General features: G+C 44.2%; 8 protein-coding genes, 1 long non-coding RNA gene and 2 pseudogenes across 17 annotated transcripts; 6 read left to right on the top strand and 5 right to left on the bottom strand.

Annotated features, from left to right (window-relative positions):
* Nucleotides 1-2,800: 2,800 nt before the first annotated feature.
* LOC123055475 (cell number regulator 13-like) lies at nt 2,801-3,277 on the bottom strand. The gene has a single exon (XM_044479485.1). It carries the CDS (start codon nt 3,275-3,277, stop codon nt 2,801-2,803), a length of 477 nt encoding a protein of 158 aa, XP_044335420.1.
* A 4,052-nt stretch (nt 3,278-7,329) lies between these two features.
* On the top strand, nt 7,330-9,690 carry LOC123051056 (probable amidase At4g34880; annotated as a pseudogene).
* Nucleotides 9,691-26,577: 16,887 nt separating this feature from the next.
* On the top strand, nt 26,578-39,025 carry LOC123055473 (disease resistance protein Pik-2-like; annotated as a pseudogene).
* Nucleotides 39,026-75,944: 36,919 nt separating this feature from the next.
* LOC123048244 (uncharacterized) lies at nt 75,945-76,430 on the top strand. The gene is made up of 2 exons (XR_006423258.1): nt 75,945-75,988; nt 76,157-76,430. It is a non-coding gene; the product is annotated as an uncharacterized lncRNA (long non-coding RNA).
* Nucleotides 76,431-80,071: 3,641 nt separating this feature from the next.
* Nucleotides 80,072-81,699, top strand: LOC123051051 (cytochrome P450 89A2). Its single transcript, XM_044473808.1, has one exon. The coding sequence runs from the start codon at nt 80,099-80,101 to the stop codon at nt 81,509-81,511; it is 1,413 nt and encodes a 470-aa protein (XP_044329743.1). The 5' UTR covers nt 80,072-80,098; the 3' UTR covers nt 81,512-81,699.
* Nucleotides 81,700-87,504: 5,805 nt separating this feature from the next.
* Nucleotides 87,505-88,643, top strand: LOC123055472 (uncharacterized). Its single transcript, XM_044479484.1, has 3 exons — nt 87,505-87,573; nt 87,680-87,823; nt 88,086-88,643. Exons 1-3 carry the CDS (start codon nt 87,505-87,507, stop codon nt 88,641-88,643), a joined length of 771 nt encoding a protein of 256 aa, XP_044335419.1.
* Nucleotides 88,644-91,884: 3,241 nt separating this feature from the next.
* LOC123048243 (GDSL esterase/lipase At5g45910) lies at nt 91,885-93,941 on the bottom strand. Its single transcript, XM_044471383.1, has 5 exons — nt 93,594-93,941; nt 93,277-93,501; nt 93,027-93,172; nt 92,385-92,661; nt 91,885-92,276 (listed from the first exon to the last, which is right to left on the bottom strand). The coding sequence occupies exons 1-5, from the start codon at nt 93,853-93,855 to the stop codon at nt 92,017-92,019; spliced, it is 1,170 nt and encodes a 389-aa protein (XP_044327318.1). The 5' UTR covers nt 93,856-93,941; the 3' UTR covers nt 91,885-92,016.
* A 13,327-nt stretch (nt 93,942-107,268) lies between these two features.
* LOC123051049 (disease resistance protein Pik-2) lies at nt 107,269-113,931 on the top strand. Its single transcript, XM_044473806.1, has 3 exons — nt 107,269-108,708; nt 109,345-109,857; nt 111,418-113,931. Exons 1-3 carry the CDS (start codon nt 107,602-107,604, stop codon nt 113,254-113,256), a joined length of 3,459 nt encoding a protein of 1,152 aa, XP_044329741.1. The 5' UTR covers nt 107,269-107,601; the 3' UTR covers nt 113,257-113,931.
* Nucleotides 113,932-114,121: 190 nt separating this feature from the next.
* LOC123051050 (glutamate receptor 2.8) lies at nt 114,122-117,829 on the bottom strand. Its single transcript, XM_044473807.1, has 5 exons — nt 117,658-117,829; nt 116,212-117,530; nt 115,799-116,114; nt 115,268-115,674; nt 114,122-115,190 (listed from the first exon to the last, which is right to left on the bottom strand). Exons 2-5 carry the CDS (start codon nt 117,139-117,141, stop codon nt 114,849-114,851), a joined length of 1,995 nt encoding a protein of 664 aa, XP_044329742.1. The 5' UTR covers nt 117,142-117,530; nt 117,658-117,829; the 3' UTR covers nt 114,122-114,848.
* Nucleotides 117,830-125,622: 7,793 nt separating this feature from the next.
* On the bottom strand, nt 125,623-131,818 carry LOC123051048 (cysteine-rich receptor-like protein kinase 37). 8 transcript variants are annotated; one of them, XR_006423934.1, is made up of 8 exons: nt 130,428-131,816; nt 129,817-130,007; nt 129,477-129,738; nt 128,966-129,185; nt 128,715-128,862; nt 128,409-128,605; nt 127,974-128,076; nt 125,623-126,242 (listed from the first exon to the last, which is right to left on the bottom strand). XR_006423934.1 is itself a non-coding variant. In XM_044473799.1 (8 exons), the coding sequence occupies exons 2-7, from the start codon at nt 130,588-130,590 to the stop codon at nt 128,426-128,428; spliced, it is 1,164 nt and encodes a 387-aa protein (XP_044329734.1). In that variant the 5' UTR covers nt 130,591-130,624; nt 130,997-131,816; the 3' UTR covers nt 127,865-128,076; nt 128,409-128,425. The 8 variants fall into 8 exon arrangements, 7 of the variants coding, with proteins under 7 accessions (XP_044329734.1, XP_044329738.1, XP_044329733.1 ...); XM_044473799.1 differs by lacking the exon at nt 125,623-126,242 and having other exon boundaries at nt 127,865-128,076; nt 130,428-130,624; nt 130,997-131,816; XM_044473803.1 differs by lacking the exon at nt 125,623-126,242 and having other exon boundaries at nt 127,865-128,076; nt 129,817-129,977; nt 130,428-130,624; nt 130,997-131,814.
* Nucleotides 131,819-134,106: 2,288 nt separating this feature from the next.
* LOC123051046 (cysteine-rich receptor-like protein kinase 45) lies at nt 134,107-137,440 on the bottom strand. 2 transcript variants are annotated; one of them, XM_044473796.1, is made up of 7 exons: nt 137,161-137,440; nt 136,509-136,656; nt 136,163-136,418; nt 135,639-135,867; nt 135,409-135,559; nt 134,862-135,095; nt 134,107-134,754 (listed from the first exon to the last, which is right to left on the bottom strand). In XM_044473796.1, the coding sequence occupies exons 2-7, from the start codon at nt 136,599-136,601 to the stop codon at nt 134,350-134,352; spliced, it is 1,368 nt and encodes a 455-aa protein (XP_044329731.1). In that variant the 5' UTR covers nt 136,602-136,656; nt 137,161-137,440; the 3' UTR covers nt 134,107-134,349. The 2 variants fall into 2 exon arrangements, with proteins under 2 accessions (XP_044329731.1, XP_044329732.1); XM_044473797.1 differs by having other exon boundaries at nt 137,166-137,398.
* Nucleotides 137,441-143,280: the final 5,840 nt, after the last annotated feature.

The following is a 143,280-nucleotide window of genomic DNA, read 5'->3' as shown; positions in this document are numbered from 1 at the left end:
ACCGCCGCCAAAGGAGAAAGTGCCTGAGGATATTGTTGACCACTTTATTCGTATGGCTAAAAAACCAGCTCCCAAGCCTGTTGACTCAGACTATGAGCGCAAAATCAGGAAGGCGCATCGAGTACAACAAAAGGAGTCGAGCTCGAGCTCGAGCCAAGCAGCTACCAAAAAAAGCGGGAAAACTGTTCCACAGCTGGGAGAACAGGCGATACCAACACATGCGAGTACCGGCGCCGACGAGCATAGAAGGCAGGCTGCAGAGCTTGGTATCACTGTCTATCAACTCCTAGAGCTGGAGCCCATGGATACGCTTAGAGAGGAGGACAAAACGGAAATATATCCGTGGCGAACCTTTGGTCAAGCCTGAGGAGGTCAAGAAGCTCTCAACGAGAATGTATGAATTGCATGAATGGTACATGAAAATTGCCAAGACTACCAATTGACTCCCTCGTCAAGGCAGAGCATTACTTCCATGAGCTAGCTCTATCCGTTGAGTATACAGAACTGTTTCAGTTATTCAATCAAGACGCACTCGACAAATCTATCTTCAGTTGCTATTGTCTGTAACTGATTTCTTTCTGTAATTTAAGTCTCAAGCTAGTTGTACTGCTCATTGATCATTACCGGAAATTATCCTCACTATATTCTTTTCTGTGGTATTATGCAGGATGAAGATGTATGAAATGAAAAAAGCTGGACGCTATGGCATTGGGTTCATTGACCCAAATACCATTAATGAAGGGACATGGACGTATGAATGGTATAAAGCAGACGTAGAGAAAAACATGCTAGAGTTCTTGAAGCGCCTCAATACCAATCGAGATATACTAATTGCTTACAACTTCAGGTGAGTCACACTGTCTTGTACTACAAATTCTGTTTTTGCTTACTAGCTAGATGTTAATAAGTGTATAGGGTTTAGGGTAGTTGATGAGTGTTATGCACATGTCCGCTTAATTTATATATGCAAACGTGTGCGCATGCAGTTTTCACTGGATCTTTTTAGTCATTCAAGTTGAAGAACGAACAGTTGAAGTACTGGACTCACTACTTAAAGAGGCTAGTGACTACTCAATCTTGAAGGGGATAGTCAACAGGTAATTTCAATCATTATTGAACTATATGTGGGCCTCTTTAGTTCGTCATTTCCTGATATCAACTATTTAATAACTTCTTTATTCATTTTCTTTGTCGGCGGGCAGGGCTTGGCAAAAGTTCATCAAAGAGGTTCCAAGCTAATGGAAACAAAAGCTATATTGGTATCGACCCAAGGTAAGTAATTAAGTAGTACTAGCTAGCTACCATCTTCTTAATTCTAGTTTCAATACCATTAATTATCACGCTTGATTAATTATTATCTGATTGAATATTCTATTCTCGTAAAGGCCATGAAGCAGGCGCCGGAGACTGATTTATATGCATACTACATTTGTGAGAACATTCGCATGATGGCGTCCGAAAGGAGCACATCGGCTAGACAGACGTTTGCCAGAACACTATTCACAATTTTACATCATTATCGATATCTAATCACACAACTAATACATGCATATTGATCTCCTTCTTAAAAGTTCAAAGAGGTGCGGGATAAGCTCCTACCGGTTGATCGCGTACGAGCAATTCAAGAGGAAATAGCGGGATTTTTGCTCGACCAGTCATAGATCCCAAAGGAGAATAATATTACCCGCTCCCGGAGTAATGCCTCCATGTAGGAGAAATTGTATATATACCAAATTGTATATATACATGTATATGTGTGAATGGTGGTGCGAGACATTCGATGATATATATATATATGATCGGTTCTACGAGAAATTCTATTTATATATATGCATAACATGTACAATATGTAGTATCGTAAAATACCAGCAAATGAAAAAAAATGAAAAACACAAAATTAAAGGAAAAAGAAATCATAAACCCAAAACCCACTAAACCTATTAGTACCGGTTGGTGTTACCAACCAGTACTAAAGGTCTCCCCGCCCCCGGCGCTGGCTCATCCCACGTGGTGGCCCTTTAGTGGTGCTTCGTGTTGAACCGGTACTAAAGGGGGGGGGGGGGGCTTTTAGTGCCGGTTACAGAACCGGCACTAAAGGGCCTTACATATCGGTGATAAAGCCCAGTTCTGCACTAGTGATGGGACGGTTGTGCTCCTCCTAGCCGCTGAAGACCGACTAGGCGGCGAGGACTTGGGGGGCAGCTCATGATGCGTGCTCCGGCAGCACAACCTGTAGCAGTGCGAGAGAGAAGTTCGGGGGAGGAGGGGAGGGGCGGCGTCATGAGCACGCACGGGAAAGGGGTGGGTTGGCTTTTTTGTTCTTTTATGAAGGAGTTTTTGGCAAAACAAAACTTCTAACGACATCCAGCCCGAACCGTTAAGCCACGTCATAAAAAACGGACTCCACATGTCATAATTGTGTTTAATACAGCCGAAGCCGTCAAACAGTGTTTTTTGCAAAAGATTAAGCTTAGAATGAGTGTTTTCTCATAGAAATTTGTAGAAGAGTGTTTTCTGCATATCTAGGCCTCAATGTAGTAGTTTTCTACAGTTCACTCCAAATGAGCAGTGACAAGTACCGTCGACCACGGATCACACATATCAATTTCTGCATCATCCGCGTGATCAATTTGTATTCAAGTTGTACATACCTGGAGTTGTGGAAGTGAGGACGGTTCTACTACGTTCGAATCCTCTCGTACAAGGAAGGCGACGTGTTATGCCAATGAGCAGTGACAAGTACCGTCCATCACGGATCACACATATCAATTTCTGCATCATCCGCGTGATCAATTTGTATTCAAGTTGTACATACCTGCAGTTGTGCAAGTGAGGACGGTTCTACTACGTTGGAATCCTCTCGTACAAGGACATTGTAGGTTAGTCCAAGGCGACGTGTTATGCCAATGTGGCTGATCACAGGGAAGAGGAATAGATAGGAGTCAATCCTGCTATGCACGGCCCGGAACTTTTCGGCCTGCCTCCCGGCCATGACGAACTGGTACGCGGCGCTCCTGCCTTGGCAGGACATGACGAGCTCTTGGGCATCCCGAAGTGTGTCGCCCAGCTCAGCCAGCGGCCGAGCCGCCTCTGGTTCCTGCACGTGAGGCAGCAGCTGGGCGATCATAAGGACCCGACGCATGAGCTGCTCACACTCGGACCTATTCTGCCGAGCCGTTAGCGCAGCCTGCACAATCATAGAGATGAGCCCGCCGACGTCTGTGCCGACCAGCTGCGCCACCGTCGCGGCCTGACCCAGCCCAGTCCACAGAGCCATCGCAGGCACACGGTAATTAGCTTACCTGCACACAAGGGCGAGACTCGGAATGATGGTGTGGTTGCCTTTGATTAAGCTATAAGATAGTACATCATATAGAGAGTTTCCGGGGTGCTTTCTTGATGTGGTTTGCGGGGGGTGATGATGGCTTGTGGGAAACTCCCCGGAATTTTGAAAAATGTATACGAAGTTGACAAAAAAGTTCACGAAATTGAAAAAAAATTGATCAATTTGAAAAAAAGGTAAGGAATTGGACAAAAAAATAAAAAATTTGAAAAAGTTCATGAAATTGAAAAAGTTTCATCGATTTGAAAAAGTTCATGAATTCAACAAAAAGTTTACCAATTGTTAAAAGCTTGGGAAATTGAAAAGCATTCATTCATTTAAAACAAATTTCACGGATTCAAAAGATAAGTTCACGGATAGGAAAAAGAAATAAAGAAAAATAGAAAACGAATAAAACCGAAGAACAAAAAGGAAGGAAACAAGAATGAGAAGATGCACAACAAGAAGGATAAGAGAAGTAACTAGGCACAACAAGTGAGGTTTCCTCATTCGTTGTAGCTGATAGGAATAAGCGAAGAGCTTGGCAGTTCAAATCCTAGCACACGCACCTATTTCCTTACGGAGGTGGAAGGAACTAAAAGGGCGAAAGAGGAACAACTTCATCACCCGGCTCCGGATCCCAGCGAGTGCGCTGTGTTGAAACCACGGTTTCGGATTTCCTTTTACAAAATAAACGGTTCCTTAACGAAATTGGCAAAATTCAGATTTTTGGATTTTTTTTTCCAGAAAATTCCGGACGAAAAGCACCATCCAAAATTTGAATTCTTGAACGAAAATCGACATAGCTTTGAACAAGAAAATGAACGGAATTGTGCCAAAAATGGAAATCCTACAGCAACGAGAACAAAACACATCCAAGTTGAACCAGCAACAATCCATTGATTGACTACACACACAGGAATTAGAAACTGCTCAAGTTGGCAGAAATCAGAGTCTCGCGCTGCCCAAGCAGGCGCACCTGCTGCGCCATCTGGTTTAGTTCCGGCCGCCCGGACATGCGCGCCCGCGCCCAGCCAACTGTGTACCGTGTCATGGAAGAGGCCGATCACATCAGGCACGAGGAGGATGGGATACAGGATGAGACGCCGGCGCGTGGACGATGGGATCCAGGGTGCGATGATGGCGTGAGTACAATGGGCGCGAGGACAACGCCGTCGCGCACAGAGAAGAGTTGAGGAATTAGATTTTTTTTGTCTAGAGTTTGAAACTCAGTTTCAGCCTTCTATATCACTAGAAGAGCCATGCAGGTTGCACCAAAAATTCAAATACGGCCGAAATGTTTGGGCCGGCACACAAATCTATCGGGTCTGGATGAGGTGGATGGATTTCATCTGAAATTATTATTTTTACTTGCGAAATCCAAAACTCTGGTTGAAACCGCGTTGTTGTTGCGGTTTGCTGGGATGAAGACTTCCAGGAAACTGCTCGGAAGGTGAAGGGGACGCGCTTGAGTTTGATGACCGCTTATCATGAACTCGTAGAAACCACCAAGAATCTCTTTTTCGCTGTGTTTGCAATTCAAATGAAATGGAACCGGGGTAGCCTATTTTGATTTCTAAAGAAAACGCTTTAAACATTGGGATGACACCCGGCGGGGAGTCAATCAAGCTGTTCCCCGATGGATAATCTGAAAAAAAAAATTAAGCGATAAGCAAGATGAGTAGATGACTAGCCTGGAGGGAGATCGAAGGAGATAAATGGACTTGTTTGCTCTTTGGCGATGTGTATCGATCACATCCAGCAGCAGCAACCTGGCTAGTGGGCGTCTCCTATTGCTAAAAGCAAGGAACATTGACCTGACCCTCTCCCATAAAACTTCGGAAGTAGTGGCTACTCTCGGGTGTAGTACACCCGAGTTAGCAAAAGATTGATAAAATGTGATCAAACATTGTCCAAAAAATTTGATCTTTTGGGACATGAAACATTATGAGATGTGTGAGGTTCTTGCAAAATTGTCCACCTAAAAATAGCATCTGAGGAGCTCTCATCAAAAATAACAAAATCACTGCTCAAACAGTGCACAAAATTTCAGCAGTGATTTTTTTTTCGGTGAGAGCTCCTCAGATGTTATTTTTCGATGAAACTTGGTAAGAACGTCAAGCATATGATAAAGTTTGATGTAGCAAAATTTCAGATTTTTTGGATTTCGTTTGATGAACTATTTTCAACTTTTTTGCTAACCCGGGTGTAGTACACCCGAGAGTAGAAAATCCAGTCTCTTAATATTAATATTAATGATTAGCAGTCTTTAGTCATTAATTATAGTATCTTTCTACAGTACGGGAGTATTGGTATAAGAGGGAAAATTAGGACCCTTTGACGTGCTATTTCAGTTGATGGAGCATACACATGAGATAGACGCAGCCTACTGCAGAAAGTATAGAAAAGAGATAGACGCCAACGGCTGATTGAGACTCGCTTTTTCTTTTTTTTTTGCTGAAGTATGAACTGTATATTCGATTGGAGATGTTTTTCTTTTTCTTTTTGAGATCCGATTGGAGATGGTCTTCTTATTGGCTAGAGATGTCGACAATCGCATGGGATCCTCCAACACAGCCAATTTAATATTTTTAGAGCAAAAGGGCTCCCGCCCCGGTTGCATTGCAATAACGAAACCAAAACAGTGTCAGTACATACACGGCCCAGCAAAACTCAAGGAGTCTACCCCCTGTCTAACATCTCATGAATTATGACTATCCTCAACAAACAGCATATGTTAGCAGCCAATTTTATATGTTCCTCGATTGGAGTCATCTAACGTTATTTGTTTGTCATCTAACGTTATCTGTTTATCAATATAATTTTTTTGTTTATTTCTCTTGTGCAATCAACGAGACGTATACTGTTTACCTGGCCGGCCGCCGGTCGCCACTGCTGGACGGGATCCAAATCGGCGAAGAGGAACAACACCATCGTCTCCTTCCATCTTTCTCCAGGTTAGTGTTAGTAATCTCGCTTCTTTCTCTATCACTCTCTTATCTTTTTTTTGGTTATGTAAGATAAGGAGTGACTCCCGGTTTTTTGCTAATAACCAAACAGAAAACTTTCAGCTGGGTTTCCCTGCAAAAAACAAAAGAATCTTGTTAACTGAATAACTATACGAACCTTGTGCGTTTCTCTTCATCAAAGACAGATTTGTGAAATCGCCAGCTAGTGATAATTACTCTAGATGATTCTCTCTGTAGTGGGTGGCGGGAGTATTTGGATCCAAGAGGATTAGAACCCTTGACAGTTTAACATTACACACCAGGTTTGGTGGAGGGGTATATTACAGAGGGTCGCCTCTCTTTTCTCTCGTTCAACCGTATTTTATTAGAGCTTTGCCTCATCGGCGAGATGTCGGCATCACATGCGTCCTACAGTCCGGTAGAGGCCTTTTCTTATTGACGAGGTGTCGATTGGAAGCAAGTTTTATGAGTTTGGATTCTCTACTCTGGGGTGTACTACACCCGAGTTAGCAAAAAAGTTGAAAATAGTTCATCAACCGAAATCCATAAAATCTGAAATTTTGCTACATCAAACTTTATCATATGCTTGAGGTTCTTGCCAAGTTTCATCGAAAAATAACATCCGAGGAGCTCTCACCAGAAAAAACAAAATCGCTGCTGAAAGTTTTGTGCACTGTTTGAGCAGTGATTTTGTTACTTTTGCTGAGAGCTCCTCAGATGCTATTTTTAGGTGGACAATTTTGCAAGAACCTCACACATCTCATAATGTTTCATGTCCCATACGCTTAAACGGCGAAGAAATAGAAAAAGAAGTTCTACCTCTCTTTTCTTCATATAAGATTCCCACTTGTAGGGCACTGTTTAAGATAATACAGCATCTGAAAAATAGACAACCAGGCAGGAAAAGACATCGGGCACGCGAACAATGCTAAAGGCGGCCGCCATGAAAATACCCAAACACGCACGTGCAAGAGACCAAACAGTAGAGAGCAAAGAGCAGACAAGCCAAGCCACACCAACCCCGGTGCCACCGTTTAGCTAAGCTGAGCTAACGTCATGGCTTCGCAGGAGCTGCAAGCTGTTGCCGCCGTCCAGGCTCTGGTGGCCGGCGCCGGTGCCGCGCACGGCTTCGAGTTCCACGAGGCCACCGTGGACGCCATCCAGCTCGGATTCAGCAACGGGACTCTGACCTCGACGGCGCTCGTCCAGTTCTACCTGGACCAGATCGGCCGCCTCAACCCGCTGCTGCACGCCGTCATCGAGGTCAACCCGGACGCGCTCCCGCAGGCCAAGCTTGCCGACGCCGAGCGCCACGGCGGCACGGCCACAGGCGCGCTGCACGGGGTCCCTATCCTGCTCAAGGACAACATCGCCACCCGTGACGCGCTCAGCACCACGGCGGGGTCGCTGGCTCTCCTCGGCTCTGTGGTGAAGCGTAACGCCGGCGTGGTGGCTCGGCTCCGGCACGCAGGCGCCGTGGTGCTCGGCAAGGCCAGCCTGTCCGAGTGGGCTAATTTCCGCCCAGTCGACAACGGGTGGAGCGCCCGGGGTGGTCAGGCGCGGAATCCGTATGTCCTGTCGTCCACCCCGTGCGGCTCGAGTGCCGGCTCAGGCGTGGCCGCGGCGGCGAACATGGCGGCCGTGACGCTGGGCACCGAGACGGACGGCTCCATACTCTGCCCGTCGTCGTTCAACTCCGTGGTCGGCATCAAGCCCACCCTCGGTCTCACCAGCCGCGCCGGCGTCGTCCCCATCACCCCGTTGCAGGACACCGTCGGGTGGGTAACTCTCCTTCTCCCTTGAGTCTTCTTCTTGCTGTTGTTTCATTCAATCTGAAAATCTTGGTGCCGCTCCATGGAAAATAAAAATAAAATGCAGACCGATGTGCCGGACGGTGTCGGACGCGGTGCACGTGCTGGACACCATCGTCGGCTATGACGAGCACGACGCCGCGGCCACCGGAGCGGCATCAAAGTACATCCCCCAGGCGGGTTCGCGCAGTTCCTGAAAAAAGATGGGCCGAGGGGCAAGAGGATCGGCGTCCCCAATGGCTTCTTCCAGAGATATGGGCAGACGCAGCTGAGGGTGTACAAACAGCACCTCGCCACAATGAGGTACCGATCGCTCACATTTCACTGTCGACGGATGAATATGTAGGCAGCTGCTAGTGTAAATGTGAATTGGTTCTTGATTTCTCCAAAGGGAACTCGGAGCGGTGGTGATTGAGAAGCTGGACGTCGCTGCCAATTTGAGCGCTCTATTGGATGAGATTGGTTCCAACGAGGCGATTGCGATGCAGGCAGAGTTCAAGCTAAGCATAAACGCCTACTTGGCAGACTTGGTCCACTCCCCGGTCCATTCGCTAGCAGACATCATAGCTTTCAACAACAAGCATCCTGTGGAGGTTAGTGGTATAGGTTCAAACAATATAAGAACCAGACCAGTCAAGAATTTCTCAACATTTCTATTGATTCCTGTTGCAGTGATCATGAAGCAATAAAACTAGAAAAAAAAAAGGTAGAAACACACGGCAGTTAATGGAACTTACTCTTTATGTATGCTGTTAGAAAATTTATGTACATGTTGGTGCAGGAGAGGCTGAAAGATTTCGGGCAGCCCGACCTTATCGCGGCCCAAAACACAAACGGCATTGGCCCCAGGGAGAGAGCCGCGATCTGTCGCCTGAAGGAACTGAACGCGGAAGGGCTAGAGAACCTGATGAAGGAACGCCAACTGGACGCGATCGTGGCGCCTAACAGCGTTGTTTCTAGCCTTCTCGCCATCGGTGGCCATCCTGGCATCGTTGTGCCGGCAGGCTATGACGAGAAGGGGGTCCCCTTCGGCATATGTTTCGGCGGGCTGCAGGGGTACGAGCCGAGGCTGATCGAGATGGCCTATGCTTTCGAGCAGGCTACCAAAGTTAGGAGGCAACCCATGTTCAAGCCCTAGCTAAATATAACTTCTTGAGTAGTGACGATGTAACAATCTATGACCCTAAATAGGTTCCACTTACACTTTTATGTCTTCTTGTAAAATAATAAATCTGGAAGTATTATTTCTTGGTCCAGCAAGTAACTCTGAACTAGCAACGTGGCACTAAAGGTGAAGCAACAAGCACCATCTACAGGTAGACAATAGAGTACTCCAGCCAAAGTTACAGCAAAGGAAAGCATCCTTACTCATCTCTGGAAGCAGCACCCTCCACTGGGGACAATAAATTGATTTAACTAAGGTCTCCTTTGGTCATAGGGTAGAAAAAATATCATAGGAATAGGAAACTTGTAGGAAATGAGATGAGCATCTCAAATCCTATGAATAGGAAAGAGGTGTTCATTGGTTCACATCCTAGGAAGTTTTTTCATCGGGTCTAGTCTAATGTTTACTTTTCTATGAAACATGGAGGATAGGAAGAATTCCTCCGTAAGAATATGATTCAAATCCTACAAACGAAAGGACAGTAAAGGGCTTTCCTATGAGAATCCTATCCTACAAAATTCCTTCAAACCAAAGGAGGCCTAAAGCTGTAGACTTCTCCGGCTTAACCTAATGATATTGCATGGATGTTTGACTCTTCTTCTTTTTTTCATTGTGATGAAAGGAGGATCAGCTCCCAGTTTTATTTGATTTGAAATTGATAAGCCAACCAGATCCAACATCAGTTCAGGGGAGACTCTGCCCTAGGCTTTCAGCCACAACCAACTCTACCTGCTTATTACAGTTTCTGAGTTTCATCATACAAGGCTGCAACTCTTCTACGTACAAACAAACAGAAAGCAGGACAAACTGCCCAGGCAATATCAATCCGTACGCAGTACATCCTACATCAGGCTTCTAAACAACGGCGACGACACTACCTTACAGCTATAACAACAACTGCACCATCATTCTTTTCCACGGTACCAACTTTATTATGATCTCTTATTCTAATTTCTGTGTTAACTAGGGCTGGTATTGGATAAACCATTCTTGTATTTTGCTTCATTTGTACATATGTACTTTATTTAATTACTATATGAAAATACCATCGAACAATTGTTCTACGAATCTGGGCTTAGAAAAAAAAGCATGGGTGGTGAAGAAGCAAACTATACATACTAGTGCGGGTCTACCAGAATTGGGGCATTGCCTACGCATGGTAACATGATGCTCATTGGGTGATTAAAGTGATTGACGACCACGGTATAATGCACCTTGGACGATTGGTGTCAAGGCCCATCCTCCAACACCTCAGGTTCCTAATTAAGGAAGAGGTGAGCAATGAGCCCCTTTCAACGGTGTATGGACATGATTGAATTTCAGAGGTGATCAATTTGGTGTTCCCCGTGTCCTATAGGTGGTATTTTTTTCGCCTTCTCTGTAATGTGTTTCTTTCTTGTTGTGTCCTGTTGGTTAACTGCTTTCTTTACCCGTTGCAGGAGAGAGCAATGTGAAGGCATTGTGGATTTAATGACTTTGCTCTGCTTTTGTTTCAGAACTTTGTGGTTGCTTAAAGTTTATAGCCGGCTAGCACACCGCTAAGCTATAATTCAGTCAACAATGGGTTCAGATACGGGCGTGGTGTATTGTCGTGCTTTTGCACCGCTAGTTGGTAATGACCTCTACTTAGCTCATTGATTGCTTGGTTATTAATTTATGATACATACTTATAATTCTGAAGTGATAGCTATACTTTGAAGTAGTGGAATCCTTCAAAGCTGAATGCAGTGCGAACATAAATATTTATAATTCCGAGGTGATAGCTCAATATTGCTTGAAATAAATATTATAGCTACAACTTAAATATTATTTTTATTTAAAGTTGCATGTAGATAACATAGCACCAATACTGCAGAAAAATAATGAGAAGCAAGGACGCTGGTGCCTCCGTGTGGATCGGTGACCCTATCCCAGCTATTCTGACTCAATCAACGTGGCAGCTAGTGTGCAACGATCTTGCACACATCCTGCAACAAACCTAGACTCGATCAACAACTTGATCTGACTTAAAACGATGCGACACGAACTGACTCTGACACAGACTCGGCGCGGCGCAACGCGACACACACAAACTCGCTCATGCCTGGGACTCAGCCATGGCGTGATTATTGTAGCACATGGCACATGATGATTTTGATTGAACATCAACATCCTTTGGCCGCTAGCTAGCAGTTGCATATGGGGGGGGGGGGGGGGGGGGGGGCAATCGCGCAAGGCTTCCGTATCAGCATCTGTCGGGACGGCAGTGGTCGGACGACGACCCTTGCAGCTTCCGAGCGGCCCAGTTTTGCGGAGAGATTATTGTGCTTTGTGAGCAGCCGCCGAGCGTCCTGGTGGTGCAGAGATGCATCAGCAGCAGCCATCAGATGCCCTAGGGTCAGGACCAGCAGGAGCACGGTGGCCATCGTCTTGTGAACGGATGCAGAAGCCATGGCAGCTACTAGCCTGGGAGCGGCAGGAGGTCAGGCTATAGATATTGGCTATCCTCCACTCTCACCTGGCTAGATATGGCCGATTTGCTCTTGATCAGAGGTGAGAGGTATGGCTAAATGGTTTCACTGTTTATATAGAGAGATAATGGTGATGACAATGGGTCCGGTTGAGGATGGGTGCACAAAAAGGCCAACATTTTTAAAGAAATCTGCACTCACGGATGCGGATACAATATTGGTGTGTGCAACAACCATGGTGATCTTTCATCAACAACTCGATGCAATCATTGCTGTAGTCATTGACTGATGTGTGAGGCATATCCATTTCCCTTTTGTAGTAAACCAAATATTGGACCATGAGAGAACCCAGTGAACGAGCCATGCCTACCGCTGAGGAAGAAGACTGTGGCATCCCCAAGGCTTTTAATCTATTTTTCAATTTTTGTAAGGTGTTTTTATAAGGGTTTCTGCTAGTTAATATATAGCCTTTGGTTTTTTCAGAAAAGAAACACTAGTGTAGAACAGTAGGTGTGGTGCTGCAAAACAGTGGCAAAGGATGAATAAAGTTTTTTGTGTGTCCATCCCGTAACAAAGTAATAGTAATATGTTCACAAATTTTAAGTCACAGAATATAATCAACAGAAATAATAATTACGGTCCACTTACATGAATTAATATGAGCAAAATAGGGTACCAAAAATATCTCATTGAAAGCTTAGGCATTACTCTCTCCATTTCAAATACATGGTGTATTTGTTTTAAAGTAAAAAATATCTATGTTTGACCAAGTTTATGAGGAATTTATTAACATCTGCAAATACATTTTCTTGAAGTTCTAAATTCCAAAATCGAGTCTAGGAGTGGACGGCATTGAGCGAAACTTGAGTAGTCTACGTCCACTTCCCATTAAATCTGGCCTTTTCTGTCTATACCAAGGTGCTGGTGTAGCGGGGTGGACAAATGTGGTCATACAGGTATCTAAGGAAGAAACTTGGCCAAGCCTAAAATCATGAAAATGTCTTTAGAAAAAGATTCCCACTTGTGTGGTGCTATTGGTTTACTTATACATATGTCAAGTATATCCATGATTCTGCTGGCATTGAAATACTTGTGGATCTTTAAATCATGTATGGCTCCTTGATTCATAGGAAAAGTAGAGGGAAGCGACAGGCGTATAATTTTTTTATATGGTGACACTATTCATCCATTTGATTCTAATGAATTGACCATAGGTAAGATGGCAGATCTTTTCTTTGGATTGAGTTTCATCCGAAAAACAAAGGAAGTCTACAATGCACTCAATATATTTTGCATTGCTATGCGCACACAATGAACAAAGCAAAGGCCATAAGTAGTATAACATAAACTTCATATTACTTTTATATATGCTTTATCTTTGTCTGACCGTGGTTTTCAGGATTCCTGCTTTTTTTTTATTATTCCAGTATATCAAACAGATAATTCTGCAGATTACTGTGTTTTCACAACAATCTGTTTTGCACATGCAATCCTATTTTATTCCTGTGTTTTTTCTATTCCTATTCCTATGTGATTTTTGAAATCGTACAAATCGTAGAGGCCCCAGAAACTGACAACCGATTTGCCAATCTTTCTTTGTTTCTTCATAAATAATTGAAATTATGTTTTTCTTAACTTTTTTTACACTAATTTTTTATGGCATCTCATATGGCTTATACTGTGCATCTCGCATGGTATGTACTGTGTGCATATTTATTGCCGCACGCACATATTGCTTAACAGAGAGTCAGAGACATCGACCGACTTGCAATGTTAAATCGTACACCCACTTGCAGCCGGCGACTAGATTATGTTATAACCCCACATGCAGCCGGCCACTAGACAACGTTTTCACATGTCATGAAGAGAATCAGTGGCATTGTGATTCCAATCAGATGAGGATGAAAGGGCAAGTGGAAGTTTTAAATGTTTTCTCGAATACTATACTAGAAGACGTACTTGGTCGCCATATATATATGAGCAAAGTCTTTTGTTGAAATGTAGAGCAAACATTATTGTCCTAACTCCCAAGAAAAAAAATAATGTTATTGTTCATGCCATTCCCATCGCACCTCATTACTTAGGCTTAATTTTTTTTCACCATTTGCAACATGTCTACTATACAATGTAATGATGCATCTTGCTGATAACATATACTCTCCCCATTTCACAATATAAGTCATTTTAGCAAGCTAAAACAGCTTGCTAAAACGACCTATATTTTGGAACAGAGGAAGTAGCATATAGGCGTACTATACTAGAGGCAACAAGGTTGATTGACTAATAAGCTGAATCTTCTTTTTTTGCCATAAGGATTAGATGTATTATAAAGATTCACCGGAAGTACAAAACACTTCAAACATAATAAAAATTACATCAAGATCCATGAACCGCCGAACGACCATTGCTACAACCAGAACGAGCCGCCGACGCGCCACTGTCGCTGCTCCCATACTGGAGCTGGCCTGACCTTGTCGATACAGCCAGGAAGTCTTCGTGCACGTGCCCCCAAGGACTAGCGCCCTAGAGCTGCAGTCATCACCATTGGATCTTTGAATCGATCTGAAGAACATGACACCAAATATGGCCGTTGCGTACGCACGGCGAGATACCCTAACCTCGCCACCCCAAGGAGCTGGCACTAATAAGCTGAATCTGTGATATATAATCGGCATTTGGCTAGCTAGCAAGCATCGTAAGAAACACCTAGCAGTTAGACAGAGGAGTCTAGCTTTTTCAATAAACGATAATGTATTGTATTAATACCAAGATGATAGCAATTACGATTGGCCTCTGCAATGACACAATATCAAGAAGTAGTTGAGTCATTACGATTGGCCTCTGCAATGACACAATATCAAGAAGTAGTTGAGCCATTGAGGACACTGGCGGATGCAGTCCAATGGGTCAGGGTAGGCCAACAATGGGTCAGAGAGAGAGAGAGAGAGATAGAGAGAGAGAGATGAAACTAATGATACACAGCAAAATAGCTAGACAACACACAAACCACGTGCAAGATTCTACGAAAGCAAGGCCTCTAAGATGGGAACGACACCCAAGCACCGCCATGGTCGGATTAGGTTGCTGAAGTCCGGAACAGGTCCGAGAAATCTATGCCTTCAACAAAGATGTGGAGCGTAAACTCTGTCATTGCCAATTCAACCAACGAATGTAAGACAGATTGAGCTCAGCTAATTGAAGGAACCATTGGTGTCTTGCAGCCATATATAGGTGCGGAAAATGGCAGGTCTTCCTCTTGCTCTTTTTTTAATAGAGTTTACCCTCAGATTTCATTTATCAGATGCTAGTGTTCATTAAAGGCCATACAACTACAACTAATACGAAAAGGAAAAGAGTATAGACTCGCCCCTTGAGCATGAAGAGCCTCTCTCTAATGGGATGAAACACCAAAGCCTGCTGGTGTCCAACGATGCAGTGTTCAAGGATATGATCGGAGTCGGAGAATAGTGCGAGGTGGGTGGGAGTCAAGAAGTGATTTTTTTTCAAAATGGTGGAAATTTTCCAAAACCTATAGATCAAATAATGACAAAAGAGCAAGTGGAACTTTCTTTGGGATTGCTATATACATGAGGACTTACTTGGTCGCTATATTTATACGCAAAGTATTCTTTTTGAACAGACAATATTGTCTCAACTCTCAAGAAAAGGAAAAAAAAGATGTAGCTGTCCAGGCCATCCGCATCTTACCGGGTAAGATGGGCTTACCATTTGCAACATGTCTGCGATACAATATAATGACGTACCAGCCGATATCATATAAGATTGCTAGACTGGAGACAACAAGGCCGCTTTACTAAGCTGCTAGATAGCATTGCCAAACAAGAACTACCTAGCTTTTTGACACAGGAGCCCAGCTAATTCAAGGAAGGAATCCCCTGCTTTGGCTGCCATAGGTGTAGACTTTGCCAAGTCTAACTCTTGCGTACGATGCAAACGGTAATGATAAACATGGAAAAAGAAGCCAAACTTTGCTGTGTCTTTATTAAAGAGAGTTTTTCCTCTGATTTCTTTTAACGGAAACTAATGTTTATTACAGGCCCCATTAGTACAACTAATACGAATAGGAAAAGGAGCAGAGACAGGGGCCTCCCTTCAGCGAGGTGCCTAGTCATAATGAAGAGTAAATTAGACTAGTGATATGCATATGATACCAGTTTGTTGTTACCTTCATAGTGCAAAGTATCATAGATGGTTGCACTTATTCGCTTTTAGAATTATTTTTTTGGAAATGTTATTTGATGGTAACATAAATCGTTTTGGCAGTGCCAGTGATTTATGAATCGTCTAGACCAGTTTTGAGCGCTACACACCCAACTTACAGCCGTCACACAGTTTTTCCTACAAATCTAGCATTTTCATAAGGATTGAGCTTTAGCCTTGATTTGGTTATATATGGCTATTTAGAAATGCATGTTTTCTATTGTAATAATTACTCTAATACGGATTATCTACCAACGTATGCACTAACTCAATTCGCGATCTAATCCTTAGAGACAAAAATGCCGAGAACTGTTTATGATGATGTGCACTAGTGAGGGAGAAGCTGGGAAAAGATGTTTGGAGCCAGCCTTGGCTCAGTAGTTGGCTATGCGGTCGTGCAGCCCAACGACCCGAGTTCAATTCCCAGAATTGACAGGTGATGCACAGGGGTTTTCCCCCGTTTATTGAGGATCAAGTTTGATGTGTGGTGGAACCACTCATTAATAAATGTCTTGATACTCATTTAAAAAATTCTGAGGACCATGTTTATCTTGGTACTCATACTAAAATGGCCGTATGCATCCTTAGTTGGTGCAGAGGCCGGGAAGCGAAAATCTCTCCCATTTTAAAGGATCATCAATCTGATTAGTGGCGACAGGCGTGGCGACGGGAGTGGCGACGGGCGAGAGTCGCCGCCGGCGCCAATCCGGCCGGAGCCTCCCCCGCCGCCTCGGCCGGGTGATGGGGTGGGCTTGGTGGACGACGGAGGGGGGTTTACTCCGCCGCCGATCTGCCCGGCTGCCTCATCCCGGGGTGAGTCGCCTCCGCCTCCGCCGCTTTTGCGGCTGTCGCCGGAGCCATCTCGCCCTCCGCATGAGATCCGGCCTGCGCTCGTGGTGGATCCCATGCCGCCGCTCGATCTGTCCCCTTCTCCGGTTTCTCGTCGAGATTCCTCGACGGAGGATCGGGATCGGGGATTTCAAAAATCCTACGAAATGGAAAGTCCGTTTTCAAGATGCTCGTGAGATCAATGGCCTGATCTATTCGCACCCGTCTCGCTGGATGACGATCCGAGATGAAGAAGGAGATATTTTGGCCGGACGACATCTTACAGCGGACGAAGAGCTTCATATCGGTAAGTGCTTATTGATTGATATTTTCAATATCGAGGTTCTTGAGTGTGTGCAGGTGCCCTCGGAGGGTGAAGAAGAAGCTGTCATTGTTGATCTCACGGAGGATGTCGACGGAACAAAGCCGACGCAAAGGTTTGGGGGACGTTTCTGGATTCTTGCTGACGAGGATGAAGACGAGGTTGATCTGCCGGGAACGTCAGACCGGCCGTCATCTTCGCTTGGTTTGGTAACATCTATCCCCGTGCCTAAACCTACGGTGAGTAGCAAGAAATCGATGTTGCTAGACCCTCCGGTTCATCCGCAGAAGTCGAAAATGAAACCTTGGTGTGGCCCGTTGCCGAAGGTTGGGCCGACGGATATCACCTTGTCCGACTTTTTCCGTCCTGAGTGCTGGACGAAAGTGACTAGGCGAAAAAATAAGGGGGGTCGGACGGTGTCGCAACGATCGCCGGTGGTGGCCGGTGTTCGTGATATTCGGGCGGACAGACACGCGCGTTTGAAATTGCTTTTGGGCACAGAAGGGGCGCAAGTGATCGAGGGCGCCGTGGGCTTGGCTAGTACTGGGCTCGAGGCCCAGGGGGCTGGCCAGGCTTGCGGTGCGGTGGGTGCGGGCGACGTGCATGTGGAGGCCTCGGGTCGGTCGCCCCCGCATGCACGTTCCTGTCCTTCCCCTCATCGCACGGCTAGGGTTTGACGTAGAGGAAACCCGGGGTTCCCGAACGCCTCATCGCGCCGTCGTTGCCCGGTGATCGCCGGCGGTGCTGGTCGCCGGCTGCTTCCTGGTCTAAGTCCGGCCAAGATGCCGCCAAAACCGCCTCCGCCGCGGGTCGTGCCGGCTGCGCGGAACCAGGCCGGGGCCGCGGGAGCTGCCGCTCAGGCTGCGGCGGCGAACGCGCCGGTTCCCGCGCGGGCTGCGCCCCCACCACGGCCGACCCAACTGCCGCCGCGGGCGCCGGCTCCGCCTCGGGTGGTGCCACCTCCGCCTCCAGCTAGGGTGCTGGCTCCGCCTCCGGCTAGGGTGCCGGCTCCGCCTCCGGCTAGGGCGTTGGCTCCGCCTCTGGCTAGGGCTCCGGCTCCGCCTCGGGGGCACCTCCTCTGCCTTCTGCGCCTATTCCTAGGGCAGCGCCGACGCCGCCACCTAGGGCCCACCAGCCGCCGCCACTACGGCCATGGCCGAGGCAGATGGCGGGAGGCCGCGGTGGCTCGGTCCAGGGCTCGACCGGCCACGGGACGGGTGCGTCTGCGGGAGATGACCGTAACCCCCCGCGTGGTCAGTGGGGCAATGATGGGTATGATGCATATGGCGCTGGTCTGCACCGGGGTTCTTCGTCCACCGGAGGGGGCCGTGGCTATGCTTGGGTGGACAACGGCAATGATAACCGGGGTTTCCAAGGACCGCCAGGCAACTTTGTCGAGGGTGCGGTTTTCCCTAATAACCGAGCTTTCCGAGGACGTTTTCGCGGAGGTCGGGGCGGGAACCGGCGGCACCACCCGCCAAGGCATACGAAGACCGCTACCGCGACGGAGGTGGCTGACGGTGCATCGGATCTACCGCAGGTGGCGGTGGAGACGGTGCAGGCTTTGGCTGCAGTCACTTTGCCAGAGCCCATGCAGACAGGTGATTCTGGTTCTGAGCAAGGTACGGACAAGGCCGAGGGTGACAAGCTGTCCAAGTGGGCGGCTAAAAAGAAGAAGCTAACCTATTTCCGTTGTGGGGAACCGGGACACTTTTTGGTTCAATGTACTGCGGAGTTATGCGATTTGTGTTGGAAACCTAAACATACAGCTGCCGAGTGTCCTCTGATGTTGGGGCCCAAACCTTCCGTTCAGATATACGGGGTGTGTTGTTCGGAGTTGATGTTTTTTGAGTCTCCCAGTGTGGAACCCTCGGCTCCCGTGGTGGAAACCTCCTTCCCCGGTGTGGTGAAGGTGGTTCATGGACCGTTGAACAAAGCGCAGATCATTCAGCAGTTGAGAGAGCTTGCTCCGGGTAATTTCCAGTGGTCGTTACTTAAGCTCACAGATAATTCTTTTAAAGTGGATTTCCCGTCTAAGGAGGATCAGCTGAGAATCCTCAAGTTCGGTATGAGCAGGGTCACGTGTACTAGTTATGTGTTGCAGTTTGATGAGTGGAAAAAGAAGGAGCCACAGGGCACGCCATTAACTCAGATCTGGGTTCGTTTCTCTGGAGCTACGTCTGCTCCTCTGGACAGCTTCTTGGTGACGTGGAGCCTGGGTTCTTTGATTGGCAAGACTGAGCAGGTGGATATGCAGTTCACACGTGCTCACGGGGTGGCGCGTCTACTTGTCAGTGTTGCTAACATTGAGTTTCTGCCAGATGTGGTGCCTTGGACACATGCAGGCGTTCTGTATCAGTTGGATGTTGAGTATGAGGATCCTAATCTTTTCAGTGAGTTTGAGGATGATAATCCCATGGACACTTCTGAGGGAGGAGGTGCTTCGGGGAACCAGGATGGTAATGCTAAGAGTGATGATGATAAGGCCAAGGGGCCTTCGGGTCCGTCTGATTCTGGTGACTCTGTTCCTGTTGGCTCTACTGGTACAGTTCCGACAACCACTCTTCAGCTTGGTTCGTTGGGGGCGTTCTCGGCTCCGCCTAGGCTTTGGTGCGACCGGGTCGATACTGTGAGCCCTGTGGTGAGTCTATGTGTGACGAAGCATGTCGAGGTGGGAGGTGCCGCGGGGCAGGAGGCCCCGCTCCCTTCTCTTACCTTTCCCTCGGCTTCGGTCGAGATGGCTGCGGCGCTGGTCGCGATTGGAGGTGACGGGCAGGAGGCTCGGCCCTCTGAGTCCCCGTCGGCGCCGAGGGTCTGCTCGGCGCTCACTCCCCTGAGGTCGGCGACTTGCGGAGGAGCGGGCGTGCAGGAGGCCGCCGCCTCCCCTCTTGCTGCCTTGGAGGGCGGGCCGGGTGGTCTGGCCGTTTCTTCGCCACGCTCCATGGATCGCCCACCGCTGGTATCGCCGGTCTCGGTTCTTGGCGGGACTTCCGTGGATAGGCCGAGGGAGCTTTCGTTGTCTCTGGGTGATGTTCCGGTGGTCCCGGCGCAGGCCACCGTTGTTGGGGGACGGGCAGGAGGCCTTTCCCCTAGCATAGCTTCGCGCGAGGAGGTCATCGCATTCGGTGGGATCCCGGATCCTGTCTCTGCGGGGAGACGGATCAGCGGGAGACTACAGGAGCAGCCGGACGTTGATGACATGTAGCTCAAGTGTGCTATGAGGGCGGCCAAGCTGCGTGACGTCGAGATCTCCACCGGTATGTCTGTTAATAAATCAAATGCTATTATGCATTTTACCAATGATGAGATTGTGCACAATGCGAACAAACTAGGAGTATCACTTGGTAATAATGATTTAGAGATTACTAAGTCTGTTAATGATATTCTTGATTTGGAAGCTGAACGAGCGCTAGAAATGATTCGTAACATAGCTTCCGTTAAGCCTATGAATGAGTCGGAGATTGATGCGCTTGGGGTTAGGGCTCTTGATGGTTTGTGTGCCGATCCTGACCCTACATTACCAGAGACGGAGGAGGAGGAGGAGTATGCCTATCCTGAAACCTCTAACCATGATGATGAGTCTTTGGTGATGGCGGCAGAGCCCGAGTGTGGTGACCCTTCTGTTGTTAGCGTTAAGCCTAAACGGACCTGGAAACGGAAGGTTTATCCAGTGTCGGCGGTGCGTAGAAGTGTTAGGATCCGTACATCTAAAAAATTTCATGACGAAATATGAGAGGCATTTTTTGGAATAGCAGAGGTCTTAATGACTTGGCTAAAAGAAGGTTTCTAGCGGATGCTTCTCCTGAACATCATTTAGATTTTATTGCTTTGTCGGAGACTGGACGAGGCAATTTCACTCCACAATTTCTTAGCACTTTATCTCGGGGGGTAGATTTTGACTGGCATTGCCTCCCTCCTCGAGGAAGATCCGGTGGGGTTCTACTTGGGGTTAAGTGTGAAACGTTGGAAGTTCGGAATGTAGTTTTGGGAGAGTTTGCGGTAAATTTCGGGTCAGAACTAAAGCCGATGGATTTGATTGGGCTTTGGTGGCGGTTTATGGAGCCGCGCAACCAGAACTCAAGCTAGATTTCTTGGCTGATCAGGTCCGTGTATGCGGTAACGAGCAGCTACCCGTCTTAGTGGGTGGTGATTTCAACATTATTCGAAGAAAGGAGGAAAAGAATAATGACAATTTTGATGGCAGATGGTCGTTTATGTTCAATACTATTATTGAAAGCTTGGATCTCAGAGAGATAGAGCTCTCGGGTAGGAAATTCACTTGGGCTAACTTGTTACCGGTTCCGACTTTTGAGAAGCTTGACCGTGTTTTAGCTAGTGTCGAATGGGAACAGAAGTTTCCCCTGGTAACGGTGCGGGCGTTGACACGAGGTATCTCGGATCACACACCGCTACTAGTCGACTCGGGGGCTCAAACTCATGTGGGTAACAAGAATATTTTCTCTTTTGAACTTGCATGGTTTGAAAGAGAGGGTTTCCTCGAGTTGTTAGCTAGAGAGTGGGCTAAAGACTCGTGTGGAAGGTCACCCATTGAGCAGTGGCAGTGCAAGATTCGTCATCTTCGAAGGTTCCTTCGTGGATGGGCCAAGCATACGCATGGGATATATAAGGCGGAGAAGGAAAGACTCCTCCTGCTTATTCACACCCTTGAGTTAAAAGCTGAAACCTCTATCTTAGATACCAGTGAGCTGGAGACTAAAATGGAGGCCAAGTTGCGGCTGAAAGAGCTTCTCCGCGAGGAGGAATTGAAATGGGCGTTGAGAGCTAAGGTTTGTAAAATCGTCCAAGGCGAGGATAACACTCAATTCTTTCATATGATTGCTAATGGAAAGCATCGTAAGAAGAGAATTTTCCAATTAGAACAATACGAAGGGACGATAGTTGGCCAGGAAAACCTGAAAGTTTACATTACCAACTATTATAAGCAGTTGTTTGGACCTCCAGAAGAGAATTTTGTGTCTTTAGATGAGTCAAGGGTTGAGGATGTTCCTCAACTTGAGACGGACAAGAATGAGATTTTGACTGCTCCCTTTACGGAGAAAGAGGTGTTTGAGGCCATTGCACAAATGGGAAACAATAAGGCTCCAGGACCGGATGGGTTTCCGGCGGAGTTTTACAAAAAATGCTGGCACTTCATTAAGGGAGACCTGATGCCGATGTTTCATGAGTTTTTCAATGGACAGCTTCATTTGTTCAAGCTGAATTTTGGAACGATAACTCTTGTTCCTAAGAAGACAGAGGCTATTCGCATTGAGCAGTTCAGGCCTATATGTCTGCTTAATGTTAGTTTCAAAATCTTCACCAAGGTTGGGACGAACAGACTTACGCAGATTGCGCATTCAGTTGTGCAACCGTCTCAGACTGCTTTCATGCCAGATAGAAATATCCTTGAAGGGGTGGTCGTCTTGCATGAAACGCTCCATGAGATTCACTCAAAAAAAACTAGATGGTGTGGTTTTTAAAGTGGATTTCGAAAAAGCATACGATAAAGTTAAATGGCCTTTCCTTCAACAAGCTTTGCGTATGAAAGGTTTTGACACGGCCCGGAGAAACCAGATTGAGTCCTTTACGCAAAAAGGGAGTGTGGGGATTAAAGTGAATGACGATATAGGTCACTATTTCCAGACACACAAAGGGTTAAGGCAAGGAGATCCCATGTCACCAATCCTATTCAACATAGTGGTTGATATGCTAACTATTTTAATAGGACGGGCTAAGGATGCGGGGCAGGTAGGTGGCCTGGTTCCGCACCTAGTTGATGGCGGTATATCCATCTTACAGTATGCTGATGATACTATCATCTTTATGGAGAATGACTTGGCGAAAGCGAGAGACATGAAGCTTGTGTTATGCTTATTTGAACAATTGTCCGGGCTCAAAATTAACTTCGACAAGAGCGAATTGTTCTGTTTTGGAAGAGCTAATGATGACCAGGAGGCGTATAAGCAATTGTTCGGATGTGAATTGGGTTCGTTACCGTTCACGTACTTAGGTATACCCATTCATCATCGTAAGCTGACTAACAAGGAGTGGAAGTGCATCGAGGATCGTTTTGAAAAGAAACTGAGCTGTTGGAAAGGGAAGCTCATGTCATATGGAGGGCGATTAATTTTGATTAATTCGGTCCTCACCAGTATGACTATGTTTCTCCTATCCTTTTTTGAGGTCCCGGTGGGGGTCAGGAAGAGGTTAGACTTTTATCGATCTCGATTCTTTTGGCAGAATGATGAGCTTAAACGAAAGTATAGGCTTGCAAAATGGGACATCATCTGTAGGCCGAAGGACCAAGGGGGTCTAGGCATTGAAAATCTGGATGTCAAGAACAGATGTCTCCTCAGCAAGTGGCTATTCAAACTTTCGTCCGAGACGGAGGCTACTTGGGCTCAGATTTTGCAAAATAAGTATCTTCAGTCTAAAACCTTGGCACAGGTGACAGTGAGACCGACTGACTCACCATTTTGGAAAGGGTTGATGAGAGTCAAGCCACTCTTTTTCAACAGGACAAGGTTCTTAGTCGGAAATGGAGCTAATACGAGGTTCTGGGAGGATACGTGGCTTGGGGAGACGCCCCTTGCACTTCAATATCCTACTCTGTACAACGTTATTCAACGTCGAGAAGCCTACGTTGCAAACGTTTTACAATCCACTCCCCTCAATATTAGTTTTCGGAGGACGCTAGTTGGAAATCGTTGGGAGGCCTGGCTTCATCTTGTAAGACGGTTGATGGATGTCCAGTTGTCTCAGCAGCCAGATCGGTTGTATTGGAAACTGACTAAGGACGGAGTGTTCTCGGTCAAATCCATGTATCTGGATGTCATAAACTCTAGTGTCATTCCCTCCTCGAAGCACGTTTGGAAAGTAAAGGTACCTTTGCGAATCAAAGTGTTTATGTGGTTCATGCATAAACAAGTCATTTTGACAAAGGATAATCTGGCAAAATGCAATTGGATGGGTTCTGCTAGGTGTAGTTTTTGTGACCATAACGAAACTATCAAACACCTCTTTCTAGATTGTCCGCTGGCTAAGATTCTTTGGCGTTCGATTCATATTGCTTTTAATATTATTCTGCCCACTTCCACCAACATGTTATTTGGAACGTGGCTTGATGGGGTTGACTCAGATATAGCGAGGCACATTCGTGTTGGAGTTTGTGCCTTATTATGGGCAGTCTGGAACTGCAGAAATGATTTGGTTTTTAACAGATCAACGAACATTCACTTTTTGCAGGTTATTTTCAGGGCCACAGCATTGATCCGTACGTGGTCGCTACTCACTCCGACGGAGGCCAGGGGGCGTTGCGTCTACCCGATGGGAGATGGTAGCTCGGGTTATTTTCAACCGGTTTGGATGGCGGTCATGTAATAGGATAGGTATGTAGTGCTCCTATTTTATTTGCCAGCCGGTTGTGGCTTTCGATTCGGCTCTTACGAGCGTTTTGTTTATTTCTTACTTCGAGACTTGGAGACTTTGTTGCTAGATTTTTTATTAATAATATGAGCCGTATGCATCTTTCTGATGCAGAGGCTGGGGTAAAACCCCTTTTCGAAAAAGAAAAAACAACACCTTTTCCAAGATGTATTTTACCCCACATGGAACACTTGAGTCAATAAAAGTGTCTTCTATTACCAATATTAACTCACCTCTCAATTTTATGCCCGTTATGGTACCTGAGTTTCATTCATGTTAATCTGTCGTTGGCCAATATGGATCAGCAGTTGGCTAGCACTTTCCGTTTACCGAAGCTGGCTATGTGGTTTCAACCGCTGGAACCAGTCAGTCAATCGACAAACTCACATGCTCCCCCAAGCTCAATTGCTCCAAAATGCGTGCATACAAATTAATTGTCCCTAGGTTGGGCTTATTGTTGATCGAGGCATCCCACATGGTCCACCATCACAACGGGCAGAGGGCCCGTTAGTATCAACAATATTTTGAAGCCGAGATTGCGGGATTTTCGAGACGTAGTTAAGCCTACATCACATGCTTACCCTGGAGGCCTAACGTGCATTTGGTTTGTAGTATTTGTTGGGTTCAAAAGTCACATGCATTACTAATCTGAAGACGCAAGTTTTGCTAGCATATTGAAGTTTATCGAGACCTCAGAAAAGAAGTTCGTGATTTTGTTAACCTGTCATCGAACTTGATGACAAGAACCTTGGTTGGTTATGAACTGATGAACTTTGCTGTGCGACTAGGACTGGAGCCGAGAACTGATCTTTTGACACCTAGCGACTATGGGCCGGCCCTGGGCCATGGCGGCGAGTGCAATGACCTCGTGCCCAGCCCGAGTAGGGGCCATGCCCTCTGCAGGTATACTGTTTATATATTCGTAGAAGAAGAAAATAGTACACAGAGAAGAAGGCCATACCCATTAAGAAGTGAGCAAGTCATGCACATGCACGAACGGAAGTCACGCGTGAACACCTCCCTAAATTCTTTCCTTCGCTCTATCTGAGAAACACGCCGACATCTCATCATCTTCCTCCTGTTCTCCATCTTCCCTATAAATACAATTGATTGCCCAACCCAAGTTCCCAAGCTAATCAATAGATTTTCTGTTGTACTCACACTCGAAGGGATTTCTTTGCATCCTATAAATACTCTCAGGCCTTGTTTGTTTGCATTGGTTTGATGGGGATTAAAGGGGATTGTGAGGGATTAAATCCCCTGTGAGTCAAATTCCTCCCCAATTCCCTTCAAACCTCTCCATTCCCCTTAGGGAAGGGATTAAGAGCATCTCTAGCATTTCCCATAAAAGGGGCCATCCGGAATAATAACCGCTGATTTGCGGACGAGTAAGTTTTTTCCACCCCGATAGATCCCGCAAAATAGGCCATCCCATAAATTATTTCTGTGGTGTATTAAGACCATATTTGTTAATGAAAGTTACACTCACGGTACAGGATGGGCATGGAAGTATTTCTTTTGCCTATTATATAACGTATGGTCCCATTATATGCAGTTCACGCAAGGGCGTGTAGAATGCCATGGCCGGCTGTGGGTGAAAATACAGTTGACAAAGTGTTCATGCAAAACTCAAACACTTACCACGAGCTTACCTTGTCCGTTTCCACGAACTCACATGCTCGACAGTCGACACAATCCCCAACGAGCCAGAACGTGCATGGAGGAAGCGGTCCCGGCCGTGTTTTGTTGAGGCAACCCACTAATGTAATGCTAATCTCTTAGACTTGCAGGCAAGTGGTCACTACCTAGAGATCCGGAATCGAGGCCGTTGCTTTGGCAAATGAACCATGCTGCCCTGTAGTAACTAAGTTCAAACACAACTCTGGCAGATGCTTAGCAAGCAGCGCAACCTACGAAGTAGGCAGTAAAAGCATACAGCCTGGTCAAATGAAGTTGTGAAGACTTGGCAAACAGCCTAGAGTCTTGTTCTTATAGTGTTTTCAAAGAGAAGCTAGCTTACTAACACCGGCATTGCCGGCCAGCTTCTCTTTCTAATATCACAGTTCGCCTTTTGGCTCTAGCCCCAGCATCAGTATTGCCTCTACCATCACAACCCATCAACACAAGCAGAGCACCAGCTCATGGAGGCCACGGTGCTAAGCATTGGCAAGTCCGTGCTGAATGGAGCGCTTAGCTACGCCAAATCTACTGTGGCAGGGGAGGTGGCTTTGCAGCTCGGAGTCCAGGGTGATCAGGCTTTTATCACTGACGAGCTTGAGATGATGCAAGCTTTCCTGGAGGCTGCACATGAGGAGCGAGATGACCACAAGGTGGTCAAGACCTGGGTGAAGCAAGTCCGTGACATGGCCTACGACGTTGAGGACTCCCTCCAGGTAGATATAAGAGTGACTATATGTGGGTTAAATTTTCGCATCCATTAGCATGTTGCTGCTAAATCCCGTTAAATTTTTTCTTCTTAATTACTTGCATTTTTTGGTAATAAAAGTATGGACATGAGTGCTGCATAGTTTTTTGCTATCCAAAATGATATGCGATATGTAACTCCAAACCATTCAGAAATAAGAACCAAACATAGGTATTGAAATATCCTAATTACATGGTGATAGATCTTAGCTTAACTCCAACATATGCTCAGTTAGTGAAACAAATAGATAAAATGCATGGCTGCTGATGATAGAACTATTACGAATGTCTTGCTCAGTTAATTTCAAGCTATAAATATATATGTACTGGATGCATCATGTCCTAGTTTTCATGATCCTTCTCATTAGTATTCCATGTAAATATTTAGAGATGAATGCAGTTTCGTCAGTATTCAGTTGGTATTTGATCCATTGATTTCCTTACCTCTAGGATTTCGCTGTTCGTATTGAAAATTATTCCTGGTGGCGCATCCGCACGCTGCTAGACCGGCGCCGTGTAGCCAAAGAGATGAAGGATCTGAGAATCAAAGTGGAGGATGTGAGCCAAAGGAACGTGCGCTACCGCCTCATCCGGCGCTCTGGCTGCAAGCCTACCTCCAATGATGAACAGTCTACCATCAGCACCGAAGTACAACTTCAGATCGCTGAGGCTACACGTGCTGCACTACAGGACAAGAAAAAGGTAGATCTGGTCAAACTGATTACTCGTGATGATGATGTTCCTAGTGCTATCGCAGTGTGGGGATCAAGCAGCGATGTTGGGGTGGCGTCCATCATTAGGGCTGCCTACAATAATCAAGATGTAAAATCCAAGTTTGAGTGCCGAGCCTGGATGAGGCTCACACATCCCTTCAATCCAAATGACTTCTTTGCAAGCTTGGTGAGGCAGTTTTATGGGGAGTTGTGCAAAGACAATGTTAAAAGAACAGGGTTGCAGGTTTTGAAGCATATGGAATCACAAGATAATTTGGTTGATGAGTTCAATCGTTTTGTGACGGACAACAGATATCTCGTTGTTATTAATGATGTCTCTACTATAGAAGAGTGGGACTGGATCAAAACATACTTCCCGAACAACAAAGGAAGCCAAATTATTGTGTCCACTCAGCAATTTGAAGTTGCAAGTTTATGCACTGAGCAGCCTTACATGCTATCTGAGATAGAGCAGAACTGGTCAATCGACAAGGAATTTTTTGCCTTCTATAAGAAGGTAAGCATCCTCTTCCTCAGAATGAGTGAGTTGTGCACATGCATAATTGCTGGATAAATTGAGGCTGCGATATATATACTTGTTACATTTGATGTATAGTTGTTTTCGTGTGTAATAACAATTAAATGCATTATAAAAAGTATGTATTTATGATAAATATGCAATTACAATTGGCTTCTACCGAACAAAAGTGTACGTCGTGTACATCCTTATATATTTTTTATCTGTTTTTTGTGATGAAATTCGCGGGTTTCTTTTCCATATATTTTGGAAAGGATTGAGTACTTATTTTAGATGGCTACATTTTTTTTTCTAGAATACTTTAAATAGCCACGGTGACAGATCAACAAGCACAATAGTGATAGATGGCCAAATTGATCTGTCACTATTGTGCTCGTTAAAACTACAACTAGTTTTGTGGGCATCAAACTTCTCTAACTTAATATGAATGCCCAAAATACCAAATCATGTCATTTTAGTCACCACAATTTTTTATTTATTTGGGATTTTATATGTTGATATATTTTGCTGTAAACTTGGTCAAACATGGATATGTTCATCTGTTAGAAAAACTAATAGATCTTACATTTTAGAACGGACGAAATAGTATAGATTGTTAGAAAAATTATCTTGTATTGGACACTAGAACATGCTTGTTGGACCGTGCCCTCAGCAGAACCTGTTCGTACTTTGTGTTCGTGTGTGTGCGGTATGAATTCTTGTTGGACCGTGTGGCTTTGGTGGTTTGCTTTATATATAAAGCGGGGCGAAAGCCTTTTCCGGTAAACTAGAACATGCTGCAAATATTAATGCATCTCGGCAAGAAGTATTCCCCCTAAGTGTTCCTTGGTGTTCAGGTGGACACTCGAACCGAAGAGGACGACAAGGCTGGATCCAGCTCAACTGAACCTGAGAAGCTCACTCCTGCCAGTGCAATGGCTGCTGCTTTGGTGGAAGGTGAACTCATTGACCGAGTGGCAGCAAAAGCTAAAGTTATGGAATTACTTACTCCTGTAGGTAATCAAGGTGGTGAGGTGATTGCCATTTATGGAATGGGCGGACTTGGAAAAACAACCCTCGTGAGAAGTGTGTACCAACAAGAACACGGCGACAGATTTCAGAGGCGTGCCTGGTTAACTGTCTCACGTTCTTTCACCGAGCAGGAATTTATTGGGGACTTACTCCAGCAATTTCTACGCAATAATGCAGATAAAGGGGAGTTTGGCTGTGGCTCTGGCTCTGGCTCTAGCAAGGAGCCAATTGTCCAGTTAGCAGAGATTTTACTGGAACATAAATGCCTCGTCGTTTTGGACGATCTGTGGTCTGTTGGGAAATGGCGGTGGATAATGAAGCTCCTGCCGCCACCAAGAAATGATGGTCGTAACCGGATCATTGTTACCACACGAGAACTGAATATTGCTGAAAGTTGTTCTTCCAGAAAGGAGAACATATACAATCTTGAACTCCTAAATGAAACGGACGCTCGCAAGCTATTTCAAAAGAAGGTACGACCACAAACCTGGTTTCAGCTAATTTAGCTTCTCATTTTCTGTTCAACATGTCTCTTTGCATAACATACCTTCTAGTCACATTGTTTAACTTCTCTGTACTTAAATCATCTAAGAATAATTGTGTAAATATTTATTTTTTATTCCAAGAAAGAAGCTAAACATATATTAATTATGTTGCTGTTTTTTTATTAAGTGACACGTACTCAAATTAATAATAATATAAAGCAGGCTGAAACACCTAACTAAACATGCCATATGAATAAATAAATGGAAGAACATAGGCGATGTGCTTTGTGGTACCCAAGTCGATCCGACGAGCTAGAACCTCCTTCTGTTTACAAAGACACTTGTCAAAGGATTAAAACTACGCCATAGGCGATAACATACCTACTCCTTCGTCCCAAATACTTGTCATTCCAGATTTTTCTTAAGTCAAACTTCTATTAATTTTGATCAAATTTATAAATAATTATCAACATTCATAATACAGAATAAATATACTATAAACTCATAATTCATAATCAGTCTACTCAAATGAGACTATTTGGTGTTGTAGAATTTGGTAGGCATTTCTACAAAGTTAGGCACCATAGCCTGCACAAGACCACATCATGCATGTGTTGGGCTTGAAGCTGTGGATTTTTTTTTCGATGCAACACATTTGATTGAATTTATATATCGAGGTGATGCAATTATATCGAAAGAATAGCCGGCCTCTGCATAGTATTATGTGCGAAGCCAACAAGTCCGAACAACCCAAAAATAAACATTGTTTTACATAAAAATAATCAATCAGTCCAGCCTATGGTGCGGCAGTCCAATCCAGAGATTACACCACCATCCTTGAGTGGAGAATACCTCCCTGACCGCAAGCTGCAGCCGTGTAGACGCCATGATAAAAAAGTCTCTGTCCTCCAGCCTCTGTAGGATAGATGAGGTACAGAGGCATCGGGTACATGCATGAATAACTGCATTGCATTGCGGATGAAACACATTTATTATTAAAACCCACATCATTCCTGGCAAGCTGCAATGTCCAGCATAAGACAACCGCACCTACAACAATAAGTGCATACAGTTGTTTATCAATACCATCAACCAATTGCTGAACATGTTACGTGCACTACATGGGGATATAGATTTGAAGCTACTTGAACTATGGTCCAAACTGAATGAGCGAACTTACACTCAAAGAATAGGTGTTTAATCGACTCGTTATGTCTTGCTACCTTCCTAGTTTCATCGCGTCAAATTGTCTCTAGTTAATATGACCCCTTTGTTTCAAAACCAGAGGAATATTTTCACTCATACAGGAATTTCGAGCTTCCACAAATATCTGTTATCAACCAAAACATCAGCATCAACCGTTGAATCATAGAAGGATTTCACTAAAAACATGTCATACTGATGCAAATTCCATCGAAACATGTCTAGTTCACCTGACAACCGAATGGCCTCCAGACGAATGAGTAATTCATTTCATGTTGCAAGGCGAGGCCCTAGCACTACGGGAAAAATCTAATTTGCCGTCTGGGGAGGTCTTTGCCGTCAGAGTTTTGTCGGGCAAGACAGCAAAGAAGGGTTCGGCAAAGAAAAACTAACGGCAAAATAAACATTGCCGTTTGAAAAAAAAACACAGACGACAAAGAGCTCATTTTACCGTCTGGCAAAAAAATACACAGACGGTGGCAGACGGGAAAAATTCTTTGCCGTTTGTGTTTTTTCTGGCAGACGGCAAAGTGAGCTCTTTGCCATTTGTGGCAGACGGCAAAGAGAAAGCACATCACGCGGATAGATCACCTGGATCGATGACATGACAACATCTTAGACGCACATTCCAACCATCATCGGACGCCGACGCATGCCCCCATCCACACCCACTGACCCACGATGCATGCGCCCCCATGAACCTACCCGCCCCCACCCACGACTCCCATCTCACCCGAACTCCTTTATCCCCGCATGAACCCTCTCTCATACGCATCTCTCTCTCTCTCTCTCTCTCACGAACTGCTGCTCGTGCTCCGGCCATCTCGCCGCCAGTTCGCCCCTGCGTCCTCCCGCGTTGGCCCTAGCGTCGCCGCATGCCTCGTCGCCACGGCGCCCCCGCACGCAGTCGTCTGCGCCCCGGCACCGCCGGCCTCTGCTCTCTTCGCCCCGTTCGCCTCGCGCCTCGGCGCCGCCGCAGGCCTCCTCGTCATGGATTCCCCGTGTGCCGGCGTCTGCGCCCCGTCGCCCCGACGTCTACGGCCCGGCAGCTCGATTCTACCGGCCGCCGCCCGGGCGCCCGCCTCCGCGCGCTTCCGGTGGCCTTCACCCTGCTCCGCACGCCGCCGACGTCCACCTCCCGTAGCCATCCAAGCCGCCCGTCTCCGCCCGCCTCCGCTCGACTGCCCCCGACGCGGGACTCCGGCGGCCTCCGGCCGGCCGGCCGCCCGCCTCCACGTGCCCCTGGCCCTGCCACTGTCGCGCCCGGCGCCGCCGGCCCCGTCCGGCGCATCGACTTCCCCCTTCGCTGCGGGCCCCGTCCACTCCCCTCGTCGCGCCCGTACGCCCGCCGCCGCCCGCCACCACCTCGTTGGCCGCCATCTCGCCGGCCGGCCCCGGCCTCACTGGCCGCCTCCTCACCCGCCGGCCCCGGCCTCGTCACCTGCCGGCCCCGGAGTTCGTCGTTGCCTGTTCTCCTGTAAAAAAAATACGTGTGTAATCCGTTCATATTATGCAATAGAGCAGTTTTGGCTTGGATCAGCAAGTGATGATGTATTCTATTGTGAAATTTGTCCGTTCGTCATCGATTCTGGAAACAAAGTGTGGATGGATAATGTGATGTACTGCTGATTTATTTTAATAAACAAAATTCTTTGCCGTCTTTGATTTTTGGAGGCTAACGGCAAAGGAGCTTCTTTGCCGTCTGCTACTAAATCGACTGACGGCAAAAGAAGCTTTTCTTTGCTGTTTGTTGTTATGTCGACTGACTGCAAAACATCAGTTTGGCTGACGGCAAAGACTTTGCCGTCATCCCGACGAAAGGCTGACGGCAAAGTACCCCTTTGCAGATTTAGAATTTGCCGACACTCTTTGCCGTTTGCAGCTGACGGCAAAATCTTTACCATCTGTAATACTGTCTTTGCCGTCTGTATAAGCCTGACGAAAACTAACTAAAGAAATATCATGGTTTTCTTGCCCCAAACCATGTTTGATCGATAATCCTGTACAAGCTAGGGTATTGCAGCATAAGTCAGGTGGCCCCAGCAAGGTGTCTTCCCGGAATCAAACCTGAGAACCATCCCTAATACAGAAGGTGCCAAATCGGAAAAAGAATTCTTTAGCCTTCATCACGCCACACCAAAAATGTGAATCATCGGGTTTCCAATGTACTTGAGAGATGGCTATGGACCCGATGTACTTTTTATGAATGATTTGCTGCCACACTTCATTCTCAGTGAGAAATGTGTAAACCCATTTACTGAGAAGAGCGATGTTCTCAAGATATTGAGCTCCAAGCCCCCCCATGAGTTTTAGATTTGAATAAAGCACTCCACCTAGCCATCCAATATTTCTTGGATTCATTATCGTACTACCCAAAAAAAATCTTAGACCTAAACTAATCGAGATGCCAAACATGTATTGTACTACCAAACATGTAGTGAACCATATTGCTAAGGATGGAATTAATCAATATCAATTGCCCCCCATATGATAAGAGTTTGGCCTTCCAACTGGCTAGACGTTTCTCAAGTCTCTATTCCACGTGCTTCCACTCAGTGATGGTTACATGCCGATAGTGTATGGGAATACCAAAAATACTGAATAGGACTGCTAGAGCTTGTCTTAGTGTCCTGGAATAGGACGTGCTTGGCACATCGGTCTGCCAGTTATGGGCCGGGCCAGGGACCCACCAATAGTAATAAATAGGTAATGCAGGCCCTGCCCCTCGGCGTAATAAAGATGAAGATCTCCTAAAGACTTGGCATATACTTCAAGGCGTATTTGAAAGATCGGCATGCTTATTCCTAGATTGTAACCATCCATGTGTAAACCCTAGATACCGCCGATGCCTATATAAGTCGTGGGGTTTAGTTTGTAGAAACACAACTAGGAGGTTTAGAGCTTAGAACTCCTTCATACCATCTCGAGGTAGAACATATTGTACTCTGTATCCCATCACAAACAATATATCAGAAGCATGACGTAGGGTTTTACCTCCTCGAGATGGCCTGAACCTAGGTAAACATCGTGTCCCTACTTTCTCCTATTACCATATAGCTCTGATCACCAAGCTTGGGACCCCTAACGTGAGATATGCCAGTTTCAGCACCGACATTGGTATCCCACGCAGGTCCCGCTGTGGGTTTGCAAGAGCTCGATGACGAAACTTTGAAACGATGGCAACATTGGCTGCGGGGATATCTACGTCCCTGGCCAGCTCTTCACCATCGGCAGCATCGTGTTGCACGCCGACTCAGCTAGCCATCTTGGCCAAGTAGAGAATCTCCCCCTAGTCCAAGCCATCCAGTTTGGCAATCTCGAATATGCCAAAGATTCACACGACGAGCTTACTTTCTCGGGTTGGGTACAGATCGGCCCAAGAATCCCACGGATATCAAAGCAGGCCCATGATGAGATATGTCCCCCAGAACTGGCTTCGAGCTCGGATCTGAGAATCACCTTACTGGTTCAGGCGTCGAGCCTCCCCGACGAAAACCCCGAGGCTGCATCATGCAATACCTCGGCCAAACTCCGGGTGAGCGTCGCCCACTATCAAAAGATGGGCGAGGCCGACCTCTTCGCTTTAAATGAGACGATGCTGGGCCGAATCTAGATTCTTGTAATCTTGGACGGACAGACCTCGGTTAACGACTAGATCAGATGTAAATCCGAGGGCATGGAAATTTTCGTCCCACCCGCAACCCATCGATATCTAGTCGCTACGGTCGAGGATTTAACCGACATGCTGGACTACGCCTCTAAAGAGGCCATCGACATGGATGAAGATGTCGATGATATGTCATATACGACGTCGTCCCTATTCAACAACTTGGGGTTCAACAACTCCGGGACCCCAAAACAGTGAGTAATAGTGCACGAAACGGACCAGGATCGGCCAAAATTGTGAGTGTTGATGACCGACACGTAAACGCACCCCGGGGTTTGTCAATCGTGGAAATCACTTCAGGACCCCAAAAATGAGAAATAGTCCAAGAAACGGGCCAGAATCGGCCCAAACTTCGAGTCTTGACGACCAACACTAAATCGCTATGGGACCCCCAAAACGGTGACTAATAGTCCATGAAAGAGCCCAGAATCAGAAAAACCTAGGATTATTGATTAACGGCACATAAACGCACCCCGGGGTTCGTCAATCATGGAAATCGCTTTGGGAGCCCAAAACGGTGAGTAATAGTCTACGAAACGGGTCAGAATCGATAAAAACCGCGAGTGTTGATGACCAACTTGTAAACGCACCCCGGGGTTCGTTAATCGTGGAAATCACTCCGGGACCCCAAAACAGTGAGTAATAATCCATGAAACGGCCAGAATCGGTCAAAACTGTGAGTGTTGATGACAGACACATAAGCGCACCTTGGGGTTCAACAATTATGGAAATCACTTCGGGACCTCAAATGGTCAGTAATAGTCCACGAAACGGATCAGAATTGGCCAAAACTGTGAGTGTTGAAGACGGACACGTAAACACACCCTGGGACTCGTCAATCGTGGAAATCGCTCTGGGACCCCAAAACGGTGAGTAATAGTGCATGAAACGGACCAGGATCGGCCAAGATTGTGAGTGTTGATGACCGACACGTAAACGCACCCCGGGGTTTGTCAATCGTGGAAATCACTTCGGGACCCCAAAAAATGAGAAATAGTCCATGAAACGGGCCAGAATGGGCCCAAACTTCGAGTCTTGACGACCAACACGTAAGCACACTTTGGGGTCCGACAACCATTGAAATCGCTTTGGGACTCCAAAACGGTGACTAATAGTCCATGAAAGAGCCCAAAATCGGAAAAACCTAGGGTTATTGATTAACGACACATAAACGCACCCCGGGGTTCGTCAATCATGAAAGTCGCTTTGGGAGCCCAAAACGGTGAGTAATAGTCCACGAAACGGGTCAGAATCGACAAAAACAACGAGTGTTGATGACCAACTTGTAAACGCACCCCGGGGTTCGTTAATCATGGAAATCACTCCGGGACTCTGAAGCTAAAGGGTAGGTTGATGTACAAAAAAGACATGCTAATTGCTTATGGGCTACAATGCGATTGTGTAGACAACTAGACATAATTTGTGCCGGATTGGCGTAAATAAGTTGTTTCCACTGCCCTGTTAAGACTATATATTTTCCATGTATGCATACATATAGTCTATGGATCGAGGTCCACATTAGATTTACCTCTTCCATATACATTCGAGTCAAAACATTAGTCGGCATTAAGGAAAATATTTTGTAGTTGAGTCTATAATTTAGTGGCTATCATCAATTAAAGTGCGGTAAGAAAATAATACAATAAGTTCATAATTATTTACCAAACCCTTGCTCTCAAGTCTTCACATCTTATTTTCAAGATAATACTCATTCCTAGAAGTAATCAAAATCATTAACAAGTACGATATATATTGGCAACATTGGCATCTGATACTAATTACAAGCAATGTCGAGAGTTAATATCATGCACATATGATACATATGCTGATTAATTTTCTGTTTGGGGAACACCATGACTCCAGAAAACATGACAAATATGTTTATCATCTGGATGATATTTTAACTGACATAAATATTTATGGTTGCTTATAGAAAAATATTATATTTAATCATTTGACCATTGATTTGTTGAACCTTGCTCTCACATAACCTCACCTGACCATTGATTTGATGAATACTTATTTTACAATATATCAATCCCATAAATTATAGTTAAACATTACTATAATATTTATCTATTAATTCCTAATTTGGACCACACCAGTTAAATCTTTGTAACTCTACATGTAGTATCAACGAAAAGCCAACTATCATATACTCCCTCCGTTCCAAAATAGATGATCCCACTTTATACTAACTTTGTACAAAATTGAGTCATCTATTTTGGAACGGAGGGAGTACTAATTTAAAATCACATAAAAATTATCAGCTACCTCACAGCAGCACAAGCGAGATATGTGCTCCATAATATGGTGCTTTTGGGTACATCATGACTATTGACCCCAAAATACGTTCCATTGGGCTAGTTTCCTAAGTAGCAAAAATCAAAGTAACTATCATTATGGGGATATGATCTGAATGAGTCTTGAATTGTATGGATAACAGGTATTCAAGGATACTATGGAGAGAGATAATTGCAGTTATAGTCCAGATATGATTGAGCAAGAGAATCTTATACTGAAGAAGTGTGGTGGCCTTCCTCTTGCCATATCCACCGTAGGCAGCTTCTTGTCAAGCAAACCTAAAACAGCAATAGAGTGGAGGAATTTGAACAAACACATTAGTGCCGAGCTCGAGGTCAATCCAGAGCTTGGGATGATCAAGACAGTTCTCACCTCGAGCTACGAAGGTTTACCATATGTTCTCAAGCCCTGCTTCTTGTATTTGTCAATATTTTCTGAAGACCAAGACATCAGATGGAAACGATTGGTTAGACGGTGGATAGCAGAGGGTTACTCAAGGGGGATACGGGGCATGACTGCAGAGGAAATTGGGACCGGCTATATCACACAGCTTATCAAGAGGACCATGGTTCAACCATCAAAAGGGGCAACCCGTAGGACTAGAAGGATTGTCTTTTTGCAAGTTCATGATCTGATACGTGAAATTGGGATCTCAAAGGCAGTGGAAGAAAACCTTGTCACTACACTGGAGGGAAGCTGCAACATAAACACCGAAGGTAAAATTCGTCACCTTGCTGTAAGCAGTAGCTGGAGACGGGATCAGGATGCTTTTGAGTGTGCACTGGATTTATCACGCTTAAGATCCCTAACTGTATTTGGAGCATGGGAATCATTTTTCATTTCTGATAAGATGAGATTCCTCCGAGTGCTGGATCTTGAAGACACAGAGGGTATAACTGATCATGATCTCCATCAAATTTGTCAGCTTTTTCTTCTGAGCTACCTCTCTCTACGAAGATGTGATGGTATTTTACGTCTTCCAAATTCATTGGGTAACCTTAAGTTCCTGTAGACGCTGGATATCAGAGATACGGAGATAATCAGCCTGCCAAGAACAATTGTCAAGCTTCGGAAGTTACAGTACCTGCGTGTGGGTTTCGTGCCAGATATTGAGGATGGGAGAAAAAGAAATTGGATTTGTGCAATATGGGAACATGGTTCCGTTTGTTTCCACTTATGCCTCCAGGTCTTTGAAAGATTGTTCTTCGGCCATAGATGCTGCTACTACGTGAACAGGCAGTTGATCCGAGTTTTAAATGCTTGTCTCTATTTTGTACTGTGGGGCCTCGTATGGTTGCTGCTTATCATGGGATTCGGCCAACTGCTTCTTGTAGCGAGGTTCTCATGGGTATTTATGAAAGATGGTTTTCATGGGTTGCCTATCTTCTTTTTTAGGCTAAAATCTCATGGTGTCAAGTTTCCAAGAGGAATACGGCAACTGAAGGCCCTCCACACGTTGGGTGTTGTGAATATTGATGGGGCGGACACCATTCTTGAAGACCTGCAGTATCTTACCGAGTTGCGTAAATTAAGGGTGACTGGTCTCAACAAGAGAAATTATGTGAAATTCTTCTCAGCTATTACCGATATGGAATGTTTGGAATCCTTGCTTGTACGGTCAGAGGGGAATCCAGGTTTAGCCGGCTGCTTTGCCGAAGTGTCTCTAGCTCCCAAAAATCTTCGGAGCCTCAAGCTATATGGCAACCTGATTGAACTGCCAACATGGATCGAGGGACTTCAAAACCTTGGAAAGTTGGAGCTACGGAGCACCATGATATGGGAACACGATGAGGCCATACAATTCCTTGGGGAGCTACCGAACCTGACCAACTTACACCTATTGCAGGATTCATTCAGCAGTATTTTTGTCTCCTTCAATTTTTCCCCTGGTGCATTCCCGAGTCTGCAGGTGTTGGAACTGAGTTTGTGGTCTCAAGGACAATGGAAGCGTGGCATAGGAAAGCTACGAGAGGTGAAGTTCGAAGATGGAGCAGCCCCTAAGCTTGAGGTGCTGCTGTTTTCTGCCCCACCTTACGAGAGAAACATTGGGTTGTTTACTGGGCTAAAATATCTCACAAACCTCAAGGAATTCATGCTGCACAACAAACGCTATGAGGACGACGCCTTCGTGGAGGGCTTGCGGAAAACACAAGTGGACCCAGTTTGAAGAGGTACCACTGCCACTACAACCAGACCGGTTGGTGGTGAGGTGGGCCGAAGTGGGTGCCGCAAAATCAGCAGGTAAAATGCAGAAGGCCAAGCAAAGCAGCTAATTGTGCATATAAAAGGCAAGCCATTTAAATTATCTGATTCTGCATGTTGGAAAAATCTTCTAGAAATTAAACATGTTTACTTCATTGGTAGAAAGGCCCATCTGAAAGATGGCTGTGTTGTAAGATAGTGGAAATATTCGTGGTATCTGTTTGGTATCTGTTTTACATGATTGTACTATAAAAAAAATCTTGAATTCAAGTCAAAAGAAAAAACCTTGAGTTAGATGGCAATATCCTACCCTAGTCCTAGCCTTGCCCATTGCTACTCCATCAACCGCATCAGCCATCTTTTCCAGGTTAGTTCCACACTGAATGTACCAATTTTATACTACTCCAGTCCTGGCTTTCCAAAAATAAAACAAAATAAAAAAATCTAGGACAGGGCCTCTTACCCTATAAATGGTTACGAAACAGAGCAGTCATGTTGTGCCCATGGCAACCCCAGGATAAATAGAAAAATTAATTGAAAAGAACAGGGATAAGAAACAAAGTAGGGTGCTGACCATCAACCCCATGCATTCCTTTCATAAGAAACCGGTGGGAACAACAAAGTAGGGTGGGCGGTGAAGAAGCAAACCGTCACTCGTTGTGAAGCTTGTCAAGTATTGTGCACCGTCCTTTGGGACGCCTTCGATTCCTAAACAATAAAGAAAGATGCCAAAAATGAGTAGTCAGCACCCTTGATCAGTGGATGAACAGGGTAGCATTCATTAATGTAAATGGCGACGCGTCTATCGAGATGGCGGATAGGGCTGAGTCTGATAGGGCGTCCAAATGGGCGCGCAAGAAAGAAAAGATGCTTTGCTATCGGTGTGGCAACAAGGGCACTTCATTGCGGAGTGTGTGGCTCTGTTATGTGATACCTGCAGTAAGCCGGCACACGACTCTGGGGACTGTCCGATTCTGCGAGATCAGGCACCGTCGCTTATGATGTATGGAGTTTACTGTGCTGAGCTAACGTTTTTCGAGTCTCCGAATCAGCGAGAGGTTACTGATGAGACCCCGAGCATGACTACGGGGATTGTCAAGGTCACCAGGGGGAGGTCTCTGAGGCACAGATCGTGCAGAGGCTTCGGGAGCTGGCCCCTGGGGATTTCCAGTGGGACCTTGTCAGTCTCGCTGATAAGATGTTCAGAGTTGAGTTTCCTTCCGTGGAGGATCTGCAGAGGTTGCTGAGTTTGGGGATGTGTAAAGTGCCGGGAACTGATGGCATCCTTGAGTTTCATGAGTGGAAGCAGGTGGAGCCTCAGGGTAAGCCGCTTACTCAGGCGTGGTTGCGATTTTCCGGGGCTCCCTCCAAGCCGTTGCAGGATGCTCGGGTTGTGGCCAGCTTGGGCATTTTGGTGGGGAAGCCTGAGCGAGTGGATATGGCGTTCACCAGAGCTCACGGGATTTCTCGGGTTCTGGTTAGTATTCTGAACATTGAGTATGTGCCGGAAGTGGTGAAGTGGGCTTATCGAGGCAGGATTTATAATCTGGTTATTGAGTTTGAGGATGAGAGCCTTTTGGCTGCGGCGGCTCACGGGTCCGACGTGGATATGCACGAGGGTGACGGCAGCGCGGGAGCAAAGGAGCCACCAGTTGAGGACTCTGGACGACAGCTGTCCAAGGGACCGGGGTCCGATACCGCGATGACCGGGGATGGAGCGGCTCCACCCTCCTCGGTGCCTACGACGACTCTGAGATTTGGATCCTTCGAATCCGCTTCTGCACCCCCCGAGGCTGTGGAGTGATCGGGTTGAGTCCGAGGAGGCTTTTGAGCTCGTGTTGCCTGCTTTGGGGGTTGAGGATACTGTGTGTTCTATTCCTGGGGTTCCTGGGGCTTCGTCGATCTCGGTCTGGGGAGAGGAGGAGGTGAGTCGGCAGGTGGCCACTCCCTCTCATGCTCAGCACGCTGTACCTCCTCAGGACGTGGCGCCGATGTTCGAGGCTGGTTTGTCAGGAGGGGTCCCGGGGCAGGCGGCCTCGGGTTGCTCTTCTCCTGCTGAGGTAGGGGACTCGGGGCAGGTGGCTCCCGTGTCCTTCTCTACGTTGGGAGGGGGTCTGGGGCAGGTGGCCTCGGATACCTCCTCTCCCGTCACGTCTACCTCTCTGCTTGTGGCGACTGTGCCATCCGGAGGGGGCTCGGGGCAGGTGGCCTCGGAGGCCTCCTCTCCTAAGGCGCCTGTGGTGGTGGCCTCTCCGGTGCTGGGTGGGTAGTTAGGGCAGGCGGCCCATGCACTCCTTTCACCCCGTTCGCCGCCGGCTCCGTTATGTGGGGCGCGCCAGGCGTCTGAGGCCATGGTGAGTGCCTTTCCACTTCCTGGCGAGTCTGCTGGGGAGTCTGTGCAGGCGGACCGGCCTAGCGGTTGGGGTGAGGCAGGAGGCCCTACCCCGACCAGGGTCTCTCGGGAGGAGGTTATTGCGTTTGGAGGGATTCAGGATCCGATGTCTGAGGGGTGACGGGTGAGTGGCCGTCTCCAGACTCAGCCGGATGTGGATGACATTCAGCAGCGGTGCACCATGAGGGCGGCCAAGCTCCATGACGTTGAGGTCACTACTGGTATGTCGGTTAATACTTCTAATTCTATTCTGCATTTTTCCAATGATGAGATTGTTGAAAATGCAAATCAATTAGGAGTTTCACTAGGTAGTAATGTCACTGAAATCTCTAATTTTGTTAATGATCTTCTGGATCTAGAGGCTGAGCGGGCCTTAGAGATGATTCGTAATATAGCGGCGGTTAAACCCATGAGTGATTCTGAGGTTGATGCGTTGGGGGTCAGGGTGCTCGACAATTTTTGTGCGGATCTTATGCCTCCCATACCTGAGGCGGAAGAAGGGGATGATACTACTGAGATGGTTATGGCTAGGCCTTCTGAGACTGGTTGTGAGGACCTGTTGCAGAGTCAAAATGTCTCTAAACGCAAGTGGAAATGGAAGGTGTACCCGGTGTCCGCAGTGCGTAGGAGTGCTAGGATTCGTACGGCTAAAAAATTCCATGATGAACTATGAAAGGAATCTTTTGGAATAGCAGAGGTCTAAAGGACTTGACTAAAAGAAGGTTTCTTGCTGAGGCGTCTGTCGAGCATCGATTAGATTTTATAGCTCTATCGGAGACAGGTAGAGATAATTTTGCGCCGCAATTTCTCAATACTTTGTCGGGAGGTATTGATTTTGATTGGCATTGCCTGCCACCGCGAGGGAGATCCGGTGGAATCTTACTCGGCGTTCGATGCGAACCGCTCGAGGTTCGAAGTGTGGTAATGGGTGACTTTGCAGTCAAGTTTCGGGTGCGTACGAAGGACGATGGGTATAATTGGGCTTTGGTTGCGGTATATGGTGCCGCACAGCCCGAACTCAAGCCCGAGTTCTTGGCTGATCTCGTTAGGATTTGCGGTTCCGAGCAGCTTCCTATCCTGGTGGGGGTGATTTCAATATCATTAGAAGGCGTGAGGATAAGAACAATGATAACTTTGACGGCAGATGGTCGTTCATGTTCAATACTATCATTGAAAGTCTCGACCTGAGAGAAATTGAGCTCTCGGGTAGAAAATTCACCTGGGCTAACGCGCTGCCAAATCCGACGTATGAGAAGTTGGATCGAGTGTTGGCTAGTGTCGATTGGGAACAGAAGTTTCCGCTAGTAACAGTTCAGGCTTTGTCCCGTGGAGTTTCTGATCACACGCCGTTATTTGTGGACTCTGGTGAGGCCACCCACCTGGGAAACAAAAACTCGTTCTCCTTTGAGTTGGCTTGGTTTGAACGAGATGGTTTCTTTGATCTCGTAGCCAGAGAGTGGGCTAAGGATTCAGGAGGGAAGACTGCACTTCAGCGCTGGCAGAATAAGATTAGGCATTTGAGGAGTTTCCTGCGTGGTTGGGATAAGCATCTCAGCAGGATTTATAAGGTCGAAAAGGAAAGGCTCCTTTCCCTTATTCAGTCCCTAGATGTAAAAGCAGAAACCATGGTGCTGCCGGCCGCGGAGCTTCATGCCAAGCTTGACGTGGAGATGAGGCTGAAAGAACTTCTTCGAGAAGAGGAATTGAAGTGGGCATTGCGGGCCAAGGTCCGGCGAGTAGTCCGGGGGGATGCGAACACTCAATTCTTTCACATGATCACTAATGGTAAACATCGAAAGAAGAGGATCTTTCAGCTTGAGCAAGATGAGGGAACAATTTTAGGACAGGAAAACCTCAAACTGTACATTACAGAGTATTACAAGCAGCTGTTTGGTCCTCCAGAGGATAACTGTGTGTCTCTAGATGAGTCAAGGATTGAGGATGTTCCTCAACTCACAGCGGTGGAGAATGATACTCTTGCGGCTCCTTTTTCTGAGAAAGAGGTGTTTGAGGCCATTTCGCAAATGAAAAATAACAAGGCGCCGGGCCCCGATGAATTTCTAGCAGAGTTTTATAAAAAGTGATGGCATATTATTAAAGGGGATCTGTTGCCTATGTTCAATGATCTCTTCTCTGAGCAGCTTCAGCTTTTTCAACTGAATTTGGAACGATAACCCTTCTTCCTAAGAAAACAGAGGCTGTGAGAATTGAGCAATTCAGGCCCATTTGTCTTCTTAATGTAAGTTCCAAAATCTTTACCACCGTCGGGACCAATAGGCTCACACAGATCGCGCATGCTGTGGTGCAGCCTACCCAAACTGCTTTCATGCCGGACAGGAACATCCTTGAAGGGGTTGTGGTCCTTCATGAAATGCTCCATGAGATCCACACGAAAAAGCTGGATGGGGTTGTTTTCAAAGTGGATTTCGAGAAAGCGTACGACAAAGTAAAATGGCCCTTCCTTCAACAGGCCTTACGCATGAAGGGTTTTGATGAAGCTTGGCGACGCCAGGTAGAATCCTTCACGCAAAAAGGGAGTGTTGGAATTAAAGTGAATGACGATATAGGTCATTATTTTCAGACACACAAAGGCCTGAGGCAAGGTGATCCAGTGTCCCCAATTTTGTTCAACATTGTGGTTGACATGTTGGCAATTCTCATAGGTAGGGCAAAGGAGGCCGTTCAGGTGGGTGGCTTGGTGCCTCACTTAGTTGATGGGGGTGTGTCCATTCTACAGTACGCCGATGATACAATCATCTTTATGGAGCATGACTTGGCAAAAGCGAGAAATATGAAGCTGGTGTTATGCTTATTTGAACAATTGACCGAATTAAAGATTAACTTTCATAAAAGCGAGTTGTTCTGCTTTGGTAGAGCCAAGGAGGAACAAGAGGCTTGTAGGCAATTGTTTGGATGTGAATTAGGGGCTTTACCTTTTACTTACCTAGGTATTCCCATTCACCATCGTAAGCTAACAAATAGAGAGTGGAAATGCATCGAAGATCGGTTTGAGAAGAAACTTAGTTGCTGGAAGGGCAAACTTAGTTGCAGTGATCATGAAGCAATAAAACTAGAAAAAAAAGGTAGAAACACATGGCAGTTAATGGAACTTACTCTTCATGTACGCTGCTGGAAAACTTATGTACATGTTGGTTCAGGAGAGGCTGAAAGATTTCGGGCAGCCCTGCCAAAAGCACAGATGGCATTGGCCCCGTGGAGAGAGCCGCGATCCGACGTCTGAAGGAGCTGGACACGAATGGGCTGGAGAAGATGATGAAGGAGCACCAGCTAGACGCGATCGTGGCGCCTAACAGCGCTATATCTAGCCTTCTTGCCATCGGTGGCCACCCTGGCATCGTTGTGCCGGCTGGTTACAACGAGAAGGGGGTCCCCTTCGGGGTATGTTTTGGTGGGCTGCAGGGGTACGAGCCGAGGCTGATCGAGATGGCCTATGCTTTCGAGCAGGCTACCAAAGTTAGGAGGCAACCTATGTTCAAGCCCTAGGTAAATATAACTTCTTGAGTAGTGACGATGTAACAATCTATGACCCTAAATAGGTTCCACTTACACTTTTATGTCTTCTTGTATAAGAATAAATCTGGAAGTATTATTTCTTGGTCCAGCAAGTAACTCTGAGTAAACTAGCAACGTGGCACTAAAGGTGAAGCAACAAGCACCATCTACAGGTAGACAATGGAGTACTCCAGCCAACGTTACAGCAAAAGAAACCATCCTTACTCTTCTCTGGGAGCAGCACCCTCCACTGGGTACAATAAAGCAATTGATTTAACTAAGGCCTCCTTTGGACATAGGGTAGAAAAAATATCGTAGGAATAGGGAACTTATAGGAAATGAGATGAGCATCTCAAATCCTGTGAATAGGAAAGAGGTGTTCATTGGTTCACATCATAGGAACTTTTTTCATCGGGTCTAGTCTAATATTTTTTTTTTATGAAATGTGGAGGATATGAAGAATTCCTCCATAGGAATATGATTCAAATCCTACAAACGAAAGGACAGTAAAGGGCTTTTCCTATGAAAATCCTATCCTACAAAATTCCTTCAAACGAAAGGAGGCCTAAAGCTGTAGACTTCTCCGGCTTAACCTAACGATATTGCATGGATGTTTCCTCTCACACCAGCACCCGTTTGATTCTTCATTTTTTTCATTTTGACGAAAGGAGGATCAGCTCCCAGTTTCATTTGATTTGAAATTGATAAGCCAACCAGATCCAACATCAGTTCAAGGGAGACTCTGCCCCAGGCTTTCAGCCACATCCAACTCTACATGCTTATTACAGTTTCTGAGTTTTATCATACAAGGCTGCAACTCTTCTACGTACAAACAATTAGACAGCAGGACAAACTGCCCAACCAATATCAATCCGTACGCAGTACATCATACATCAGGCTTCTAAACAACGGCGACGACACTAGCTTACAGCTATAACAACAACCGCACCATCATTCTTTTCCACGGTACCAACTTTATTATGATCTCTTACTCTAATTTCTGTCTTAACTAGGGCTGGTATTGGATAAACCATTCTTGTATTTTGCTTCATTTGTACATATGTACTTTATTTAATTACTATATGAAAATACCATCGAACAATTGTTCTACGAATCTGGGCTTAGAAAAAGCATGGGTGGTGAAGAAGCAAACTATACATACTAGTGCGGTTCTACCAGAATTGGGGCATTGCGTATGCATGGTAACATGATGCTCATTGGGTGATTAAAGTGATTGACGACCACGGTATAATGCACCTTGGACAATTGGTGTCAAGGCCCATCCTCCAACACCTCAGGTTCCTAATTAGGAGCCACAATGGATAGTAGCATAGATGTTACTAGTCTATGTTACTATCTCTATAGTGGGGAGTAACATATGTATGATAACATGCAACACTCCATTTATTAGGCTATAGACACATCTTGCCTTGATATGTGTGATGTTACTCAGGCTGGTCATAGTGGGGAGTAACTTAGACTAGTAACATGCATATGTTACTAGTCTATGTTACTACCTCTATAGTGTATAGTATCATAGATTAGTATTATAGGTGATCTTATTTATTGCCATGCATGACACATAGTAGCATCACATTTATTATATTACGGTATCTACCTATGTTATTATAACAATCTCTCTCTTCTTTAATTGTTTGCCACATAAGCATGTTTGCGAGTCCCAAGTGCATGATACTACTTATGTTACTCCCACTATGGCCAGCCTCATACTACTAGTAACTAGCTATGTTATCATTTTCCTCTCTTTCTTCATTTATTGCTTGCCACATCATCTATTTTATTTAGATATGTGTGATGTTACTATCTATGTTACTCCCACTGTTGGTAGTCTAAGGAAGAGATGAGCAATGAGCCCCTTTCATCGGTGTTGGGCATGATTGAATTTTATGCGAACACAATGAGCTTGTAGTGTACCAGATCAGAATAGTAGCATGCTGAAGGCACGTTCCTCGCATGTGGATAGTCCGGTGAGTCGTCAACTTTTTGAAGGAAGGGACACAAACCAGACTTGTCAACTGAATCTGGCTCATCTCTGCAGATCAAATCGCACGCAGTCTCGAGGTTGGCAATGATTTCTGATATGGTGGGCTGGTCCTTCTCGGCAAACTTCACGCAACATCGTCCAATGTGCGCCACATGCTTCAATGCGTGCAGCTGCCATGGCGTTGGCTCCGGTACAGGTCGTCTATCAAGCATCTCCTCAATATTACCGGCCTCAATGATGGGGAGTGCAAAGGATGCCAGATATCTATTCATCTCCTCCTCTGCTTGGGAAAACGCCCTTTTCCCTATCCGAACCTCGAGCATCAACACACCCAGGCCGTACACATCACTCACTGACTTCACATGACATTGTGTGGGCATACTCAAGGTCGATGTACCCCATTGTGTCTGCAAGAGGGACCTCCAACCCCAACTCCTCACTCGCTATGCCCCAGGCCCAACTCCTCACTCGCCATGTCCCAGGTGACCGACAATCCAAAGTCCGACAAATGCGGCACCCAGCTCTCGTCGAAAAGGATGTGAGCCGACTTGGTATCACGATATGGATGATCGGTGGGTTGACATGATATTGCAGGTGCTCGATGGCGCGTGACACACCGAGGAGCACGGTATGTGGCTTGGTTGTGGCCTCCGGTTTTAGATGTTAGGCATTTGTGTGATGTCTGTCTGGTATTAGGCTTAGATTATCGGCACCGCTTCATCAAGTGCATAGGAGTAGCGACAAATATTGCTAAGATGATGACTTCAGACTACCTGATATACTACTTTGTAAGGTCTTTGTGAATAATTAATAAAATGGCTTCTTACATCGCCCAGATGCAGATGCCAGGGGTAATCCTCCTTTTCTTAAAAAAAATGATCTTTGAGTTCTGGCCAATGTAAGAACATCGTATACAAGAAGGATGTCAGTTTGGGTTCTTTGTCAGGCGATCAATTTGGTGTTCCCCGTGTCCTATAGGTGGTATTTTTTTCGCCTTCTCTATAATGTGTTTCTTTCTTGCTGTGTCATGTTGGTTAACTGCTTTCTTTAACCTTTGCAGGAGAGAGCAATGTGAAGGTGTTGTGGATTTAATGACTCTGCTCTGCTTTTGTTTCAGAACTTCATGGTTGCTTAAAGTTTATAGCCGGCTAGCACACCGCTAAGCTATAATTCAATCAACAATGGGTTCAGATACGGGCGTGGCGCAATGTCGTGCTTTTGCACCGCTAGTTGGTAATGACCTCTACTTAGCTCATTGATTGCTCAGTAATTAATTTATGATACATACTTATAATTCCGAAATGATAGCTATTCTTTAAAGTAGTGGAATCCTTCAAAGCAGAATGCAGTGCAAACATAAATATTTATAATTCCGAGGTGATAACTCAGTATTGCTTGAAATAAATATTATATCTACAACTTAAATATTATTTTTATTTATAGTTGCATGAAGATAACAGAGCACCAATACTGCAGGAAAATAAGATGCGACACGACTGACTGACACAGACTCGGCACGGCGCAAGCGACACACACAGACTAGCTCATGCCTAGGACTCAGCCATGGCATGATTATTGCAGCACATGGTACCTGATGCTTCAATTGAACATCAACATCCTTTGGCCGTTAGCTAGCAACATGGCGGGCCAGCAAGGGCACAAGGCTTCCTTATCAGCATTTGTCGGGACGGCAGTGGTTCCGGGTTGCTCTTGTGGTCCGACGGCGACCCTTACAGCTTCGGAGTGGCCCAGCTTCACGGGGAGATTATTGTGCTCTACGAGCAGCCGTCGAGCGTCCTGGTGGTGCAAAGAGGCATCAGCAGCGGCCATCAGGTGCCCTAGGGTCAGGACCAGCAAGAACATGGCGGCCATTGTCTTGTGAACAGATGTAGAAGCCATGGCAACTACTAGCCTGGGATCGGCAGGAGGTCAGGCTATAAGTATTGGCTACCCACCACTCTCACCTGGCTAGAAATTGCCGATATATTTGCTCTTGATCGGAGGTGAGAGGTATGGTAAATGGTATCACTGTTTATATAGAGAGATAATGGTGATGACAATGGGCCCGGTTGAGGATGGGTGGACAAAAAGGCCACCATTTTCAAATAAATCTGCACTCACGAATGACGTATACAATATTGGCGTGTGCAACAGCCATGGTTGTCTTTCATCAACAACTGGATGCAATCATTGCTGTAGTCATTGACCGATGTGTGAGGCATATCCATTTCCCTTTTGTAGTAAACTAAATATTGGACCATGAGAGAACCTAGTGAACGAGCCGTGCCTACCGCTGAGGAAGAAGACTGTGGCATCCCCAAGGCCTTTAATCTATTTTTCAATTTATGTAAGGTGTTTTTATAGGGGTTTCTGCAAGTTAATATATGGCCTTTGGTTTTTTCAAAACAGAAAGACTAGTGTACAACAGTAGGTGTGGGGCTGCAAAACAGTGGCAAAGGATGAATAAAGTTTTTGGTGTGTCCATCTCGTAACAAAGTAATACTAATATGTTCACCAATTTTAAGTCACAGAATATAATCAACAGGAATAATAATTACGGTCCACTTACATGAACTAATATGAGCAAAGTAGGGTACCAAACATATCTCATTGAAAGCTTAGGCATTACTCTCCCCATTTCAAATTTAAGGTGTATTGATTTCAAATTAAAAAAATCTATGTTTGACCAACTTTATGAGGAAATTTATCAAAATCTACAAATACATTTACACTAGGTTTAAATTCCAAAATCGAGTCTAGGAGCGGACGGCCGGCATTGAGTTAAACTTGAGTAGTTCTACGTCCACTTGCCATCAAATCATCTATAGCTTCTTGATTCATAGGAAAAGTAGAGGGAAAAGACAGGTGTATAAAAAAATTATATAGTTGCACTATTCATCCGTTTGATGCTAATGGACCATAGGTAAGATGGCGGATCTTTTCTTTGGGCTGAGTTTCATCGGAAAATCAAAGAATTTTACAATGCACTCAATATATTTTGCATTGCTATGCGCACACAGAAAACAAAACAAAGGCCATAAGTAGCATAACATAAACTTCATCTTACTTTTTGATATGCTTTGACCTTAGTTTGACCGTGGCTTTCAAGATTCCTTTATTGTTATTATTATTATTCCAGTAAATCAAACAGATAATTCTGCGGATTATTGTGTTTTCACAACAATCTGTTTTGCACATGCAATCTTACTATATTCCTGTGTTTTGTCTATTCCTATTCCTATGTGATTTTTGAAATTGTACAAATCGTAGTGCTAATCCTCCTTTCTTTCTTCATAATTAATTGAAATTAAGTTTTTTAAACATTGTAACCAGAACGAGCCGCCGACGCTCCGCTGTCGCCGCTCCCATACCGGAATCGGCCTGACCTTGTCGATACAGCCGTGAAGTCTTCGTGCACGTGCCCCCAAGGACTAGCGCCCTAGTGCTTCAGTCATCGCCGCCCTAACCTCGCCGCCCCAAGGAGCTGACACTAATAAGCTGAATATGTGATATATGAGTGGCACTTCGCTAGCTAGCAAGCATTGTAAGCAACACCTAGCAGTTAGACAGAGGAGTCTAGCTTTCTCAATAACCGTAATGTATTGTATTAATATCAAGATGATAGCAATTACGCTTGGCCTCTGCAATGACACAATATCAAGAAGTAGTTGAGACATCGAGGACATGGGCGGATGCAGTCCAATGGGTCAGGGTAGGCCAACAATGAAAAATTTCACATAAATTTATTTGTTTTATTTTCAAACCTTTTATAGGATATAAAAACTATTGAAAAAAATTCAGGAAGGGCTGCCGCTTAACCTGTCCACCCTCTTGTTCATTGAGGATGCACATAGTCAAGAAGGTAAAAGAAGGAGAGAGAGAGAGAGAGAGAGAGAGAGAGAGAGAGAGAGAGAGAGAGAGAGAGAGAGAGAGAGAGAGAGAGAGAGAGAGAGAGAGAGAGAGATGAAACTAATGATACACAGCAAAATAGCTTAACCTCCGATTTCATTTACCAGAAGCTAGTGTTCATCACAGGCCATACAACTACAACTAAAACGAAAAGGAAAAGAGTATAGACTCGTCCCTTTAGCAAGGAGAGCCTCTCTCTGACGGGACGAAACACCAAAGCCTGCTGGTTTCCAACGACGCGGTGTTCAAAGATATGATCGGAGTCGGAGTATAGTGCGAGGTGGATGGGAATCAAGAAGTGATTGTTTTTCCAAAATGATGGAAAACTTCCTAAACCAATAGATCAGATAATGGTGGAAGTTTCTTTGGGATTGCTATATACTTGAGGACGTACTTGGTCGCTATATTTATACGCAAAGTATTCTTTTTGAACAGACAATATTGTCTCAACTCTCAAGAAAAGGAAAAAAAAGATGTAGCTGTCCAGGCCATCCGCATCTTACCGGGTAAGATGGGCTTACCATTTGCAACATGTCTACGATACAATATAATGACGTACCAGCCGATATCATATAAGATTGCTAGACTGGAGACAACAAGGCCGCTTTACTAAGCTATGATATATAAGCGGCAATTTGCTAGCTAGCATTGCCAAACAAGAAGTACCTACCTTTTAGACACAGGAGTCCAGCTAATTCAAGGAAGGAATCCCCTGCTTCGGCTGCCATAGGTGTAGACCTTGCCAACTCTAACTCTTGCGTATGATGCAGACGGTAATGATAAACATGGAAAAGGAAGCCAAACTTTGTTGCGTCTTTATTAAAGAGAGTTTTTTCTCCGATTTATTTTAAAGGAAACCAATGTTTATTACATGCCCCACTAGTATGATTAATACGAATAGGAAAAGGAGCAGAGACGGGGACGCCCCTTCTGCAAGCTGCCAATGTCTAAGACTAGTCATAATCTATCTATATCTATATCTATACTATATACCTACCTACTAATAAAGCAAGGTGTGTTTTCTCAATTTTCATCCGTTCACCGTTGAATTTATTTTCATTTTATCCTTTTTTTTAGGATCTATTTTCCTTTTATCCGAGGTGGTACTAAATTTCTGTGCGTCTATCCGCTAGAAAAAGGTTTGTCCAGAATTCCGTAACTGGGCCGCGCGCTCTCCGGCCCAACGAAGCCAACCCACTTATTATTGCCCGTTCTGTTGGGAAGACTTTATTTGTCGCATGGAACGATAAATAGTTGAAGCTTCCCTCTGGGCCCCTAAGACTGGGTCGGCTCGTTTTCCCTTTTCGTTGTTCTATTTATATTTTCCTTTTTCTGTTCCTTTTTCCCTTTTAAATTTATTTTTCCTTTTTATTTTTTTTTTGTGAAGTAAAATTTGCAAAAATATATAGAATTTCAATTTTTGTTCAAATCTTCAACCCAAAATTTTGTTCCTGTTTTGAAAAATGTTCAAAAATTTAAAGAAAAATACATGTTTCGAAATTTTCTCAACATACAAAAATTGTTCGTGTTTTCAGAAATTCTTTCAAGATTTTTTTTATAAAAATTGCGTTTTATTAAATGTTCAGTATTTTAATATATTTGTGTTTTAGTGAAATGTTCACAAATCCAAAATAATATTTGCGTCTAAGAAAACATTTTCTAAAATTGTTTTGAATGTTCCCCTTTTAAAGATATAGAAATTCATTATTTTTTGTTTTATAAATTTTTCATGTTTCCAAAATTTTGTTTGCGAATTCCAAAAACCGTTAATGTATATTTTTTTTGTGTTTTCTAAAAATTATTGGAATTTAAAAAAAAGTTGCATTCTAAAAAAGAATTCAGGATTCAAACAATTGTTCATGTTTGCAAGAATGTTTGCCAACTCATATTTATTTTGAATGTTCAAAAAAATCAAAAAAAATTCTAATATGATGATATAGTATTTTCTTAAATATTCGTGATGGCCATTGGTTAGCGGTGCACGTTCGCTCTATGTTGGTTGACTATAAATGAAAAAAAAACTGTGGGCACGTACCAATAAAAGAGAATATGTTGTTTGGCTGTAATTAGAGCAAAATTATCGGCACTTGAGCACTAAAATAATCAAAGAGAATAAAGCCTAAAAAAGAAGGAAGATTCATGCCTGATGATGCTAATAAAACGGGATTTATGCCCTGCAATTAATAATCCACCCGGTTACCCCGTGGCGTGATAGAGTGGTCGAAGCCAAGATGGAGGCGGACCCGGAGGAAAAAAAGGCATGAGATAAATGCTCGCCACCACAGCAACCAACCACACCACTATCATGATTTCGCGTGTCAAACAAGTCTAGTTAGAAGACCATAACGCCTTACTTTATCGCCTAACATTGTGGATACCATTTTTTTGGATGACATGTCAATTATCTTTCCCAGTGCTTGTCGAGAAAAATATATCTTTCGTTGCAACGCACGAGCATATGTGGTAGTGAAGAGTAAATTAGAGTAGTGTCATGCATATGATACCAGTTTGTTATTATCTGCATATTGCAAAATATCATAGATTATTGCATTTATTCGCTTTTAGAATTTTTTTATAATTGCTATGTGATGGTAACATAAATCGTTTTGGCAGTGCCACTGATTGATGAATCGTCCAGACCAGTTTTGAGCGCTACACACCCAACTTACATCCGCCACGCAGTTTTGCCAACACATTTGGTCAATGGCTCAATAGCCTACAAATCTAGCATTTTCATAAAGATTGAGCTTCAGCCTTGATTTGGTTATATATGGATATCTAGTAATGCATGTTTTTTATGTAATAATTACTCTAATACAGATTATTTACGAGCATATAATGACCCGGAACGTGTTCTACGAGCATTTTCATAAGGAAGACTAAAATGTAATAGACAAAGTGTACATGGAAGCAAAACTAAAACACGCACCACGAGATTATCCTGTCCGTTTCCACGAGCTCGCATGCTCGACAGTCAGACACAATCCCCAATGACCCAGAACGTGCATGCAGCAACGGTCCCGGCCGGGTTTTGTTGAGGCAACCCACGTGTTCTCACTAATCTAATGCTAATCTGTTCGACTTGTACGCAAAGTGGTCCTCTTTTAGTTCTTCTGCATCTTTTCTTGGATAGAAACCTGCCTCTGTATGTATGTCTTGTTGGGAAACGTTGCATGGAAAATAAAAGAAATTCTATGCATACGCAAGATCTATTCATGGAGATGCATATCAATGAGAGGGGAGAGTTTGTCTACGTGCCCTCGTAAACCGTAAGCGGAAGCGTTTAGTAACGCGATTGATGTAGTCGAACTTTTTCGCGATCCAACCGATCGAGTACCGAACGAACGACACCTCGGTGACGTCCTCGCTTTCTTGATCCGGCAAGACGGAGAAGTAGTGGATGAGTTCCGGCAGCACGAAGACGTGATGACGGTGATGATGAAGCTATCTCCGCAAGGCTTCGCCTAAGCACTACGAAAATATGTCCGAGGGACAAAACTGTGGACGGGGGCGCCGCACACGGCTAAGCAATTGTCGTGGTCTTGCGTGGCGCCCCCTCCCACATATATATAGGTGGAGGAGGGAGGAGCAGCCAAGGAGGCGCCCCAAGTGGGGCCGAATCCCACTTGGGGTCTTGCCCCTTGCCCCCCCCCCCCCCCTTGGCTTTCTAGGCGAGCGGGGAAAGGCAGGGGAGGGTGGCGTCATCCCCCCCCCCCCCCCCCGTTTCCTTTCTCCCATGTGAAGGGGAAGGCAGGATGGGCTAGCCCTCCCCCCGCCCCTTTTCCTTTCTCTCCCATGTGGAGGGGAAGGCAGGAGGGGCTAGCCCTCCCCCCTTTCTTCCCTAGGGGCGCGCCAGCCCCCTTGTGGGCTTGTGTGTCTCTCCCTTGGCCCATTGGGCCAATAAACCTCCCGAGGGTGTCCGGAACCCCTTCCGGTGCCCTGTTGACTACCCGGTGCACTCTGAAACTCTTCCAGTGTCTGAATATCATCGTCCTATATATCAATCTTTACCTTCGGACCATTCCGGAGCTCCTCATCATATCTGTGACCTCATCCGGGACTCCGAACATCATTCGGTCACCATATCATATAACTCATATAACACTATGTCGTCAACGAACGTTAAGCGTGCAGACCCTACGGGTTCGAGAACTATGTAGACATGACCGAGACACCTCTCAATAACCAATGGCGGAACCTGGAAGCCCATATTGGCTGCTACATATTCTAGGAAGATCTTTATAGGTCGAACCTTATGACAACATACATAATTCCCTTTGTCCATCGGTATGTTACTTACCGGCAAGTCTCTTTACTCGTTCTATAATACATTATCTTGCAACTAACTCCTTAGTCACTATGCATGCAAGGCTTCTTATGATGTGTATTACCGAGAGGGCCTAGAGATACCTCTCCGATACTTGGAGTGACAAATCCTAATCTCGAACTATGCCAACTCAACAAACACCTTCGGAGATACCTGTAGAGCATCTTTATAATCACCCAGTTACGTTGTGACATTTGATGGCACACAAGGTATTCCTCCGGTATCCGGGAGGTGCATAATCTCATGGTCGAAGGAATATGTATTTGGCATTAAGTAAGCAATAGCAATAAACTGAATGATTAGTATGCTAAGCTAACAGATGGGTCTTGTCCATCACATCATTCTTCTAATGATATGATCCCGTTATCAAATGATAACACATGTCTATGGTTAGGAAACCTTAACCATCTTTGATCAACGAGCTAGTCTAGTAGGGGCTTACTAGGGACACGGTATTTGTTTATGTATTCACACATGTATTTAAGTTTCCGATCAATATAATTCTAGTATGAATAATAAACCTTTATTATGAATAAGTAAATATAAAATAACAACTTTAATATTTCCTCTAGGGCATATTTCCTTCAGTCTCCCACTTGCACTAGAGTCAATGATCCAGATTACATTATAATGAATCTAACACCCATGGAGTCTTGGTGTTGATCATGTTTTGCTCGCAGAAGAGGTTTAGTCAACGGGTATGCTACATTTAGATCCGTGTGTATCTTGCCAACTTCTATGTCTCCATCCTTGACCTTTTCACGAATGGAGTTGAAGCATCTCTTGATGTGTTTGGTTCTTTTGTGAAACCTGGATTCCTTTACCAAGGCAATTGCTCCAGTGTTGTCACAAAAGATTTTCATTGGACCGGATGCATTGGGTATTACACCCAGATCGGATATGAACTTCTTCATCCAGACTCCTTCATGTGCTGCTTCCGGAGCAGCTATGTACTCCGCTTCACACGTAGATCCCGGCACGACGCTCTGCTTGGAACTACACCAACTGACAGCTCGACCATTCAATATAAATACGTATCCGGTTTGTGACTTAGAGTCGTCCGGATCAGTGTCGAAGCTAGCATCAACGTAACTATTTACAACGAGATCATCGTCACCTCCATAAACGAGAAACATATCCTTGGTCCTTTTCTGGTACTTCAGGATGTTCTTGACCGCTATCCAGTGATCCACTACTAGATTACTTTGGTACCTCTCCGCCAAACTTATAGCAAGGCACACATCAGGTCTGGTACACAGCATAGCATACATGATAGAACCTATGGCTGAGGCATAGGGAATGACTTTCATTTTCTTTTTATCTGCTGCAGTGATCGGGCTTTGAGTCTGACTCAATTTCACACCTTGTAATACAGGCAAGAACCATTTCTTTGACTGACCCATTGTGAACTTCTTCAAAACTTTATCAAGATATGTGCTTTGTGAAAGTCCTATTAAGTGTCTCGATCTATCCCTATAGATCTTGATGCCCAATATATAAGCAACTTCACCGAGGTCTTTCATATTATTGAGTCCCCTCCTAGCGTGCCTTTTCCACTCAGTCTCCCCTCATACCGCGATTGAGGGAGACCAATCTTCTTAAGGTCAGGAATGAAGTCAACACAAAACCCAATGACATCCTCTATTTGATGGCCCATGGAGATGCTTCCTTCTGGCCTAGCGCGGTTACAGACATATTTCTTTAGGACTCCCATGAACCTCTCAAAGGGGAACATATTAAGTAGAAATAGAGGACCCAGAATGACAATCTCGTTGACTAGATGAACTAGGACGTGCGTCATGATATTGAAGAAGGATGGTGGGAACACCAGCTTGAAAGTAACAAGACATTGCGCCACATCACTCCTTAACCTTGGTAGGATTTCTGGATCGCTCACCTTCTGAGAGATTGCATTCAGGAATGAACATAGCTTCACAATGGCTAATCGAACGTTTTCCGGTAGAAGCCCCCTCAATACAACCGAAAGCAGTTGCGTCATAATCACGTGGCAGTCATGAGACTTTAGGTTCTGGAACTTTTTCTCTGGCATATTTATTATTCCCTTTATATTCGACGAGAAGCCAAACGAGACCTTCATATCGAGCAGGCATTCAAAGAAGATTTACTTCTCTTCTTTGGTAAGAGCGTAGCTGGCAGGACCTTCATACTGCTTTGGAGGCATGCCGTCTTTTTCGTGCACACTGATACGTCTCCAACGTATCTATAATATTTGATTGTTTCATGCTATTATATTATCTGGTTTGGATGTTTAATGGGCTTTATTATACACTTTTATACTATATTTGGGACTAACCTATTAACCGGAGGCCCAGTCCAAATTGCTGTTTTTTTGGCTATTTCAGTGTTTCGCACAAAAGGAATATCAAATGGAGTCCAAACAGAATGAAACCTTCGGGAGAGTCGTTTTTGGAACAAACGCAATCCAGAAGACTTGGAGTGGACGTCAAGTAAGCAACGAGGCGGCCACGAGGCAGGGAGGCGCGCCTAGGGGGGGTAGGCACGCCCCCCACCCTCGTGGGCCCCTCGTGGCTCCCCTGACCGACTTCTTTCGCCTATATATACTCATATACCCTGAAAACATCCGAGAGCACCACGAAACCCTATTTCCACCGCCGCGACCTTCTGTACCCGTGAGATCCCATCTTGGGGCCTTTTCCGTCGCTCCACCGGAGGGGGAATCGATCAATGAGGGCTTCTACATTAACACCATAGCCTCTCCGATGATGTGTGAGTAGTTTACCTCAGACCTTCGGGTCCATAGTTATTAGCTAGATGGCTTCTTCTCTCTCTTTGGATCTCAATACAAAGTTCTCCTCGATCTTCTTGGAGATCTATTCGATGTAATTCTTTTTGCGGTGTGTTTGTCGAGATCCGATGAATTGTGGGTTTATGATCAAGATTATCTATGAACAATATTTGAATCTCCTCTGAATTCTTTTATGTATGATTTGTTATCTTTGCAAGTCTCTTTGAATTATCAGTTTGGTTTGGCCTACTAGATTGATCTTTCTTGCAATGGGAGAAGTGCTTAGCTTTGGTTTCAATCTTGCGATGTCCTTTCCCAGTGACAACAGGGGCAGAAAGGCACGTATTCTATTGTTGCCATCGAGGAGAAAAAGATGGGGTTTATATCATATTGCTTGAGTTTATCCCTCTACATCATGTCAACTTGCCTAATGCGTTACTCCGTTCTTATGAACTTAATACTCTAGATGCATGCTGGACAGCGGTCGATGTGTGGAGTAACAGTAGTAGATGCAGAATCATTTCGATCTACTTGTCGCGGACGTGATGCCTTTATGCATGATCATGCCTAGATATTCTCATAACTATGCACTTTTCTATCAATTGCTCGACAGTAATTTGTTCACCCACCGTAATACTTATGCTATCTTGAGAGAAGCCACTAGTGAAACCTATGGCCCCCGGGTCTATTTTCCATCATATAAGTTTCCGATCTATTTTATTTTGCAATCTTTACTTTCCAATCTATATCATAAAAATACCAAAAATATTTATCTTATTATCTCTATCAGGTCTCACTTTTGCAAGTGGCCGTGAAGGGATTGACAACCCCTTTATCGCGTTGGTTGCAAGGTTCTTATTTGTTTGTGCAGGTACGAGGGATTTGAGTGTAGCCTCCTACTGGATTGATACCTTGCTTCTCAAAAACTGAGGGAAATACTTACGCTACTTTGCTGCATCACCCTTTCCTCTTCAAGGGAAAACCAACGCATGCTCAAGAGGTAGCAAGAAGGATTTCTGGCGCCGTTGCCGGGGAGTCTACGCACAAGTCAAGACATACCAAATATCCATCACAAACTCTTATCCCTCGCATTACATTATTTGCCATTTGCCTCTTGTTTTCCTCTCCCCACTTCACCCTTGCCGTTTTATTCGCCCTCTTTTTCCCGTTCGCCACTTTTTCGCTTGCCTCTTGTGTGCTTGTGTGTTGGATTGTTTGTCACCATGGCTCAAGATAATACTAAATTGTGTGATTTTTCCAATACCAACAACAATGATTTTCTTAGCACTCCGATTGCTCCTATTACCGATGTTGAATCTTGCGAAATTAATGCTACTTTGTTGAATCTTCTCAGAAAGATCAATTCTCTGGCCTTCCTAGTGAAGATGCTGCTACACATCTAAACAACTTTGTTGATTCGTGCGATATGCAAAACAAGAGAGATGTGGATAATGATATTGTTAAATTGAAGCTATTTCCGTTTTCACTTAGAGATCGTGCTAAAACTTGGTTTTCGTCTTTGCCTAAAAATAGTATTGATTCATGGAATAAGTGCAAAGATGCTTTTATCTCTAAGTATTTTCCTCCCGCTAAGATCATCTCTCTTAGAAACGATCTTATGAATTTTAAGCAACTTGATCATGAACATGTTGCACAAGCTTGGGAGAGAATGAAATTAATGGTACGTAATCGCCCTACACATGGTTTGAATTTATGGATGATTATACAAAATTTTGATGCCGGATTGAATTTTGCCTAGAAATCTTTTAGATTCGGCCGCGGGAGGCACTTCTATGGAAATCACTTTAGGAGAAGCTACTAAACTCCTAGATAATATTATGATTAATTATTCTCAATGGCACACTGAAAGATCTACTAGTCAAAAGGTTCATGCGATAGAAGAGATTAATGTTTTGAGTGGAAAGATGGATGAACTTATGAAATTGTTTTCTAATAAGAGTGTTTCCTCTGATCCTAATGATATGCCTTTATCAACTTTGATTGAGAATCATAATGAATCTATGGATGTGAATTTTGTTGGTAGGAACAATTTTGGTAACAACGCTTATAGAGGAAACTATAATCCTAGGCCGTTCCCTAGTAATTCCTCTAATAATTATGGTAATTCCTACAAAAACTCTTATGGAAATTTTAATAAGCTGCCCTCTTATTTTGAGATTAGTGTTAAAGAGTTTATGATTTCTCAAAAGAATTTCAATGCTTTGCTTGAAGAAAAATTGCCTAAGATTGATGAGTTGGCTAGGAACGTGCATAGAATTTCTCTTGATGTTGATTCTTTGAAAGTTAGATCTATTCCACCTAAGCATGATATCAATGAGTCCCTCAAAGCCATGAGAATTTCCATTGATGAGTGCAAAGAAAGAACTGCTAGAATGCGTGCAAAAATAGATTGCTTTGTAAAAGCGAGTTCTTCTAGTTTTCATGATAATAGGGATGAAGATCTAAAAGTGATTGATGTGTCTCCTATTAAATCTTTGTTTTGCAATATGAATCTTGATAATGATAGGACTAGAGATGAGTCAACTTTAGTTAAGAGGCATCCCAATGATTCGGAGTTTTTAGATCTTGATGCAAAAATTGGTAAAAGTGGGATTGAAGAGGTCAAAACTTTACATAGCAATGAACCCACTATTTTGGATTTCAAGGAATTTAATTATGATAATTGTTCTCTAATAGATTGTATTTCCTTGTTGCAATCCGTGTTAAATTCTCCTCATGCTTATAGTCAAAATAAAGCTTTTACTAAACAAATTTTTGATGCTTTAATGCAATCTTATGAAGAAAAACTTGAATTAGAAGTTTCTATCCCTAGAGAACTTTATGATGAGTGGGAACCTACTATTAAAATTAAAATTAAAGATCATGAATGCTATCCTTTGTGTGATTTGGGTGCTAGTGTTTCAACGATTCCAAAAACTTTGTGTGATGTGTTAGGTTTCCGTGAATTTGATGATTGCTCTTTAAACTTGCACCTTGCGGATTCCACCATTAAGAAACCTGACTAATGATGTTCTTATTGTTGCAAATAGGAATTATGTGCCCGTAGATTTTATTGTTCTTGATATAGATTGCAATCCTTCATGTCCTATTATTCTTGGTAGACCTTTCCTTAGAACGATTGGTGCAATTATTGATATGAAAGAAGGAAATATTAGATTCCAATTTCCATTGAGGAAAGGCATGGAACAGTTTCCTAGGAAGAAAATCAAATTACCTTATGAATCTATTATGAGAGCCACCTATGAATTGAATACCAAAGATGGCAATACTTAGATCTATTCTCGCTTTTATGCCTAGCTAGGGGCGTTAAACGATAGAGCTTGTTGGGAGGCAACCCAATTTTATTTTTGTTCTTTGCTTTTTGTTCCTGTTTAGTAATAAATAATTCATTTAGCATCTGGTTAGATGTGGTTTTATGTTTTAATTAGTGTTTTTGCCAAGTAAAACCTATAGGATCTCTTGGGTGATAGTTAATTTGATCTTGCTGAAAAACAGAAACTTTTGCGCGCACGAGAATAATTTTCATAAATCACAGAAACGTGCTTTTCAGTAGATTCTTTTTGCAGAGGATTAATAAACAAATTATCTAGGACTTCCTATTTTGGTAGAAGTTTTGGGGTTCCAGAAGTATTCCAAAGTTACAGATTTCTACAGAATGTTCTGTTTTTGACAGATTCTGTTTTTCGTGTGTTGTTTGCTTATTTTGATGAATCTATGGCTAGTATCGGGGGGTATGAACCATAGAGAAGTTTGAATAAAGTAGTTTTAACACCAATATAAATAAATAATGAGTTCATTACAGTACCTTAAAGTGGTGGTTTGTTTTATTTCGCTAACGGAGCTCATGAGATTTTCTGTTGAGTTTTGTGTTGTGAAGTTTTCTAGTTTTTGGGTAAAGATTTGATGGATTATGGAATAAGGAGTGGCAAGAACCTAAGCTTGGGTATTCCCAAGGCACCCCAAGGTAAAATTCAAGGACAACCAAAAGCCTAAGCTTGGGGATGCCCCGGAAGGCATCCCCTCTTTCGTCTTCGTCCATCGGTAACTTTACTTGATGCTATATTTTTATTCACCACATGATATGTGTTTTGCTTGGAGCGTCTTGTATGATTTGAGTCTTTGCTTTTTAGTTTACCACAATCATCCTTTCTGTACACACCTTTTGGGAGAGACACACATGAATCGGAATTTATTAGAATACTCTATGTGCTTCACTTATATCTTTTGAGCTAGATAATTTTGCTCTAGTACTTCACTTATATCTTTTTAGAGCACGGCGGTGGTTTTATTTTATAGAAATTATTGATCTCTCATGCTTCACTTATATTATTTTGAGAGTCCTTTAGAACAGCATGGTACTTGCTTTGGTTAAAATTTTAGTCCTAATATGATGAGCATCCAAGATAGGTATAATAAAAACTATCATATAAAGTGCATTGAATACTATGAGAAGTTTGGTACTTGATGATTGTTTTGAGATATGAGGATGGTAATATTAGGGTCATGCTAGTTGAGTAGTTGTGAATTTGAGGAATACTTGTGTTAAAAGTTTGTGATTCCCGTAGCATGCACGTATGGTGAACCGTTATGTGATGAAGTTGGAGCATAATTTATTTATTGATTGTCTTCCTTATGTGTGGAGGTCGGGATCGCGCGATGGTTAACTCCTACCAACCCTTCCCCTAGGAGCATGCGTGTAGTACTTTGTTTTGACAACTTGTAGATTTTTGCAATAAGTATGTGAGTTCTTCATGACTAATGTTGAGTCCATGGATTATATGCACTCTCACCCTTCCACCATTGCTAGCCTCTCTTGTGCCGCTCAACTTTCGCCGGTATCATACACCCACCATATAACTTCCTCAAAAAAGCCACCATACCTACCTATTATGGCATTTCCATAGCCATTCCGAGATATATTTCCATGCAACTTTCCACCGTTACGTTTATTATGACACACTCCACCATTGTCATATTGCTTTGCATGATCAGGTAGTTGACATCATATTTGTGGCAAAGCCACCATTCATAATTTTTTCATACATGTCACTCTTGATTCATTATCCCGGTACACCACTGAGGCATCCACATAGAGTCATATTTTGTTCTAAGATTCTTGAGTTGTAAGTAGATAAAAGTGTGATGATCTTCATTATTAGAGCATTGTCCCATGTGAGGAAAGGATGATGGAAGCAATGATTCCCTCACAAGTTGGGATGAGTCTCCGGACTTTATGAAAAATAAAAGAGGCCAAAGAAGCCCACCAAAAAAATGAGAGAAAAAGAGAGAAGGGACAATGTTACTATCCTTTTACCACACTTGTGGTTCAAAGTAGCACCATGATCTTCATGATAGAGAGTCTCCTATGTTGTCATTTTCATATACTAGTGGGTAGAACTTGGCTTGTATATTCCAATGATGGGCTTGCTCAAATTGCCCTAGGTCTTCGTGAGCAAGCAAGTTGGATGCACGCCCACTTAGTTGTTTTGATGAGCTTTTATACACTTATAGCTCTAGTGCATCCGTTGCATGGCAATCCCTACTCACTCACATTGATATCTATTAATGGGCATCTCCATAGCCCGTTGATACGCCTAGTTGATGTGAGACTATCTTCTCCTTTTTTGTCTTCTCCACAACCACCATCCTATTCCACCTATAGTGCTATGTCCATGGATCACGCTCATGTATTGCGTGAAGATTGAAAAAGTTTGAGAATACTAAAGTATGAAACAATTACTTGGCTAAAACCGGGGTTGTGCATGATTTAAATATTTTGTGTGATGAAGATAGAGCATAGCCAGACTATATGATTTTGTAGGGATAACTTTCTTTGGACATGTTATTTTCAGAAGACATGATTACTTTGTTAGTATGCTTGAAGTATTATTACTCTTATGTCAATACTAAACTTTTGTCTTGAATCTTTCGGATCTGAACATTCATGCCACAATAAAGAAAATTACATTGAGAATTATGCTAGGTAGCATTCCACATCAAAAATTCTGTTTTTATCATTTACCTACTCGAGGACGAGCAGGAATTAAGCTTGGGGATGCTTGATACGTCTCCAACGTATCTATAATTTTTGATTGTTCCATGCTATTATATTATCTGTTTTGGATGTTTAATGGGCTTTATTATACACTTTTATACTATTTTTGGGACTAACCTATTAACCGGAGGCCCAGTCCAAATTGCTGTTTTTTTGCCTATTTCAGTGTTTCGCGGAAAAGTAATATCAAACAGAGTCCAAACGGAATGAAACCTTCGGGAGAGTCATTTTTGGAACAAACGCAATCCAGGAGACTTGGAGTGGACGTCAAGAAAGCTATGAGGCGGCCACGAGGCAGGGAGGCGCGCCTCCCACCCTCGTGGCTCCCCTATCCGACTTCTTTCGCCTATATATACTCATATACCCTGAAAACATCCGAGAGCACCACGAAACCCTATTTCCACCGCCGCAACCTTCTGTACCCGTGAGATCCCATCTTGGGGCCTTTTCCGGCGCTCCGCCGGAGGGGGAATCGACCACGGAGGGCTTCTACATCAACACCATAGCCTCTCCGAAGATGTGTGAGTAGTTTACCTCAGACCTTTGGGTCCATAGTTATTAGCTAGATGGCTTCTTCTCTCTCTTTGGATCTCAATACAAAGTTCTCCTCGATCTACTTGGAGATGTATTCGATGTAATTCTTTTTGCGGTGTGTTTGTCGAGATCCGATGAATTGTGGGTTTATGATCAAGATTATCTATGAACAATATTTGAATCTCCTCTGAATTATTTTATGTATGATTTGTTATCTTTGCAAGTCTCTTCGAATTATCAGTTTGGTTTGGCCTACTAGATTGATCTTTAAGTGCTTAGCTTTGGGTTCAATCTTGCGGTGTCCTTTCCCAGTGACAGCAGGGGCAACAAGGCACGTATTGTATTGTTGCCATCGAGGATAAAAAGATGGGGTTTATATCATACTGCTTGAGTTTATCCCTCTACATCATGTCATCTTGCCTAATGCGTTACTCTGTTCTTATGAACTTAATACTCTAGATGCATGCTGGATAGCAGTCGATGTGTGGAGTAATAGTAGTATATGCAGAATCATTTCGATCTACTTGTCGCGGACGTGATGCCTTTATACATGATCACGCCGAGATATTCTCATAACTATGCACTTTTCTATCAATTGCTCGACAGTAATTTGTTCACCCACCGTAATACTTATGCTATCTTGAGAGAAGCCACTAGTGAAACCTATGGCCCCCGGGTCTATTTTTCATCATATAAGTTTCCGATCTATTTTATTTTGCAATCTTTACTTTCCAATCTATATCACAAAAATTCCAAAAATATTTATCTTATTATCTCTATCAGATCTCACTTTTGTAAGTGGCCGTGAAGGGATTGACAACCCCTTTATCGCGTTGGTTGCAAGGTTCTTATTTGTTTGTGCAGGTACGAGGGATTTGAGTGTAGCCTCCTACTGGATTGATACCTTGGTTCTAAAAAACTGAGGGAAATACTTAAGCTACTTTGCTGCGTCACCCTTTCCTCTTCAAGGGAAAACCAACGCATGCTCAAGAGGTAGCACACACGTTGCTGGTCCTCCCGTACCTCCGGTGTATCTTTTGTCTTCCCATACACGCCCAAGAATCCTGGAAGGTTCACACAAAGATTCTTCGTCACGTGCATCACATCGATTGAAGAGCGAACCTCTAGGTCTTTCCAGTAGGGTAGGTCCCAAAATATAGATTTCTTCTTCCACATGGGTGCACGTCCCTCAGTGTCATTTGGAACAGATAGTCCGCCGGGACCCTTTCCAAAGAGTACTTGTAAATCATTGACCATAGCAAGTATGTGATCGCCGGTACGGACGGCGGGCTTCTTCTGGTGATCTGCCTTGCCTTTGAAATGCTTGCCTTTCTTTCGACATTGATGGTTGGTCGGAAGAAATCGACGATGCCCCAGGTACACATTATTCCTGCATTTGTCTAGGTATATACTTTTGGTGTCATCTAAACAGTGCGTGCATGCATGGTATCCCTTGTTTGTCTGTCCTGAAAGGTTACTGAGAGCAGGCCAATCATTGATGGTTACAAACAGCAACGCATGTAGGTCAAATTCCCGCTGTTTGTGCTCATCCCACACACGTACACCGTTTCCATTCCACAGCTGTAAAAGTTCTTCAACTAATGGCCTTTGGTACACATCAATGTCGTTGCCGGGTTGCTTAGGGCCTTGGATGAGAACTGGCATCATAATGAACTTCCGCTTCATGCACAACCAAGGGGGAAGGTTATAGATACATAGTCACAGGCTAGGTGCTGTGATTGCTGCTCTGCTCCCCAAAAGGATTAATGCCATCCGCGCTTAAACCAAACTATACGTTCCTTGCGTCACCTGCAAAGTCCTCCCAGTACTTTCTCTCGATTTTCTCCACTGCGACCTGTCAACAGGTGCTCTCAACTTTCCGTCTTTTTTATGGTCCTCTCTGTGCCATCGCATCAACTTGGCATGCTCTTTGTTTCTGAATAGACGTTTCAACCGTGGTATTATAGGAGCATACCACATCACCTTGGCAGGAACCCTCTTCCTGGGGCGCTCGCCGTCAACATCATCAGGGTCATCTCATCTCATCTTATACCGCAATGCACCGCATACCAGGCATGCGTTGAAATCCTCGTACGCACCATGGTAGAGGATGCAGTCATTAGGGCATGCATGCATCTTCTGCACCTCCAATCCTAAAGGGCATACATCCTTCTTTGCTGCGTACATACTGTCGGGCAATTCGTTATCCTTTGGAAGCGTCTTCTTCAATATTTTCAGTAGCTTCTCAAATCTTTTGTCAGGTACACCATTCTCTGCATTCCACTATAGCAATTCGAGTGTGGTACCAAGCTTTGTGTTGCCATCTTCGCAATTGGGGTACAACCCTTTTTTGTGATCCTCTAACGTGCGATCGAACTTCAGCTTCTTCTTTACACTTTTGCACTATCTCTTTGCATCAACAATGACCCGGCGAAGATCATCATCGGGCACATCGTCTGGTTCCTCTTGATCTTCAGCTTCCCCCGCTGCAGGATCACCGTATTCAGGGGGCACATAGTTGTCCTCATCCTCTTCTTCTTCGCTGTCTTCCATCATAACCCTTGTTTCTCCGTGCTGGGTCAAACGTTATAGTGTGGCATGAAACCCTTATAAAGAAGGTGGCTATGAAGGATTTTGCGGTCAGAGTAAGACTTCGTATTCCCACATATAGGGCATGGACAACACATAAAACCATTCTGCTTATTTGCCTCAGCCACTTCGAGAAAATTATGCAGGCCCTTAATGTACTCGGAGGTGTGTCTGTCACCGTACATCCATTGTCGGTTCATCTAAGTGCATTATATATAATTAAGTGTGACAAAAACCATTACAGATCACCATAAATACAGAAGTGACCAAATAAATAGAAGTTCATCATCACATTAAAACCAAAGTACATACATAGTTCTCATTGAACAACATATAATTAAACCATACATTGAAACTATCTAAAACATTTCAATGCAAAAACAAATGTGATCATAATGGCAACTAAGGTAACAATTGATCCAACAGTATAATGATACCATGCCTCAGTATGAATGTCATATTTTCTAATCTTTCTAATCTTCAAGCGCATTGCATCCATCTTGATCTTGTGATCATCGACGACATCCACAACATGCAACTCCAATATCATCTTCTCCTCCTTAATTTTTTTCAATTTTTCCTTCAAGTAATTGTTTTCTTCTTCAACTAAATTTAACCTTTCGACAATAGGGTCGGTTGGAATTTCCGGTTCGCATACCTTCTAGATAAAAAAATCTATGTCACGTTGCTCGGCATAATTGTCATAAACACTAAAATAAAAGATAATATATATGCCACATCCCAAGCATAGACAGGACGAGGGCCGACGGAGGCAGATACCAAAACCATCGCACTATATAATAACAAACAATAATAAGTAAGAAAATTACATAAATATCTATCTAAATCATACAAGTAAGAACTTTTTTCTTTTAGAAAGAAGATAAGAACAAGAGGCTCACCACGGTGGTGCCGGCGATGAGATCGGCGCAGGCGATCGAGGGCGGTGAAGATGGGGACGGGACAGGACGGACAGCCTAACCTAGACAAATCTTGAGGAAAATGGAGTTTGGACAAGGGGCTTCGAGAGGAGAAAGCTGAAGTGTGGCTCGGGCATTTCATCAAACACCTCATGTGCATAGGAGGTGAGCTAGAGCACAACACACCTCTCCCAAAAAACAGAGCAATGAGCTGAGCTGAGCGCGCGGGCATATATATAGGCATCTCATTGGTCCCGGTTCTTGCCCAGAACCGGGACTAAAGGACAACCTTTGGTCCCGGTTCAATCCACAAACCCGGACTAATGGTGGTAGGCCAGGAGCGAGGCCCATTGGTCCCGGTTCGTGTCTGGAACCGGGACCAAAGGGGCCATACGAACCGGGACCAATGGCCCATGAGGCCTGGCCGGCCCCCTGGCCTCACGAACCGGGACCGATGCCCCCATGGGTCCCGGTTTGTGAGTGAACCGGGATAATGGGCTTACCCGGTTTGGACCAAAGCCCTATTTTCTACTAGTGTATTGTTGCCAAATGATATATCAGTTTGCGGTATATATCTTTAACCATAACTGATTTGGGGGCAAATTATTATTATGAAACGCTTGCACGTGATATTACATCATGATCATCCTAGTAGTTTTCATGTGATGTTAGGTCACCACGTGAGGTTAAAAATTTAAATTATCGGTCAGCTATACAATTGTAAAACTGTATATTTTCTGTTGAAACTATAAATAAGGGCCACTAGAGTAATGGCCAAAAATGGTTTATAGATAGTGATGAAGACCTATCAACTATGGTTCAAATATATAAGTATGTTACATCATTGTAATAACCGCTAGAGATGTATGAACTATACTCTATTAAAATGACAAGGGTTCTCCAAATCAATGGTAGGCAGATCTCAGGTACAATTTGAGCGCACATATCAATTGTGGTACCGAAATAATAAGGTTTTATATGTCAATCAGTGGTTGGTCGTAGTGACATAGTAAGTGGCTTTCTTGTGCATGTTCTAGATTAGAGCATCTAAAGCTGGCATTGTCTAATCTGGGTCTCTATACACCCAGGGATGTGTCTGGAGCGCTGGCGGACAGCGCCAGTCAAGTCCTCATTTGGCCCTCTCCACAACCACACTCCTCAAATCTCAATGCCCAAATCCATGCACGACTATTATATAGTGCATCTTCACCATACATTCAACGACACAAAGATAGTGTAGTCCAAATAAATTTAGTACATGCCAAAATAAAGTTCAATAGTTCACACATAGATAAAAGATACACGAATGAATAAAAACTTCACTACTTGCGGTCATTGATCTTCTTCTTCATATGGAGAAACCACTTCTTTCCTTCGTCAGCTAAGAGGTTGATGTCCTACATTATGAACCTCGACTCCTCCGACTATCTCACAAGGCACAACCTCTCTTTCTCAAGGTCAAGACCATGCATTGTAATCATTTTCTCAAGCACCCATTTGGCAACCTTCTCCTGTCTCTCAAATTCCAACTTCTCCTCCTCCAAGTCCAATCTCTGCTGGTCGAACTCCATCTTCTCTCTTTGAACATCAATGAACATCTTGTGCCTCTCCTCCTTCTACACCTCCTTGGCATAAAAAATGCCCATCCAACTGCAGATATTTTGCTTGTCGTACCTTCACTTGCCACTCATTCCTTCTCCCACTTATTCCCCATGAATTGCCGGTATCTTTTTTGCACGGTTGGTTGTAGGAAGGACGCAACATTTTCTTCTTCTCCTTTCCGATCCACTCCAATAGATTGAGCCTAGCTTGACCCATCATTTTTCTTCATCCTTTTTGTGCCATTCTCAATTTCCTTGAGGACGGTCTGCCATTTGGGTTTCCCATTAAATATCAACCAACAAAGAGAAAAAGTGAATGCCTTCTTCTCCACTTGATGGTGCAAAGCCGCCGTGAAAGTTGCATGGGTTTGAACTCCAATGCCGCTTTGGTTCCGACCTACAACTTGGTTAAGATAACCAACAAATATGCTAACGGCCACTTGAATGGACAATCATCTATGTTGAAGAGAACTCGCGACACGGTTGGTGGACATTAGGTGTGGCTGCACATAGTGTTTTTTCTCATGATAAAGTTTCCAAATTTTCTCCCAATATTTTCTCCTTCTTTATCAGTTCCACAAATCAGATCCATGTTAGTGTTGCACCAACTTTCACACAACAAAACATCCTCAAATTGTGTGAATGCTGGAAGCCTAGGCTTGTAAACTTCCGCAGTTTTCTTCTTCTTTTTATTATGTGATGTTAGCCCAACTTCAAAGACTGAGGCTACTACAACAAGTTTGGCCCGGCTCTAGTGAGTGAAGCTTGATGACGGCGGTGCGCTTTTGGCTCGCTCCAGTGCTTGTTGTCGTCGCTAGGTGGTCTACGGACATGGATGTAATTTTTGTTATTTCTGTGTTCTTTGTATTGTCATGGCATCATGAATAGATCAGAAGTTTTTTTGCAAAAATATACGTTTCTAATTTTTGTGGGAATTTCTAGCATATCTCTATATTTTCTTTCATATTTTGCTTTTAGTATACAATAAAAATATATAAATTGAAAGCTAGATAAATAGATTTAATGATAGATAGATTGATCGATCGCTGGATCAAGGCTGAAGAGTGCTGGCTCGAGGGGGTGAAGATAATCGAGTGGTGGAGGGATAGATGAGCCGAGAGGATGATCTTGGTTGTGGAAAAATAGAAAATACTACAAAGGATAAGTGGGGCAGCGGTCCCTAGCCACAGATTGTGACTGGTCGCGGTGTGATCGTGCGTCCGTGCCCACGGCACTTGCCTTTCAGTCGATCTACAGACTACAGTGCGGTGGTTGCTGCATTGATCTGTCTATTTTCTAAATAAAGAGCCATGCCCATGCATGCATCTACCGATCTAAGAACTACAAGACGTACTACACAGCCACTGTTAGCTCGTCATTAACTTGAGGGCGACAATAATGGAGCAGCTTCCTATGCTCCCGGCCGCTCTCTTTTGCCTCCTCGCCGCAGCGATCTTCCTGCGAAGCTACACCAGCCGGTCCCATGCTCAGGCCACCACCCACTACATCGCGACCAAGATGTGGCTCATCGAGCGCTCATTGGGAATGCCGACGACTTCTTAAACCGCCCGGCAGCGAGCTTCCCCACCTCCCTGGCCACATGGTGCCATGGCAAACGCAACGACAACATAGCCACTGTGAACTACGGCCCGCAGTGGCGAGTGCTCCGGTGCAACCTCACAGCTGAGATCCTCTCGCGCCTCGGTTCCTTAGCCCCATTGCATGAGGAGGCCGCCCAGGTCCTTGTCGTAGACTTCTCCGCCCGATGTGGCGGCGGAGGCGACTTGGCCTAGAATGATAACAATTAGCTAGTAGTGGTTAACTTATGATGATTATTATGGTGAGACATTGTTATATCACTGCGTACGATGATGATAACAATTAGCTCGCTAGTAGTCATTGTGTCGACGGAGATGAAGAAGAAGGTGACCTTGTTCGCGCGGATATGAGGCATGCAGTGGTGTTCGTGTCCAGGAGGCTGTAGCGGCGGCCATGGCGATGACGACCGGAGCTGCAATAACTCCGGCAATGGCAAGGCAGGTCATGGTTTAGTGGGAGAATGTTAGGAATAAACCGCAATGGCGTGTGTATCCATGGTCTCCAGGGTGTGTGCGCGTGTTAGAGTCTCGCTTCGGGGCGGGGGGAGCATGGATTCGATAGATCTATCGAATCCATGCTGCAAGCAGCAAGCGTAGGGTAAAAAGGCCAGGTATAGTTTAGGTAGAGTCCGAGTCGAGCCGACCAGGTCCTGCGGAGGAGGGCAGCTCACGTTGTGAGAAGACCGGATCGTGACGACGAGCATGCGTGTGTACGCGCGATGTGCGTAGGCGTTGCGTCGCCAAGAGCTACACAGCCGGCCTGTACGTTGCGTATGTATATGTGCATGGGAGGGTTAGTTAGTGCTAGCCGGCATGCAGAGAATTTGTTAGTGGCCGTGCTTGTAGGTAGTTAGTGCCGGGCGTGGAGGCCGATGTGTGTTCACGGCGTACTATTTAGGAGATGTAACTCTGGTGCCTAGTTTTGTGCTGAAAAATGTGAGGCCATTCGTCAGGGAGGCGCTGTTCATCGGCGTGGCACCGTTCGTTGGTGAGGCGTTTGTCGCCAGAATAATACAGTGCCCACCTCTCCTTCTTTTACCTCCGTCCGAGCTAGTGCGAGAGCTAGGGTTCGTCTGGGTTTGTGCCAACAAACTCCCTCCGTTCCCAAATACTTGACTTTTATTTGTTCAAAAATGAATGTATCTATATACTAAAACATGTCTACATACATCTATATTTTGACAAATGGAAGTCATGTATTTTGAAACTGAGGGAGTAGTCATTTTTGTGTTTTGTTTTTTGCTGTCGATAATGGTACAGAAATTAGTTTGATGTGTTCTGATTTCCAGCAAATCTTTCGGCATTATTCAGGTACTTCTCTAGAAAGTTAATTACCCTCAATAATCAAAAGTTGTGGCGCAGTATAGCATTACTCTTTTAGTATAAGATTACTCTTTTAATACTCCCTCCATCCGAAAATACTTGACATCAAAATAAATAAAAGGAGATGTAACTAGAACTAAAATACGTCTAGATACATCCCTTTTTATTCATTTTGATGACAAGTATTTTCGGACGGAGGGAGTAATATATAATAGATAGATAGATAGATAAGGGAGGGAGTGTGCTGGCTTGAGGACATAAAGGTACACGATTGGGGAAAAGGCAGATACGAATCGGGAGGTGAGTGGTGGTGGGATAGATGAGCCGAGATGATAAGCTTGGCTGTGAGAAAATAGAAAGTACTATAAAGGGCAAGTGGGCAGTGGCAGTGGGCAGTGGGCAGTAGCAACAGATGGTTGTTCCTGCATTATGCAGAGCATAATGTCTGGTCGGTGCGATCGTCCGCCCTCCCCACGGAACAAGCCTTTCATTGTTGGAAGTAAGGTCGATCTACAGTATGATGATTGCTACATCGATATAATATAGGAGCATCTCCAAAGGAAACTGCAAAGCTCTGCCATATGTTGTCCGGACCATTTTTATTAATTTTTGTCATCCAATAGAGACCCCTATAGGTCCATGGAGTGTTTCGGATGTCCGTTTTTTGTAAACTCGAGATAAAGTGAGGGAGCTATGCGGAAGTTCGGACATGCACTTGACCAATATAATGTCTCCGTATGGTCTTCCTCTTTTTTCTCTCTCGTCACATGAAAAATAAAGGATTCAGTCTTGTGAATAAAGGATTTTGGGTTGTTTGATTGCATCATATGAAAAATAAAGGATTTTTTTAAAGAGGCTTGCGTGGATGCTAGAAATTTTATGGGAAGTAGTACTCCCTCCGTCTAGGTGTATAAGTCACCTTACGAAAAACAAATAATCCCAAAACAGTTAAGCGCAATGCATTAACTTTCACCTTGTTTCTTTTTTTTTGACATAAAAAAAGAAATCAACCAATAAGAGATGTGGGGCATACATACTTTGGACCTCAATATGTCCCGAACGTTCAGAATTTAAGCATGTCATCCTGAACATTTTTTGATGGCAACTTTAGTTGCTGCGAGGTGGCAACTTTAGTTGTTAACACATTGCAACTTTGTTCCAGTTCGATTTTTTGTCAGAAAATTGCCATGTTTGTCAACAACGCCTTGACTAAAGTTGCCATGAAAAGAGTTTGGATTAGCATGCTTAAAAATCGAACGTTCGGGATTTATCTATTCCGTACTTTTAATGACTTGAGACTACCAAACCCGACATGCAGTGGTCAGTTCACTGTATGCAACGTTATTAATTAGCAAATAAATATTAAGTCATCTCGTTTTCCCTGCACCTTGATCACAGTGCACAATCTAAGATGACTTATTCACCTGGACGGAGGGAGTACAAGAAAATCCTTAGGATGTTTCTATAGGGCTTGTGAATCAAACAAATAAAAAAATCCTAAGGATTCTAGAAGCTATTTGGATTGCAGTCGTGGCTCGTCCAACCAATTTTTTGGTTGTTGACTGCTACCTGTGGCTCCCTTTTGATCAACGCGAGAGATTCGAAACCACGCCAATTTTTTGGTTGCCCGGTCCAGTTGCTATGCCAACGCGTTGGCCAGATCCGGGCGGCAAAATTCTTCACCAAAACTTTGCCATGCCATATTTGACGGGGCTTGCTAGGCATCCTCCAAACGCCCCCCTAATCCTCCAAAATTCCTATGCAAACCTTTGAATCAAAGGAGCCCTAAAAGAGCATGCATCTACCGATCTACAGTACATACTAGAGACACCATCTGTTAGCTCGTAATCTTCTATTCCCAAATGGCTATAACCCACTAGCTATTTTTTCTAAGTGTGTAACCATGTCAAATCAGTACTTATGCCTGTCATTCACAAATATTATGTTACATTTATTTATATGCAATCTACTACCTAATTATTCTAAGCATGCAACCGTGCTACCTCAGCACCTATGCATGTTGATCATAAGTTGTACTCTTTGTATTAACTAGTAGACTTGCAATGCACGTATCATAATCTATAATAGAAACATCTATTTTAAATCTTATTTCTCTTTAGTGAGTCATTGATATTGAGCCATGTGCATATGTGTCATGCCTAAGGATCCGGATTTCTTATATCATCATTATTCGATTCTCAATCTACTAAAATAACAACTAATTTTGTTCTAAATATGCCCTATGAAACTAAAGTCAAGTAATACGACTTAGTTTTTAAATAGTGCTACTTCATAAAATAATAAGTATTATGATATGATGCAAAATATATCTTTTCAAAAGTGTCGAAATATCTCCCATAAGTATTCCATGAAATTTAACATCAAGAGGCTACAAAATGACCTACATGATTTATCCTCAACAAAAAGTTCTATAAACTATGAAAACAATCATGACAGAGTCCTGTAAAAAGATTGCACCCACACGTCAACTTTCAATAGAAAAATTAGATAACTACTCCCTCCGTTTCATAATGTAAGATCTTAACAGAGGGAGTAATATAAACAGAACAAAACTACTTTACGCACGACAGTTTGCAGCCGATTCTTGTACGACAACTAATCCTAGGGTACTGATCCATGCATCAGACATAAGAGAGCTGCTATGCAGACGACTTTATTGCACGATGTTTGGACGATGCTACATATCCAACCATCCAACCATAAACTAAAACTGCAGCACACCACCGGATTGACTGTTGTGCAAGGATCGGTCACAGAACTGTCGGTTGTAAAGTAGATTCGCAGACATAATGAAAGGCCGAGCTGACTCATCGTGCATAAATCGTGCATTCGGTGTGGTGTGTAGCATCAATGTAAACAGAATGATGAAAAAGGCCAGTGATAATAAAAAGAAAAGGAATCGATGAAAAAAAATTTGGACACGCCCCTCGCTGCCTCCTCTCAGTTCTCCACACCCACACACTTCACATACCTTATCCCTTCCAATGTCTCCCCGCCGCTCTCAGGAAAAAAGCCGCCGCTACCGTCCTCGGTGCTCCCGGCGGTTACGGCGAAGGAGTCCCTGGGCATGCTGCTCCTGCGCCAACGCCTCCGCCATCCGCACCGTCGTGGGCAACGCCAAATACAACGCTGATGCCGCATATACGCGCGCGCGCCGGTCGCCGCCTCGGCCTCGGTACGCCCGGCCGCGGAGGAGGGGGAGGAGCAGGAGCAGTGGCGCAGGAGCCGGCAGCGTAGACGGAGGGAGAGGAGTAGCGCGAGGGGCGCAGACGGAGGGGTCGCCGGGGACGCTTGGCGTGCCACCACACAACGGTCTCGGGCCGCCGCGGGGAGGCAGAGAGGCGACACGGGAGGTTTGTGCTGGCTGCCCTGCTTCTCCTTGTTACTCGTGGATCTTCTGATGTGCAGATGGCTAGTTTGCGCCCATCAGTGCTAAAACTTTGAACAAATCTTGTTCTTCGTCGGAAATCCAACTGAATTCCCATCTCGTTCTGAATTGAGTTCTGATTGCCGGGTTACAGAGGTGAGAGGATAGCCGAACAGCGGGCTCGCAGTCGCAGGGTCACTATGCGAGAGCACATATCCTCGCATGGCAGGTTACATGTAGCCCTATAAAATCAAATTCAGCCCCATGTTACCTGATTTCCTGTGAATGGATTTTACTGCTTTTCAGTTTTGGACACTGTGTAACTTGTTGTATTTCTGGAGCAGTGCTGCGAGGAGGAGGCTATGAAGTACGTCCAATACTTAACCTACAGCCATCTAATATGCAAATTTAATAATAGAAGAAGATGACCTCATTTATATACTGGAAAATGAAAAACAAAAAAAGTATAAGAAGACCCAATTCCTCTTTTATGTGCACCTTGTGTGCGTAGACACTGGACTACAATTGTAGCAACAAAGAGTATATATTTATCGGGTAATAGAAATAGTGCTACTTCTTTGGATGCAGTCACAGAGACAAGACTTTTTGTGATTAGAGAGGGTACTTTCTTACTTGCTGATCACTGAATGTGTGAGTGATCATTATTATGTTGGATTGGTAGATGTTGTTTGATGCCATAAAAAGGCTTTGTACCTGAATCAACTATAGAGTGCCCAAAGAAAGAAGAAATAAACACTTTTGATAATTTAGCACCATTAAAAAATCGATGAACTAACCTTTTTTTTAAGACTCTTCTGGGATATGTAGGTTGACGAATGTACTGAGTTGGGGGTTCTCAAACAGTTTGACATTTGGGTGAGTGTCATTTGTCTTGAAATTCGTTGCATCTGGTACGCATCATTTCTGTGCAACCAATTGGACTCATCATCTTCATAAATATTCTCTTTTTCGTCGAGGATGTCTCTGTTGAAATGCATGGAATTTGATACTACACCACCTGCACATGTTATGTTCTGCAGTTGTGTGACTGCCAATTGTCCGGTAGCTGGCATGTGTGACACAATGTTACTGCCGTTGAGGACGGCAGCAATATGCTTATTTTGCTTGCGGGTTTGACGTTGTCGCTTTAATATTTCCTCTCTATTTTGTGCATACCACTCCATTTCCATCCGATTATTAGTCTCATTACGGTCTGAATATATGAAGAATAGATCATTATATAGTAATACAACTGGGCCATATATCATGAAGTTGATCATTGTTACCTTGTGACATAGCCAACTGTGTGTGTACTCTGTTATTTAGGCCATTGATCTTGGCAGCGGCAATTTTTTTTCTGTTTCTAGGCCTCACGCCGTCTCTTATTAATCTCATCCCTATTTTGTGCATATTGCTCTCTATCCATCTGCCTTTTTATTTATTTAGGGTCTGCAAATCACGACACAATTCAGCAGTTGAGAGTGGTAGGGGCCATACGAAGTCCTTCAACCCTGTGAATGTAAGAGTGTTATCATACAACTATCTTTGAAGGAATAGTATTACCGGAATACAGACATAGTAGAGTTTTGTTTATCAACTCCCACCAACTGTTTACCTTCAGAGCTTTCTTGTGGTACCTCTGCTTACCCAAATAAATTCAATTTGCATTAATATACTTAGTATAATGCTACAAGATGTAGTTATTTGTAATACTATTCATCTACGTCTGTTACCCAAATGAATTCAATTTGCATTAATTTACTTGCATAATGCTACAGAATATAATAGTTTGTAATACTATTCATCTAGGTCTGCTACCCAAATTAATTCAATTTGCATTAATATACTTGGCATAATGTAACAGCATGTAGTAGTTTGTAATACTATTCATCTAGGTCTCTTTCAGAGTGTGGCTTTTTTTATGTTCATATTACTTTAACTGAGCAATGGGTGAACCATATGCAGCTTGGTGAGGCTTTTAGGTGAGGTCAGTACCATGTGCATTTGCCAAGGCTTCATGGTACGATTTCAGGTTTAGGTCAAGTACGTACAATAGGGATCATGTTAGCATATGCTCATGCCATAAGAGTCATTCTTGTTTTTGATGAATTATAGAATGCCAACATGTTTTTTATCATTATAATACGCAGAAAAGCAAGAGGATCAATCAAATGGATCACACTGGCAACATGTTGGCAAATAAGTGTGCACCTGCGGAGCAGTTCATCGGCGCTGTGACGTCGTCGTATACGCAGTGCGGCGATGGCACGGGACAGTCTGGGTGGCGGCGGCATGTAAAAGCCTCGCGAAGTTCAGACAGTCTGGGCGGCACCTTTGTTGGCGAAGAGCTCGGACGTGAATGACGCAGGGCAGGTCAGCTCGTCGAACCCGTCGTCAGGTCCCTCGCCGTCTGCTCAGGGCAGCGATGGCACAGGTCAACCTGGACGCTTGGATGGCAACAAAGTTCAGACAGTCTGGGCGGTACCTGTATTGACGAAGAGCTCGTTGTTGCGGCCGTCCTCTGGTGCCTTGCCGTCTGCGCAGGGCAGCGATGGCGCAGGTAAACCTGGACATCTGGACGACAACGGAGTTCAGCTAGTCTGGGCGCGACACCTGTGTCGGCGAAGAGCTCGTCGTCGCCGTCGTGGTCGGGTGCCTCGCCGGATGCCCAGGGCAGCGATGCCGCGGGTTAACCTGTACGCCTGGATGGCAACGCGGAACGACGGCGGCGGCGGGGAAAAATAAAGTGGTTGCCGCTAATTTAGCAACTTTCTTTCTGTATTGTTGAACAATGCATGCGGAACGGATGTGTGGTTTCCCTTTTGCGATTGTTTTTTTTTCTCTCCATATAAATTGGACGTGGGTTTGATTGTTTCCCTTGTGCGCGGGCGTGGGTTGTTTCTCTTGTGGGAGCGTGGGCCTGGCAGAGTTTTCGTCCGCCATGTTCTCTTGTTTAATAGTAGTGTAGATTTGACCATGCAACTATGCTACATTAGCAAGCCATACATGTCGCTCATAAGTTATTTTTTTGGATTAATTTTTATATTGCCATATACGGTATGTGTGCCAAATGCTTGAAGCATAGCAACCCAGTTAATGGTTCACCGTTTTTATAGGAGAAAATGACATCTGGTTAGCTACAATGTAAATAAAGAACATTCCCATATTCTTTTGCATTCCTTTTAGTTGTTTTTCTAGCACCTATTAATAACAAGGTATTCACGGCCACGCTTAGGGCATCGTCTAGACTTTAGCACGATAATAATGGAGCTCCCCATGCTCCTGGCCGCTCTCTTATGCCTCCTAGCCGGAGCTCCATATGCTCTTGGCCGCTCACTTGTTCTTCCTAGCTGGAGTGCTCTTTCTGTGAATTCGAAGCTACAACCGGCGATACCAGGCCACCACCCACCACATCGGCCACCCTGCTGTTGCTCAACTAACATATTTTGCCGTTATGAGACACAAAATGGCTCCACGGAGCTTGTTCTTCTGAAGAAAAAAAATTAAAACTCCAATTTTTTAGTTTAAAAAAATCTGAAAACAACTATACATGGATGTAATGCACTCCCATCACTCCTAAATATAGCCCTTTTAGATATTCCAATATGGTCTACATACGGAGCAAAATTAATGAATGCACACTCTAAAAAATATGTCGATATACATCCATATGTGGTCCCTAGGGAAATCTCTAGAAAGTCTTATATTTAGAAACGGAGGTAGTACATGTGTGTAGAATTTGACAATCAAATACATTGATTGCAAGTTGCACAAAAAAATCATGCACTTTGAGAATGAATAGTGCATGAACTAATAAGTCATAGATTTGTTTTTATTGTGCAGCTATCTTTTAATGAATTTCATCGTGAAAATTTACAGATGTGTACATTATGTCTCTGTCTGTATATGTGCATTTATTTTCATACTTTTTTACAAAATTGGGCCTCCATGGAACTCGAGGATACAGTGTAGGTTGTCCGCACTCACAAAAGGTAAATGCGCATCTGTCCGCACTCACATTCTAATCATTCACTTGAACGCATTGGTCTATATAAAGACACGTACCCACAGTCCACAGCAAATCATTCACTCAACAATGGAATTCGTTATGCTCCTGGCCGCTCTCTTTTGCCTCCTAGCCGGAGTGGTCTTTCTGCGGAGCTACACCAGGAGATCCCAGGCCACCACCCACCACATCGGGGACCCCGATGTTGCTCATCGAGCGCTCATTGGGAACGCCGACGACTTCTTAAACCGGCCGGCAGCAAGCTTCCCCACCTCCCTGGCCACCTGGCGCCATGGCGAACGGAACGACAACATAGCCACTGTGACCTACGGCCCGCAGTGGCGAGTGCTCCGGTGCAACCTCACGGCTGAGATCCTCTCACGCCTCGGTTCCTTAGCCCCGCTTCATGAGGAGGCCGCCCAGGCACTCGTCGCAGACTTCTCGGCCCGATGCGGCGGAGGAGGTGACGTGGCCGTCCGTGAGCCCGTCACCAAAGCCGTGTTCACGCTGGCCACGCGCCTGTGCTTCGGCGACATTGTGGACGACGGCCAGAGACACGCCATAGGACGCGTGATACGGGACTCCATCGTCGCCGCAGGTAAGCTCAGCCCCGGGTTCGATGGCTCGATGCTATCCAAGCTCGCGAACTGGAGGGGGTTTCGCCGGATCTCCGCCGTGCTCAAACGGCAGACCGAGCTGTACCTCCCTCTGATCGCGGCACGGAGGCAGTCGCAGTCTCAGCTCTGTGGCGGCATCGTCCATCCTTACGTGGACTCGCTCCTGGATCTCCGTGTCCCCGACAATGGTGATGCCTCCGGCCCCGGCCGTCCTCTTCGAGACGGCGAGCTGGTGGGCCTTGTGTTCGAGTTCCTGGGTGCAGCCACGGGGTCAACCGCAGCCTGCCTCGAGTGGACCCTCGCCCATCTCATCGACCAGCCGGAGACCCTGGACAGGCTGCGCCGGGAGATCGACGACGAGGCCGACGCCGGCGGGATACTCTCCAGCAAGAGCCTTCGCAGCGGCATGCCCTACCTGAACGCGGTAGTCCTTGAATGCCTCCGCATGCACCCGCCGGTGCCGGTCATCTTGCGCAGCGCCCACGGCGACGGCGCCAAAGCGATCGGTGGAATGAGAGCTGTGCCGCTGGACGGCTTGAGCGTGCAGTTCAATTTAGCCGACATTGGAAGAGATGCGAAGCGGTGGACCCATCCTGACAAGTTCTGGCCGGAGCGGTTCCTTGCCGGAGGCGAGGCGGAAGACATCGGGCCGGCGCCGGGCCCCAAGGAGATCAGGATGATGCCGTTCGGTGCGGGACATCGGCACTGCCCTGGCGTGAACATGGGAATGTTGCACATCAAGTGCTTCTTAGCGGCGCTCGTGCACAACTTCGACTGGGCACTGTCCGCCGAAGACTGCAGCAGCGGTGTCGACATGACGGAGCAGGACGGCTTCATAAAAATAATGAAGAAGCCGCTCTCCGCGCGTGTCACTGGACGCACTTGAGTTCTTCTAAAATCTTTGACAAACTTGTGTCCGGTTTCTGAATGTGTGTGGTCCTATTTTTCATGCACGTCTTGTTCTGCTTTCCTGTTGAAGTTTGTTTGAGCTTGCTTACCACACGGACCGTGTGGTATGTGTGATTGTACTTGCATCAAATAATAAGAAATCGTGTGCTTCTTGCTTTTCTCTTCCGTGGGGTGTGCTTATCGTTGCATCAAAATTTGTTTCAGCTAAATATATTTTTAGTTTCCTATATGAAGGTTGAGGATCAAAGACACTTATTGGAGGTTGTGCAACATTGAAAACCCCACCTTTTTTATGAGAAAACCCATCTATTTTGGAACGTAGTACTAGCAATTCACTAATAAGATGCTTCTCCTTTCGGAAATCAAAATTGAATACCCTATAGTGAAAACCATAGACTTGTATAACCTGAAAAATTCTGTGAAAAATAGATAAATAATATGATGGTAACAGGCTGTTAGAATTTCATGCACTTCTCCAAGCATCATACGCCATGAGGCTCGGAAATTCACAGGTGCACGCAGCTGCAGGAGCACACACCTACCCAGACCTTCCCGGCCACCCGATTTTCTCGCGGTCTGCAAAAGTAGTTGGATCCCACACGAGAACACGGTAAGTTTAAAGTTTTAATCTTTGAAACTTACAATTTTGCATGTGAAACTAACAATTTTCTCGGTCGCTCATATAAAGTTCACTTTTGTATTAAAGTTGTGATTATGTCGGTCGCTGATACTAAGTTTTAAGGTTGAAACTCAATAGATTTTTTACTAAATCTTGAAAATGTATATTTTAAAATCTTAAAAAGTATTTAAAATGGATCTTATTTCAAAGCCCTCGCCACGAGAAATACAAATATGAAAAATATAATTTCTAAACTTGTCATTCAAAAGATACGAAAGATTAAAAATTGGAAGCCAAAAGAAAAGGCTCGTGCGGGTCTCGGTGCCCTGGACCTGCATGGCACAAATCCGCACTCCACCAAGTAGCAGCTTGATTTGCATGTGCATGCATCATAGCGATAACTCGAGATCATGGCAGGGACTGTGCACCGTAGCAGCTTGATTTGCATGTGCAATGCAATAATTTCTCTTGCTACAAAGCGAATTGGCCACTCCAATGAGTCGTTTGCTGAGATCCGTGATGATTCCACTGCACATGACTGGAGCTTCTATTCCGATACACTCACGTCGTGTCTTGGTTCAACACCCTCACGCGTCGCCTCTACTGACTCCACTGGTACAGGAACGGACGTCCCGGATCAACATGGCAATGGGTACCCGCTACCTGTGAACCCGGCGTGTAAAAACCATATTAGGTAAGGGTATGAAAAATAAAAATACCCATGTATTTCTAAATGGGAAAAATTATACCCGTCAGGTAAGGCGGGTACGGGAAGGCAATACCCATACCCATGAACCCGTATACTACTACACTATGTCAAGTAGATTCCATGTGCATTAATTAGATTGAGAAAGAAAAAAAACAAGCTACAAGTCGCTAAGTACAGCTTGTCAAGTAGATTTGTTGTCGTTTCCCTCCTCACGCTTCCAACCACCTTCAAAAGTGAAAATGCCTGGGTGTTGTGGCGACTATAATGTGGAGCATGGTCGTGGTCGTGGCTGCCCTATGCAACATCCGGCTAGTCCCACGAGCAACGCATGTGCTCCGCCAATGAAAAGGGCGAAGCATGAGAAGCGTCAAATTTGGTGAATAATTTTGAAATTCTACTATGCATGAATGTGTTGATGATTGGTCCATTGATGAATGTGTATGATCTATGAATGCATTATTTGAATGTCTTGATCATTGTTTAGTCAACTTTAAACAAATTGAAATATAAATGTTGAGATGGGTATTACCTGTACCCGGCTGGGTATGGGTATCGAAACAATTTGAAACCCGGGGTGCGGGTACGGGTATAGGTTTGGGCGGAAAATATTGAGACCGATGTGGGTTACGGCACACATTACCCGTACCCATACCGTGCGGGTGCCATGTTGAGTTCTGGACTGACATGTTGAATGCTCTAGATTGTCTTGCATTGGCCACGTTGTATGTTCCAAAGTCACTATCATGTCCCTAGTTGCCATGCATGTCGGTGTAACCAGGAATCTAGGGCCGCGGTACCAGGGGCTCTCGGTGGTGGTTGTACCGCCACAGCCATGGGGGCAGCATGGTGGCCACCTGTGGTGCCCGATCAAGGTAGCTCAGAGCTTTACATGCCCATATCCATTCTGCCGCAGCTGGTGGGCTGGTGGCGGCTCTCTGACTCGTCCGAAGCCATGGACGATGATGGATTCACGTCCAGAATGGCTCTGTCCATTGACGAGGTTCGGTAAGGTCGGTGGTGTGGTGGGTGTGGCGGTTCTGGGTGAGGCACAAATATGTTGCCGGCGGTGTTGAGGAACGATGTCATGGGACAACGGTCGCTGATGACATAAAAATGCATCATTTGAGGATCACGGCGTGGAGGCCACGACATGGAGATTCATAGTAAATTCATTTGATTGACAATGTTTTTTATGAAAAAAACTTATACTCTATTCATAAAATTCAAGACAACATAATAAGCATTATAATCAAGAAAAATAAAATCAATGTCAATGACGTGTGTTTAAATGGTAAATAACATTGATGCAAATTAAGTAAGGATCACATGTGCAGACGTAACATAAATTTAGTAAAAAAAACATATGTGGACAAATGGCGTTGTCGATGGGAGCAAACGTTCTTCTGAATTTACTGGTATGAGTTAATTTCTTCCTTTAATTATGCACAAATACGTTTACCAAATCAGTCCTGCAAAGTCCTCCCTTTGATTATGCCTCTTTTAAATTGCCTAATTAATGACGTGCCGCGGAACCGCTTTATTTCCTCTTATTTTTTTGAAGTGCAGCCACACACCACCAGGATCATTGCCTCACCATGTGTTTGTTTTTTCTTATTAAGGCTGCTTGTTTGATTCTAATACAACTCTGGGCATATATATGTTGGTTAATTCTGATCGAAACAAGTAATGTCGGACTATTTAAATATTTAGCTAACCCTATGTCTTCAGACAAGCATAGAGCAGTGCAGTGGCCATTGCAGTGGAAGGAAGGTCATGAGTTCGACCCCCTGCACTGGCGAAAACAATTTTTTGCGCCCCCCCCCCCCCCCTCCCCCCGAATCGAAGGAAAATAAATATGCAAACCAGGCCCAACTCGGCGTGCAGCCCAACAACCGACGAACTGAACGGCGAGGATGACAGGCGGATTTTTGTGGAAAATTAATGATGGAATGTGGACTAATTACCGAAAAGTATTTGGACTTTTCTGTAAATATTAATGATGGACTAAGAATATGCAAATTGATTACCCTAAACCACTAGGACTTTTCTGTAAATATTAATGGCGAACTAAGAATATGGCCTCCCTTTATTAGTAGGTATAGATTATTCAATTCAATAGTAAAAAAATACTTCCAAACACATTATCAGTTCATAACTTGTGGCAACTAGCAAAGATGGTGAGATTCAACCTAGCTAGAACCAATGTGGCTGATGTGGGTTCTTAATTTGTTTTGCGGCATTTCTTGACTGGGGTTAGTGGGTGTTATAGCAATGAATTGATACAATGGTTCTCAACTGATGGGAGATTTATCACTTGCTATAAACACTTGTACTTGGTCGGGGGGGGGGGGGGGGGGGGGCGACAACTCTGATTCCATTAGTATGTACAATAAAGCATATGCTAAGCTTATGTCACACCCTAGAAATAAACACGAAGTTCACTTATGGAGCAATCATAAAGCCCAACTTACCAAATCCCATGTCTACCCATGTTTTAAGAGGATGTACAGGTGAGATTAGAGAGAAGTCATATAAGTAGAACATTTAGATGCATCTTTCGCATGGCCCATGGACTTTGACCACAAACAATAACAAAGACAATCACTTTGTTACTGAATAACCAATAACTTCCTACAACACTTGCTCCCATTAGAGACCACCACACAATTTATTACATAAATTTACACAAACTTATTATGTAATTATCTTGCTGTTATTTTTCCACCCTATCGGTATTGTTTCTCAGCTTCAACACAAGTCACATAAACAATTATCAATTGGTGTCCAGGTAAAGTAGACATTAAGTGCTTTGATGGTTGTATATGTGACACATATAACTAGAGAGGATAGGAGGACTGTCTACTAGTTCCCCACGGGTTCAACACTCTATAGTTCCACATTTAAAGTGATATGATAACCCCTTCCACTTGTGGTTTATTCAAAGCCTATGTCTTGTTAATTATCTAGACAACCAAGACACCTAACATCACTCTCAAATTCCCATGTATCTCAACTTGATGGCTAGTAATTAAGAACTATATTGATATCTACTACGATGAAATATTGACAACAAGTCTTTCCAACATGTGTTTGTTAAGATTTTGTAGTTTTCAACCATGTTTGAGTGGACATTCAAAAAACCAATGGATTCAAAAAACAGTTGCACCTATTTTAGTTATGTTCCAGACACCATTCATAAATATGTCAAATATGTTTCGATAGATCTCACTTCTTCCAAAACATTTCAGTGCCAATGGATTTCAAACATGTTTACACCTATTTAAATCATGTTCCATGCATCATTCACAAATGTTTCACCCTTTTAGTGGTGCTTCAGTGATTGTTCAAATCAATTTGAGAAACATTCAGTCATATTTTAACAAATTTAGTCATATATTGATTCATTTAAAAAATATTCAATAGACATTACCACAACTTTGCATTATTTTATTCTTATTTCATGATTTCAGATACATTTCACAATAAATATCAATTATGTTTCAACATGTATCAACATATCTTACAAATTGCTTAGAGCTTCCTCTCTCATTCTATCCAAATAAATCGATTAGTTACATTTCACAAGATATCCACATAGTTATTGACATAGCAATAACTTGATTGTTTTTAGTAATCAGGGAAGACTACCACCTACTATTCCTTTGATTACTTGTCGATGAAGAAAATATATTCACCGTTAGATCAGCATTGTGCAGCAGAGAAGCATCAAGAATTGTGCTTGACAGATCACTCGACTGCAATGCAGGTGGGTTAAATACATTCACATGTTATATATACAAAAAAATTTCCATACTCACTAAAACAGACTTCTCCCTGCTTTATAAATAAAGCAACCACCATGTCCACACAACAAATTCACATGACGCAATGAAAATATAAATAGTCTAGTGGGGCACCAACACCAACGCAAAAACGTCCAAAAAACAAATATAAAAGAAAGTGAAAAAAGACTACCAAGTGGCCGGTAGATCAGGAATTCTGCAGCGAAGAGAAACGACACGCGTCAGCAGTCATCGTGTCCATTTTATGATCAAGTCGGCCGCGATCCATCTGTCTAGAGAGCGGGTGTGCTACAAAAATACAAATTTGAAGATAGAGTCAAAAAGGCATGCCTAAGAAAAACATGCTCAACAACCATCCTACGCACCGTTCGCAGGGTCCAAGCAAGTGCTGCGAACGCAAGTCAGAAGAGACGTCTCCCCCATCTAGTTAGCATGGGTTTGAAGAAACCCTGTCAAGGCGACCAAGCCAGCCCCAGGAGTCAATTGCAAGAAACCACCACATTTGTGGCTAGGTTTGCAGGAAACTACCAAGTCGTTAATCTGTTGCAACAAACACCGTAAAATCTCTTAACCCGTTGCAAAAAGCACTGAGCGGCCGTTTAGCCTCGTTTGATCTCTTTTCGGACAGGTGGGCCCCGAAAACGCTGACGTGGCGTGACGGACAGGCAAACGGCGTCGTTAGGAACAAAATGCTCAAGACGCCGCGTCGGTCGGTCCTGTCGGTGCTCGCCAGACAGATCCCCCGCGCCCTCTCTCTCTCTCTCTCTCGCCCCTCTCCTCTGTCTCCTCTCTCTGGCTCTGGTAGACATCGGTGAGAAGCCAGCTCGCCGCCGTCCGCCATGGATTCGTGGAGCGACGACAGCGAGGAATCGGGCTACGAGTACTCTTCAGGCGGCTCCCCTATCAAGGTCAGTGATGTGTACTCGTAGCTAGGCTTCTTGTTTGGGGATTTTGTTTTTCCTGCTCAATTTGAACCCGTGAGATGGATTTTGTGCGTTTCTTTTGTTGATGTAGATCCCGGCTACAATCGAGGACCCGAACTACTCTGGTGTTGACGATGAGGCGATGGTGATGTGTGAGCATGGCCAGCCGGCGAAGAGGCATGTTTGCTTCGAAGGGATTAGCACTGGGAGGACGTTCATTGCCTGTGGACTTGATGTGAGTGCTAGCAAAAATCTGTAGTTTGCTCATTTTGTGAAGAAACTATAAATTGTTCATATGCACTGTTCATTGTTCATGTTCACTGTTCATTGTTCATGTTCACTGTTCACCTAGTAGTTTAGTTAAAGGTACTGTCATGTACCATACCATAGTGACTGAGTGAAGTAAATGAATTGTTCATACATATAAATGAACAACACCACAGTGATATAAATGAAGTGAAAAAGGAAGTAAATGCATTATACTTGTTGTTTTGCAGGAAGCAAGCAGTTGTGGTGTTGTTCAGTGGGTAGATGAGGAGTGGCCAGAGCATCTGCAGAATGCTCTTCACAAACTATGGCTTTTGTATGAGGATTGCCAGCGTGCTAATAGGATGGCATGTCTGGAACATTCATCACTTGTCCACAATCTCACATCACAGAAGAACAAGCTACAGGAGACTTATGAGAAGCTTGTTGAGGATGTGAACAACCTACTTGATACCCAGGACAATATTCCCAAGGAAAATGAAGTCCAACAAGGTGAACATGAGGAGATCACTCCTCCTTTGGACAACAATATTTCAGCTTTGAAGGAACAGCTGGGTGCAATGGATGCTGAGAACAAAGAACTGAAGCAAAAGGTTGACCAGTTGAAGAGCATTCAGGTTGCCCAAGGAAATGTGATTAGGAATCTGATGTTTGCTCATTTGAAGGAGAAGGAAAAGTTGAGCACTGAGAGGAGGAATTTGGAGTTTCACATTGCTGATCTTGTCAAAGCTAGTGACAAGAACAAGAGAAAGCTGAAGGACATCAAGGATATTTGTGATGAAGAGTGATTTGTAATCTGACCATGTGGGTCATTATCTTAAGTTTCAAGCATTGAACTATGGCTTGTAATGTGTGAACTGGTGGCAGTTTGCAGTATTTGAAGTAGGGTGTAACCTTGAACTATGTCTTGTAAGCTTTGAACTATGGTGTCATGATGTTAACTATGTTGTTAAGTATGATGTTAACTATGGTGTCACAACTAGATGATCAAATTAGGTAATCTTGGATCACAGTAGTAGCCACATTCATCACACTTATTAGCAAACAATAAGAAAATTAGGAGCCACAACTAACCAGAAAGTACTCACCAAAATAAAGATGTTTAGAACATCAACAGCTAACCAGAAGCAACACAAGTTTTCATCATAGCCCAACAAGTCCACTAGGTACCTTACATGAAAGTACTCATGACAACCAGAATAAAGATGTTTAGAACATCAACAGCTAACCAGAAGCAACACAAGTTTTCATCATAGCCCAACAAGTCCACTAGGTACCTTACATGAAAGGTGTCATCACAACCAAAATGCAGATGTTTTGAACATCATCAGCTCACCACAAATTAACACAACTTCACCTGCTCCCTTGAGAACAGTTGAACCACTCAGACATCTTAAAGGATGGCTTCCTCACTCTTCCACTACCTGCAAATCTTGGGGGGATGAACTTGTTTCTTCCTCTTGGCCCAGCAGTAGTAGAGGAACTTGGACCAGCACCAGCAGTAGAAGAACTTGGACCAGCACCAGCAGTAGAAGTTGCAGTCCTTGTAGTTTTAGCTTTCTTTGTTGCCCTTGTAGCAGGAGGAGCAGCAGCTGCAGCAGGAGCAGAAGGAGCTCCCCTTGGTGCACTAGGAGCTGAAGCAGGAGCAGAAGGAGCTCTCCTTGATACCCTTGGAGCCCTTGGAGCTGGTGGAGCTAGAGCTGCAGTTTGAGCAACAGCAAGAGCAGAAGGAGCACTTCTCCTTGGTGGCATGGGAGCAGGAGCAGATACAGTTCTGGGTGTATCATCTCTCCTGTTTTCCTGAAATTACAGCATACAAATGTTAGAAACTGGTATGTGAAATTGTACAAAAACCTACAACAATAGTTACCTGGTGCTGGTTCATTCTCATAGCTAGGGCTGGTTTAAGAGTCTGCTTGCAACTAGTGTATCTATCCCCAGTCCTATTGCAATTGCTACAAGTGATAGTTGCCATCCTAGATGTATCCTTTGGAGCTGGCTTTTCAAACTTGCTCTTTCTCCTCTTTGTCTCTTTGTTTCCTGGCTTTTCTTTGAACACTGGTGGTTCAATGTCAGGGGTTCTAGTCTTTGGCCACAAATCAGGCCTAGGCACAGGGAAAACTATTGGACTATAAGCTGCCTTATACATTGGTTTCTTGAAGAAATCATGAACAAAATCTTCTGGCTGTAGTTTTGCCTTGTTGATTGCAGAAACACCATGATTGCAAGGTACTCCACACATGTCCCACTTCCTACAACCACATGTATGTAGCAACAAGTTAACTGCATATGTGCTTTCTCCACTTGTCACCTGGAAGAGATCAGGTCCAGCTTTGATAGACTGACAAAACCTAGAATGATGTTTTGCTTCCTCTAGCTTCTCAGCATATGTTGGGCATATCTGCCACTTAGCAGTCTCAGTCTTTGTCCTATTTGCATTGAACTTCACTAACAGCTTTGTCCTGATCCCATCTACCATAGTTCTAATGGGTTTGGCTCTGACATTTAGGCTTCTTTCAAGATTATCTCTGTCATGGAAATGGAATCTGACTTCCCACACTTCATCATTCAATCTACAGTTCAAGTAAAGCAATTCAGTTCAAGTAAACAATTCAGTTAAAAGTTAAAGATTCAGTTAAAAATACAGTTTCAGTTAAAAATTCAGTTAAAAGTTAAATATTCAGTTAGTAGAAACAATTCAGTTAATGTTTCACTTAAAGACTTAACCAAAGTTTCAGTTAAAAATATAGTTTAAGTTAAAATTACAGTTTCATTTCAAAATTCAGTTAAAAGTTAAATATTCAGTTATATATTCAGTTAGTACAAACAATTCAGTTAATGTTTCACTTAAAGATTTAACTAAAGTTTCAGTTAAAAATACAGTTTAAGTTAAAAATACAGTTAGAGTAAACTATTCAGTTAAAGTTTCGGTTAAAGTTTAGTTAAAGTTTCAGTCCAAAATACAGTTAAAGTAATTTGTTCACTTAACAATTCAGTACAGGATTCAGTTATAAATTCAGTAACATTTTCATTTAAATATTCAGTTGTAAATTCAGTAATTGAGTAGGTTGAAATTGAGTTTAACATTCAGTAATTTCATGTAATTGAGTAGGTTCAAATTGAGTTTAACATTCAGTAATTTCAGTTAATGTTTAGGTGCCTACTACATACACTTAGAACCCTAGAACTACATAAACACTTCACTTACATGTCTGACACATAAACAACCTACAACAATAATCCTATAACACTAGAATCACAAACACTTAGAACCCTAACCCTAGAACCCTAACCCTAGAAACCAAATCGGGGTACGGAAAGAGAAAACTTACGAGACACCGCCGAAGGAGGATGCGTAGTGATGGCTCCCCTCTGGATCTTCCTTCACGGCCTTGGCGAATGCCCTCGACGCCGCGTACTCAACACAGTAAGACGGCGACGGCGGCTGTGGAAGAGGCGGAGCCTGGGATGGGTTTGAACTGCCGCAAACCTCTGTTGGATCTACAGGAGCACCACTGCCACCAGATGCATCGCCAGCACCACCGCCACCGCCATCATCACCGCCACGCGAGGTGGCCATCACCGGCGGCGAGCAGGGGCGAGAGAGGAGAGGGGAGCGGGGCGAGAGAGAGGACAGGGGCGCGGGGGGGGCTGTCTTGACAAGGACCGACCGGCGCGGCGTCTTGAGCGTTTTGTTCCTAACGGCGCCGTTTGCCTGTCCGTCATGCCACGTCAGCGTTTTCGGGACCCACCTGTCGGAAAAGAGATCAAACGAGGCTAACCGGTTGTTCAGTGCTTTTTGCAACGGGTTAAGAGATTTTACGGTGTTTTTTGCAACAGATTAACGATTTGGTAGTTTCCTGTAAATCTAGCCACAAATGTGGTGGTTTCTTGCAATTGACTCCGGCCCCAGAGACTCACGAACAAAGCTCCAAAGAAATCTCACCGCGTACCGAGAATAAGATGTCTGACCTGAACACAAACATGAAACTGAACATAGATTTTCGCATAAAAAAATACCATAAAAGAAACGTAACAGGGGGCTGATTGACCCTGGAGCTTCATCGCTTCGGATAACAAATTACATGGCGACGCCGTGTATCAAACTATGAACTCGACAAATTATCTTTCGGCTCACTTAGTTCATCACTGTTTCCGCCCCTATATTTTGTGACGGCCCAGTCGACATGGCCCCTTTGCACCCTGCTTGCGGCTGACTCCTGTGGACGGGTTGATCTCACCCAGCCAAACATCGGCGACGTGCCGGTTAGCCGCCTCCGTCAGGTGGACGCCGTCCCAGTACAGCCGAGCAGACGGATCCCGGCACGTCGTCGCGGCTGCATCGCCGCATGGAACTGTCGAGTTCATACCGTACCTTCCAGGCCCTCCACAGCACACCATAAGTACGTCCTCTTCAAAACCTGCAATCATCCATCTATCAACGTCAACCACGTTCGTTCAATGATGACATTTTGTCTGTGTGCTAAGCAACTAACGAAGATTCTTTCAGTTGAGTTGGCGGCGCTAACCGAACTTGTGCGGCGACTCCACCATCTCCATGATTGGGCCAAAGAAATCGGCGTAGATGATCTTGATGTTGCGGTGCTTGGTCCGGAGCTTGGCGAGAGCCGCCTGCAGCAGCAGGTTGTGGTACAGCCCCAGCTCGTTGTGCGCTGTCAGACAGCCGGTTTTGGAGTCGTACGCTGTCGGTGGGGCGCCGGCGAACTTGGTCAGGATCGGCGGCGAGCATCCAGACGGGATCACGCCGGGAACCACCAGCCTCCTCGCCCCGTGCTTGATCAGCCTCTGTTGACAGCAGCAATATTGGTTTAATTAACCTGGATCTTGATTGGTCAATCATTCCGTATGTAAAGCATCATGAATTATGATTCATGACTGCTTAAGAGCATGGTTAATAATACAACCAACCGCTGACTATAAGATGTTTATCATTCATAGTCAACACGTATAGTCACTCATCTTCCTCATCTTCTCTCTGTCTCTTTCCTCACATTTATTGCATCTACCCTGGAGCACACATATAGCCAGGCTTTTGCATGAGAGCCCACTCCCCTTACTTTTTCATGTCTTTCTCCTTCACATAAGCAAAATTATCATGGAAGTAGGCTATACGCCCACTATTGTAGTTGCTCTAACAGCTAGTAGAGTACCTCGATTGCCATGGAGATGGTTGCGACGACATCTGGAATGAAGGATCTGACTTCCTGCACCGTTTTGCGTTGGAAAGAGAAGTGATAGTCGTTGACTCCGAACTCTCCCACCAAGAAGAGAGATCTGCCGAAGAAGTTCTTGCACTCTGGATGCAAGATACATACGTATCATTTGAGTTCTCATCAAGCGTTGACTTGGCTAATGAAAGTAATGATAGCTACGGATGCCCATGAAAATTGTAATTGTAACCTCGAGGTGTGCGGCACAATGTAGGCTTCATGGACTCGAACCACTCCAGCTGCACGCCTAGGCTGGTGTTGAGGGGGAACTTGCTGGAGCCACCGGGGATGTCCCTCTCATGGAAGAAACCGGTGTCCAGAGCGGTGGCGGCTCCAACGGCGAAGTTGGCACCTCGGCGGAAGCTGCCGTTGTGAACCAGGGTGGGCGGCACATACGGCAGGCCCAGGTTTTCAGCTGCTCCCACGAAGAACATATAGTCATCGCCTGAACTGGTACTTTCTCGGGTGGCCTGCCGGCCGGAGATCAATAGAGAAGCGCGCACGTACCGATGAAGTCGATGATGAGTCGCCCGTCCCCGTTGCGGCCGGTGGGGCGGCCGAAGAAGGTGGTGCCGTAGGGAGGCCGCGTGACGTGGTCGAACACGGAGTACCATCCGAAGACGACGGGGTTGTTGCCCGTGTCGGCGAAGGAGTCGCCGAAGCTGAAGATGGACTTGTAGCGATGGCCGCCGGAGGGGGAAGAGGTCGCCGGCTTGGACCACAAGAGGGGGAGGAGCAGGAGCAAGGCGGCACATAGGAGCTTGTGCATCCTGAGTGTTTAATGGTGAACGACGTTGAAACATGGGCAGAAGAAGACAGACGTAATTAAGACGATGTTCAAGTTGGCTTATTACAAGTAAACAAACAGCTACTCTGCTTATCTCTACCTGAGTTTGGAGTTAAACCATGAGGGCTGCATATGCCTCTCGCCCGCCAATGCCGCATCTTGTAGGCTGGATCCACCGACTGGCACAACGTGGGCACAGCAGCGGTGGTGCTGACCAATTTGTTTGCTGAACCGCAGTCCTAATCGTCCACAGATGCGTTTGCAAAACAGGCCACTAGTAGGAATAGAAAAAAAAAATAGGTTTAGAGTGTTACGTAGTGTTGAATCCTAATCCTATATGGTTGGGAAACCACAGCAATTTGCTTCAAAGGGTGCTTGACATGACGGGAAAAACAAAGTATTACAAAAACGAGGTTTGTTTCAAAATAGTGCAATGCCTGGGGGGCTCAAATCCTACGAATCAAACGATGTACATATGAATTTTTCCTAAAGATAAAAATCCTCCAAAAATCTAATATTTTTCTTTGAACAAAAGGAGCCCACATGAAACACCAAATTAAGGCGTGAATCCTGAGGGTTCGAATCCTACAAATCAAACGATCGCTGCCTATTTTTCGTATTTTTGAAACACCAAATTAAGGAACTATGTGAAGTGCGTTATAAGTTATTGATCCAGGACACTCTAAACTTTATGTACATTGAACATACAACATTAGGCTGTTAAGATCAAAGTTTGGCATTTTTCTGGATTCAATTACTATATTTTAGGCATTAAATGGATTTCTTGGTTTTTAATGGATATTACTAAATTTTGAACTACATGTTATTGAATTCATGCTCTACCCAGTTGCTGCAAAAGTCCGAACTGATGAAAGGAGGCGGGCAATATATTTCAACACTCCCCCTCACGTCTAGCCTATTGTAGTCCATAGATGTGGGATCGATGTAGGCCGCATAATCGTTTTTATTTAATACTGCGTTGGCAGGGTTTTGAACTCAAGACCTCTTGGCTCTTATACCATATTGAATTCATGCTCCAGCCAGTTGCTCCAAAAGTCTGAACTGATGAAGGGAGGCAGACAATATATTTCAACACATGTATATTACAACACGATTCAAAATTGAAATACAAATAATATTAAGTAGTCAAGTACAGAAATGCATGTCATATTTTTTTATTTAAAAAATGATTACTTAGTCCAAAACTCCATGAGATTTGGCATGGGGTACCATGATATGACCTCAAGAGCCTAAATTCAAAATTTCAAAAGGATTCACAAATTCTGTAGTACATTAATGGTTTCAAACCAAAGCATCTTCAAGGAAAACGCCATAGCTTTCCATGCACTATGGTTGTACTATTTTCCAGTTTCCACTAGATTGTTATTCACTGATGACCTAAAAAGGTTCCAAGTTTTTAGTACATGCAACATATACATCACATTAAATTGTTCACGTCAAAGCCTTACGAATAATATGAAGTTCATTTATATATATAAAGGGGGTTGTCCATAAGCTTTGGCAAATGCTATTACGTCATGGTCCACAGCAGCAGTGGCTTCAACACCGATGGCCTATTTTGCGGAGGGTGACCTACCGGCCGACGGTGACCAAGTGGTCAGTGTAGGAGATATGCCCTAGAGGCAATAATAAGTGATATTATTTATCTCCGAGTTCATAATTATGTTTATGTTCCATGCTATAACTGCTATGGTTCTCGAGTCTGCAATAACCACGAGGCTCGGAGGAAGACTCATATGCACGTGTGGAATAATAAATGGTAAAATGTATTCCTAGTCTGGCCTCTAAGACTAGCTCAAGTGTTGCATGATGGTTATGTTTTCCTGATCATGGGCATGTCTATGTCAGCAACCTTGAGGGCACAATGTTAAGAGAACATTTGTGTTGAATCGACCCGGCATGATGTTATGCTATGAGATTCATTCGTCACAAGTTTATTGGTACATAACACAGAGATGGTTAACGTTTGCATGATTCCTTAGACCATGAGAGTATCGAGTTTCTTCATGCTTGCTTCATGAACTTTGGGGTTTGTTAAACGTCATCCGTAAATGGGTGGCTATTACGGCGGCTTACGGGTTCATGGAAAAGTGTGTCAAGTAACTTGATAGCTCAAGATTGGGATTTGCTCCTCCGACGATGGAGAGATATCTCTGGGCCCTCTCGGTGTTACGGTATCCATCATCGTCTGGCCAGACACTTTGTGATTTGATCACGGGGATGCCGGAACACGATAACAAGAAAAGAGAACAATACCGGTAACGAGGTAGCTAGCATAGTGGACAAGTTGTTGATCCTCAGGAATGCCAACATGTCTCACCTCAGGTATTTGTAACATATCGCGAAGCAACAGGAATAGCACACGGCAACTGGAGGTTCACTCGAATATTTATTCGTGTGGGTATAGGGGTCAATATGGGTGTCCACGGCTCCGATGTTGATCATTGATCGGAAGGGGTTCCGGGTCATGTCTATACTTCACCGAACCTATAGGGTCACACGCTTAAGGGTCATCTATCTGCTGAATACTAGACAGGGAGTCTGAGAGAAAATCACCGAAAAAGTTTCGGACACCGAAAAGTTTCGGACAGCGGAATCGTACCGCAGAGAGAGGTCATCGGATAAGTTTCGATGATACCGAAAAGTTGTTTCGGGATACACCATTAAGTCAAATTGGTTTCGGCACATGCCTGATAATTCTTGGAGGATGCCAGAATCATTCTGGAAGCTTTTTGGAATTTTCTGAGATAAAAACCGAAAATGTTCCGGAGCTGCCGGAGCCACTTCAGATGCGTTTCGTAGATGAAAATCACTAAAACCGGAATTGTTTCGGAACGCGTTGAAAATCATTTTAGTGGGTACTGGAAATGTTCTTAGCCCACATAAATATTTTCAGTTCGATCAGACGCTGAAAAATGTCGTCGTGAATAGTGAAAATCAGCTTTATGGTTACTTTATGGAAAGCCACCTTTTGGGGCTTTGCTCCAAAAGATCTTGGGGATGACATGGATGGATAGGAGCCATTTTTTGGGCCCCTCATGAGGGTGTGGCCGGCCACATGGGGTATCCCCCCTTGGGGACCCTCTTGTTCCTTGGTTTCACTCCTAGGTCCTTGTGGAAGGACTTCATTCATGTGCATTTTGGGTTTTTTATGGAACTACCCTACCCCCTTTGGATTTCCTATAAATAGAGGTGGAGGGGCAGCCCTCCACACTCATCCCTTGCTCTCATACACATGCCATGCATTATCTGGCTTCTTCTCTCCCTCCCACGAAAAGAGTTTCGTAGAGCCGTAAGGCTGTCTGGGTTCCGGCAGGAACTAGTTCTGGACGGCGAAGCCCTGCCGGATAGATGACACCGTATGTGTGCAACTCTGTAGAGAGATCGTAGTTTCGGTCTTAGTTCGTGAGTGCCTCCCGAAGGGCCGTCCGAGTTTCGAAGGTCCTCCCGAAGGGCTGTCTGAGTGACCGTTCGAGTTTCGAAGGTCCTCCCGAAGGGCTGTCCGCGACACCGTCCGGGGGGCTGTTCGACCGCCTCCTGGAGGGCTGTCTGAGGAGCAGATGAGGGTATACATCCTCGCGGTTGGGAGGTTGTAAATCCTAGCTGCGGGGATCTGCACCGCCGATCGTCATCGACTCTACTTCCCGCTGCGCTACGAGTCGGTAACGAAAAAGATCAAACCATGTATGCAGTCTCCATAGTGGTCCTGGGCTGGTGCGTAGGTCGGAAAATTTTTGTTTTCTGTCGCGTTCCCCTTTAGTGGCATCAAGAGCCGTGCTATGCGTAGATGCAGGTTTCGATCTAGAATACATGGAGATGTATGGGTATTGCATAATATAATTAGGTAGTAGATGAGATCTATTGCTGAAAATTATTTATGCGGGTGACAGATTAAATCTGTTACCCGAGGTTCTTGTTGCTTCCCTAGAATTTGCGTTTGCTCAATCTCGAGACAGCATGGTGGAATTTGACAAAGTTCTGGCAATCCGTGATCCTGATTGATCATGGAAGTGCTATCAGTTCTTTGGGTTCTGCCGTAGTCAAAAGAAAGATGAAATTCGCAGATGAAAGGGCATTGCAGATATGATCTGCACGGGGGTCATGCGTATCACGAAGTTTAGTATGGGGCTCGAGATTTAATTATCCCGTGTTTCATACACCCCGAGATGTTAATCTAGCAACTTGAATAATCATACTTGATGATAAAACGTTGGTCGCTGCGGTTTAAGTCAAAACCTTAGAAGCCACGTAAAATAAATTTTGCATAAACCGATTAGAGGCGTCTAACTTGGTTTTGCAGGATGTGCATATGATGTGGTATAGCAGTGCTCATACTAAGTCGATTATGTATGAGATGACTATATGATGTAATTTGATTAACATGACCTGCGTGTCATGATTCGGCATGATGGTTGGAGCCATATGATTGCACTTTAATGACCTGCGTGTCAACCTTGTTGTAATGCATTATTTTGTTAGCTATAGAGATAGCAATATTATCTGGTGCATCGACAAGGTGGTGGCAATCTTCGCGAAGGTGAACACCGACGTGAATGCCGAAGACGAAGAAATGAAAGACTTCTCCGTCAGAAAGGGCTATACCATATCATGCTATTATGAATTGCCTGAGATGTTTATCCCTTATGATGCACCCTTCTTGATTGCGCGGTAGTCGCTTTTATTAGGGTGATCTCTCACTTAAAATACCAAGTAGTTAGTGTTCTCCCAAGTGTAGCACCGTCACGGCACCTATCTTTTCGGGGTGCGCCGTGCCACACGGGTACGAACGATTAGAGAAGTGTGAGGCGGGTGAGTTGAGACCTCGCAGCGAGATCACTTGGTTGTCTTGACGTTCAGGCATGACCGTCATGAGCTCGAAACACACGCATCGAAAGATGAACAAGAGTCACATAGAGATGTGATTGGCAAGTTGGCCTACCGGTTGAGATTTTTCGTCATCAGTGGTGTTACACCAATGGCGAACAATTGAAATGTGGGTCTTGTATCACTCACAATCAATTTTGAGAGATATTGATTTGAGTGGGAGCGCACTGTTGAATTAACATGTTTAATTCTTAGTGCAATTAATTATGAACATTGTCTAAGTGTTATATGCAAAATAGTTGTAGAATAATGGCTCGCGTTTTCCACCTTCCCTGTTAAAATTGAATAGCTATTAAATATCTGGTTAAAACTTTACGATTGGTACCGTAATATGAGGATTGTCCTCAAAAGTGCCGAGAAGGACTTTGTCCTATCGCATGCTTTCCGTATCCTCCCGCTAATGCTATGGATCATGTGACTCTCGTCCTTTGATCCAAAAGCTAGAATTCTGTTACGGTCAAATGGAATATGTTTTCTTCCATGAAACCCAAACTTCAAAAGTTGGGATAGTTATATGATATTCATGGAACTGAAAATTATTTTCAGATACAAACAAAGCAATGTTTGTTTGCAAGTATTAGTAAAAGTGTTTACTATGCATTTGACTGTTGGGAAAGGGATCCAGAAGAACGCCTGTCATATAATGAAAGGTGAATAAAACAACAACTTAAAGAGAAAGGAAGTGTCCAAAGGGTGTTAGTATGACTTACACGCCTAGGAAGTCCGGGGCTAATGCCACTCTTAAGTTGGGTGCTTCTTTTGAGACTAGGAGAAATACTAAAAGTTAAACTGCTAGAAGTATAAAGGCAAAAGGAAAGAAGACTGGAATATCCAGCTCATGTATGAATGTCATACAAGTTTTTGATGTATAGAAGGCTGGTCAAAGATATAGTTCTTGCGAATTATGGTTAAACATGTTAATCACTAATTCTTGGGTATTGTGAGTTCATCACAAAATGCCCGCTCGATTGCATTCTGTTGCAACTCGATGTAAGAACTACTATGGCCTGAAAGACTAGCTAGAAATGAGGTTAAGGTATACACAGGGAACATAGTAAATGTTACTATACCTTCCATCGGTGTATTGCCGTCTGTATTTATTTTCATAATTCATTTAGAGTTTTACAAACTCTATCCCATTGCGTAAGGTATCTTGCAAGAAGGTTGTTCATAAGAGAACTTTTTATGTTCGATGTTATGAATAACACAAGGGCCATACTTTCATTATGAATGAGATGTATGTTATGAATATTGATAATAATACAATACCTCTGGGTTTACTTTCATAATTCATTTTAGAGTTTCATACACTCTAGCCCATTGCACAATGTTTGTTGCAAAAGAGTTGTTCATAAAAACAACAATTGTTGTTAAGTATTATGAATAACATAATGGCCATACTTCCATCATCGATGGGACGTATGTTATGAATATTGAGGGTAATATGATACATCCATAACACTGACGCTAAATGTCGCAAGACTAAAAGAATACCACACAAGTGTGGCACTACATTTGGTCACATTGGAGAAACCCGCATGGAAAATTCCATTATGATGGATTTTGAAGTCTTTTTGATTTTGAATCATCTGACACTTGCAACTTTCCTCCGAAAAGTGAAGTGACTAAAATACCGTTCACAGGCCATAAGGAACGAACAACAAACTTATTTGTGATCATACATTTGATGTGTGTAGTCCGATAAGTGTTGTTAGTGGTGGATTTATTTATCTTCAGAAATGACTCAAGTAGATATATGGATATTTACTTGATGAGACGTAAGTCTGGATCTTTTGAAATCATTTGAAAGGTTCTTAAAAATGAAGTAGAAGTTATTGTAACAAGAAATTTATGTTTCTGCAATTTGATTGCACAAAGGAATATTTGAGTTACATGTTTAGCGAATGTCTGATGAGTTGTGAAAGGGGTTTCATAAACTTGCACCTCTCGGAACACCACTGCAAGTGGAAAGTCCGTGGAGATGTAATCAAACCATTTATGACATGGTAAGGTCAAAGATGACATAAATAAATTTGCCATTATCCCTTTTAAAGTGATGCTTTAGAGACTGCGGCTTTTACACTGAAAAGAGCTACATCGGGTCTGTTGAAATGAAGCCATGGTATGGTACGCCCAACCATGTTATATCTTTTCTTAACATTTGGAATATGGGGCTTGTGTAAAAGGTTACAAACCTATTCCAAATCAGACAAGTGCTACTTTGTAGGTTATACCAAAATGTTGGGTATTCCTCCCTCACTATACCGAGGCAAATAGTTTTGCCGCGAAACGGTGTGCTTTTAAAGAGAATGGTTCTTTCTAAAAGGTGAGTGGGAGAATAGTGAAACTCGACGAGATAAACAGTATCTTCATCAGATCAAAGGAAAGAGACCTTGGAAGAAATTCCAGAGTTTCCTACTGCGACTGATACAGAAGTCTCTACAATAAAATGTATGAACTTCGGTCGAACTTGCAGCTGAACCACGTAGGCAAGGCTCGTGCAAACCTCTCAGGTGCGCAAACGAGATATTGTTGTTAGACAACATTATACCTACGATACACAAGGAAGCGTTGATGGGCCCTGACTCCGGAATTGGCTAAATGCCAATACAACCCGAGTTAGTTTCCATATAAGTGATTCAAGATTCAAACCTTGATACACCTTTCGGAAGACTTAGAGTCTAACGAATATTTATGGAACTTAAAACTGATACGGATAAAATGTTTTATCCATAAAGCTCGACTTGTTGAAATAATACGATGAGGTTGTTTTCATCGTAGCGATGCTTAAAGTCGGTTCGGGTTGAACTAGCAATTAATACATATTTCAATCACGAGATATGAAACATGGATGATAAAAGGATTTCCATCTGATGGAAATGAAAGCTAGGACTTGTATATGATATAGTCCAAAGTAATTTGTAGATCCAGAGGATGCTAGTAGGTATGCAAACTTCAGAGTTCCAGCAATGGACAGAAGAGAGCAAAATGGAGTTGGAATCTTCGTGTTTTGATGAAATGGTCAAAGGGGTTTTGACTTCATCAATGGGTAACGAAGATGCTTGTAATTCAAGAAAGTAAGTGGGAGCGTAATAATATTTCTAAAAACCTTATGTGCTTGGCACATTGGTAATTGGAAATAAATTTCTTGACACAAATTAGGACTTCATTTGAAAATAGTTTTTCGATGAAGTGCTTAGGCTAAATAGCCTCAATATTAGGTATGATGATCTATGGAGATAGATTTGCCTAATGGGGCTAAGCAATGAATACATATTGACAAGATGCTAAAACCTTTTAGCATTTAAAACGCCAAGGAGTGATTCTTGCCAAAGTCACATGGAAAGAGTTTTTGCAAGACTCGGTGTCCCAAAACACTGATGAGTAAAATACATGATGCAGATTCCACACACTTTGGTGTTTGGATTAATCATGTATTCCATGGTATGTAAAACAACCAGATATGTCCGATACTCCCAAGGTGTTGCGAGTATGGATACCAAAGTGATCAAATTACTGATCATGGGACAACAGTGAAAGATGTCACAGAGTACTAGAGTAAGTACTGATGACATGGTTTTCTCGCAAGAAGAGATCATGAAGAGTTCGTTGTAAAATGTTATATCGATAGAGTCTTCATCTTTTCTCCATGCGATTTTCGATTTAAATTAAGGGTTTTGTGTAACACACAATGTGGTGGCACAGTTAGTTGGAATTTGTTCAAACTAGTTACTGTGGCGAATTCTATAACAAGGGCTAAGTATGTTGACGCTTTAGAAGCGACAAAGAAGATGTTGAATCATATAGTTCATTCATGAACTTAGTATAGTTCCAAGATGGCTTTTGACAATGGGACACTACTGAGGTAGTTGCTCCATAACTCAGTCTGAGGAATCCAGGTTCGACCTGTGATTCACATACATACAAAGCCAAGTCCACACAAAATATGAATTTTGTGAAAACGTGAAAACGCGAGGACATGCAAAGATACACACGGAACTGAAGTCGTCAGATCCGTTGGACATCAGGCTATACCACAAGCGAAGCATATTTACACCGGTGTGCCACAGGTGTGAAGTGCATTAGCATAAGCTAGATTATTGACTCTAGATATGCCCTAGAGGCAATAATAAGTGATATTATTTATCTCCGAGTTCATAATTATGTTTATGTTCCATGCTATAACTGCTATGGTTCTCGAGTCTGCAATAACCACGAGGCTCGGAGGAAGACTCATATGCACGTGTGGAATAATAAATGGTAAAATGTATTCCTAGTCTGGCCTCTAAGACTAGCTCAAGTGTTGCATGATGGTTATGTTTTCCTGATCATGGGCATGTCTATGTCAGCAACCTTGAGGGCACAATGTTAAGAGAACATTTGTGTTGAATCGACCCGGCATGATGTTATGCTATGAGATTCATTCGTCACAAGTTTATTGGTACATAACACAGAGATGGTTAATGTTTGCATGATTCCTTAGACCATGAGAGTATCGAGTTTCTTCATGCTTGCTTCATGAACTTTGGGGTTTGTTAAACGTCATCCGTAAATGGATGGCTATTACGGCGGCTTACGGGTTCATGGAAAAGTGTGTCAAGTAACTTGATAGCTCAAGATTGGGATTTGCTCCTCCGACGATGGAGAGATATCTCTGGGCCCTCTCGGTGTTACGGTATCCATCATCGTCTGGCCAGACACTTTGTGATTTGATCACGGGGATGCCGGAACACGATAACGAGTAAAGAGAACAATACCGGTAACGAGGTAGCTAGCATAGTGGACAAGTTGTTGATCCTCAGGAATGCCAACATGTCTCACCTCGGGTATTTGTAACATATCGCGAAGCAACAGGAATAGCACACGGCAACTGGAGGTTCATTCGAATATTTATTCGTGTGGGTATAGGGGTCAATATGGGTGTCCACGGCTCCGATGTTGATCATTGATTGGAAGGGGTTCCGGGTCATGTCTATACTTCATCGAACCTATAGGGTCACACGCTTAAGGGTCATCTATCTGCTGAATACTAGACAGGGAGTCTGAGAGAAAATCACCGAAAAAGTTTCGGACACCGAAAAGTTTCGGACAGCGGAATCGTACCGCAGAGAGAGGTCATCGGATAAGTTTCGATGATACCGAAAAGTTGTTTCGGGATACACCATTAAGTCAAATTGGTTTCGGCACATGCCTGATAATTCTTGGAGGATGCCAGAATCATTCTGGAAGCTTTTTGGAATTTTCTGAGATAAAAACCGGAAATGTTCCGGAGCTGCCGGAGCCACTTCAGATGCGTTTCGCAGATGAAAATCACTAAAACCGGAATTGTTTCGGAACACGTTGAAAATCATTTTAGTGGGTACTGGAAATGTTCTTAGCCCACATAAATATTTTCAGTTCGATCAGACGCTGAAAAATGTCGTCGTGAATAGTGAAAATCAGCTTTATGGTTACTTTATGGAAAGCCACCTTTTGTGGCTTTGCTCCAAAAGATCTTGGGGATGACATGGATGGATAGGAGCCATTTTTTGGGCCCCTCATGAGGGTGTGGCCGGCCACATGGGGTATCCCCCCTTGGGGACCCTCTTGTTCCTTGGTTTCACTCCTAGGTCCTTGTGGAAGGACTTCATTCATGTGCATTTTGGGTTTTTTGTGAAACTACCCTACCCCCTTTGGATTTCCTATAAATAGAGGTGGAGGGGAAGCCCTCCACACTCATTCCTTGCTCTCATACACATGCCATGCATTATCTGGCTTCTTCTCTCCCTCCCACGAAAAGAGTTTCGTAGAGCCGTAAGGCTGTCTGGGTTCCGGCAGGAACTAGTTCTGGACGGCGAAGCCCTGCCGGATAGATGACACCGTATGTGTGCAACTCTGTAGAGAGATCGTAGTTTCGGTCTTAGTTCGTGAGTGCCTCCCGAAGGGCCGTCCGAGTTTCGAAGGTCCTCCCGAAGGGCTGTCTGAGTGACCGTTCGAGTTTCGAAGGTCCTCCCGAAGGGCTGTCCGCGACACCGTCCGGGGGGCTGTTCGACCGCCTCCTGGAGGGCTGTCTGAGGAGCAGATGAGGGTATACATCCTCGCGGTTGGGAGGTTGTAAATCCTAGTTGCGGGGATCTGCACCGCCGATCGTCATCGACTCTACTTCCCGCTGCGCTACGAGTCGGTAACGAAAAAGATCAAACCATGTATGCAGTCTCCATAGTGGTCCTGGGCTAGTGCGTAGGTCGGAAAATTTTTGTTTTCTGTCGCGTTCCCCTTTAGTCAGGTCCAACGGCCTAATGGTATGCATTAGATGTTGGCCTCTACGAATTCGGGCCACACCCGATTGTGCTCTGCATGGTCCTCCTCGGTGGCCATGTGGTCAGCGGCGACATAGTCTGATGAGAGCTTCACCTCAAGCAGGGGGGTGGGGGGCTGCGCAGGCACGGGTCCGGCTTGGCAGTCGCAAAGCGCGGCCCATGTCGTTGCCAAGGTACGCCGAACGAGCAGGACGCCACCGCGTGGATATTTGAGCAGGCCAGGTGAGCCATGGGCCGAGATAGCAACCTCGAGATCAATGACGACGGCGAGGCAGGCCGGTCAGGAGCGCCAACAACGTGAGGGCAAACATCAGGGCGTGCACAGCGGTGGGAAGTTTAACTGTCGGGGTCATGGGGGCGCGCCGGGAGATCAGTCTAAGCTATCTATGATGCAGGAGAAGCACACTGGCGGGGCTTTATTTGTGGACCGGGCAGCAATATACGCACGCTACTGCTATTTTTCCTAGATACCAGTGACGAGCGTTATGTGTCCTCAACTGCTGAGGTGGCGGTTATAGCCTATTCTATAGTGGTGGTATGATGAATGGCCATGAAAGAGTGAGAACCCCAGCAATACAAAGTGAGGAGAGAGAAAGTCAACGACAATCCTAGTAGAATCCAGAATTTATGGTTAGTTATAATTAAGCCAGGAAATCCTACACTACAAATCTTCATTAGGATATTTTTTGGAGTTGTGTACTATAAAAAATTATATCATGATATGTAAAGATATTAAAAACAAACACAAGCACATATAAACACACTTACATCTCAGTGGCACAAACTAAAGTACATGAACGTTGATACTATCACATTTATTATTTGAATAGATTTTAACAATATTTATTTTGGTGAAATGTACAATATTGTTTTCTTCAAAAAGTAGCATGATTTTAGTGACAAATGGAGGTCGAGCATAACACTTTGAATTTATAATAACAGTGAAATTCAAGTATAAAAATTATTTGTATTAATGTTGTTAGATATGGAGGGGAGATTAGTTAAAGCTGCAGGATGTGTCAAAAACATTAATGTTTCGTGATATAATTAATGGTTTGTGGGTAAGTAAAAATGCTTAGTATAAATATGACATACATCATGGATAATGTTTATCGTATAAAAAAGAGTACTTTTTATATATTTTTTATTTGACTCTCATGTACAGATACAACTGATATCTCAACCATTACCTTGTCTTAGGATTCACCCTAGCATATGCATTAAGAAGCGTATTTTTAGTTGATATGAACTTCTAATACAATTTGATTACTAATATCTGTGAAAGCAGTAACATGAAGGCCGACGGGCAGCTGTTCTCGGTTGTTTATGAACTCATGTCAATAAAAATAAAGACCTGATAAATTAATTAATTTCTTTCGTCTCATCTTACTTAATACACTGGCTTCCTCTCATTGTTGATGTGACTTCCAACTCGTCCAACATTGTGTGTTGTCAACGCCAAGTCTTCTAATAAATCATCTAAAATTGTACATCAAACATGTGCTTCAGGGAAAGAATCATAGAAATTTAAAGCAAGAGTTGCAGTTTACTTGTCTTCTACGTGCATGCGTGAGGCCTGCTGGTTCGGGTTATCGAGTGCATATATACGTTGAACACTGAGAAGCTGTGGTCGCGTTCCTCACTGGCACCATCGGACATGCATGATCAAACACCGTGGCGCCACAATTAGACGAATCCATACAAGTATTGCGGTCTGCTGTCACAGATCGACGAATCCATACGAATAGACGCTGAAGCCGTAGGCGCAGCGGCTGCTTCTTGACACTGCCTTTTGTGGCCTGTTGGTTTTTTCTTGATGTCTCTGCAGCAGTAGGTTGTGGTTGAGTACTCGATGACCCTTGACCGATCATTTGAAATTAAGAACATGCTTCTTTGCACGCTCCGTGTCTGTAAGCACCGCCTACATCATCGCCGTCTCATCTGTGTAGTCCTCCTCGTTGGATGAGTCGAACGACTCAACATAGTGCTCGTATATGTACTTCATATTCGAATCCATTGCTTCAAAGAAGAAGGAACAAACAAATTTAGCTCGGGCAATTCATCGAACAGTTTCCGAGCATGGTGATCATCATGGGTGTGCCGTTGGAGGTGATGGATTTGTCGAGTTCCAGCAGGGGTATGACGTGGCGGCCGGGGTGATGGAGCGGGGACGAAGGCAAGAGAGAAAAAGTGAAGGAGAGAAAATGGGAGGATGGAAGCGCGAGAACGGGGAGGGTTTTTTCATGGGCCCAAGGTGTCGGAGTCCACCAAGTTCGGACGAAGACTTGACTTGGCCGGCGAGAGGGCAAGTCTCCGTGTAGCGACGAAGACTTTGACTGGGCAGAGCAGACCGAAATTCCCGATCCCCTTCTTCCTCCTCCCACTCCCTCCCCTTCTGCTTGCTATCTACAAATCCCCAAACCCCCAATGCTCTTCAGACAAGTGAATCGAATGTGCTAGATCCAGGACCACGCAAGAGAGAGGACCAGCCAGCACTCGGGGAAGGTAGGAGGAGGAGGCAGCCATGGCGGAGCTGGCGGTGGGGCTGGCCAAGTCGGTGGTGGCGGGGACGCTGAGCAAGGCGCACGCGGCGGTGCAGGAGGAGGCCAAGCTGCGCCTCAGCGCGCGCCGCGACCTCGTCTTCATCACGGGGGAGTTCGAGATGATGCAGTCGTTTCTCAACGTGGCCAACGCGGAGCGCGTCGAGAACCCGGTGGTGCGCACCTGGGTGCGCCAGATCCGCGAGCTGGCCTACGACGTGGAGGACTGCATCGAGCTCGTCGTCCACCTCGACAAGGGCAGGACCAGCTTCTGGTTCCGCCTCCGCCGGCTCTGCGTCCCCTGGGCGCGCCCGCCGCGCCCGCCCGCGCTGGACCAGGCGGTGGACGAGATCGAGCAGCTCAAGGCCAGAGTCGCCGACGTCAGCACCAGGAACGCGCGCTACAGCCTCATCAGCGACACCGGGTCCAAGCCCGTCCCGCAGCAGCAGCTGACGGCCGCCGCTGCCGCCGGCGACACGGTGGCCGCGTCCAACATGCTCGCCGAGGCAAGGTATGCCGCCATGAGAGAGCAGGTCCTCGGCGGCGATCTCACCCAGCTGCTCACCAAAGAAGCCGGTGACGACCATGGTAGCCTTCAGCTTCATGTGGTCTCAGTGTGGGGGTCAGCCGGTGACCACGGTGCCACATCCATCATCACCAAGGCCTACAGTGACCCAGAGATCTGCAGAAACTTCACCCGCCGCGCCTGGGTGAAGCTCATGCATCCTTTCAGTCCGCACGACTTCGTCCGGAGCTTGATGCTTCAGTTCTGCGCAGAAGAAGAGCAACAAGAAGGAGCAGCTATAGGTATGGATGTCCTAACAATGATGCAGGCCACCCAGGAGGACCTCTTCCTGGAATTCCAGAAGGTGGTGACAGAGAAGAGTTACCTCGTCGTCTTGGAAGGCCTGTCAAACATGGCGGACTGGCATGCTTTGAGGAAGTTCCTTTTGGACAGGAGGAAGGGCAGCTGGATCATCGTGTCGACGCAGCAACCCGAAGTAGCAAGCTCGTGCATCGGGCACCCGTACCAGATACTGGAGCTCAAACAGTTCTCGCATGAGCACTCTGTTTGTGCCCTCTTCAAGAAGGTAAAGGTGCCTCAAACACCGAAATCGCAAATTCATTTCGTTTCTTATAATCTAAAATCATTTGTTACTTTTGCCTTGCTCACAGTTTAAAATATTTTGTAGATATGTTGAGCACATCTATACATAAAAGTGGGAATAATTTCATGACTTCCAGAAACATGTACTAGATTTGAAGCCTGAAAATCTATTAGTTCTCTACCTTTTCAGTTTTTCTCTTACTCGGCGTATAAGTAATAACAAAAATATTCACTCTAGTGAGATCTAATGACCATTACTCTATCTAGCTATTATGCGACCAAATATTTGGAGTTTTTATCAAATAAAGTAACAATACCTTAACTTTCTGAAATTATAATATGATGTTTGTATAATTTCTAACTCGTCCAGTGCACGGGTTCATATCTAGTACGTAAATAAATACTCCCTCTATAACTTAATTGGAACTGAAAAACGTCTTACATTAAGTTACAGAGGGAGTATAAATTATGGCACATGTGTCTCGTTACCTACCTTCTGGTCTAATAAGATAAGTCATCATTTTCTTTGTAAGCAACCTGAGAAATCACACTTTGTTCATGTATTTTGCCTATCTCTAGCAATACTTGTGTGTTAAAACCTTTCCCAACACATATACAGGGTTCTGATCGCGATGGAGATAAAGGCAAGAAACCAATGGTGGAAGATTCTCCCCTCATTGGACGTGAGTCGCTACTGAATCAACTTCGTCAGTATCCAGCAAAAGCACGTATAAACTCTAGGCAGGTGATGTCTGTGTGGGGAATAGCTGGCGTTGGGAAATCAGCTCTCGTGAAAAAGTTGTACGATGATACAATGCACGACACGAACCTATTTGCAAAGTACCATTGGGTGGATATATCTCATCCATTCAATTTAAAGGACTTCCAAAGGAACTTACCTCCGGATTTTCATTTTGAGGAATCGGGTTGGCTCATTGTTATTGATAATGTCCAGTCCAAGAAGGAATGGGACTTTATACAAACTTCCTTGGTAATACCTAAATCTTCTAAGAGCGTTGTTATTGTCATCACAACTGAAGCAAGCATTGCCGCATATTGTGCAAATAGCGAAGAGCTTGTGTTTAATGTCAAAGGTCTGGAAGCTGCTGCAGCCTCAACTCTCTTCGGAAAGGTGTGTTTTGTAACGACTCTCTTATTTTGTGCTTACATGCTTTCAGAAACATAACACCTTATATGATTGTTATTATATTCGCCGCCCTTCACTGAGGATGATCAAGAAACATTATATATGGTCTCAAATCTCAACCTATATTTGGTATTTTTATATTATTGGTGATTGGTGCTGCCTAAAATAATCATTTGCATTCCAAAATGTGTGGAACAAATTTCACAGACGTTCAACTTAACAACATTTGCCCTTACAAATAGTTGTCAAAATCTAACCATTTGTAGTTTGTCGAAATATGCATGTAGAATGGATTTTTGGCTCTCATAGAAGTATACTCCCTATTCAGAGAGAAAGCATTCCATTGCTAATGAATTGTAAAAGCGCAGGCGCATGACATGATTGATACATAATAGTACTCATTATGTTCCTTATTAATTTTTTTTCAAAACTCAGTTTGTTTTAAAGCTTTGATCAAGCTTAGGAAAAAAATAGCAACGTCTACAGACCCATGCTAGCGATGTACAAAATGACATATGGGCAAGGTATGCGTATCCAAGGAATAAATTTGAATTGGTCTGTATTTCTGTATAGCAATGAACAAAATGATAAATCGGTGCAAAACTGCAGATCCATGCTAGTGAGCATACAACAATATATCTTGTGGGCGTGCAGATTGTGGGTTATTTTGGTTGGTGTCTTTGCAACTCCACGCTCCTGATGGTAGAAACAGTTCATTGAGAAAATTTTGAATCATTATCATTGGATTTTTCATAAAAAAATTGTTTCATTGTTATTTCTTAGCAACATAATCATATAATCATACACCAAATAAAGGTTGAAGACACACAACCAGGAATGTATGTATCCATGTCTAAAACATCGTGTACTTTGCAACGAAGGGGGTAAATGGTAGGGAAAAAATGACTGCATAAGATAGAAATAATAACTATGCATTTTTGACACACTAAATATGATGCCCACTCATTTGCGAGGGCCAAGGTGCTAGTTGAAAAAAAGTATTGATGTATTGTGGATCTGTCATTGAGTTATAAAGATTTTAAGGTTACATTGCTGTGATTATTCTTCTCCTCTATTTACTCTCGAATTTTACAATTGGTTATTACAATTACTGGTTGCAGATAGTTGTTCTGCAACTAGTTTGCATTGCCTTCAATTTGCGCTATGTTCTTCCTTAACATGTTTTTTTAGAATCTTAATGTGATATATTTTACTGTCTTACATTGATCTTATTGTTTCACATTCATTTGTACTACTTGCACAATTCGTGTAGAAAAAGTTGCACATTGCTTTCGATATTTGCACTGCCTTGGGAGTTTTTGCCTGTCAAGACAGTGCAATGTATTGTCTAGAGACATAGAAAGGGTGGAACAAAGACACTGAAAATGTTGCAGATAGCTTGCACATCCCGCGTGCACACACACACACACACACACACACACATATTTTGCACCTCAAAAAATCAAACTGAATATGTTTTTCTTTTTGTAAAAGGACTGAATATGGTTTAATTGACGTTAATCTTAAATTGTTGGAACAATATAGGTATACAGGGAAAAATCATTAGACACAAGAGCTCTACAACATACTCAAGTAGAAGAACTTACTTTGAAGTGTGGAGGTCTTCCCAAAGTGATAGTTGCTATAGCTGGCGTATTGGCCAAACAAACGGTCACAAGGATGGATACTGTGGTTGCTTTGAATCAGAGATTTATGCACCACCTGGAGACCGAGCCGGATTATGATAGTCTATGTGATCTATTTGGTTGGATGCATTCGTATTTCCGGACTTGCCCTGATTCAATCAAGCCATGTATCTTCTACCTGTCGATCTTTCCTCAAGACCGCCTCATTCGGCGAAGGCGATTAGTAAGGAGGTGGATTGCAGAGGGATACTCTAGGGATGGCAACAATGAATCTGCAGAGGAGAATGGGGAGAGGCAGTTCTCCGAGCTCCTTGATCTGAGCATAATCCAGCAGGTGCCAAACTTAGTCACAAACCCATTGAATGCCACGAGAATGGCGCTGTTGTGTCAGGTCAGTGGTTTTTTCCATGAGTACATCATCCCAGGGCGAAAAGAAGACGACCTTATGTTTGAGCTGGGGGCTAATTGTGCCGTAACCACACAACGCACAGGGCGTCACCTTACCATATTGCATGACTGGAAGAGAGACAAAATTGTGTTTGAGAGCATGGATTTCTCACGGCTAAGATCACTGACGGTGTTTGGCAAGTGGGAATCATTCTTCATGTCTGAAAGTATGATGCTTCTTCGGGTACTTGATCTAGAGGATGCATCAGGTGTGGAGTATGAGGATCTTGAGAACATATTAAAATGGTTGCGTCGTCTCAAGTTCCTCTCACTACGAGGACGGCGTGAGATATACCATTTACCAGATAATATGGATCATCTGAGGCAACTGCAGACTTTGGATGTCAGGAGCACCTCTGTACTCACCTTGCCAGAGAACATCACCAAGTTGCAGAAGCTACAGTACATACGTGCGGGCGCCACTGACCCAGCTGCATCAGCACCACCCGCTCCATCCTGCTGGTTCTTCAAACCTCGCCGTATAGTTGGTGTTAAGGTGCCTAGAGGTATTGGGAAACTGACGGCGTTGCACACGCTTGGTGTTGTCAACATTGGTACTTCTGGTGGGAAGGCCATGGCGAAAGCCCTGAAGAAGCTCACCCAGTTGCGCAAGCTTGGAGTGTCCGGCGTTAACAGGAAGAACAGCAAGGATATTTTCTCTGCAATCAAGGGTCATGTTCATCTGGAATCCTTGTCTGTCCAGCTTGACAAGGACAACCAAGGCTGTTGCTTGGATGATCAGATATCCTTGCCCTGGAAGAATCTACGGAGTCTTAAATTGTATGGGCTTCAAGATAGGTTGCCGTTACCAAGTGGCCTTGAATATCAGCAAGTATTGAGTGACCAGTTTAGCAAACTCACGAAGATGGATGTGGAGATGGACACTTTAAATGAACAAGACATTAAATTCCTTGGTGAGGCACCGAAACTATATATTCTTCGCCTCCGTATCAAGGAGCCCAATGGCCCCAGCCTAAATTTTATTGTTAAGATAGACGCATGCGCGTTGGCCGTCTACAAAAAGGTCAAGATCCTCGAGATTGGTTGCAGCTCTAGCTCATTATCAGTGGAATTTGGATCAGAGACGATGAAAAATCTTGAGCTGCTCAAGCTTGACTGTTCCAGTGGGACGACATACGCTCTTGATGGCTTGGATTTTCTATCTGAACTCAAGGAAGTCTTGCTTATTGGTAGCAATGATGCTACATTCAAGGCTGAACTGGCGGACAAACTTGGCAAACACCCAAAGAAACCTGTCTTGAAGATGGAGGGATTACCACTTCCGTCTTGAAGGGCTATTTTTTTTTTCTGATTGTTCGTTGGATTCAATTCTACCCGCCACTAGCCCATTCAAGTCTTTGCAAAACCTGGTTGGTTTTTGTAACACTATGTACACGTATTTGGTCTTTTATCGGTTCCATACATGTGTTCTGTCAAAAATGTACTACACTCTACAACACATGTTTGTGATTTGTTTTGTTTTCAACTTGTAAATACTTTTATTTTATTGCCCTATGTTAATGAACGAATCAATAAGAGCACCTATTTCAGAGGAAAAAAACATGTGTATGACTTAGCCTACAAACAATTCATGTATGTTTAGTCTTGTGTGTTGTTAATCTATCTTTGCTGTCTCGCCAAATAATATATATCTATCTTTGCTCTGCTATACGAGAATTTTGGCAACCCATAGCTTGTAGAAATTTGTCTTTGCTCTGGTAAAGGAGAACTCACATCGAAGTTTCTTAAATCATCAGAAATGTCCACTAGTGCCAGCAGAGGTAGAGCTGAAGAGAGCAGGCCGAGCGCTGAGCACACTGCGAAAGGATCTGCCGTTAGACTTTCTGAAGAAATATCACAGATCAGTTCTCAGAGAATCGTAAAATTGGTAATGGCACTTTAAGAACCATTCATGAGGTGTGATTGTGCTTTAACAGTTTCTGTCTTTCTGAAAGTTGCTCAAAAATGTCGCCCAAAGAATCCGAGGTTGAACTGGTAACTGTGCCAGATGGGGAAACCATTGCTGCGAAGAAACTTGTCGAAAATTCACCCTTTCCACAAGACAAAACATTCAATAATGAGGTCCAAAGCATTATGGCCCTCCAACATGAAAATGCTGTAAGGTTGGTTGGCTACTGTCATGAAAGTCTAAAGAAAGTGGAGCAGAACAATTGAAGATATACTATTGCTGACGTTGTTCAAAGTGTAATCTGCTATGAATATTTACCACGGGAAGCCTTATGAATAATATTTTTGGTATATCATACTACCCGTTTCAAATTGCATCCATGTTGAAGATTCTCATACTCCTATATGATAACTCTGTGAATTGGAGGTTGGCCATTAATCTATGTTACACTATGTTCAGGTACAACACTGGACATGATCAAAAGAAGTTACGATTGTGCCTAACAATTTGTTTTTTGTGATCATATTTTTGCTATTAGCATGCTTACAAATAAATGATATTCAAGTCATTATCTTGTAGTACTTCAGTAATTCAGTATCTCTTCTTCAAAAGTAGATATCCCATTGGACAGGGACACACGATTCAACATAATTAAGGGGATCTGCGATGGTTTACTCTTTTTACACAGCATTCCTGTTGTGCATATGGATCTTAAGCCCGAAAACACACTGCTGGATGTTAATATGTTACCAAAAAATAGCGGATTTTGGTCTCTTGAGAATCTTTGGTCAAGAACAGACACGGATGAACAAATAAAATGTGGTGGGGTCATAGTAAGTCGGTTACAAACTGTGATAATTTTGTGTTCCTTATGATTTAAACTGCATTCTAACCTCTCTGGTAATACTTAATACTATTAAAGATATGCTTACTCAAACCCACAAATAACTTCTTTTTGGAAACTCTCCACCAGTCTAGAGGGACTGGATAGCAGGCACGCCGTTGCCATTCGGCGAAGGTTGAGCCTCGTCATCACTAGCAGAAACAGAGTTTCTTTTGGCAATGAATTTTGCATAAGCACGCCTCGACAAGTTTATGAGAATCATCAAACCTAAAACGCATCCATTGATGATGAATAGACCTTCAAAGTTCCGTGAGCTGAGGCGCAAGGAGTCGGTGTCCAGACTGCCATAATCCAGTGATAGAATCGGATCACTGAACCACTTCTTCTCAATATGAGAACCTTCAGGCCCTTCTATCAAATTCAGCATGGCCTTGGAAAGATCCTCCACCAACGGAGAGCCTTTAGGGAAAACCTGCACAAGGGTATGACATCTTAGGTGAAGCCAAGTCAGCATGCTCCAAGACTTGGGCTTAGGTTCAAGGAACTTACAAAACCAAAACCGACTGTCCTGTCAATGGGACCGACCTTCTGGAACCCTTTGCCGTACTGCAAGAGGAAAGAATTTATGTATGGTGTCTCGTCAAAGATGGCAGATACTCCTCCATTCTTTGATCCCAGCTTCAATGCCTTTGCATATTCCTCCTGCGTGCTACAAACCTTTATCCAGCGCTCCTCAAATCGAAGCCTCCTCAGCATTGAGTGCACAAATGAGCCATTCTGGTATCCAACATAGTGACCATTGTGCAAAAGTTGCCTTGGGTCAGTCACTGAAGGCTGGAGCCTCTTTGCAGTTAACATTGATGACAAGCTTGCTGTGTAGCTCTGCACTATAACTAGCATTACAAAGCACCAGGACACCACAATAACTTTTGACTGAAGGCTTTTGAACTTTTGATCTGTCATGGAATTATATATCAATAGAGCGAAATAAATAACATTGTCAGTAAGTCGCAATTCTTAGTATAAAGATGCGCAGAGTTTGCGATTTTGTATAAAACAAGGCTGATCGTAATGGCATACCATGCGTGAAAGTCCAGGTGGAGAATGCAAAGTAGAAAGAAGTGCTGAACTGTTTCCATTTGGAACCTTTGAATTCCTCATTTATAGGATTTTCAATCATCCATACAAATAGCCCAGTGACGACCATAAAGACTACTGTAGCCATCCAAAGGTCCTTCGTTAGTGGCTCTAAGAAGACCCACATGGTTGGTTCATCTTCATCTTTCCTAGCTAGGACAAGCATCGACACTCCAGACTCTGTGTATGGCATTGTGAAGTCCACATACCTAGTTCGATTGGCAATGATTGTCACATCACCCACTGCTGCATCAAACGTCTACCACCAAAACATGAAAACAGAGAGGAAATTATTAAGTGTGAAATGAAGAACGCTTCACATTCAAAGGCAAGGAAAGAAGTTGGTTGAGGCTAACCTTGAAGTAAACCTCCGATACCAGCTTGTCATAAGAATTTGCACAGTCATAGGGAATGTACTTATAGCGCAGCGCATATGGTAGTTTCTTCACAGCAGCCTCAAAGACATCAATGCTGTAGCCGTTGACAACAAGTTCACTGGAGTTAGGACTAGCCTCGACATTCACAAAAAACTTAAAATCACGTCTCACGGGCACAGCAATCTGGAGTATCTTGCCATTTACTGGGACGTCCCAGCCTCTGGGCACTGTTGTTGAATCTCCTGGCCAAATGACAGTTCTCAGGACTTGATCAGCGCGTAACCTACGTCTATCTTGGACTGGTCGAGTGCTAGAGTTGAGAAAAGGTGATAGTCCAGAAACAGGGCTCCAAAACCCAATGCGCCTAGTTTTCTCTTCAATCACGTTCACAATCTCATATGCTGGAACCGGCAACTGCCTATCAACAAACCTGAATCTCCCAGCCAATCCATCAAACTCCCCATCCGTTATGGAATTCAGAAGGTCTTGTCCAGCAGGAGATACTTCCGGGTCATCTACTAAGTTGCGTGGAGTAGACCTTAGATTTATGGCTTTCTCAGTTGCAGACGCAATTGCCCATACCACACCATATGCCCAGTATTGGAAGATGGTGGGTCTTGCCACCCTAACATTAGGATCTTGATGGAATTTGGCTCTGTATCGAGTGACGAAACGAGCCGTGAAACCGCTGATCCTCACAGATTTTGCTACATATGGCCGGAAACCCACAACACCCAGCATGGTGTCAATTGTATCCTGGGGAAGCACATCAAGGACAATGCCAATGTTATCTGTGACAATCCAGACATACCCCTCCGTCATCATATTGGTTGCTGAAGCCCGAGCGAAGAGGCGGGAAGCATCGGCTGGCAACATGTGGACGATGAAGACACGTGTCTGCATGGTCATGAGCTTGTACAGTTCTTCATCAATGCGGTAATCGGGGGAAGAAGTAGGGACGGCAGAACGGTTAATGACACGGACATCGATGGCTTCAAGGGCGTCAGTAATGGACGGAAGAATGCCGACGCCATAAGTGTTGTCCTCGTAGACAAGAACAACATTTTTCCAGCCATAGGCCTGGATGAAGGCGGCAATTGGAGCTGCCTGGAAGGAGCCCTTGACACAGGCCCGGAGGAAGTACGGAACATGATGTTGATTAACTGAATCACCTGTTGCAGAGGAAGTGATGACAGGAGTCTTGGTTTTGTTGGCTAGGTAGGTCAAGAACTCTGCTTCTAAACTGTTCTGCGGGCCGATGATAACCTCAACCTTTTCTGTGCCGATGAGATCTGTTGCTGCAAGACCAAAGGATGATCAAATCAGTTCAGCAAAGCAATCATCACATCTGGTACATGGGGTAAGAAAACCACTTGAAAAAATACGCGAAATTAGGAGTCAACAATAATTAACATCCGGTCTCACCTAGGAGCGGCGCTTGCACACGGCGAGGAGGAGGGGAAGGGAACGGGCGGGCGGGCCAAATGCGGCTGCCTGAGCCCAGCGTGCGGCCGCGCAAAGAGGAACGAACAGGGGAAGCCAGCCAAAACCGGGGCTTATCGCCACGCACGGAACCTGTTCGACGAAATGTGGAAGCGGAGAGAGCTCACGACGAAGGCGCTTGGCAGCGTGGAAGCTGAACCGGAGGTCGTGGAAGAGCGTGTCGCCGAGCAGGCGGAGCGGCGCAGGAAGAGCGCTTTCCTGAGGCCGTCGTGCAGGCGCTCCGCCGCCTTCTCTCTCGTCGCGGCCGGCCTTCTCGCATATTACCGCTTGGAGTTTGGCGGGAGAAAGGGGGGGCACAGGTCGGTGGCCTCCCGCGGCGGGGATCTGCATCGCCGGCCGGCATAGTGGCGCCGCACGCACGCAGGGGGCAAGACGCCGAGCACGGCGAGCGAGCGAGCGGCGTTGAGGTCTACGCGCCAGGCAGAGCGACCGGACGGAAGAACTCACTCAACTGGGCGGCTGAACCCCATTGGCCCAGAGGCCCATATTGCTGTTTTTTTTTCTTCGAAAAACGACATGACAGAGAGAAAATACACATTTTCTTATTATAAAACACAGAGAAAAAACATAACAAAAATGTATGATTGCCATGATATGAAAATATGAAGAAAAAAAAATTTATGCTACTTTATAAAAATGCCGTGCTATTTTATAAATTTACAAAAATGATACTATGATTAAAGAAAATTGGGTTGTGTGCTCTAAAATAAATAAATTTATGAATTCTGCCGTGGAGATGCTTCACTGTTAAAAATAAACATATTTTGGAGAACAAATTTCTTTATTTTTTCCAAGTACCAAAAACAAAATGCCATGCTGTAATTTCTTTTCCTTTATGTGGTCGACCGCGCAAAAATTCTTAAAAATGACATGTCACTGATTTTTTTTTGCCATGCCAATAAAAATAAAATAGCGATCCACTTAAATTATAAAACTACCATCCCATTAATAATAATAAAATAAAAAAGTTCCATGCCAATAATAATAAATGTCAGCCTCTCAATAATAAAACCACCATCTTGTTAATCATAAAACTGCCATTCTCGTAATAAGGCAGGGAAGGTGTTGGCCTCCTGGCTAATGTTTGCCATGTAACATTTCCGTTCTTTTCTTTGCATGGATGGGGGTGAGGTGAGGTTTCTTCTTTTCATTTTTTGGATGGATGTGGCGGGGGTGGAGTTGAGCATAGCATTTGAAATTGCGGAAGAAACGATTTTGTGGTGGCCTCTCTCGGCAACTATGTAGCGGGCAATTTTCTAGTTGGGGATAGAGGATTTCGGGAGGTTGTTATAGAATTTGCCATGTTTAGTGGGATTTCTAGATGATTTCGTGGGGGTTATCGTAGCGCCACGCCGAGGTTCTTCAGCGCCAATAGTGGTGCGGTTCTGGTGATTTAGTGGGCGGTTCAATCTCGTGGTTGAGTAGGGGTGCAAATATTATGTGCCCTTAAATAAAAAACATGTACTCCATTCTAACACAATGTAAGGCAGGGTGAAGTATATAATTGTCGGGATGCCCTAAAACATTAGGAGAAGAAAAACAAAATTAAACTAAAACAGAAAAATCAACAAGATCTTTTATATAAAAATAAGGAGAAGAAGCAATTTTAAGATCCATCTCAGAATGTACATCTATTGGAATTTTTTTTCTCTTGAGAATAGGCAATGATTTATTTATCGTGTACAATTGTATACAGACGTCCTGCTCCTGCATTTTCCAGAAATACCTTTCCTTTTAAAAAAATTCATTTTCCAGAAATATCTTTCTTTTAGGGCAGAAATATCTGTTTTACTCCGTACATGGTATTGATTCATGCATGGATGCGACACTACAGTTAGAGCGGAAGCGGAGGGTGGACGTACCTGCAGACGCGGCGGTGACGACGTCGCGGTTGGAGTCCCGGACGTGGAGCCTCACCCTGGTGGTGTAGCCTGGGTGCGCGGCGTACAAGTCGTGCAGCGCCATCCTCATGCTGAGGAGGCTCTTCTTCCCCAGCCCCGTCGCCAGGTCCAGGATCACCCCAACATTGACCGGGACGGTCTTGAGCGGCGGTGCTGGCGCCGGTGCCATTGCCGCTGCCATGGTGCGACCGGCGAGGAGTAAGAGGAAGAGGCCATTAAGCATGCAAGCAGGCGAATAAGGTCGGTAGTAAAGCATGGTGTGGAGTTGGCGTTATCAACTGGCTTCTCCCTCCTTGTTTCTCGTTCCGCTATACGAGGATACCGCAGTGGTAGTAGCTAGTACTTATTATTATCCAAAGCTAATCATCTGCAGCGCGCACGCATTATTATTATTATACGAGAAAGATGTAAAGCCTGACGCCTCGGCGCTGCACTATCCATATCAAATCGACGGCCCATCATCGACCGGAACGCACGCATGCATGCGCATTCCGTTCAACGCGAGGCCGTCTGACATGTTGAATACAGTAGGTTTTCGTTTCGTGCCTCCTTCGTTTATATACTGTATTTAGGCAGCAGCTCCCAGGTTACTCCGGCGAACTTGCACTGTAGCGGCTTGGCTGTGTCTGCAGCTGCACTGCATGCGCCTCACGTGGTGCACGTGGGCGCTCGGTTGCCGGGGCAAGCCCCCGCTGGAAAGCACCCGGTTTGCAAAGGCCATTAATCCCGGCTGTGCAACCGGGACTAAATATGCGCGACTAAAGGCCCCCCCTTTAGTCGCGCCTCTTACGAACCGCGACTAAAGGCCCGTCCACGTGGGCGCCAGGAGTCCGTCGGGGCGGAGGACCTTTAGTCCCGGTTCTCGTGGCTAACCGGGACTAAAGGCCTCCTCCGCAGGTTTAGGGTTTTAGCCCCCCTAAACCTTGTTTTTTTGTGAATTTTTTTTATTTTCAAATTTCTGAATTATTTTAACCTCTAATCTCTAATCACCACCCCTCATCACTGCTCAATTTATCCTCTAATCTCTAATCACCCTTCATAATTCCAAATCATCTAACTTCCCGGACGGTCACCCATCCTCTCACTACTCCAGCCTGAGCACGCTTAACTTCCGGGTTCTATTCTCCCTCATTTCCAAGTCTGCACTTGTTGTTTTCCTGACAATAGTAGGATGTCAATTCTATTAACCCTCAGGAATTTAGCTTGAGCATGAAGTGACACATTTCACTGTTTGAGTTTGAAACTATTGTTTTAAAAAACAATAATTATTTAGTAACACTAATATTTCTGGAATAATTGTTTGACCATTGTTTGACCACTGTTTGACCAGATTTGACCAAAATTTAAAAAAACTAAAATAATTATTTAGTAACACTAATATTCTAGAATAATTAGTTTGACCATTGTTTGACCACAGTTTGACCACAATTTGAATTTTTTTGAATTTTTTTGCCTCTCCAGATCTTAAAAGCCCCGAAACTTTTTTCTGTTAGGTTTTTGAGGATTTTGAAAATGTTTAACGGGGTTCCCCTTGTTAAATTCGGATGTAACTTTTTGAGTAGATGATTTTTCATATAAAAAACTTTTTCATCCGAGTTCGTATGCAAAAGTTATGCCCATTTTAAGAAATTCCAGAGAGATTTTGCAAATAAAGTCGAAATTCATATTTGTTAATTTTCCCAACAACTAGACCACATATCACATGAGAAACTTATTTAATTTTATTTTTTTGACATTTCCATCATTTTCTTTTGGTTTTTCTAAAACTGAAAAGGCGGTCGGGGGGGGGGGGGGGTAGAGTTTGATGGGCCCTTTAGTACCGGTTGGTGGCACCAACCGGGACTAAAGGACTAACCTTTAGTCCCGGTTGGTCTGGCCAACCGCGACTAAAGGCCTTCGGGCCAGCTTGAGGACCTTTAGTCCCGGTTGGCCAGGCCAACTGGGACTAAAGCCCCTCCCGTCCGCCAGCTGTCGACCGAGCGCGCTGGGCCCAGATAGTTGGTCGCGGGTCTCCTCCCAAACCGTGACTAAAGAACCCTTTTGTCGCGATTCGATTATTTTGGGGACTAATGGGTCGTATGGAAGCCTCTTTTTCTACAAGTGTCTATAGGGATCTATGAGATCGAGTATGGGATTCGGATTCGTTATTCATTCAATGGAACCTCTTATTGGATATTCGACAGTTGGCGGGTGTCTTTGTCTGTCTTGTCCGAAAAGAGGAGGACTTAATGATTATTCGTTCACCGGAAGCAGAAGTAAAAAATTGTTGTGGATAGGGATCCTGTAAAAACATCTTTTGATAAATGGACCAGACCCGGCCATTTCTTAAGAACACTAGCTAAGGGCCCTGATACTACCACTTGGGTCTGGAACCTACATGTTGATGCTCATGATTTTGATTCTCATACTGGTGATTTGGAGGAGATTTCTCGAAAAGTCTTCATTGCTCGTTTAGAACATTAAATAGCTTGTATCCATAGAACACCGGGCGTAACATAGACAATAAATGTTTTTACGATCCCTATGTAGAAAGCCCTTTTCTTTTTTTTTGTAGTATTTACTAGAAAATTTGGTCCTCTCTTTTTTCTATAGTGGAGAAAGTCGCACGTAAGAGATCACAGCCATATTATTAAATGCTTGCGATAGGAATGTATTTCGTTCTAGTGCCCGGAAATAATATTCCAAAGCCTTTGTATGCTCTCCGTTACTTGTGTGTATAAGGCTTATACGTTGCAACGGGAGAAAAAAAAAATCCCGGCACGACCAGTAATTTAGCTGAGATCTTAGGTCATTTACATAGCACTTGACAAACCATTCTTCAAAGATTAATGAACTATCTTCTTGCACATCTACCATTAGGTCTTCACATTACTGTGTATAGTGAATCACTGAGAGTGCTTTGCTTGAGAGAGTTAAAACGTTCTGTCAAATCGTAGGAGCTTGAGGGAGAGAATCTGTGGAGGATTTTCTCAAAGAATTGGGCCCATGTCAATTTCTTTTTCAGTAATCCTGAATGCCTAAGAGTATCTACAGTTGGACTTGGCAAATCCGGCCCTCTATAAGCCCACGGACGCGTCCGCGAACAGTGCCAGGCGACTCCTCATTTGGGCTGCTACACATCCACACACCTCAAATGAGGATCCCGCAGGATCCTGGTTTGAAGAAATAACCAAACGAAAAAGGTACGCTCCTGGTTTTTACAAGATTTTCAAATGTATTATGGCAAAATAAAAAATATGTAAATTTTCAATAAATGTCATGGGTTAAAGAACAACACATTATAAAAACTTCTCAAAAATAAGAAATGTACACCAGTTTGAAAAAGTGTTCACTTCTAAAATTTTAAGAAATTAGAAAGAGAGAAAAAATTAATAAGAAAAACCTGGGTGGAGAAAATAGAAATATTAAAAAACCACAAGAAATAAGTAGCTGGCCCGAGTGGACCGACTCGGTAGTAGCTTTGCACCAGCGGCTTTCGGAAGCTGAGGTTTAGGAACCTTCTGTCCAGTTTTTGGGACGGTTGGGCATGGTGTTATTTTTATGTCCCATGTTTTTCTCTACTCCCTCCGTTTCTAAATATAAGACCAGTTAGAGATTTCAATACAGAGTACCTATGGACATATATAATCATATTTTAGAGTGTAGATTCACTCATTTTGCTCCTATATAGTCCATACTAGCTTAACCCGCGCGGCGACACGCCGCGCCTGTCGGCAAGTCGCGACTATGTAGACTATGGTCCAAGCAATAGAGTAATGGCACAAACAGAACGATTAACATTGGCACACCTGTAATAAGAACTACTTATTAAAACCATATACAACTCACACTACATTATTTTTTTGAAAGGAACTCACGCTACATATTGGGCATAGGGAGATACAAACGTATTGTAATAAGAAGTCGCAAGCGGGTTTTGTTGGATTAGATCATCCTGGTATAACCTCCTGCAGAATTGGTGCCTGTAATAAAGTGATACAAAGCTTTTGCAAAATCTTGGACACGCCGTCTTGCTCCTGCGTATGTGATAATAGGATCTTCGCTATGTGGACGTTGATGATACATGTGAAGCGGCAACACATCTGAGAAGTTGTTGCATATTTTTTGCGAAAATCATTGTTTGCCTTGTGAACTCATTCTGCCGAGTACCTACTTGCTGACGGTCCATGTTAAATTGCCACTGCTTGGTTTGTGCCTTCTCTTGTGCCGTAAATAGTCTTTCCTTTGTGACTTGAAGTGCGTAGTAGTTGTGGTCATTGATGGAAATGTTGTAATCTGCACATATGCATTCCAGAGCAACTTGAGCAACCTTTTCTTTGGCTTCATCTTCTGTCTAGGCTGGTTCTCCTTCAGACATCATTGAAGATTCCCTATGGCTGTCTTATTCACGTGTAGGTCTATCAGTATAGATGATTGCACCATGGCTCCATGATGATACCAGTGAGTATAACCCTGTATTTTTAAGATAGTTACCAAACTTACTTCTTCAAGAATTGGACGTCTTGCAATGTATACTATCAAGTTCTCATGTTGTATATAAAAAGATTAAACACAATATTTTGTTAAGTCACAAGAGTAGAAAGAACATAAAATATTGGATAAGAGTGAGGGCTTACCGAACAGCTTGCATTGGCGCGATTGAAGTGCGGATGGTCTTCTAAGGAGCTTAGTGTTGGGTGCTTGCCTTTCTTCTAAACTTGCTTTCCCATGGAGAATGCTCTCTCTGGACGGTAAGCTCCATCCATTGTATCGTGTTTCACCGTGTGTGAACTGTGACTTTATTTGGTGGCGTGTGACTGGTTATATAGTGGGTACGAAAATGGATGAGTCATCCTTGTAGATGAAGTGGTATAGAGCTTTTGCAAAGTGTTGCAAGCGATCTTGTGGTTGGTTAGCAGAAGCACCGATGTATGAGATTATTGGATCTTCAGTTTGTGTATGTTGAAGATAGATATGCAATGGTGTATGACGTCAGAAAAATTATTGCATATCTTTGGCGGGGTCTTAGTCTTTCATGTGAACTCATTTTGCTGGATGGTTATCTGTTAATGGGCCATATTGAACTGCCATTAATTGGTGTGTGCCTTCTCTCATGTTGAAAACAGGCTTCTCTTTGTGACTTCATGGTGCACACCATGCATTGTTGGTGTGTTTCGTTGAGATTTTGTGTGTCGTCAAGAAAGGCTAATGTGCTGATCCTTTTTTTGTTTGTTTATCTATTTCGTGCCTTCACGAACCAGTGATGTATATTGGTTGTTGTTGCACATGTCAAGTCTTATGTACATGTGCCCTTTAGTCTTGTTATACATGGCGACGTGTCAGTAACAATATATAGTGATTGCTGATTGCCATTGTTAAAATGTGGAGTCGTGTTTCTCTCATTGGGAATATGGATAGACAACATGCTGGTCTATGCCAATGATGGATGATGGTGAAGATGAAGATGAAGGTTGGCCAATTTTATGAAAGAAGTGGAATAGTAAACCATAAGACTATCTCACATATTTAATTTAGTCAAACTCCAATACTTCTACAACAACATAAATTTGATCAAACTTTAGTAATTGAGCATGATGATGGTGTATAATCATATTAGTATAAAAATAAAATTTAATGTAGCATGAGCCATGCAGCAGTGGTAGGTGGTCCGATGTGAATACTGCATACACGATGATTGATCAGATGTTCCATTTGGTTTGTGCATGCAGCCATGCTGTATCAAAGGCAACTAACTGTTATATAAATTGTTGCGTCTATTTTTATTTTTATTTTTGCATGTAGTCCATGTAGATAGTCATGCATGCTGTATTAAGACAAAAACATGGTGGACATAACTCCATGGATTGCTGCCAAAACATAGAGCTCCATGGAGAAATTGTAAATCAGAAGATTGTGAATAGGGCGAACCCATCTCTGTTCATGTAAAAATAGGCCACATCCTGCAGCAGCATCAACTTAAACTTTACATAAAATCGACAGCAAGATATCGTTGAACTTCAATTATAACCGCGGAAAAACTATGCTCACTCTTCCCTAAAAAAAACTATGCTCACTCCAGCAAAAAAAAAAAATCAGAGCTGTACATATTGACCTTGTGCTCGACAGTATTCAGCAGCCGACGGCACCGCTAGCTCAAGTTCGGAGTTTTGACGCAGCCGCACGATCGGTCTTGGTGGGCCATTATTCTGCCATATCATTGGTAATGGACGCCGTCACGGCCGGCCGACGCCGCTTGCACTTCTCCCCCGCTGGCTGTGTCGACTGCCACCCGCGACAAACTTTCCCGTGATAAAAGTGCACGCACGGCACTCTAGCTCACTCCAGATTCTCCCCTAGCCTCTAGCCTCCCTCCCTACTGTATTCTACTCTGCTGTAGAACAAGTCCAACGCAAGCAGAGAAGGAGAGCTAGCTAGAATAAGAATTGAAGTGTGACACCCTCTCGCTGCAGTTCTGCAAGATGCCACTGCGGGGATCCTGAGCGAGCACCATTAACCCACATGTCTATCTCTTCCCCAGCTCGGTGAAGAAATTGTAGCGGTCAACGTTGCCGCAGAACCGGTGCAGCCTCTTCATGGGTCGTCCTCTTCCACTAGTAGAAAACATGGCTTTGATTCGGCCAGAAAAGAGCATTAGTCTGGTTCAGGCGGCTAGGGCACCGTACAGGCATTAGTCCCGGTTCAAATGAGACCTTTAGTCCCGGTTGGTGCCACGAACCGGTACTAATGGGTGCACTAATGGGTGCGATGCCCATTAGTACCGGTTCGTGGCACCAACCGGTACTAAAGGTTACCTTTAGTCCCGATTTGAGCCACCAACCGGTACTAATGGGGTTTGAGGCATTAGTACCGGTTCATGGCACGAACCGGTACTAAAGGTCCCATTTTCAAACTCTACCCCCCTCTCCCCGGATCGCCTTTTCAGTTTTGTAAAAAGCAAAAGAAAATGATAAAAACTTCAGAAATTAAAATCCTTCCAGATGTAGTTTTGCATACGATGTCAGAAAAAAAGTATAATATATCAAAATGTTCAGCACGAAAATCCGCATCCGATTTTGACAGCCTACGGCCTATTTGCAAATTTTGAGAATCCTCAAATTCTAAAAGGAAAAAAAGTTATGCTCAAATTTCTGGGTTTTTTTAATTTTTGTTAAATCTGGTCAAACTATGGTCAAACTACTTATTCAAGAAGTATTAGTGTTACTAAATAATTATTCAAGAATATTAGTGTTACTAAATAATTATTTCAGTTTTTTTGAATTTTGGTCAAATCTGGTCAAACTGTGGTCAAACTGTTGTCAAACACCAGTAGAAAAATCCAAATTTGAAGAAGCTAGCAACATAAAAATCGCCCACGACAGCATCAAGACCCGCGGTCCTGGCAGCGCACGCATGCAAGCATGCACGCTTCCGCCTTGTCCCAGAAAAAAAAACTTCCGCCCACTTTTGGGAAGGTTTTGCAAGTTATAAAATATTTTCTATGTTTCTCTATCAGTTATTATTGATTTTCTTTTTGTTTCTGTTCATTTTTCGTTTTACTATGTTTTTGTTATTTTCGGTTATTTTTATTTTATTTTTAGAATTTTCAAATACATGTCGAATTTTAAATATATAGCAATTGAACATCTTCCGTACAGGCTGGACATTTTTAGACACATGTTGAACATTTTTTAAATATATGATTAATATTTATTAGAATACATGTTTTTCTGAAAAAATTATCTGAATACATGTTGAGCATTTGTGAAAAGCACTTTGAACCTTTTTTTCATACACAATGAACATTTTTAAACACAGGTTGAACATTTTTCAAAAGAGAGAACTGATGGCCTGGCTGGCCCAGGTAAGCAATCAGGCTGCACTATTATTGACTATTCGCTGCGCTCCCCACCTGATATCAAGCTAGATTAAAAAAAAATCCTGATATCAAGCACCACACAGTTAGTATTAGTGGTCCTTGAGAGTGTCATGTAATCTCTATTGCCTTTCGGTTGTGTTGGCCTTTTTATCTGGCTTGTATGACTTTACTTTGTACGTGAAGCTTCTTAATGATGGATACATGCATACAATTGGCGCAGAGAGGCCTAGGGTATACCGGCCTTTTTCGGCAAAAAATCCTTAAGCAGTTTTTTTTGTAAATTAAATGTGAGAGTGTATTATGTTTAGAAATTAGAACTACAAATACTCTAATTGCCCTTGAGAAAATGTTAGCGCGTCTTAAAATCTACATGGGGAGAATAAAACTCTTACGTCGCACTTAAATTGGACAGGCAACTGCACTGTATCTGGAGTAGCAATCATCATAAGAAATGAAAGCTAACAGGTTCCACAATGACGTACATATCGAAGCAAATTATTTGGCAAACAGCCGAGCATGTCCTTTGCTTCTTGCACATGTCTCCTGAAGAAGACCCGAACTTAATTCTCCCTCGAGACTGGAGATCTGAAATTCCATACACTGTAGGTTACGACCAGCTGAAATGTACTAGCATATCCCCGCAAAAAAAAGTACTAGCATAACTACATGGTTCTACAGATGCCGGGTTAATAATGTAAAAAACAGTGAAATTATAAAATGAACAACCTTATGCAACAATGCATGATTGGCAAAAAAATAATCTGTACCAACTAAGGATATGTGATTCTCCACATAAGGGTTGCAAATATCTTAACCCATTCATTTTTTGGCCACACATGAGAGAAAAATGTATCAATTCTTGAATTTGTTAAACTAAAACCGCCATTAGGATGGCATGTGGATAGTCAATTTCGTACCAGTACGGCATCGTAGCTCAATTAGAATGCCGTCCATTGAGCTGGTTGATAATTGCTTCTATGGAAGGTCTCCTCTGCCGATCAGTCTCAACACATTGCAGTCCAATTTCGATGCATTTTTTTATTTGTCGGAGGCTATCTGCTTTTAATGATGGGTACTCTGATACGATGTGCTGCTCTGTCCAATTTTCACGTACCTATGAACAGGATTGGAATTATAACCCCTCAAGATATACCACAAAAGATCATTTCTAATATCAGCCTCTAAAGTTTAGTGTCCAAATTATTAAGAAAATTTCCAGTTACCTTTTTAATAAATTGTTCTGCAGATGGTTTGTTCCCGCGGCAATTCTCCTCTCTTGTGGTGGTCTCCAGGATTAGTACACCTAAACTGTATATGTCTGACTTTGTGGAGATTTCACCTCTGTATAGATATTCTGGAGCAATGTATCCACTGCATACCATTAACATTAACAATAAGTACTACCAGAGAGGTTAGGATGCATTTAAACAATAATAAAGAATCAAAAATTTATCACAGCTCATAATCGACTTACTATGACCCCACTACATTTTGTGTGTTCATCCGTGTTTGTTCTTGACCGAAGAGTCGCGAGAGACCAAAATCCGCTATTTTCGGTACCATGTTACTATCCAGCAGTATATTTTCGGGCTTAAGATCCATATGGACAATAGGAATGCTGTGTACAAAGAGTAAACCCTCGCAGATCCCCTTAATTATGTTGAATCGTGTGTCCCAGTCCATTTTGGTATCTCCTGAAGAAGTGACGCACAGGATTACTGAAGCACTCCAAGATAATGACTTGAATATCATTTATTTGTTAGCATGCTAATAGAAAAAAATATTGATCACAGAAGACACATTTGTATGTACAGTTGCAACTTCTTTTGATCATGTCAACTGTTGTATCTATATTATCATTGTATAGCATTTAAACCTGAACGTGGTGTAACAAAGATTGATAGCCAAATTCCAATTAATAGTGTATGATAGGAGTATTAGAATCTTGAACATTGATGCAATTTGAATCGGATAGTATGACATACCAAAAAGATTCTTCTTAAGGCTTCCCCCTGGTAAATATTCGTAGCAGAGTACACTTTCAACAATGTCAGCAACAATATACCTTCCATTGTTCTGCACCACTTTCTTTTGACTTTCATGACAGTAACCAACCAACTTTACAACATTTTCATGATGGAGAGCCATAATATTTTGAACCTCATTATTAAATGCTTTATCTCGTGGAAGGGGCGAGTTTTCGGCAAGTTTCTTCACAGCAATGGTTTCCCCATCTGGCGCTGTTCCCTGCTCAACCTCAGACTCTATCAGCAACATTTTTCAGTAACTTCTGAAAAGACGGAAACTGTTAAAGCACAACCATACCTTATAAACAGTTCCAAAAGCGCCTTCACCAATTACACGCTTCTCTGAGAACTGATCTGTGATACTCTTCAGAAAGTCTAATGGCAGATGCTTCGGTAATGTGCTCAAAATGCTCGGCTTGTTCTCTTGAGTTCTACCTCCGCTAGCACTAGTAGCCATTTCTGATGATTTAAGAAGTGTTGATGTGACTCCTAATTTACCAGAGCTAAAACAGATTTATATAAATTATGGGTTGCTGCCAGTTCTCCATATACCAGAGAACAACAAAAACAGATTTTTTCTTACAAGAAACAGCAAAGACAGATTAACAATACACAAGACTAAACACACATGGAATGTCCGTAGACTAACTGACTAATCCACAAACATGTTTTTCCTCTGAAATAGAAACTTCTATAGATTTGTTGCCATTGTATCTGGATGATACAAGCCCAGAAGAGTTCTAACTTCTGGCCACAGCATCGAAATTGCACGCAGACATGCAAAGGCAAGCAAGCAACGGTAAAAGATGTAGTAATTAGTAATAACATGGAAGAAAACACTCTTATCCATAGACATGGCTGTTGTAACATCATCTGAAAACAATCAACGTCCAAATTGAAAGAACATACCTTGTGAAGATGGGACTCTTGAGGGATCCTCTAGCAGTTGTGAAGAGAGCAGAGGAGAAACGGGGATGAAGCTTCTGAGAAGGAACCGCTTCCTGCTAGCCTCAGTTGGATATATACCACCAACCCAATGAGATGCCCACCTACCGCGTAGAAAAGTATGCATTGACTTGACTCATGCCCACCGTGTTCGACTCTTTCTGGGTGAATAAAAAAATGTAGTACAATAATCCACGTCCACGTCACTCTAAATATAGAATAATCAATAGTAAAAAAAACAATAATCCATGTCTACATGATCCTAAATATTTCCACACTATAGCAAGGACATCGACACTGACACCATGTGAGATGCTATACAGATAATAATCCGCATTAGTAAGATACACAGAGCACCAAGTCTAGTATTTGACCCTAGGTAGGCAGAAGGTAAAACCACCCTTCTAACCATCTAAGCAATGATCAGTTCTGCCAAAATTTTGGCTCTTTTTCACACAAAACATTATCCGAACGTACTAAAAGGCTTCCCAACAAGGGAGAACATACAAGCTTTCCAGTCATGCCTGACCCACCTTGCTTGGCTTGGGATAAGATGCACTGTTTTTCAACAATCTCACTCTTTTCCACTCAGATCATTGTGCTCGTCAGAGAAGCCTCTTAGTGTTGTCTCCATTTTTCCCTTGCACTTTTGGCAGCAATGTGAGAAAAAGGACAGTTGAGCAGTTTTCCACTCAAACCACAATGGTGTTAAGGACCGTTGAGCAATGTGAGAGAAGGCTGGACATATTGGCTAGCTTTCCTATTAAATATATATACCAGTAGCTTGAGCAGCTCAAGACTTTTCATCGTCTCTGAACCAAACTTGACAGATAATGAGCTGGAGTTGCGCACCTATAAAATGGTCAGGCTGGACAGACAACGGATTCCAGATGGAGATGGCCCTTGATTGCAGAGAACATATCCTTGCTGTTCTTCCTGTTAACGCCGGACACTCGGAGCTTGCGCAACTGGGTGAGCTTCTTGAGAGCAGCTTTGGCCATGGCCTTCCCACCGGAAGCAGAGATGTTGAGTGTTGACAACACCAAGCGTGTGCAACGCCGTCAGTTTCCCAATACCTCTAGGCACCTGAACAACAACTATACGGTGAGGTCTGCAGAACCAAGCAGGTGGTGCTGACGTCGGCGACCCTGGCCTTGAGCTGCTCCATCTCGTCGAGCGCCTGGTCGAGCGCCGGCGGGCGCGCCCAGGGGACGCAGAGCCGGCGGAGGCGGAGCCAGAAGCTGGTCGTCCCATTGTCGACGTGGACGAGGAGCTCGATGCAGTCCTCCACGTTGTAGGCCAGCTCGCGGATCTGGCATTCTCTCTCTCTCTCTCTCTCTCTCTCTCTCTCTCTCTCTCTCTCTCTCTCTCTCTCTCTCTCTCTCTTGCGTGGGTAGTGCCTTCGATGGCGGATTCTACAGCGGAAGGTTTGGGGCGGATTTGGAGATGGCGGGAGCAGAGCAGGGGAGTGTGATGAGGACGAAGGGGATTGGGGATTTTGGGTGGGTCAAAGTCTTCGTCGCTATACGGCCGGCCACGTCAAGTCGTCGTCGGTAGGCATGCAAATGCCAAATAAGCGGCCTCCGTAAGTGGGCCCCGTTTAACTAATTTCAGCTACTTTTATAGTTTATTTTCAAAAACAATTTTTTTAACTGTTAGATTATTATAGTGTGATCAAATGGGATTAAACGGACCGTTTAACATCGGGTATATGGAGAGATCTTTTTCTTCCGTGTCATATCTTTTTCCTCAGCGGGGATCATTTGTGAATAAGAGTGCGGTGATCGAAAACGAGAGCACCGCTCATGTTCCATCACAACTTTGGCCATAGCAACCCAACGATCATCAATAGATTCAAGGGAAGCAGACCAGTCTATCGGAAGAGCTGTCTGCAAAGGAGCATCACGGGATACATACGATCCGCACCATGAGGCTCCCGCGGAGAGGATGCGACATTGTGCAAATACTTGTGACAAGCATCTATGTGGAGGCATCGGATGAGGAGCAACACCCAATGCTCCCTCTTTGTTGCACATCAGCCAAGGAGGGTGCTCCGTGGGTGAGGGTGAAGCGACATCGCGCATCCTGGAGCAGTGCGTGAGGTGGAAGGCATTCTGGTCTCTCTAGCCCCCCCCCCACTCCACCCTCCTATTGACGACAATGGCCTTTGTCGGCCCGAGCACTGACGATTCGTTGCGGTGCGCTGGCGACGAATACCGCTGTTGGTCCTTAGGACTCCAACAGACTCGGATTCTTCCAATGGAGACACATTGGGGATTTTAGATAGATATTCTCGGAAACAGGTCAATGGTGACATGCACTCTATGGTATCGAGACCCCACGATGTCAGCGTCCATAACACCATCAAGGAATGCCACATGCAGATGTGGGCGTTGTTACCCGCAGCTGACACTGTGATGTATAGGGCTACAGATTCATCGGTTCCCTTCCATTCTCGGTCCAGGCTCCTCTACCACCGCTGCCGCTCACAAAAATTTGATCTAGGAGAATTTGGCCGGAGACATGGCTGACAGTGGAAGAGGGAGAGGAAGGGGAGCAAAGGTAACCGAGCAGACGGACCTTCGAACATGTGGTAGCAGGAACAACAGTTACAGCTCGTGCACGCCTGCCACCGCAGTTGAACTTTAGTGAAAATCAAGTTTTAACAAAATTCTCTTACCACATTTTCAAAATTATCAAAAAATACAATATGAGGGTGATTTTTTTGTATTGCCATAGAATTTCAAAATTCCATACCAAATTCATTCAAAACTTCAAAGTACTATAGTAGTTTCACATGATTTTTATCGGTTTTTGCCGTAACTTGATGTTTCTCCCCACCCGCAAAAAAAAAACTTGATTTTTCTCCCGATATTAATTTGCCATCCGTCCCCTACACTGGGCCAGCCACGCTCGCTCACCTCCTCGGGCTCACCAGTCAGCTAAACTGCATCCTCCCTCGCTGTTGCGCCGGCTTTGCTCTGCCTCTGCACCATCTTCTCTGCTCTCCGCCGTCAACGGATGCTCCCAAGGAGCCCCCTTTTCCTCCGTCGGCCGAGCCGAGATCAATGGGGGCGGTGCGTCCGCTCCTTCTCCGTCCAGCAGCCGCCGCCGAAGCAGCTGGCTGCATTGGTCTGGTCGTACTAGAACGCAGGCCGGCCCTGCGGCAGAAGTTCTCCCAGATCGGCGCCCGCGGATGCGGATGCGGGGACGTCGGCACGTCGCCCTTCTGCCGCCGGCCCGTCCGTGACCTAGCTGCTCACCCGTTGCCCATCCATTGTCAATCCAATCCAATGATCACTGAGTGCGTCAACCACGCCGGCACGTTGACGACAAGCGCCATCGTTACCTTTTCCTGGTCAGCGCCTCTTGCCATTTCCCTCCTTCCGCTGCTGCTCCTAGAGCCTGCTCCCTGGTTAACTACTTATATTTCTCTTCTGAGATTGTGGGAGACCTGGATAATTTGTTTGTTCTCTGAATGTTGCTCATGCTACAGATGGAGGTACCTTTCCTGAGATTCGAACCAACTGGTTTGTAAGATAACTGACTGTTGCTCCTTTTATTTTTAGTGAGTCAAGATAGCTGTAATCGTCAGTACTATACTATGGACCTGCTCTATAGGCATTCAATTGACCATCTCTTGTAACACATACTCAAGCCTTCCTGATTGAAGGACCTTTGCATTACGTCTTCCATACTTTCCAATACAACATAATCATCAGTTAGAGAGGACAATGTTTGTAGCAGCAGCTAATTAAAGACCGCATAATCGACCAAGAAACAGTTAAATAGAACACAAAGAGAACACCCTCTCGCAAACAACAACTCAAGAATTTTTTTTTGGATCTTAATAACAACCTCAAAGAGTTCTTGGTGGATGAGACTATTAGTCCAGTGTAACATAAACGATCGGAAGCTTCACCACATCAACCACCTTATCCGCCATGGCCTTCTTGAACAATTCTTGATAATCAATCTCACCATCTCTTGATTCCAAGTCTTGGGTGATACTGGTGTTCTGCACGAAGAGCATGTCATGACACCGCATGTTGGGCGGCGCCGCGTCCTGCGCCTGCAACTTCACGATAACATAACGGCAGGAGCATGGCGGCATGGTCCCTTGGCTTGGCCGCACACTGTACTTGTTCTGGTTAATTTTTATGTTGAACGCGACGATGCCCTCCGTCTTGTTGATTATCTGTAGGCAGCACGACGTCTCCTTCCTTGGCTCAAAGACGAACCGCAGCTCCAGGGATGGATCCACCGAGATAATGTTGGTGTCGCAGCTTCTCTGCAAAGCAAAATAACCAGAGGTCAAAACTGTCGAAACAGAGGATTTCAGAATACTGAAGAAACAGAGGAGTGGCACCCACGCCCCCCAGTGGTGGAAGAACGTACCTGGACCGTGGCATCATTTGACACATTAGAAGCTAGTGACATTGCTTTAAGCTTAGCTTCTAGTTGATCCAGTTCATGGACAATATCATTGATACATGGCCTTTTGTTTCTGTCCCTGTCCACACACCTTAGTGCAATCTCAACACATGAAGTCACTCCTAGAATGTCTATTTCCTGTGACTGTGAGGAATATCCAGGCTTTGCCTGAAACTTTTTCCTCCAGATTTCCCTTACCTACATGCAAATTTGGGGCATTAAATTCCCTATAAAGATACTAAATACTCCCTCCGTTCCTAAATGTAAGTCTTTTTAGAGATTCCACTATAAACTACATACGGATGTATATAGACATATTTTAGAGTATAGATTCACTAATTTTGCTTTGTATGTAGTCCGTGGTGAAATCTCTAAAAAGACTTATATTTAGGAACGGAGGGAGTAGTTTGCAGTGCAAAAATGTGAAAGAAACGCATATGTGTTATGTGTTAATGGTATACAGAGAGAAAGAATTATGTTTCTTTTTGCCGGGAGAGAGGTTTTTTCTTACAAGCTCAATAAACTGTTCGGAGGGCATTTCAGAGCAACGGAAGTAGCTCTTATCCCCGGCCAACATTTTTACAATTATGACCCCCAAACTGAACACGTCAAACTTCTTTGATATGAAGCCACTGTCAACATACTCTGGTGGCATGAACCCGCTGCATTGATATACACAATTGGTAAGTACATGAAAAACTTAGTTCAGAGTGCTCAGGGTATGATGATCCATCAACTTACAGTGTTCCGTGGCGCATCTCTGTTTGTCGTGTTTTTGTTGAAGCAACGAGTCTTGACAAACCAAGATCTCCAATTTTGGGCGTCATACTTTCATCCAGCAAAATATTACCAGGCTTCAAGTCCAGATGGAAAATAGGTTTTCCCTGTGAGGTGTGAAGGTGATCTAGTCCCTCACAAGTCCCTTTGATAATCTGGAAACATGTGGGCCACTCAAGCCCGCAAGATTCATCTGCAATTAGTAGCAAAAAATACATACAAAATAAGGTATTGACTCGTTCATCTTGATGGGCAAACTGATATTTGTAGCCAATTGTCAACCCTATGTGTTTTAAGATAAGGAGGACTTGCATTGATTATTTGAGTCATATCAAGATGGAACAACTACAAAGTAAGCATGTTCTAAGCTGATTAATATATGGGGGTGTTTTTTCAAAAAAAGAGGATGAAACAACTAGTAAAAAAGAGTTGAAATCCTACCCCCCTGCATATAAGATACTTATATCCACAATACTAGTATAGGTTACCTTGAATGTGTTTATCGAGGCTTCCGCCGTGCATATATTCGAAGCAGAGCACTCGCTCCATCTCTTTAGCGAAGATAAGCTCCCCCTTGTGCTCCATGTATTTCTTGCAAGACTGGTGGCAGTAGCCAATTAGCCGCACAACATTTTTGTGGCGTATGTTACGAAGGTTACGGAACTCGTTGTCGAATTGCTTATCATCGAGTCCCTGCAGTTGACGAAGCTTCTTCACCGCAATTTCTTCCCCTTCATGGGTCGCCTGATAAAATCGATGATCAGTTGTCATGGTACGGATTGTGATTATAATTGAGGGAAGCACAGATTTAGATATAAGAATTTGTAGAAATACCCTGTAAACAACTCCGTATCCACCGCTGCCAACTATCTGATCCTCTGCAAAGTTGTTTGTGATGGCTTCGATATCCTGGAGCTTAAAATCCATGTTGCTGATATCTCCCACCCGGCAGGCTTACTGGACGATCCTCTTCTTTTTCTTCCTGAGAAACCAAAATTATAATTGGATATCAACGACTGCTGCGGCACCTAGAAGCACCAAAGATTGAACTACTTTATGGCATCCATATAGTTTCCCCATCTGCTATTGCTGAGGCGCCTAGAATTTTACGCCGTGTCAGTAAAGTCACGAGCCCTGAGGGTGAGACCAGGACGACGCGGCTGGCCACGGCAGCCGATTGACCCAAAGAAGAATAAGAAGAAGGATGCTGCGGGGGAGACGAAGAAACGGAGGATGAAGAAGCAGAGGAAGAAGGCTGCTGCTAGAGGAAGAAGAAGGCTGCTGGACCTTTGGATCAGGATCCGACGGTGGAGAGCGATTTAACTAGAAGCAAGCAAATTTCAGACGGCCGTGTAATAGCCGACCCTATAGTTGCACTAGTACTACTAGTACATACGAAGTAGTATATCCACCAATACGTGACTGCGTGATTTGCTTGGCGGAAAAAGCAACGAACTGAGCAAGATGGCGTAGGAGTAGCACTGACCTGACCTGACCTGGTGAAGAAGGAGCGAATGGAAGGCCGAAGGCGACGATGGAGCGGAGCGGAGCGGAGCAGAGTTGGTTGCTCGGCGGCGGCCAAGATGAGATGATGAGGTGAGGAGGATCCCATCCACCCAGCGGCACCTTGCAACCTTTTAATGGAGCGAACGTGCAGCGTAAACGCGTCGTTGCCTGCGGGGAAGACAACAACGGAGGCCAACGACGTTGACTTGACCCCGGCCGATCTCTTCTACGCTTTTTCTTTCCTTCTGCCGGGGAATCTCTTGTACTGGGGAAAGCGCGTCTCTGCCTAGCTAGGGACCGGATGAAGCGCGTCTTTGCAGCGTCCAAGGGAACACCAAAGTTGTTTCATTGTCCTTGCTCATTTTTTTAGAAAAGGAGGATGACCCCGGCCTCTGCATCTGGGAGATGGATGCGGCCACTTCATTGATTATTCTCGAGGACCTTATAAAGTATTATATGATGAAGGGGTGCTAACTGGGCCAAATACATAGACCACTCACCTAAGCCTATCATCAAAAGCCAGAAGCCCTAGCCGAGCCACATACCGGGTCTGGGGCATAAACTGGTCTGACGCACTCACATGTGTCGTCGCCGCCATCTTCCACACGTCCGTCTTCAGAGCAGATATTGAGGCTTCTACCTTGTCAGGCCACTCTGCCATCGACGCCACCATGACGCCAGACAACTGCCTCCTCCTGCGCGAGTCTATCACCGCGCATCGGGTGCCGAGTCTCCACTGCGCCACGCCACCGAGATCCGCCGTCATCAATGTGTAGGATGAATCACCGCTCCACCAAAAAAGCCGCCCACTGGTCCCTCGATCCCGTGTACACCTCCAAGAATGACGCCCCCAAGGAGGAAACGACACCAACACGCCGCCGTCATCCGATCTACTGATCTAGGGTTTCCCCCGGAGGTAGCGGATAGAGGTCTGGAACTTCTCCACGGCGATGCCTTCAAGAAGGTAATGACACAAAAGAGTGCCGCCAACGCCGGTCTTGGCATCAAGCCGAGAACGAGGTTTTCACCCGGATCTGCTCGAAGAACCTCCATCAAGCATCGTGTGCACGGGTCGCCGCCAATCTGAGCCGCCGCACATCGAGCAAGCCGCACCGGCCAGATCAGATCTGTCCGGAAGGCAAAACACACATGGCGCCGACCCACCACCAGGCCCTCCATGCCGCCACCGCCGATCCGAGGTCAGATGGTCTGTCGCGGCAGACTCGGCGCAGCCGCTGCCCGAAGCAGGGCCGGCCGCCGCACCCGCCACCGTCGCCACCCTAGGCCGAGGCGGCCGCCGCGCTGCCGCCGGTCAAGGCAGGCCTGCCGCGCCACCAAGGCCAGATCGGCCGTGCCACCACACGCCGCGGGGCTCCGCACCGCCCCCATGACGCAGGAGAGAGGGAAGGCCCCCGCCACCGCCGTCAGCCACCGGGCTATAGGCCGGCGGCGTCCTTCGACGGCGGCGGAGGGAGGGAAGGAAGGATGAGGAGCCCCCGGCGGCTAGGGTTGCGATCCCGCCCGAGTCGCCCGAGCGGGGGCGACGCGGGGGGAGCGGGCTCAGTTCGGTACCATCTGACCATCTTTGTCCTTGCTCATAAGAATACTCGCGGCCGAGTATAAAAGTGTGATCCGAAAGTCGAGATATTTCACGAATACAAGACCGGACTTGGTCTATTCCGTTGGCATAGTGGGTCGCTTCATGAAAGCACCCACGACAGAACATTTGGCAGCTGTGGAAAATATACTCAGGTATATCAAAAAGACAACAAATTTCGGTTGTGTCTATTTGACACAGAAGAGGAGATGGTGAAACTACTTGGCTGTAGTGATAGCGACATGGCAGAAGATGAGGACGACCGTAAAAGTACCTCGTGCGTGGCATATTTCTTGGGAGGAAGCATAGTGAGTTGGCTATCACAAAAGCAGAAGGTGATCGCACTATCATCCCATGAAGCAGAGTATATTGCGGCTGCAACCGTGGTGTGTCGAGGCATGAGCCTAGGAAGGCTACTCGGTGACCTCACAGGCAAGGAACCGGAACGAGTGATGCTCAATAGTGATGATGAATCTACAATCTCTCTGTGAAAAAATCAAATGCATCATGGTAGATGTAAGCACATCGATATGACGTATCGATACCTAAGGGAGTGTGTGGAAGAAAGCAAGATCAACATCAACTACGTTTGCACCGACGACCAGCTTGCAGATATCCTAACCATATCTTTGGGACGACAGAAGTTCGTGAAGATGCGGCGAAGGATCGACGTTCAAGCTGTGAAGTGAGGACATCATGTTTAAGGAGGTGATTGTTGGAATTAACCACAATATAGTCTATGTCCGGCTCGGACTAGAGTCAGTCACCGTATAGGTTTCCTAGTTGGCTAGGTTAGCTACCTCGTACACCCATATATACATATGTATCCCCTGTACTTGTTAAATCAAATCAAAGCAATAAAATCAGGATAACGCTAACGCTCACACGTGTGGTGGGAGCCAAACCCGCCACACACCCTATAACATACAGACTACGCCATGTCACCGCATGCATGCATGTGGAAATCTTTTTGGATTTTTAGTTTTTAAAATGTTTTATCTCTTAAATGAAAAATCCGATTGAAGATTCGTTTTCACCATTAAATCCCCCGCGACGAGATCTTCGAAACTAGATCTCATATCAATATATTTCGACGAATTTTTTTTTGTTAAAAGTTGCCATGTCTATTGCACATGAATTTCCATGATGTTTACACTAAAGTTGTCATGTTATGTTTCAGCTATTTTCTTCTATATTAAAAAGTAAATTTTGACATATTATAAAACGGAGAATTAAGAAACTAGACTTGCCATGCACCATAAACTAAAATAGCCATGATACATGTACTTAAAATTGTCATGGTTCATACAAAAAAATATTTTCATGGTCAAAGTACTGGAATTGCCATCATCAAAAACTAAAATTGCCATGATCTACAAACTAAAATTGCCACATGGCAACTTTAGTTTAAGCACCATGACAACTACAGTGTAAACATCATGGCAACTTTTGGGCAAAAATTATTTTCGTCGAAACATATTAACATGGGGTCTGGTTTTGAAGATCTCGTCGAGACGGATTTTTATTTCGCTTTTCTAATTAGGAGATAAAACATTTTTAAGCCGAAAACCAAAAAGATTTCTGTTGATGTTATCTATTCATACGTGGCAAAATGAGTGATGATAAATGCATGTGAACGATGTGCAAACGCCCACACATATGGACGTTAGTTTTTCCGTAAAATCATAGGTGCGACACGCACATATTAGCCATCAAACCTTGTATTTTCCGTGTGCGTCATCTCGTCGAGTTGTGCGATCCATCGAGCCGACGACTTGGTATTTCGTACCTGCATGTACTAAGTCTACGTAGTCTACGTGAGAATCAATCGAGCTGCTTGCTGATTGAGAGCGTAACTAGTTTTGTACGTGTGTCTTCCGGCCGAACTTATGTACTAGCGCGTCTCGCCGGAAAGTAATCGGCTGCAGCTAGTTTGTACGAACGCACTGTCGGAAAGTACCCGGCGGCTGCACCGTCGAGGTCAGGCCTGGCCAACAACATATACATACATGCACTCATTCCTATGAATGCATACAGTCACGCCCTATCCCTTGAGCATATCTCTTGAGCATATCTGAGAGACCGAGCCAGCTTATGGCCTCTTTGATTCACAGGATTTGAAAAACGTAGGAACAAGAAAATATAGGATTGGAGTGGCATGCTCATTTGAATCCTATAGAATTAGCAAAGACTGTTTGATTTCGTGGGAAAAGCAAAGAATTGTAAAAGGAAGTTGAAATGTGCGTTAGATTTTCTATAAAATATAGTACAGAATATTCCATAGGAAAGAAATCCTATGAATCAAACGTAGGAAAAATTTCAAAAGATTGCAATCCCTAAAAAATCCTACAAAATTCCTTGAATCAAAGGAGCCCTTAATAACTTGAGATTCACAAAGTCATCATAGACGCCCCGTAGTTGACAAGAACGTCTCCTTCCACTGAACGAACATCGCAGGAAAAACTGAAATAAATTTAGAAAAATCCGAGCACCAATGCTAAGTCTAGAACTTGAACCCTGATGCGCTGTCAAAATTATAATGGGATTGAACATCGATCAGATTGCGGTGGCACCTAGAAATACGAACGATTGATACAATGATACTATGTCATTGCATTCGAATAGTTTCCGCATTCGATTTTGCTGAGGTGCCTAGAATTTTTCCCACGTTAGTCAATTCCCACGCGAATCCCCGAGGGTGAGACCGTACGCCAAGATCACGTTGAAGAAGGGCGCGGCAGCAAGTTGACTGATGGGGGGCCCGGGGTGTCGCCGGCGAGGGCTCTGACAGGACCTCATCGGAGGCCAGTAGCGGGGGGAGAGGAAGGAGCTGTGGGCAGAGGCGGCTGCTGGAGGAAGAAGAAGACGGCTGGTCGAGCGGTAGTTTGATTTGCTAAATAGTAGAGTGGCTGAACTCTGAGACTGTTGTGTGCTACTGCTCGAGCAGGATGTGGTATTTTATGTTTGTAAGGGCTGTTGCTCGGATCTGGCTCATTGTTTCTGTCTGCCTCATCAATAAAATGGGGCGGGGAAACCCCTTTCTTTCAGAAAAAAAAGAAGGCGGCTGTTGCTGGAAGAAGAAACAGAGAAAGAAGAAGGCTGCTGAACCGTCGGATCTTTGATCCGACAGTGGAGAGCAGTTTAACTGGAACCAAAAAGGTTTATGCAAGGAAAATCCTGTTCTTACGTAAATCTTCAATACGTACATGTTTGAACTACTAGTACTTTTTTTTTTGTAGAACCTATACGTATGAATAGTATTGCTCGATCTCCTTGACAGAAAAAGCAACGCATTAAGCAAGATGGAGTAGTTGCACTTGCACTGACCTGGAGAACGAAGGAATGGAAAAAGGCGACGATGGAGCAGCAGAGTTGTTTGCTCGTCGGCTTCGAAGATTATGGTGAATGATCCTATCCAACCGGCAGCGTCGGAGCAACCTTTTAATGGAGCATAGCATACACCGGCAGGTAAACGCGTTGCTGGTTGCAGACAGAAAAGAACAAAGCAGAAGACGTTGACTTGACTCCAATCTCTTTTCCGCCTTTTCTTCTCCCCGGGGAATCTCTTGTGTGTATAGAAAAAAGGGATCCACTGGCAAAGCCTGTGATGCCGTTTCGAATGGGAGACGGTTAAACGGTCGAGTAAAAATGAGCGTTTGATTGAAAAAAAAAGAGGACGGCTAAAGTGGGCATTATGATAATTTTAGCTAAAAAGACACTATAGCAGAGTCATCATACTTGTAAACATCATCATAATTTATAAAGGATCCTTCGTACGTTATATCTTGGCATCCTACGTACTCTTGCGCGACAGCCCTCGTCTTCAACGCCTCGTGGACATCTTGCGACAACATAAATCCGAGCATACACTGTTCTTTTAGTCAAGATGATGCATGGCACTTTCTGCATTGAATTCCGAAATGTCGATTGTGTACCTCCCCTACATGCACTTTTGAGTTGTTTCTATGCATTTGTACTCATCTTTCATTACAAAATGTTTAAAAACACACTAATTAATGTACGTAAATAGTTGGAGTTATGAACATGATCACATATATTAGTGAAGATGTATAATGTTTTATGACGTGTTGATGTAGAAGCATGAATCTCGGATGTCGAAGAGGAATATTAGAGGATCATGATGCACAATACATTTGTAGTTGTGCATGTAACTTCAGCAATGGACATGATCATGTGAAGTGTTATGGTGTCATGCATGGGTGTTTACATTCAAACCGAAAGTCGTGTTGTCGGTTGTCACGTCATATCTTCGCATCCTACATACTCTTCGCGATTCATGTCAACTGTCTGTACTGTCTAATTACATATGGTAGATCTTGTTGATGTTTGTCACGTTTCAATTTGTACAGATGACGTTCACATATATTTTAAAGATTTGAAACAAAAGAAGCGATACCGGCACCATTATATCTCCTCCATCCAACAATGAATTGTTCTTATGGACTCCCCTCATACAAACGCGCCGCCGCCCCCCTGATTATT

The sequence above is a fragment of the Triticum aestivum genome, chromosome 2D (genome assembly GCF_018294505.1).
Source record: "Triticum aestivum cultivar Chinese Spring chromosome 2D, IWGSC CS RefSeq v2.1, whole genome shotgun sequence".
In the NCBI taxonomy this organism is placed as follows: domain Eukaryota; kingdom Viridiplantae; phylum Streptophyta; class Magnoliopsida; order Poales; family Poaceae; genus Triticum; species Triticum aestivum.
Note: the sequence above shows the minus strand (reverse complement) of the source record. Positions and strands in the feature narration are given on the sequence as shown.

Excerpts from the sequence above, each read along its gene's own strand:
- LOC123051048 (XM_044473800.1), bottom strand. The coding sequence starts at position 130,590 with ATGCATACTTTTCTACGCGGTAGGTGGGCATCTCATTGGGTTGGTGGT. Across the intron at positions 130,008-130,427 it reads AAGAGTCCCATCTTCACAAG|GAGTCACATCAACACTTCTT; the intron begins GTATGTTCTTTC and ends CTGGTAAATTAG. Across the intron at positions 128,606-128,714 it reads CAGAACAATTTATTAAAAAG|GTACGTGAAAATTGGACAGA; the intron begins GTAACTGGAAAT and ends TCCTGTTCATAG.
- LOC123055475 (XM_044479485.1), bottom strand. The coding sequence starts at position 3,277 with ATGGCTCTGTGGACTGGGCTGGGTCAGGCCGCGACGGTGGCGCAGCTG.
- LOC123055472 (XM_044479484.1), top strand. The coding sequence starts at position 87,505 with ATGGATTCGTGGAGCGACGACAGCGAGGAATCGGGCTACGAGTACTCT. Across the intron at positions 87,574-87,679 it reads CAGGCGGCTCCCCTATCAAG|ATCCCGGCTACAATCGAGGA; the intron begins GTCAGTGATGTG and ends TTGTTGATGTAG. Across the intron at positions 87,824-88,085 it reads TCATTGCCTGTGGACTTGAT|GAAGCAAGCAGTTGTGGTGT; the intron begins GTGAGTGCTAGC and ends GTTGTTTTGCAG.
- LOC123051049 (XM_044473806.1), top strand. The coding sequence starts at position 107,602 with ATGGCGGAGCTGGCGGTGGGGCTGGCCAAGTCGGTGGTGGCGGGGACG. Across the intron at positions 108,709-109,344 it reads TTTGTGCCCTCTTCAAGAAG|GGTTCTGATCGCGATGGAGA; the intron begins GTAAAGGTGCCT and ends ACACATATACAG. Across the intron at positions 109,858-111,417 it reads CCTCAACTCTCTTCGGAAAG|GTATACAGGGAAAAATCATT; the intron begins GTGTGTTTTGTA and ends GGAACAATATAG.
- LOC123051051 (XM_044473808.1), top strand. The coding sequence starts at position 80,099 with ATGGAATTCGTTATGCTCCTGGCCGCTCTCTTTTGCCTCCTAGCCGGA.
- LOC123048243 (XM_044471383.1), bottom strand. The coding sequence starts at position 93,855 with ATGCACAAGCTCCTATGTGCCGCCTTGCTCCTGCTCCTCCCCCTCTTG. Across the intron at positions 93,502-93,593 it reads ACTCATCATCGACTTCATCG|CTGAAAACCTGGGCCTGCCG; the intron begins GTACGTGCGCGC and ends TCGTGGGAGCAG. Across the intron at positions 92,277-92,384 it reads GGAGTCGCCGCACAAGTTCG|GTTTTGAAGAGGACGTACTT; the intron begins GTTAGCGCCGCC and ends GGATGATTGCAG.
- LOC123051050 (XM_044473807.1), bottom strand. The coding sequence starts at position 117,141 with ATGACCATGCAGACACGTGTCTTCATCGTCCACATGTTGCCAGCCGAT. Across the intron at positions 116,115-116,211 it reads TATCGGAGGTTTACTTCAAG|ACGTTTGATGCAGCAGTGGG; the intron begins GTTAGCCTCAAC and ends TTTTGGTGGTAG. Across the intron at positions 115,191-115,267 it reads GGACAGTCGGTTTTGGTTTT|GTTTTCCCTAAAGGCTCTCC; the intron begins GTAAGTTCCTTG and ends ACCCTTGTGCAG.
- LOC123051046 (XM_044473796.1), bottom strand. The coding sequence starts at position 136,601 with ATGGATTTTAAGCTCCAGGATATCGAAGCCATCACAAACAACTTTGCA. Across the intron at positions 136,419-136,508 it reads GATACGGAGTTGTTTACAGG|GCGACCCATGAAGGGGAAGA; the intron begins GTATTTCTACAA and ends CGATTTTATCAG. Across the intron at positions 135,868-136,162 it reads CCTCGATAAACACATTCAAG|ATGAATCTTGCGGGCTTGAG; the intron begins GTAACCTATACT and ends TACTAATTGCAG.